This window comes from Oreochromis niloticus, linkage group LG13, assembly GCF_001858045.2.
Source record: "Oreochromis niloticus isolate F11D_XX linkage group LG13, O_niloticus_UMD_NMBU, whole genome shotgun sequence".
NCBI lineage: Eukaryota > Metazoa > Chordata > Actinopteri > Cichliformes > Cichlidae > Oreochromis > Oreochromis niloticus.
Window position 1 is genome coordinate 15901292 of NC_031978.2, and position 134350 is coordinate 16035641.

General features: G+C 40.0%; 8 protein-coding genes and 1 long non-coding RNA gene across 15 annotated transcripts; 5 read left to right on the plus strand and 4 right to left on the minus strand.

Annotated features, from left to right (window-relative positions):
* The first annotated feature begins 10801 nt into the window (after positions 1-10801).
* Positions 10802-15564, plus strand: LOC100692907 (polymeric immunoglobulin receptor-like). The gene is made up of 10 exons (XM_025897390.1): positions 10802-10956; positions 11360-11407; positions 11622-11942; positions 12135-12428; positions 12561-12672; positions 12813-12910; positions 13033-13070; positions 13208-13264; positions 13419-13475; positions 14739-15564. The coding sequence occupies exons 2-10, from the start codon at positions 11362-11364 to the stop codon at positions 14790-14792; spliced, it is 1077 nt and encodes a 358-aa protein (XP_025753175.1). The 5' UTR covers positions 10802-10956; positions 11360-11361; the 3' UTR covers positions 14793-15564.
* A 22347-nt stretch (positions 15565-37911) lies between these two features.
* Positions 37912-43574, plus strand: LOC102076491 (polymeric immunoglobulin receptor-like). 2 transcript variants are annotated; one of them, XM_019366812.2, is made up of 10 exons: positions 37912-37959; positions 38174-38494; positions 38703-39002; positions 39152-39206; positions 39345-39436; positions 39563-39597; positions 39688-39744; positions 40067-40123; positions 43014-43082; positions 43259-43574. In XM_019366812.2, exons 1-10 carry the CDS (start codon positions 37914-37916, stop codon positions 43292-43294), a joined length of 1068 nt encoding a protein of 355 aa, XP_019222357.2. In that variant the 5' UTR covers positions 37912-37913; the 3' UTR covers positions 43295-43574. The 2 variants fall into 2 exon arrangements, with proteins under 2 accessions (XP_019222357.2, XP_025753176.1); XM_025897391.1 differs by lacking the exon at positions 43014-43082.
* Positions 43575-53374: 9800 nt separating this feature from the next.
* Positions 53375-58728, plus strand: LOC106098739 (uncharacterized). 3 transcript variants are annotated; one of them, XM_019366809.2, is made up of 8 exons: positions 53375-53511; positions 53724-54050; positions 54241-54540; positions 54706-54742; positions 54864-54955; positions 55072-55106; positions 56212-56286; positions 56975-58728. In XM_019366809.2, the coding sequence occupies exons 1-8, from the start codon at positions 53466-53468 to the stop codon at positions 57038-57040; spliced, it is 978 nt and encodes a 325-aa protein (XP_019222354.1). In that variant the 5' UTR covers positions 53375-53465; the 3' UTR covers positions 57041-58728. The 3 variants fall into 3 exon arrangements, with proteins under 3 accessions (XP_019222354.1, XP_019222355.1, XP_019222356.1); XM_019366811.2 differs by lacking the exon at positions 53375-53511 and having other exon boundaries at positions 53722-53805; positions 53964-54050; XM_019366810.2 differs by lacking the exons at positions 56212-56286; positions 56975-58728 and having other exon boundaries at positions 55072-55365.
* Positions 58238-65626, minus strand: LOC102075851 (histone-lysine N-methyltransferase SETDB1-B). The gene is made up of 9 exons (XM_005456610.4): positions 65489-65626; positions 65206-65329; positions 64234-64344; positions 62117-62476; positions 61844-62017; positions 60925-61126; positions 60505-60578; positions 60151-60341; positions 58238-59166 (listed from the first exon to the last, which is right to left on the minus strand). Exons 3-9 carry the CDS (start codon positions 64337-64339, stop codon positions 59059-59061), a joined length of 1215 nt encoding a protein of 404 aa, XP_005456667.1. The 5' UTR covers positions 64340-64344; positions 65206-65329; positions 65489-65626; the 3' UTR covers positions 58238-59058.
* On the plus strand, positions 65583-70070 carry vdac2 (voltage-dependent anion channel 2). The gene is made up of 9 exons (XM_003451964.5): positions 65583-65729; positions 66729-66800; positions 66905-66954; positions 67088-67240; positions 67355-67407; positions 68034-68261; positions 68468-68618; positions 68726-68783; positions 69076-70070. The coding sequence occupies exons 2-9, from the start codon at positions 66734-66736 to the stop codon at positions 69165-69167; spliced, it is 852 nt and encodes a 283-aa protein (XP_003452012.1). The 5' UTR covers positions 65583-65729; positions 66729-66733; the 3' UTR covers positions 69168-70070.
* LOC100692637 (alpha-internexin) lies at positions 69170-74379 on the minus strand. Its single transcript, XM_003452008.5, has 3 exons — positions 73308-74379; positions 73102-73226; positions 69170-72724 (listed from the first exon to the last, which is right to left on the minus strand). The coding sequence occupies exons 1-3, from the start codon at positions 74229-74231 to the stop codon at positions 71506-71508; spliced, it is 2268 nt and encodes a 755-aa protein (XP_003452056.1). The 5' UTR covers positions 74232-74379; the 3' UTR covers positions 69170-71505.
* Positions 74380-74563: 184 nt separating this feature from the next.
* On the plus strand, positions 74564-78402 carry LOC109204826 (piggyBac transposable element-derived protein 3). 4 transcript variants are annotated; one of them, XM_019366804.2, is made up of 4 exons: positions 74564-74706; positions 75210-75337; positions 75469-75616; positions 76323-78402. In XM_019366804.2, the coding sequence occupies exon 4, from the start codon at positions 76328-76330 to the stop codon at positions 78125-78127; it is 1800 nt and encodes a 599-aa protein (XP_019222349.1). In that variant the 5' UTR covers positions 74564-74706; positions 75210-75337; positions 75469-75616; positions 76323-76327; the 3' UTR covers positions 78128-78402. The 4 variants fall into 4 exon arrangements, with proteins under 4 accessions (XP_019222349.1, XP_025753173.1, XP_019222351.1 ...); XM_025897388.1 differs by having other exon boundaries at positions 74564-75337; positions 75438-75616; XM_019366806.2 differs by having other exon boundaries at positions 74564-75337; positions 75469-75993.
* An 817-nt stretch (positions 78403-79219) lies between these two features.
* comtd1 (catechol-O-methyltransferase domain containing 1) lies at positions 79220-82681 on the minus strand. The gene is made up of 7 exons (XM_003451963.4): positions 82542-82681; positions 82337-82455; positions 80849-80954; positions 80149-80267; positions 79793-79847; positions 79567-79700; positions 79220-79448 (listed from the first exon to the last, which is right to left on the minus strand). The coding sequence occupies exons 1-7, from the start codon at positions 82594-82596 to the stop codon at positions 79296-79298; spliced, it is 741 nt and encodes a 246-aa protein (XP_003452011.1). The 5' UTR covers positions 82597-82681; the 3' UTR covers positions 79220-79295.
* Positions 82682-91738: 9057 nt separating this feature from the next.
* LOC102075610 (uncharacterized) lies at positions 91739-93561 on the minus strand. Its single transcript, XR_266749.2, has 3 exons — positions 93367-93561; positions 93169-93234; positions 91739-92067 (listed from the first exon to the last, which is right to left on the minus strand). It is a non-coding gene; the product is annotated as an uncharacterized LOC102075610 (long non-coding RNA).
* Positions 93562-134350: the final 40789 nt, after the last annotated feature.

A 134350-nucleotide genomic window follows, 5' to 3' on the forward strand; every position in this document is an offset into this window, starting at 1 on the left:
GCTGAAAGGTGTGTTTTGTTGTGTTAACTAATTATTGTGGAAATTAAAAATCACAGTGATTTAGAGGTATTTCAAATCACAATTTGCAAATTCCTTGATGATTGATCCTATAAATCATTACTCACTGCTGTTTGATACATAAGCTGCCTTTATAAGTTTAAAGTCTCAGTATCTTTCAAGGATGCCAATGTTCTTATTTTGGACAGAGAAGACAGATGGTTTGAAAGCAGAGTGAAAAAGGCCATCTGTGTCCACTATGAATGATCATCTCTGATCAGAGGGCGTGGCTTACCACACCAACTGTCTGCCATCTACAATGCAGTTTTGAAATCCCTTCCCTGGCGTCTTAAACCCCACTCACATCATGCGTCAAGTGAGCTCAATGGGTCTGATAATAGGATGGGGGCAAGGTCTCACAATCATTTCATCTGAAACTGTGCTGACAATGATGATACTTTTTTCACACTTTGGCGCATGTGGTGAGCCACATGATAGTGGAACAACTCCCACTAGTGTTTAAATACTTGGGACTGTCCACAGTTTGGTTTTAGAACTGAAGAAGCTTCTTGGATGACAGATGAAACATCTTCAAGAAACTTAATGCTGCCTGTTTTTCATTGGGGAAGGGAGGGTAGACATTCGCAGGCTAGAGGAAGTTAGAACTGGGCGAGTCTCCTCATCCGTTGGCTCCATCCTAGCACGGCACTGCCTACTGGCAAGTGCTCATAGGATAAGAGACTGGACTTTCTAAACAGAGAGCCAATCCAAACTTCCTGTATTAGGATGTTGGTTCCACAGATCAAGAGAAACAACACACAGTGGTGCCCATATTGCTGTATTTGATCATTTATAGAAAAAGGGGAACAGGAACATTTTAGCCTATGAAGATGTATTTTATCAAACACTTTGAATTTGAGCAGTTCTTCAAAGTGTGGGCCAAAATTTCTCCACAGAGAAGATCATCACATCATAAATCGATGATCTAAAACATGTACTGTAAGTATGAAAAATATGCAAAAACTAAGAAATCAGGAAGAAGGCAATTATAGGACCTTGAAAAGAAGGCGACTGGGCTTTTTTTAAGTAGCCTTGCAAGCCCCAAGGGTCTGTTCCTTAAAAAGGCTGGAGTAACCTCTAAGAGTTATTTATACTAATGTTAATTAATACTCAGGTTTTTACCTTTACTGTTTCCCGAAGAGTTAAAAAGAGAATTGCAAAATTTATACTTTTTGGTTGCAATTTAGCAGGAGCGAAGCAAAGCAGAATCAAATAATAATAAAAACTAAACAATAATCAAATCACCTGCTAATGTTGAAAAGTGCAATCTGAGAATGCACTTATCCCGCTTCCCGTGTCTATAATAGACCAACAGGAAGCCAAATCTTCTCAGAGTCATATTCCAAATGTGAACTCTTAGATCCAATCTTCTGAGGTGCTCATCTCACAGAAGACAAAGGGAAGACAACGTATTTCTCCTCCACAAAACTTTCATCCAACCCGACATTCAATCACAGATGTTGCCATTTAATCACCCAATGTCCAGTCACACTTTATCATCCTCTTAAAATAAAATTTTAATGTTAAAATCTCTTCATTACATTTTATTCTTTTCAGTTTTGTACTTTAACATGATCTATCATTAACTCAATTACATTAATACTTTTTCTCAGTTTTTCTCTTAAAAACTCTTTATGCTAATCACAACACACAGCCTCCAAGGCCATCTCTACACAGACTGTGAGTGCAAGGTCTACTCATCGGAAAATTATATTTTCTTATCCACAATTCAGCAGTTAGGCAAGATTAACTATCAGCAAGATAAATTATGATCACATATAAATTACGATCCTGTGTTTAGTATTTACAACATACTTTTCACATTCCTGCCACACACAAATGTAAAGCTACAAAGTTCAAAGCTAGATCATGTCTACACACACAAACTCTACCTGCTGCTAATGGAGAGATGCCAAACTGTGTTTCATTGTTCTTGTAACAGTGACGATAAAGATCTATTCCATGCTATTTCATTCTATTCTACATTAGAACAGACATTTCCGTTACTCAAACCACATTGCACAATTATCATATTAATTAAACTTCTATTTTAATTATATCTTTGATTAAGAATTAAAGCATGTATCTGTATATGCTTTTGATGTTAGCAAAAGCATATACAGATAAACTCTGTCATAGCACTTTGCATCACTGTAAGCATAACAAGCTGGATGTTAAGACCTTTTACCCTCTCTCAGATGTAATGAATCTCTTTCACTCCCACCTTTCTCAACACTTCTGATAATTCAGACCCTTTCTTAATTATTCAGATATTTGTATCTTGTCAACTGACACCCTACATTTTGAAAATGATGCTAAAGGGCTCTCAGTGATTGTGAATGCTACACAAAGGGGTCCTGATCAAGGGTCTATATGAGTAAGATTTGGGACTAACACCACAGTGACGTTGTTCAGCCATTCTGTAAATTACATGTTGCTTATTCTACACAGGTGGAAGAGGAAGTAACATATTCCATTGTTGTGTACATGCAAAACAACCATCAGAGGTATCTCTAACATATTCCAACCATATATATTTTCATTTTTATTAAATCAGTCACAACTGCAAAGGTTTCAAACTTCTTTTTTTGTTCCCTTTTTCCAGGCATCATTTGCTGAAAGTGATGCTGAGAGCATGTACAGTTCTGTGTTTTACCTTAAAGAAACAAAGGGTAAATATTAAAAGACCTCAAACCAAATATACTCTGCTTCTTACTTCTTGTGTTTCCCTCATTTCAAATCATTTTCCTAATGTCACATTTCCCTTTTAATTTGCTTACCTTTCTTATTTGTCATATTTCTTTCTGTTCTCCAACAGAGTAAATGAAAAGACACAGACATTATATATAACACAGTGAAACATTATAAGATTATATATATGTATATATTTTGCTTTTTTATCTGTATGCATATTACTGGAGTCTTTGTCAGATTACATATTTGATATACAGGTGGCCCTCTTCCTGCATCTGGAGGTGTATATATATGTGAAGGTTGAGAAGCTACCTCCGACAACTCTCTGTGCAGCCTTCACCACCCTCTGTAGGGCTTTCCTCTCTGCCATAGTGCAGTTTCTGTGCCACACGTTGATGCCAGAGCATAGAACACTCTCCACTGCACATCTATAAAAGGAGATGAGAACTGAGCTTTCAAGTCCCGCCCGCCTCAGCTGCCTCAGGAAGTAAAGCCTCTGGTGAGCCTTCCTGATCAGACTGGAAGTGTTGTTTTTCCAGGTGAGGTTATTATCTAGGTACATACCCAGGTACTTGTAGCTGGGTACAACTTCGACTGCAGATCCTCCAACGTACAGGGGTGTGTGTGTGTGTGTGTGTCTTCCCCTCCTGAAGTCCACAATCATCGCCTTTATCTTCTTCTCATTTAAACAGAGATTTAAACAGAGATGTTTTTCCTGCACCAGTCCTCCAAATGTTCCACCTCCTTCCTGTAGCCGGTCTCATCATTGTTTGTGATGCATCCAACCAAAGCTGTGTCGTCCGCAAACTTTACAATATGACAGCCTGGATGGTTAGGTGAGCGGTCATATGTAAGCAGTGTAAATAGGAGGGGACTTAGCACCCAGCCCAGGAGACATTGTGGATCCTCACAGACTGTGGTTTGTTGGTCAGGAAGTCCAGAATCCAGTTACAAAGAGAAGAGCTACTGGTGTGTATGCGTACTGGTGTGGGTCTGAAGTGATACTGATGGTGGCTTTGATGTGGGCCATAATCAGTCTCTCAAAGCACTTCATGACAATCGGCGTGAGGGCTACTGGCCGATAGTCATTTAGACCTGTCACATGTAAATACATATTAACTGCCTCGCTAAATCATTTCTGGTGATTTAGGACCCTAGATTTATACCTTCATACATTTTTTTGCTCACGACCAACATCTTGGCTTTAAATATATTATCTACTCCTGCTGGTAATGCAACTACTCCATGCGTGTCCATTTCACGCTTTTGAGAGGCAAACATCAAATGGACAATACAGGCTGATGTGTCTATTACATGTTTTGCCGTGATATCCGGTTCAATATTTCAAATAAATTCTAACCATAACAAGTCCTACTTGTGCTTGTACATTTTAACCCGATTTTATTATCTACAACAAATCTATTTCTATGTCATCTTAAAGAACAAGTTACTGTAACTTCTCAGATCACATGTCATCCCTCTGTCATGTGAAGGCTGTCATGGTTAGCACATTAGCATATTTTTTCATCCTGATATTATCTAATCTAGTGTAACAAAAGTCAAAAACATTTTAACTCGGTCAACAGCAGATTTCTCATGTTTTGTCTTTGTTTCTCAAACAGTTGCTAAATGTGATGATGAGGATGTGGCATGCAGCTCTGCGGTTACTGTAATTCAGCAAGCAAAGGGTACAATTTGGGAGCTTTACCCATTGTTACCCATTGTTTATATATTCTAGTTTTAATATGATCATTTTAGACTGTGTCATAGAAATTTAATTATCAAAGTCCGCAAACACAGTCAGCTGCAATCAACACTTTTTTTTTTTTAAGTATAATGTGATCAAGTTGATCTTACAGATGTTTGAGTTCATTTTTGTTCACTGGAGTTGTTTGAATAAAAGTTTGTTAACTTACTTTCTGTTTCTTCCTGTGGTTTTTCCTTTTATGAAAGCTATGATATGACCGTACCTCTGATTATGGATTTGCTTTTTTTGTACTCAGACTGATGAGAGGATTTGTGGAGTTGTTCTTCTCAAGAAAGAGTGCCTACTTTCCACAAATGAAACAAACTGAATTCTTGGTGTGGAAGAAGGATGTATTAAGACACCATCATGTGGTGGGTTTGATATGCAGCTTATTGAATGTAAGATAAATAAGGCCATGATCACTAATTATGTCTGAGTGAAATGTATCTATTACATGTAAGAGGGAGTTTATTTGTTTCATCTCTCATGTTTCTTCTTTGTCTCAGAGGTCAATTGTCAGTGGTTAAATGTGATGATGAGGATGTGGCATACGGCTCTGTGCTTATTCTAATTCAACAAACCACACAAAGGGTACAGGCTTCATCTAACACTGTTGCTCACACACTGAAGTGTTTCTTCTTTTTACACGTTTTCACCAAATGCATAGCACGACTCAATGGACAACAATGTTGGTGTGTCTGCTGCAAATCTTCAACATAGTGTCAAGTGGATCACTGTGTGGACGAATTAACACACAAATAATAACACTGATAAATGGCCATGTTCTTAATATAAGCTGCATTTCACTAGCTGGGCCCACGTCCTCATTTTAGGTTTGACAGCGTTTAAGTAGGTAAAGGTGAATGCTTGGACATGAATTGAGCTGCGGTTTGGGGAAGGCCTCGAAGGGGACTGGTGATGGCTCCCGGGCCTGGCAGATCCCCATGTACTAAATAGAAGTGAAGAAGTTAAAGAATTGAAAAGGGGAGTGGGGGTGGGGCACGTAAACGAGAATGACAGCTTGCAGAACTGGGGGAACCTATTTAGATGAGAACTGGAAGGAGCGTGTTTGGAGGCGTGGTCCTGAAATTCCGATACATGATCTCCAATAAAAGCAAGTTGAGTGGTATACTGACTTTTCAGCCGAGAGAAAGAAAACTAGAACATAAACAAAAGAAAACAACACATGCAAAGGGCGTAACAATGTTTTATAGATCTATGAATAATAATAACAAAAATATTTTTCTCTCTTCCTAAATGTTTCATTTGGCAGATCTTTGCATAGGATGTGTGTGTAATGTAAACCACTACATGATGGACCCATTATTCTTCTGTTTTCTAACCGACTGGATAAGAGGATTACTGCAGATTACCTTGATTACCATTACCTTGATGGAGTACCAGCAAAAACTAGTGCCCCCTGATGAGTGGATGATTTTATGAAAATGGTTCCAAAGGTTTCTTATTTCTCATTTGGTTTCTCCAGTGGACTGTGCAGTGAACAGTGACTGACTGATCACATTAACCCTCCTGTATCCTAGGTTCAACTAACTACTATCAATACTACATTTAAAATATAACAATATAATTGGAGTAGTCATACCATTTTTCATTTAAACTGCCTTTTGAAACAGTATTTTCCCCTCTTCCTGATTTCTTAGTTTCTGACACTTTTCACATTTCCATGTTTCTGATCATCAAAAAGATTTTAATACTTGACAAAGAAAACTGAGGTAAACACCAAATGCAGTTTTTAAATTATGAATTCATTTATTAAGAGAAATAAGCTATAGAGTCCTAGTTTAAGGAGCCTGGAAATTTGAAAAGCTACTTCAGTTCTAAAACCAAAAGGTGGAGAGTCCCATTTATTTAAATATTAGCGGGAGTTCTCCCTTAAGACTGTAATTAACCATAATTGAATATGTGCCACCTTGCCTCACCCTATCATGTGACCCATTAAAAGAACCTGATGCAAGATATGAGTCGGGGTTGATATGATGTTTTAACCCTCTAAAGCCTCACCTGTCGCTGGCGTCATACAGGTGTTTGCAAAGTTTTTTTTTTAACATCGGTAACTCCCGCAACTTCTGAACCATTTGCTCAGTTGAAAGAATTCCAATGGTTCCTGAAAGCAGCAACTTGTTTAAGTGATATTATGTAATTACGGTAATCCCAGGCATGGCGTCATTAGCTTACATTACAAATGTATCAAATGTACGCTTTAAAAGCATTAACATCAGCTCCTCTCTGGAAGCATGGCGGGGGCTCCAGGGCTCCAGGGAGAAGGGGTAATCCACACACACGCTTCCTCCTCCGCACACACTCACTCCTCTTCAGCCGCACTCGCCCCAAAACTCCACTCACGCCGCCACAGACAGGAAGGAGGAGGTTATCTACACACAGAATACAATTGTTAGTAACACAGGCGAACATACAGAGGGTGCTCTCTGATGAAGCTGAGAGCACAAACTCAGGAGATTCAACGTTCCAGCAGTGAACTGCTCTGTGCCACTGCCTTAAATTGGACTCGTGTCCAAATTCATGGGCTGCATCCTCCTGAGGACCCGGCCTTCGAGGTCTATGTGGGCCGGGTCCTCAGAAGGTCGGGTAGGCCGGAAGTAAACGGCTGTGAAATTGGACAGTCTAGCCTTCTGATTTGCGTCACCGCTGTCTCGGTGGAGTTTACTAAACTCGGCCGTCTGCTCCCTGCTATCTAAAATATAACAGGACACTGGCGTAAACCTGAGTAGCGAAAGTCTGCGGTGATCTGAAAATGATGTGCCGGGAGTTGTGCCGTTCTCGGCGGCTGTAGTGACCCTCGAGCTCTCAGCTAGCTATCGAGCTGGTGGGTAACAGCACTTTTGCAAATATGCGATATCTTGATAAGCCGAGCAGATATTTGAAGTTTACACACCCATATTCTCGCCTGAAAAAATGGTAAAAGTTTATTTTGTGACCCAGAAAGATTAATAAGAGTAATTTTAAAACTTAGTAGCGGCCGCCATTGCCGGAAACTGGAGTTTGGCTGGACCGCGCTATGAATTCTGGGATATGGTGGGCCACGAAGGACACACCCGACCCATCCTTCAAATTTGGGGAAAAGGAGGACGCATTTGTCGGCTGCATTCGGAGGAGCCTACGAATTTGGACAGCCTTCGGCGTGTCGCTGTGACGTAATCGGTCTACAAATGCGTCCTCAGGAGGATGCAGCCCGTGAATTTGGACACCCCCTGCAGCTGGGGGAATCAGCCAGATCAGTAGCAGGTGGTGACAATCACACAGGTGCGTAGGCCAAGAGCGAGCACCAGTAACGAGCTCGGCCCAGGCAGAGAGAAGCGAGGGAGAGGCAGAGAGGAAGAGAAAAACAAAAACAAAACCTGTAGCCATCGTGAGCCAGCCAGAGAGACACGGTGACCATGACAGAAGAATATAAAGAATATAAAAAGAATATAAAAAAATATAAAAATCTTATCGACTTTTTTTCGTGTAAAATTTGTGTACTTCGATCTTTGTTTCCTTGTTCCAGAGGTCAGTTGCTGAAAGTCATGTGGACAGCATGTACTTTTGTCTTTATTAACATAAAGAAACAAGTTTAAAAAGGGTAAATATTAAAAGACCTTAAACCAACGACACATTGTTTTTGTTTCCTATGTTTTCTTCATTCAAAATATTTCACCCGTTTTGTCTTTTCAATTACGTAACAAATTTTAATCCAGCATAGCTGCAGAAATGTTAGCTATCTTTTTTAAGTTCACTGATATGTTCTTGGACTTTAATGTAATACAGAAAACATTATAAATATCAACATCAATAGGTTATCCCGACCTCTAATTTGAGGATGTGTGGGAACTTGTATCATATTTTTTTGTACTTTAATTTCCTGTACTATCAGTGCTGTACTATTAAATATCATAAAATTACATCATTTGCAAGTAAATGTGTGTGAATGTAAAGCTGAATAGTTCTATGAGCAACATCATAAGAGCTGTATTTATGTATTTTGTCTTTATGGTTGCTCTTTATGCTCTCTCCATTGTAGTTAATAATATATGATTTAGTTGTAGTCATGTTTTGGGTAAATGAGTCCATATAGCTTTTAGAAAAGCTGTAGATTCTGGGTCTTACACCAGTTATATACAGCACAGTATATCAGCCATCTAATCTAACCTCTAACATAATACAATTTAAGGAACTAGCAGAAGTGTTGCATCTTTACTTAAATTAGGAAATAGAATCTTACGTTACTCTGTTCACTCACAAACATGCCTGCCCACCTCACTGTTCTTTTCATCTTTAGTGTACTCAAAGGTCATCACAGGAATCATTTAAATACTTCATGTTTCACACGCTACTGCCAGCAGATGACAAAACTAATGATTATAAATATATTTTGTATTATCTAGCTTTGTACTTGACAGTACTCCTATATGTATAATAGGCCAATTATGTGAAGGAAGAATGTTTTAAGTGAAAGAAAAACTTAAAATACTGTATTTGTTCTTGTTCACAATCAGTCAAGTAGCTGTAACAGTTGGAAAATATATTGACATCCCATGTTGCCATTAACTCCCCATATATAAACCATGTGAGGCGCTTCTTGTAAAGTATATGATTGGCAAGGCTCCATTTATGCAGTATAAATCAAACAAGCCAAAGAGTTTGGGAAAATGTTTAATGTGTGATGAGAAACACCAAAAAACCTTCAGTGTGACTATTAAAAAATTGACATATTAGGGCAGTTATTAGTAATGTGTTGTGGAGATTGCAGGTATATTGGAAGATGTAGGAATCTTTTTAGTGTGTCGCCAGAATAAGAGCTCATGAATACATATGAGAACATCTAAAATCACCAACAAGTTTCAGTCAGTGATGTGGACAGCATGTGCAGTTATGTTTTAATCATAAAAAATATGAAATGGGCAAATAGTAAAAGAACTAAAAACAAATCAAACTGTTTCTTCCTTCCTGTGTTTGCTTCATTTGCTTGTTGTCCTAGTATGTCATGTTTCCATTGTGATTTAATCACCTTTTTGTTGCTTTTCCTTCCCAATTGTCATATTTTTTTCTCACAGAAACACACTTTAGCTAATCACCACACAAATCAAGCCCTCGGTGCGCCTGCTCGCTGCTGAAGTCAAAGTAAACTTTATTGGCATCTCCGCTACATACAGTTCAGTATATAGAGAGACGAAATGACGAGGCTCCAGTTACAGCAGTGCAAGTAAACAAACAATATAATTTTAAATTTATAATTTACAGTTTAATGATTTAAAGTCTCACACACAACATGTTGAGAGGGGAGGGGGGCGGCTGCTTCCAAAGAGCACATTTCATTCATAATGTTGTCAATCCAAGCCCATTATGTATTCATGATTTGAATCCTGGGTTGTGCGAAATCCCAGAAATAAACCCCAGACAAAGTGAATCTGTGAACTAAGGTGTAGGTCTATTAGATTATGTTGTGGTGATCCTCAAGTTGGGGTATGGGTGTTCATACTGGAGTGCAAAATTAAAACCAATGGAAGATGGACAAGAAAAGTTCAAAGCCATCAGGTCCTCAGTTTAGAAAAAAGAGAAAAGAGGAGGAGGAGAAACGAGCAAAAGATACAGGTAAGCAGATGTGTCATTGGATAATGGCAGGTCATCCTGAAACAATCAGAATCAGAATACTTTATTAATCCCTAAGAAAATTATGTGGGTTACAGCTGCTCCAAGAAGAAATGGTAAAAATAGTAACAGTAACAGACTAAACTCCAAACAATACATTATGTTACAGATTTTAATATTAATTAGTCATTGTCAATTGTTGATTTGTCCTGTTCTCATTGTATGACGAATTATGATGGCTGTCCCGTAGCCGTTTGCATACTATGCATACTCTCTCTTTTCATATATGTGTGTGTGTGCGCATGTTTCTCTGGTGAAACAGAGGGAGTGTTCGCCCAGTGCGCCAAACAGGCTAGGACCGCCACTGCACATCACCTTGTAGCCTATTTTAATCTCCTTTATAACAACTCTATGAAAAGCCTTCTGCTTTATTCTTAAAAGCATACAGCTTTATTGCACAGTTCTTTGTTACGTTTGGCTGTCTTTAAGATCATTGACACGATGCCTGGTTTAAATGAAATAAAGAAGCATCAAAAGCATCAACATCAATGGATAATCCTGACCTCTAGTTTCAGGATTTGTGAAAACTCAGAGCACATATTAAACATTTTTATTTTTTGCTTTCACTTCATGTACTGTCAGTGTTATTCAGTATTATGGGAATGCATATTAATGTTTACTTGTAGCAATAAGTAAATGAGTCCATAAAGTTGTCAAGTAGTGGTCGGGTGACCGCGGAGATTGGCTTTAAAAGTAAGATCCACCCACCTGTTCTTCGCTCAGACGTCGTTACTTTCGTGTCAGGAGCTCCGATACCTTCTGATCGTCAGCCTTCCTTCACCGTAGGTTCCGTAAGTGCTGTGTGTCTTTGCACTCTGCCATCCCGGTCGTGTTCCCGCTCCAATTCATAACATCGATTTCTGTCCGAATCCGCGGTCTGCGCTCTTGGTGTTACTAAATTAAACTGCGTGCATCTTCCAACCCATCGCCAGGTCTTTGCCGCGTTTGGGTCGAGTCAGCACGCAACACGGGCGCATCTATTTAGTAATCCGTGCTTCCCCGTACTGCCAAAAGCTTTTAAATGTTGTCGATGGCAATTTCTATACCTACTCTACAGCAAAAGATAAAACAAAAATAGAAAATAACACCTGATAGTAGGGGAAACAAGAGGAAGGAAGGATTGTTGCATTTGCATGTTGCATAAATTCAAAAATAGATCCAGACTTGACTGTGTCTAATTCCACTCACTCACAGGCATGGCTGCTCATCTCATCGTTCTTTTCCTCTTCAGTGTGCTAAAAGGTTGGTGACATGAATCATTTAAATACCTCATTTTTCAAAGGTTAATGTCAGCAGATGAAAAAGTGAATGACTGTTAGTTTTTTTTTTACATTATTTAATTTTATGCTTGACATTACTATAATTTATCAACATGTGCAAGATAAGTGTGCAAGATAAGTGAACAAAGAATGTATTAAGTAAACATAACCATCAAAACACGTTGTTCTTGTTGCAGGAGTTCACAGCATAACTATAGTCAGTAAAGTTTCAGTAAAAGCTGGAAAATCTATCTCCATCCCATGTCTCTATCACTACCAATACACAGACCATGTGAAGTACTTGTGTAAAGGATATTTTTGGACGTCCTGCAGACATGCAGTGAAAACAAATGAACCAGACCCTTCAGGAAAATATTTAATCTCCGATGACAAAAAACAGCAAATTTTCACTGTGACTGTAAACCATCTGACAAATCAAAACACTCATTACTGGTGTGTGGTGGAGATTAATAATGGACCAGATCATGGACAGTATTTTCAGCTTTTAGTTACCAATGGTAAGTGCCTATTTTTATACGCCAATTTTTTTCTGAAAAAATGAGGGTTTTCCTTGGAATATTTATTAACAGTGACTGAATGTGCTTTTATTTGTCATTTAAACCTAATGAGAATTGATATGAAGTCAGAATTACCAGTTATTTTCCCCCGATAATCTATTGTTTCCATTTTTGTATTCATTTTACCTGAAGGTACTCCCAGTCTCTATGTTGATCATCAGATGATTACAGGATATATTGGAGAAAACATAACCATCAGATGTCACCACAGTAACTCTGGAGAAATGAAGTGGTGCAGGCTGGACAGGAACTGTGTGACAGGATCACCTGGATCTATAGATGGAACAACAGTGACCGCTCATATGAGCGAACCAAATGTTTTCACAGTGACCATGAGTGGACTAAAGTCAGAGAACAGTGGCTGGTATTGGTGTGCTGAAGGGGACATTCAGATACCAGTATATTTAACTGTTACTGAGAACACTAGTAAGTACTGCAAGTGATTATAAATTCTACATGTATGTGAATTCCATCCATTGTAAATGTTAGTACTCTAAGAGATATTAAGATAGTCATTGTTACAGTACTCTACTGATGATGTTCTTTTTTGAATTATAGCCACTACCCCTACTACTATCAGTATTACTTCTCACGCTGTTGCTGGAAATGGAAAATTTACTACAATGGAGCAATGGAATAATTTTACAATTGTAGAAAATAAACAACACAGGTCAGATTATTGTTATTTTTTATATGCAGCATTTAGTAATACTGTACTTTTTAAGGGAATCTGTATAATGATTTTTTATTTTGTTATTTTTTTACTGACTAAATAAAGCTAATTATCTGTTTTCAAACTGCATGTTGCAGAGCTTCATCATTTCCCCCAAAGATCCTCATCATCCCTCTGAGTGTTTTGATCGTGATCGTAATTGTGGTGCTGTTCATCTGGTTTATACTCAGACACAGTAAGTCTCACTGAACTTTGATTTAGATTTGTGGAAAATGTACTAGGAAATCTTTAAAATGAAATGAATATTTAGGTTATTCTGCATCGTACACACAGTTAATAACAGCAGTTTTATTTTACTAGAACAGAGCAAAGCAGAATCATCAGCCACAGCAATGGTAAGTTATACTGACTGTTTTTCCCCCCTGTGGGCATGGTACATGATACTAAAAAAAATAGGAAAAGTACATCACAGGGCAAACTTTCATAATGACAGTTTACGGATGTTTTACTTGTGTTATGTTCTTCAATCCAGGTTGGAGAGGAAGTAACATACTCTGAAGTTAGAACCAAGAAAAAATGTTCACCCAAGGTAACCAACTGCAGTACTATGAAGACATTAAGTGTACAATTTTCAGTGAACATACTGGTTAATTTTTAATATGTTTGATAAAATGAATCCTCATACAATAAACTATTCTTGTGTGTTTTTTATGACTTGAACTATGTTTTGTACTTCAATGCAGGCTGGAGACAAAGTAACATACTCTGAAGTCAGACCCAAGAAAAAACGTTTACCCAAGGTAACCACCTACAGCAGTATCAAGCAATTAAATTTAAGAATTTTCAGTGAACATATCGGTCATCTGACAGTACATTGGATGTGTAATCTATTACAGATTCATTTCTAATATGTCTGAGAAAAATCAATCCTCATAGGGTAAACTGTTCTTGTGTGTTTTTATAACTTGAAAAATACAACGGCAGCTATCAGAAGTAATTAGATCTGTCATGGTCCTGGGTCATTTTGACCCAGTGTTCTTGGTTTTCCTGTGGTTTTGTATTTTGTTCTTTACGTTCATAGGATTGTTTGGTTTGGTATTTGGATTCCCCCTGTGTCCGTGCTTATATTGTGGTGTTTGTTCTGGTACCGTGTTCCCATCCTTTGTGTTCTGTATTCTCCTCATCCCCTCGTGTATTCCTTCTTGTTCTCTGCCTCTCTCTGTGCTCCTCTCTGTGTACTCTGTGTTGTGTTTAAGGTCCACATCTTGGTGTCAGTATTTTCAGTTTCGTGTCCTCCCCGCTCTGTCATAGGTAATTGTCCTCAGCTGTGTTCCCCGTGTGTTCCCACTTCCCTCATTACCTTCTGTGTATTTATGTCACAGTATCCCTTTGTTCCTTGTTGCGTTGTCCCTCTAGGTTGTGTGCATTCCCTCGTGTCTTCCCAGTGCCTCAGCTTTAGTTTCTCCCAGTATAGTTTTGTATGACTTCTTATGTTCCTATTAATGAAGACCTGCCTTTTGAGTTATCCCCGCGTGTCTTGAGCCGTGCATTTGGGTCCTCTCTCGCCTTCACACAGCCGCCGCATGACAAGATCATGAGTCACAAAGCTGTATTTTGCTTCTGATAAGTCAAACTTTTATCTCTTAATTTTTTTAAATACTGATATTTTGTCAACAACACTGACACCCTGCACTTACAAAAGTGAGAGTGCTACAGTAGCAGAAAAGTCTCCAGTCATGGAAATGTGGGGAAAAATCACCTGAGGTAACCCTAACATAGTACAAATACACGTTTATATTTAGGAATACAAGTAGGCTTCATATTTTTTTCTTAAAGCACAGCAGAAGTGTAAAGTGCTCAGTTTCTGAGTTCATTTGCTGAAAGTGACATGGAACTCGTGCACAGTTCTGTTGTTGAGAAACAGCGTAATAAAAGGGTAAATATTAAAAGACCTGAAACCAACCACACACCGTTTCTCACTTCCTTTGTTTCCTTTTAATTTGGTCACATTTTTCTTTCCTTTTGTCTTCGTAATTGTCACATTTGTTTCTGTTCCCCAACAGGCTGAAGGAAAAGAAACAGAAGTTACATACAGCGTATTAGCTAATCTCTACTGAAATGCTTTGACATTCAAACTTTTTTTGCAATCTTAACTTTCTCTGTACCTATGTTACTGGAGTCCTTGTGAGATAAATGGTGTAATGTGTTATGTGATGTCATCAACATGTTATGTAGTAAATATTTTCTTTGTCTTTTCAAATATTTTGTAAAAAAAAACCTATTCCTGCAAAGTTGTTGTCACGGGCTGGGTCTGTGACCAACATTCCTCTATGTTAAGTTCATCTTGTTATCTTAAAGCTCCTAAGTTGCTCAGTGTTTAGTCCTTTGTCTATTAGGTCCTTTTGTGTCATCACCCCTTGTGTTTTAGTCTCCCTTGTTGGTTCATGTTGTCAAGTTGGTATCATGTCTGCATCCCGTCATGTTTCCTGTTTATTTTGAAAATCTTGCTTCCCTGTTCTGTGTGCTCAGTTTACACTTCCCCTATGGTGTTATTATGGTCTGTTCTGTCAGCTGTTTGTTCGTGTGTTTCCACTTCCCCTAAACTCCCCTGTGTGTATTTTAGTCTGTGTGTGTTCTTTCAGTCTTCTGTGTTACCACCCATCTCGGCTTGTCAAGGTTTTTTCATGATTTTTTGTTCTGGGCATGTTCACGTTTCTAGTTCATGTTTTTTGATGTCATAGTTCCTCTCATGCCCCAGTGCAAAATCATGTTCATAGTTGTTCATAGTCTGCCCTAGTGTTCCCAGTTTAGGATTTAGTTTAGTTTTCACCATGTTGCCTTGTTTTGTTTCTTGTAATCAGCCGTAATAAAGGCTCGTTTTCTCTTTAACACTCAAGTCAAGTTCTTTGTCCCTTTGTGTCTGCTCTTGGGTCCGTTAAACTAACACAAGAAGCATAGACCTGTCTTTTTGCTCTAAGCATCAACATCAACCTTTGTATTTGTTGTACTTTGTTTATATAGCTTCTAAATGATGTAGATGCTTGGTTCTAACCTACAACAAATTATAAAATTGAAGTAACTAAAAATAAGACCACAAGTACTGTATGAGGAACTAGTAGCAAGGCACGTTTGAAGTGTTGGATATTGCATACATTTCAAAATAGAGCCAGTGGAGTGCACTCACAGGCATGGCTACTTATTGTTTTTCTTTTTCTCTTCAGTGTACTTGAAGGTCTGTCACAAGAGTTGTAAAATACCTCGTGTTTCAAAGGCTTCAAATCCAGTAATGTGAATGAAGAATTTTTGAAGTAAACATAATCATTAAAACACGTTACATACATTAAAAAAGTTATTTGTTCTTGTTACAGGGATTACAGCATAACTACAGTCAGCAAAGTTTCAGTAACAGCATAAAAATGTATCTCTGTCTCCATGATTCCCAATATATAAACTTGTACTTGTGTGACAGATGTCACTGGTACATATGCTATAATGCTGTAAAACAAACAAGTCATAAATTTCAGGAAAGTATTTGATTTTTAGTTTAAAAAAAATACAGCACATTATAATGTGCAGTTGAGATTTATGGGGGTTATGTTTAAAATAAACAAATGACCGTTTTTGAAGTGTCTTTATGACTCTGCCTATTTGTACCCATATTGTCATCAATCCAGTCCGTTTTAGTGACTTCAACTAAGTTTACAGAACTGTGATGTTATATTTCTTACAATTTCTGCTTTCCTCTTGGCTAGATCTCTCTTGAAAAACAAATTTTAAATGTCAATGACACTTTTTACCCAGATATAAAAGCCACTTTGACAAAAACTGATTGCAGCAGCTGATAGGAGCTTCAAAGCTGCCTGTGAAAGCAGCGCCGTGCGGAGAAAAAGGAGGTGTGGTGTTTGTGGTGAAAGACTCCTGGGTGTGGGAGGAAGATCATGAAGGATTGGCCAAAAGCTGACGGGCCAGGGGAGGTGTCCACTTCCCAGAAGTCCTTACTTTATTTAATTTATTATACTAAAAGTTTATCAGCTCCCTGGTATCTGTGTAGTTTAAACAGCAGCAATTTATGATCATTAAAATAACAAGAAGGCTAATTTATAGATAGAAGTACACAGCTAAAGCCAGACTCTCATTTTTGTGTGGTGTGACAGTATATTTTTCAGTGATTTTATGCACAGCTGAAGGGTCTACAGTGTTCACCATCCTCATAATTCTCCAAAAGCTGGAACCATTTCTACCTCCTGAAAGCTGAGAACTCAGGTTATCAGGTTTCAAGTGGAGTCACAGTCTGTCATATTTAACAAGTTTTCTTACCTTTTCATTAGTCTGTTTACCCACTGGTTTTTAGTTTATAGGGAAATGGGTTGTATAATTGTGCTTTCTCATAAAAACAAATGCTTATTTAGTTCTGATTATGTTCAACTTTATTTTTTATTATGATACAGAGAAAACAGATCTTCACATAGAAAGACCTGTCGATGGAGATGGCAAATGGAGGTCGCAGGGGTAGGAGGAGGAGGGAAGAAGGGGGTAGATGGAGGGTAGAGGGAGGTGCATGGAGGATACGGCTGGAGATGTGAATAGTAATGAAATGGAGAACGGAGAACCTCCTACAGTTGTCCAGACTCAGCAGCCTCTTCCACTCTCATCTCACCAGAACCTTTGTTACTCCTGAAAAACCAGCTCCAGCAGCCTGTCTTCTTCTTCTTCTTTCCTTTCTCTTTTTCTTCTACTTTGTCATTTATCTTTTCTACTTTTTCTTCTTTCTCTACACTTTCCTGGTCTTGTTTTGGTTTTTCCTCTTTCTTGCTTGACTTCCTCTTGAAAAACCAGAATCCTTTTTTGTTTTGCTTTTCTTGCGCCTGCAACTCATCGTTTTTCATCTCCAGTGTGTTTTTTTTCTTTGAGGTTTTCATTGTCTGCTTGAATCTTCTCAAAATCTTCCTGCAGTTTGTTAAACTTTTCATCCTCTTCTTTGCCCTTTTGTTCAAGCTCCTCTTGTTTCTGCTTTTTCTGATCCTCCTGGATTTCACTGTTTCTGCTTTGCAGTTCTTTGTGAATCCTCTCAAGTTCTTCATATTTTTGCAGGCGTTGGATCTTCTCCTGAAGCATTTCTGTGCTCTTGTCCTGGACTTCTTTATGCTTCTGCTCAAGCTCTGTATATTTGCCTTCTACTTTTTTCTTCTCTTCCTCAATTTCTCTATTTTTGTCCTCCAACAATGCCTGCTTCTGTTCCAGGTCTTGACATTTCTCCTTCAAATTTTGGACTTCTTCCAAATGTTTCTCCCTTAGAATTTGCTGGTACTCATTTTCTGCTTCAATTCTTGAGTATGCGTCTGACAGCTTTTCCTTCAACTCATCCGCGTCTAGCTGCTTCCCTTCTTCTAGGATTTTGTTTTCTTGTTCCAGCTTTTCATTTCTTTTCTCCAGTTGCTTGTATTTGGACTCCATTTCTTCTCTAAGAGCTACAAGCCCATCCTTATGGCATAAATTCCTCCTCTCTGCCAGAACAGAAGACTGTTTAGGCGACTTTTCAGTTGGTACTTGCTCTCTCATAGATGAAGGTTTTCCCTCCTGCAGTTCTCAAAAGCTTTTCTGAGACCATTGTATTCACCGGGGGGACCGTACTGTCCAGCGCAGTGAGGAGGAGGTCCTCTGAATCTCGGTTGATAGTTGTTTTGAGACACGGCAAAACAAACCAACGCAGTAGACTGATGTTCTTTTTTTGTTAAAGACGAATCGAAAATCTTTATAGAGACAACTTCAAAACTTGTTTAAATGTTTTCAGAAATGTGGCGATGTGAACGTCTAACCGGCAAAAAACCACTAAAGATGATACCGAACACTAGTTACTTCACAGACTCCACTTCACTGTAACAAACATTAAAACATTCTATATGCAAATTAGGTTGAGACGGCTCATGTCTATCACGTGACATCAAATCTGATTTAAAACAAAATTTATTTATGAATGTATTTATTTTGCCATTTTCAATAAAGTTTTAATCTCTCATTCTTCTACATATTTAGGATCCTTTTTACCGAGTGTTTACATAAGGTGTCCAAGGCCGATATTTCAGAGAAAATGTGAATAATGTTTTTATTATAATAGCGGTAGTAATAGCAAAGCACCTAAACAGTGCCCTTTGTGTGTTTGCTTTTTCTTCTGTTGTGGCAAAAATAGCAGTGCAGGGACAGTAAACATATTACATTAAATGCTGGCATTCAGTTAAAACCCAGACATGAATGAAAAAGATAGACAAAGATTAAATGCAGAAAATATATTTATGACGGATATACAATATAATTGGACTCCGAAAGCAGAAACAGTTTGCATCTCTGATTTCAAAGTTTTAAAGTGATTTTTACCCTTTTGTCAGTTTTTCAAGCAGAACATCATAAACAGCACCCACAGAACGCATTTTTGATTTTGGCGTGAAACCTGGAAACATATTAAACGTTACTAAGTCTGGCATTTCTAATGAACCAAACTGTATCCAAATAGGTTGGAAAGTCAACGGCTTATGATGACATTTAATTTAATGTAGATATTTTCCTCCATATGGCGGCTCGCTGACGCATTGTTACAGCACACAGCAGCAACGAGTGGGGCATGAACATGTTTATGTAGGCCTATTTGTGCTGTGTAGAAATAATGTCAGATTAATAGTGACAAACAGGAACTAAAATATCACTGCAAACCTTCCGAGTGAACTTTTTGTGCTCTATTCATTCAATATTTTGCTGTATGTATTTATATTTTACAGTATTTCTGTCTTTTTTTTTTATTTTATTTTTTTTTTAAAATACACAGCCTGCAGGCTGCTTCTTTTCTTTCTCGCATCATCCGTCATATTAGTGTGCTGAGAGTATTTCCTGGTTTGTGTTTGCTTAAAACTAAATAGCAGCACTTCAAATGTAGTTCCTCTTACTCTATGGTCTGTAACGTAGACACTAAAGCTGATCCGCAGGAGTGTCTTACTAAAGAGGATGGTTCTTTGGATAAAGGGGGGGGGGGGAGAGCAAGCAGGCCAGTAACCAGGACACAGGGATGATGTAGGTCTGATCAGAAACTGATTATTCCCAGGCCAGGGAGCACAAATAAAAAAAATTAAAAAAAACCTCTTAAAAAGTGTACTCAATAAAATGTTATCAATATACTAAAATCCCCCAGGAATAAACCCAATTCTACAAAAATACAATTTTCTACATGCACTAAAATCCATATCCCACAACCCCAGATAAATGTTCAATATTGGTCCACCAGCAGGCCAGAAATTCCTTCTCCAGAGCGGGGTCCACGCCAGCCTCGTCCCAGACAGACAAGGAGGAGCCTCCTGTCCCCCTCTCGTCCCTTCACTGGGCCCATCACATCCCAGTCCAGCTCGCATTCTACACTGGAGTCCGTCGTGGGATGCCGCCACGGTACCCCTCGCGTCAGCACCCCGTAAATAAACAGATAAGAGCCAGAAAATTCGTCCCGGAAGCGGCCCTGGCTTATAGTAATGTTGACCCTTTATCAACACGGCTGCACCCGGTGAACAACAGTGGACACACTACTCACAAATGCAGGCAGAGGTATACCTGCTGCGAAACACACGCGTTGTCTCCTACTGTCGCCGTTCCTGCTGTCGGAACTGGGTCGCTACGTCACGCTGACTGGTCCGTCTCCAGATGAAGAGCCGCACCCCAACGATCAGACAGCAGGTCGCTCTTTTTCACCAGGCCTTCTTGTGTTCATTTCCTGTCTGAGGCCTCCCTCCTCCAGTGCTCAGCTAGCTTTCTTTTAATAGGTCTTTAGACAGCTGATAGGCCACCTCTGGACACACCCCTGTCTCAGCAGGTGATCCCTATCAGCTAATTTGTCCCATGCCCAGCCAGTCCACAGTGGATTAAAACAATGTCAAATACCACACTAAAAACATGCAATACAAACAGAATAAAATCATGCAAAAAAAACAGAAAACAAAACTACACACAAACACTAAAATCCGAATAAAACCAATATAAAAGATAGACTTTTATATTTTTTGTAGACTGGGTGTAAAGCCAAGCATCTACAACATATACAAGTGTTTATTTTTTGTTTTTGTTTTTGTTTTTATTCACCTATGTTGTACACATAAATTCAGATAATGAAAATAGACAACATGGACAAAAGTACTGGGCCAACAACACATTACACCTACAGGAGCAGCACAGCCATGGAAAACCATGTCATGAAGCTCCAGAAGGCACAGTTTTTATGCTCATGTTAATACCAGCGATGTTTCAGGGCTCTGCAGTGACTGGGTCAGCAGAGCATTGGCAACGTTTATGCAGTATATGCTTCAGAACTCGGTGAACCTCTTCTATAGATTTACATGGTTTACCACTTCATGGCTGAGACACTCTATTTCCTAAAATGCTTCCACATTACAATAATACTACTTACAGGTGATTGTGGAATATCTAAAACTATCTAAGAGTACACAGTCTAACAGTCTGCAAAGCTTCTTTATTACAAGAATGAAAACATGTGTCAATGATCTTGAAAAAGAAGAAACAAAAACAGCTCAATGCTTCTCTGAATAAATTTGCAGCTATGCAGAAATGAACTTGTTTACAAAACAGTTAAAAGGGTTAAGGTTAACAGTTACTACATAACAAGTAAATGAAAAAAGATAACACAGCAGCAAATACAAATACTCCAGTAATAAAAGGTACAGATAAAAGAGATACAACTCCAAGAAAAGTTTTAATATTAAAACATTTCAGCTAATGTGCTGTATGTAACTTCTGTGGCTTCTCTGTCACCCTGTTGGAGAACAGAAGCAAATGATAATTAGAGAGAAAAGGCAAAATGTGACCAAATTCAAAGTGAAACATGTCATATCAGGACAACAAGTAAAATGATTTGAAATCAAGGAAACACAGGGAGTGAGATACAGTGTGTGTTTGGTTTCAGGTCATTTAATATTTACCCTTTCCGTACACTTTTTCTTAACAACTGAACTGTACATGATTTCCACATCACTTTCAGCAAATGAACTCTGGAAGAGAAGAAATATAGAAATTGGACTATTTACATTTCTGCTGTGCTTTAAGAAAAAATACATTAAACTCTACGTATATTCTCAAGTGTAAATGTGCAGTTCTAGTATGTTAGGGTAACCTACATTTACAAATCTGGTGGGTACTTCTCTACTATTCTAGTACTCTCACTAGTCTAAGTGCCAGGTATCAGTGTTATTGATAAAATACCAGTATTTAAATGAAAGAGAAGAGGTAGAGGTTTGAATCTTCAGAAGCAAAATACAGCTTTGTGACTCATGATCTAATTTCTTCTGATAGCTGTTTTATTTTGCAAGTTATAAAAAATACAAGAACAGTTTCCCATATAAGGATTCAATTTTCTCAGACATATTAGAAATGAATCTATAATAGATTATATATCCAATGTACTCTCAGATGACCGGTATGTTCACTGAAAATTCTCAGATTTGAATTGCTTGATACTGCTGTACTTGGTTACCTTGGGTGAACGTCTTTTCTTGGGTCTGACTTCAGAGTATGTTACTTCATCTCCAGTCTGCATTGAAGAACAAAACACAGTTCAAACATCTGCCAAACTGTAATTATGAAACTGTTTCACTTTCTCTATTCTTTTAGTATCATGTACGATGCCCACATAGAAGTAAATCAGTACAACTTACCATTGCTGTGGCTGATGATTCTGCTTTGTTCTGCTCTAATAAAACAAAATGACTGTTACTGACTCTTTGTAACAACGCACAATAACTTAAATGTTGAATTATTTCTAAAGATTTGCAAATAAATTTGAAATGGATTTTATTCAAATTTCTAATAGACTTACTGTGTCTCATTAAAAAGCAGATGAAAAGCATCACAATTACAATCAAGGTCAACACACTCAGAGGGATGATGAGGATCATTGGGTCAAATGAAGATCTACAACATGCAGTTTATAAACAGAATTTAGTTCAATAAGTAATAATAGCATCTGTAAAAATGTTTGTAGAATCTTTCTTACACAAAACATTTTACCACTAAATACTGCATAAAAATATAAAGAAACGAAGAAAAAAATATCTGACCTGTGTTCTTTATTTTCTTCTACTGTAGAAATGTTCCATTGTTCCATTGTAGTAATTGTTCCATTTCCAGTAACAGTATGATTAGTACTACTGCCAGTAGCAGTAGTAGGGGTAGAGGCTATATTTCAACAAAGAACATCATCAGTAGTGTACTGTAACGATTATTATGCTAATACCTCTTACAGTCCTAACACTTAGAATATGTAGAATTCATGAAAATGTTTTTACATTTATTATTACCTGCAGTAGTAGTAGTAGTAATTGGTTTCTCTGTAACATTTAAATATACTGGTATCTGAATGTCCCCTTCAGCACACAAATACCAGCCACTGTCGTTTGACCTTAGTCCACTCATGGTCACTGTGAAAACATTTTGTTCTCTCATGTAAGTCGTCACTGTTGTTCTATCTGTGGATCCAGATGATCCTGTCACACAGTTCCTGTCCAGCCTGCACCACTTCATTGCTCCAGAGTTACTGTGGTGACATCTGATGGTTATGTTTTCTCCAATATATCCTGTAATCCTCTGATGATCGACATAGACACTGGGGGTACCTTCAGGTAAAACAAATAAAAAATGAACAGATTTTAAAAAGTGCTCAATAAAAAATTCATTGGTATTTCAGACTTCATATCTAATGAATGAATGACAAATAAGAGCACATTCAGTCTTTCTGAAAAACCTACATGTTGTTTATTTTTCTGAAGGAAATAATAAACTATTTGAAATGTGCATGAAAATAGGCACTTACCACTGATAACTGACAGCTGAAAATACTTTTTATAATCTGGTCCATTATTAATCTCCACCACACACCAGTAATCAGTGTTTTTATCTGTCAGCTCGTTTATAGTAACGGTGAAAATGTTCTGCTTTTTTTCATCAGAGATTAAATATTTTCCTGAAGGGTCTGCTTCATTTGTTTTCACTGCATATCTGCAGGAGTCCCATGTCTGTCCTTCACACAAGTACTTCACATGGTTTTGGTATTTGGACCCATATAGACATGGGATGGAGATAGATTTTCCAGCTTCCACTGATACTTTACTGACTGTAGTTATGCTGTGAACTCCTGCAACAAGAGCGAATAAAGTATTTGAATGCTTCTGTTTACTTAAAACATTCTTCGTTCACTTGTCTCTTGTACATGTAGACACTTTAAAGTATTATAAAGTACAAAAGTGAATAATACAAAATGTATCAATAGTCATTAATTTAATAATCTGCTGATATTCACCTTTGAAACATGAGGTATTTAAATGACTCCTGTGACTGACCTTTGAGCACATTGAAGAGGAGAAGAACGATGAGATGAGCAGCCATGCCTGTGAGTGAGAAGAATTAAAACACATGAACCACAGTCAAGTCTGGATCTATTTTTGAATTAATGCAACGTGCAAATGCAACACTTCAAACTTGCCTTCCTCCTAGTTCCTCTATTGTAAACTGTATTTTTTTTCTGCTGTAGATGAGATATAAAAATTATCATCCACAATATTCAAAATCTTTATGGACTCCCATAAACTCACATTTACTAACAATAATATGCATTCTCATAATATAATAACACTGATTAACATTGACAGTGCAGGAATTGGGAGTAGTATATAAACAAAAATGTTTAATATGTGCTATGAGTTGTCACAAAATCTGAAAATAGAGGTTAGGATAATCCTTTGATGCTGATGCTTACAGTTTATTGGGGATAATCGAGATTATATTATTTATGTTATGTTATTACCTCTTCCTGACTGAGAAAATATAATTTACAGAAAGATTAAACAGTGTCAGCCTGATCTCACTTGCAACACAGACCTTTAATCAGCAATGCTTTGTCTCGCATGTTAACTCTCTGAATGACCTTAAGTGTCAGTTTCAGAGGGCTTCACAGCACTCAGCAGTTTACAGAGACATATTTACTTCTTGAGTATAATATTTCACACTGTAATTTATTAATCTTTTAGTACCATGCTCACAAGGAAATAATTCAGTGCAATAAACAGAGTGCAGCCCTGTGGGGTTTTTTTTTTACTGTGACTGATCAAAATGTCCATGAAAATGGCCTCGAAATTATTGTTATAAAACTTCTTATTTATCTTAAACAGGTAACGCTGTGTTAAGATGTCAAAAAATACCAAACAACCAAATACTTTAATACACAAAATCTTTATTTGAAATCGATAAAAGTTGCTCTCTCTCTTACTTGGTTATGTTATATTCCTGAACATTTTTAACACACCGAGAGGCCATTAATGACTGGTTTGGCTGTGTTTTTGGCTTTTTAAAAAAAAAGAAACAAAGAAATGTTTATTTCTGTTAAAGCTGTAAAGGATTTTCCCTCATTTGCATCTTTTAAGGCTGCCTTGCACCTGGAGAAAGCATGCCCTTTGTCACGGTCCTGGGTCGGTTCGACCCAGCATTTTGGGTTTCTTATGCTTTGGTTTATTTTTTGCATTATGGATCATTTCTTATCCTCTGGTGGTGCTGTTTTGATTGTAATTGTGTTCTGTTCCTTTGCCGATGATGAGTATTTCTGGTTTGGGTTTTGTTAGCTTGCCCTCATGTTTAGTTTAGGTGGCCTGTGGTTGGTCTTCTCTCTCTGTCCGTGATGTTATTGTGCTTGCTTATGAGTCTGCATCTGTGTCTCTGTCTGTCGTGTGCTTCCTGTTTTATTCTGAAGGTCCCCGTCTCATGTGAGTGTGTTCAGTTTACGTTTCCCCTGTCCCGTCAGCTCTGATTTCTCCCAGGTGTGTTCCCCTCCTGTCTCTCATCCCTTGATTACTGCCATGTGTATATAAGCCCTGTGTTTCCTTTGTTCTCTGTCGCGTCGTTAACGTCTGTTCACCCTCACATCCTCTGTGTGCTCTGTTTGCCAGCCTGCCTATCTGTCTAGTTATTCTGTACTCCCAGTTTAGTTAGTGTTTTTCTGTTCTGCTTCATCCCAGCAATAAAGCTGTGTATTTTGAGTTTCTTCCGCCTCCTCGAGTCCTGCGTTTTGGGTCCTTCCTCTCTGCCTGCCTGCACACAGCCGAGCCATGACAGAACGACGCGACCAGTACACGGACCCAGCGGACTCACGGTGGAAGCGCAGCTCCCGTTTTGACGGGACCCGGCTAGCGCTTGGAGGGCCTCCGTGCTGCCATTCCTCGCTAGCAGCCTACACTTCGGCCCGCTCATCTGCTTCCTCCCCTTGGACGCCCCGGTCTCGCAGAAAACGCTCCAGCCGGTCCCGGGAGGATTACTACGAGCCCGCAAGCAACCAGCTTACGCCGGCTCAGGCATTCTATAAGATGTTAGGGATTATTATCGTGCCACCCGACTCACCCAGCGTTTCAACATCACAGCAGGAGCAGCCTCAGCCGAGTCATCCCTCGTCGCATTCTGCCAGCGCTGCTCCCTCTTCTACGAGTAAGCGGCGAACGCGCCGCCAGCACTCACCGCTCCAGCAGGAGCCTGGGACTCTTTTCGAACAACCGCCTAAGGTGAGTGACAAAGTCTCGCTACATTCGCCTTCTGTGTCAAGGGATAAACACACTGTTTCCCCCAAGGCCGCTAACGCCGGCTTCATGAACTCTGGGACTCGTGTTTCTCCTGTTGGGGAAAATGAAAGTAATCATTTTGAGAGCGATCGTTTTCCCGTTGAGTCAAAAGACTGTGCGTCTGATGCTCCTTCGGACCCAGGAGTCAAGACTGGAAGTGTTTATCCTGGGGCTATGGCTGTTCAGTTAGCCGCCCGGCCCGAAGCCCAGTCGCCACCTCCACCACATTCAGCCTCATTACCCATAGCACAGTCACAACCACAGCTAGACTTACTACAAACCTTATTACAATCCATAACCAAGTCAGTAGCTCAGTTGGCAGAAGAGTCACTAGCCTTATCATCAGGTCAGTCTCCAGTGTCCTCATTACCTGTTGTTCAACCATCTTCTCCACCGCTAGTTTCATCCTCTCCTCACCCGATACTTCAGCCTGTAGCAGCCCAGTCCCCTGTAGCTCAGTCATTCTCTCAATCACCAGTTCCACCTTTACCACAACCACCACTACAACCTGTTCTCCAGTCTGTTCAGTCGAGTTCAGTGCACTCTCTTGTATTGCCAGCACCTCAGCCATTAGCACTGCCCGCTCCTCAGCCACCATCTCCACCCACTCAGTTTCAGGAGGAGGATAGCCCCACACCGACTTTTGCTGCTCCTCAAGACCTGGCTAAATCAGAGACTTTTACTCTTTCCGGGGCCTCCCCAGAGGTTAAATATCAGCATTCAGTTAACTCTGGCCCCCTGGACATAAAGAAGCCAGCTGAGTACTGCAAGCGGCCGTCACTGCCTGAGCAGAATCAATGCTCTGTGCAGCTGCAGTCTGCTGTGTGTTTGCCAGAGGCCCGTGTGCCTGCTGGTTCTGTCTTGTCCCTGCCAGAGGCCCGTGTGCCTGCTGGTCCTGTCCTGTCCCTGCCAGAGGCCCGTGTGCCTGCTGGTCCTGTCCTGTCCCTGCCAGAGGCCCGTGTGCCTGCTGGTCCTGTTCCGTGTTTGCCAGGGGCCCCGGTGCCCACTGGTTCTGAGACTGTTTTGGCTGGGGGGCCCGAGGAGCCCGTCCAGCCTTCAGCTTCGTCAGCTGGGGGGCCCGAGGAGGCCGTCCAGCCTTCAGCTTCGTCAGCTGGGGGGCCCGAGGAGGCCGTCCAGCCTTCAGCTTCGTCAGCTGGGGGCCCGAGGAGCCCGTCCAGCCTTCAGCTTCGTCAGCTGGAGGGCCCGAGGAGCCCGTCCAGCCTTCAGCTTCGTCAGCTGGAGGTTCAGAAGAACCTAGCCAGCCTCCTGCCTCGTCAGCTGGAGGGCCCGAGGAGTCCGTCCAGCCGCCAGCTGCCGCCTCATCACCCTCGCCAGCTGCCGCCTCATCACCCTCGCCAGCTGCCGCCTCATCACCCTCGCCAGCTGCCGCGCCAGCGTCATCACCCTCGCCAGCTGCCGCGCCAGCGTCATCACCCTCGCCAGCTGCCGCGCCAGCGTCATCACCCTCGCCAGCTGCCGCGCCAGCGTCATCACCCTCGCCAGCTGCCGCGCCAGCGTCATCACCCTCGCCAGCTGCCGCGCCAGCCTCATCCACGCCGCCTGCAGCGCCAGCCTCATCCACGCCGCCTGCAGCGCCAGCCTCATCCACGCCGCCTGCAGCGCCAGCCTCATCCACGCCGCCTGCAGCAGCCTCCTCATCTGCTTCAGTGCCGCCGGCAGCAGCAGCCACATCGGCGTCACCTGCTGCAGCGCCTCCGTCTCCGGCTTCCACGCCGCCACCATCTGCCGTCTCAGAGTCTTCATCCTCGCCAGCTGCAGCCTCCTCATCGGCTGCATCACCCACGCCATCGCCTGGTCCAGCCTCTGCTTCAGCTTCAGCTTCAGCCCCGCCTGGTCCAGCCTCAGTCTTCAGCCCCGCCTGGTCCAGCTGCAGCCTCGTCCTCGCCTGCAGCGCCACCATCTCCGGCTTCCACGCCGTCGCCTGCAGCGCCACCATCTCCGGCTTCCACGCCGTCGCCTGCAGCGCCACCATCTCCGGCTTCCACGCCGTCGCCTGCAGCGCCACCATCTCCGGCTTCCACGCCGTCGCCTGCAGCGCCACCATCTCCGGCTTCCACGCCGTCGCCTGCAGCGCCATTCTCGTCTGGTCCAGCCTCCGAGCCTCCAGCTTCGCCTGGCCCAGATTCAGCATCAGCTCCAGCGTCGCCTGCAGCAGCACCAGCACCAGCTTCGGCTTCAGCTTCCCCTGTCCGTCCTGCTCGTCCTGTCCGTCCTGCTCGTCCTGTCCGGCCGCTTTCTAGGCCAATGACTGGACGTCCTTGCCGTCGTGGACGGCCCCCTTCCGGGCCGATGGTTGGGCGTCGCCGCCACTGCCTTCCGCGTGGCCGGCCTCCAGACTGCCTTCGTTTGCCTCGCCGCCGTTGCCGCCAGCACGGTCGGCCCCCAGAACTGTTTCTACACAGTTGCCGTCCATACGGTCGGCCCCCAGAACTGTGTCCCCGCCACTGGCTACTGCATGGCCGGCCTCCGGACCTGCCCCGCTGCCGCTGCCTTTCACACGGTCGGCCTCCGGAACTGAACTGGTTTGGCCTCCTGTGCGGTCGGCCTCCGGGTCGGCCCCCTGAACTGTTTGTTAGGTCTGTGTTTCTTGACCGTCTGGGTTTTTGGTTTGTGTTTGGACTCTGTCCCTCCGTCCTGGACCCCCGCCGCCCGCCCTGGTTGGGTTGTTTTCTGTTTTTTTGGCCAGTTTTTGTGTTTCTGTGGGGCTGTCTGGAGCCAGCCCTTGAGGGGGGGGTACTGTCACGGTCCTGGGTCGGTTCGACCCAGCATTTTGGGTTTCTTATGCTTTGGTTTATTTTTGCATTATGGATCATTTCTTATCCTCTGGTGGTGCTGTTTTGATTGTAATTGTGTTCTGTTCCTTTGCCGATGATGAGTATTTCTGGTTTGGGTTTTGTTAGCTTGCCCTCATGTTTAGTTTAGGTGGCCTGTGGTTGGTCTTCTCTCTCTGTCCGTGATGTTATTGTGCTTGCTTATGAGTCTGCATCTGTGTCTCTGTCTGTCGTGTGCTTCCTGTTTTATTCTGAAGGTCCCCGTCTCATGTGAGTGTGTTCAGTTTACGTTTCCCCTGTCCCGTCAGCTCTGATTTCTCCCAGGTGTGTTCCCCTCCTGTCTCTCATCCCTTGATTACTGCCATGTGTATATAAGCCCTGTGTTTCCTTTGTTCTCTGTCGCGTCGTTAACGTCTGTTCACCCTCACATCCTCTGTGTGCTCTGTTTGCCAGCCTGCCTATCTGTCTAGTTATTCTGTACTCCCAGTTTAGTTAGTGTTTTTCTGTTCTGCTTCATCCCAGCAATAAAGCTGTGTATTTTGAGTTTCTTCCGCCTCCTCGAGTCCTGCGTTTTGGGTCCTTCCTCTCTGCCTGCCTGCACACAGCCGAGCCATGACACCCTTTCAGTATTTAATTATATTTGCATTAACATTTCAATTAAAAGCTACTTATTTTGATGAACTGGTGTTAATTATATTTTTGTAGACTTTGAAGATCGCATTGAATGAGTGGCCCAACAAAATGTCAACACAGTCTTGTCTAATAAGAACTTTTATGTTTAATCTAAAGATATGCTAATATTTAAAGATTTACAGACCCAGAATTCATTTTTCATGATTTAATAATCTGTAAAAACAGACAAAAACAAAAAACAAGAGCTTCCTTCAAATAACTAAAAAGAAATCACAGTATAAACAATATGAACACAGAATAAAAACTCTGCAGATCTGGCTCTAAATAACTTCCTGGATTGCCATGTGGGCTCCTCATGATGTCATCCTGACTCATTTGAGTGTCTTTATCTCTCATGAGAGATACACATACTTGCCCAGTGCTCCCACCCCTTCTGGCCCACACACATCTTTCTTTAATACTATTTGTACGTGATGTTTACTTTGTATTTTTCTTTTCTAGGCTGAAACAGACAGAATACCAGGACTGACATATAATTGGTTATTATTATTTTTATATTGATTTTTCACAAGGGGTCCACCTTACACTGATTCAAAATGTGGAGTTAAATGTGCTGCTACTCTTTAGAATATTTCATTATAAAGTAGTGATCTGACCAGCGGAAAAACCAACATTTCCATCCAGCACATGCGGTGAAAATGTATACAAAGAAGAAACACTTCAGTGTGTGAGAAACAGTGTTGATGAAGCATGTACTCTTTGTGTGGTTTGCTGAACTACAATAACCACAGAGCTGTATACCACATCCTCATCAGCACATTTAGCAACTTACCTCTGAGCAGAGGTGGAAAAAGTACCGACATTCGGTCCTTAAGTAGAAGTACAGATATTAGTGTTAAAAAATACTCCAGTAAAAGCTGAAGTACTGATTCAAATTCTTTACTCAAGTAAAAGTAGAAAGGTACGGACTCTGAGATGTACTCAAAGTTAGAAAGTAAAAGTAGCTCCTTGAAGAACATTTCTAGCACCTTTTATGCAAAGCTAATTTACCATGTGCTATATTAATGTAATAATATTAGTAGATAGGAATAAAAACTTTATTTCAGTCTAAATTTTAATTGTAATAAAAGAATCACAACTCACAATTTCTGTTGAGCTGTGCTGGCTGATTTCCATCCTCTACACTAACAGTACACTGTTTATGTGTCTTTATTTATTTTACACTATAAAGCTATTATCAGCTTAACTTCAAATTCATCTCTACTACCCTTTATGTAACCTAACTCTGACCATGAGCACCACAGTCACTGGGCTCCAGTAACACACATTTTAAATCCGTCACAGTTCAGCAAACTAACCAGTTTATCCTGCACTAAACTGCAGAGGATTTTCATGCAACGTTTAAAGAACAGTTAGACTGTTAAAAACAAAATGCTATACATATAGACCCAATATGTAATTTAAAAACATGACTTACATGTAAGTTTTAAATTTCCACTTCATCAAATACCACTGAGCATCCTTAACTTTAACTCTAACCTCTCTTCTTCCTCTCCTGTCCTGTCTTTCTTATCTTTCTCTGAGTGAAGTTACTTCTCGTTCTTTTCTCTCCCTGTGAAAAACAGCAGTTGGACATTTAGCTAGCAACACACAGTGTGACAAACTGAACACAAACACTGTATGTTTGTTGATGTTTGTTAAGCTGATAGAAATGTTGCATTTGAAATTTCCTGGTACTTAAAAATATTACTCACTTTATTTGTTCTTCTTCTGTAGGGCTAGCTATAGATGCTGAAGTACTGCATCTGCAGTTATGGACACCTCCAGTCGTTCAATGTTGTGTCAAAAAAATAAATCACCAGCCCAGTTTAACCTCTGACAGTTTGTGCCTTTAATCTCTTTTTATCCAACATCCCTTGGTGATTAATACGCAGGATTGCCTTTCATGTGTTACTGTTTGATCTCAGATTGGTTTGATGTTTGAAGGCCCACAGTGATGTGAAATAGTAACTCCCTCAAATGCGTCAAACCAGAAGTGACAAGTCTGTTTTGACAATGTAAGGAGTATAAAACATATATATATATTTATTTAAAAATGTAGGAGGTAAAAGCAAAAAGTTGTCAGAAAATTAAATACTCAAGTAAAGTACAAATACCTGAAAATTCTACTTAAGTAAAGTAACGAAATATTCGCACTTTGTTACTTCCTGGCTCTGCCTCTGAGAAACAGAGACACGAGAAAGGTGAAGTAGCTAAAGATAAAAATATTTTTTTCTCCATTTTTAAATGTAATTGTGGTAAAATATGCAATTACTTGCCTAATTATGTCGGAGTTATATTTTTAGTGGTTGAACTTTTGTCAAAATTATGGCATCTTACTTCCTCTTTCTGCTGTGATCACATGTAAATTATTTTTGACACAGTTAAGACTTTGTTACACTTGACTGACACATTTGTATGCCAACTTGCACCACTTTTTTTCAGAGTTTGTACTGTGAAAAATGATGCTAATGTTTTCTCCATTAATAATCATTAAATATCATTTCATCATAGTCCCGACGAAACTGAAATTTGTTGGTAGGGTTGTACTTTACACTGATATTAATATTTTTGAATAATCATTAATGATCTCAAATAATGTGTCGTGACACCTGGGGACACAAAGCGATTGAGGTCCCTCCCCGGCTGCCTCTACGTCACAGCTAAGAAAGGTTAAAAGGTCTTAATATCCAACCTCATGTGAGTAAATATGATCAGAGTGCTAAAACAAAGCTTTACTTCCTAATAAAGCATTTTTATTCTTAATTAAAGATTAATCAAAATATAAATGAGAAAATTAGGTTGAGAAATGACTGTTTTATGTCTGAGTTTTGTTGTGGCATATGTGTGTGCACATGAGCCAGCTTCAACCTTGGATGTTTTGTGTATGTGTGGAGAAATGCAGCAAGATAAGAACACGGTTGGTTACTTTCTAACCTTGGTTCTCTGAGGGAGAACTCCGTTACATATTCCATATGTAGTAACTCTTTAAGACACCCCACGAAGAGACGTGCAACCAAAACCCAAAGTGTTGCAAACAAACTATTTACAAATATACATACGTACACACTGGCCTGGTCAAAGCCCTGCCACAAGCAAAGGCCGAGCCAGGGGGGTGGAAGGCATCAGCCTGCCAGACTCAAGACTGGCCTGAGGAAGTCATGTGTCCTCGGGAGTGAGAATGAAGGAATATGTGTGGATTGATTCTCACGTTTCCTCATTCTTCTAGTCTCCTCATTTAGGAACGTGTTGGGTGCCCGGAAGCGTAACATCTTGACGATTTGTCACCTAGCATAAAATATTACGCCTTGGGAGTGAGAACGTGTTGTAATATGTAATAGCATCTGTAAAAGATTTTTTTTTTAGACAGATACCCTTTAGAAGAACAGTTCTAGCACTGAATACAGCATGTAAATACAAAGAATATCTGACCTGCGTTTATTTTCATTTTTAACCTTTGTTGTTATTATTCATTTTATTTTATTTTATTTTATTTTATTTTATTTATTTTATTTATTTTATTCTATTTTCAGTTGTTACAGACGGCACAGACATGGCTGGGGGATAGGAAAGGGAGAGAGAAAGATGAAGGAACAGAAAAATAGAGGGGAAGGGGGACAGTGAGAAAGGACACTTAAAAATAAAGAAAAAAAATCTCCTGGATCACCTGTTGAGAGAAGAGGAAAAAAGAGAGAACAAGCAAAAAAAGACAGCAACATAATAAACACAGCACCATCTCATTAATCTAGCTAATAGTAAATAACAGTAAATACTAAACATTGAATGTTGTTGTGCAGCACGCAGGACCGACAGCGCACATTGTGCTTTGAGGCAGCAGCCAAGAAAGGTGTAGTTTGTGTCTGTGAACACCCGTGTGTACACCTGTGTGCACACCTGTGTGGATCAGTGCGCTTGTACTCAAAAGGTTTCTCCACATAACGATCTGCTAGAGGGTGTGGGGAGCCATAGCCTGTCCCCCAGGGCATGAAGCAGGTATGGAGAAGATCCAGGCCCCGGACATCCAGAGGCCCCAGAGTGCGACAGCCCAAGGAGGACCACCGGAGGGGCATCTGTGCCACCCTCCTGGGAAGAGCTGAGGAGAGCCCCAGATGAGGGGTCACCCAGCAGCCACGGAGCAGAAGTCAGAAGGGGCTGCAGTTGCGTGCCCGTGGGCTCTGCCAGCAGCCAGCTGTCCATGAACCGAGTCCCAGGCCCAGAGGCCGGAGGCCCACACCCCGGAAGAGGACGGACTGAGCTACGGGCGGCAGGCCCTGCCATGCCGCCACCGGGAGTGAGCCAGGTGTTGCAACTGTTCCAACAACAGTATTTTATTTTTTTGTTGCAACTTTTCAAGGTTTTTATTGTTATTGTAATATTGTTTGAATTGTACAGTAAATGTGACATAAATAAAAGAAAATCACTTATATTCCCGTTTTGTGAATTAAATCAGCCTAAATGTACATAAACACAAAAGGCTTCTAAAAAGCATTTATCTTACATTTCATCCATATTGTGTATGTAAGTCAACGAGTGTCAGTAAGCAAAAAGGTTAATGTGGTTTAAAATAAGGGCTGATATAACAGAGATGCATTTGTAGATATTATTATGTGTTTTACTGTCTTTATGGTGCTAGCTTAAAATTACTGTGCAAAACTTAGCATATATTGTACTAAAGTGGTTATGTTATGACACAGATATTAGCTTATCTCATGGCTAATTGTAATTAACTTCTAGTGCATTTATTATTTTTAGCTACATATTCCCCATAAATATCCTTATGTCCTATGCTTCATTTAAACTGTACTCTTATTGAACCGGTCGTAAATACCAGTATTTTTTATTCAGGTGTGGGGAAAAATACTTATGAATACACACTCCAGAAACATTAAAATGAAGGTGGTGAGGAGATGTACTGGATTAATCCCCAGACAAAGCTATCATACTTACGGAAGGGCACATCAGCCTTTAGTGAGGTCTGTTTTAAGATGACTCACTAAAAGTAACTGTATGTACTGTAAGCACAGAAACCCAGTCACGCATAGAGTTGTAGCAATAGATTTGTTACCCTAACTCTCTTAGCCCTGAGACAGACAGGTGACCCATCCAGAGTGTACTCTGCCGATGTTTACTTATTTTTCTCCTTGTTATTATGTGGTGTGGTTTATTGCTGATTGTAATTTGGTTGTTTGGTCTGTGCTAGGGTCTGTAGATAAATGCTACTGTGTTCCTTGGTTTATAGGCCCACTTGTAATATTAGTTAGATTGCAGATAGGGGGCAGGGTTTAATAAGAATATGTTTCTTCTTCCTGCTCCTTTTCACGCATGGTTGCAGTGTTATATCAAGGGAAAGCAGTTTGTGTGAATAGATAAAACTGTTGAAACTGTTGAACCAAGTGTGAAATAAATAAATACATGAAATGAAAGGCGCTGACAAATGTGCTGGGTACATGAAGGACGTATATCACTGTCAGCACAGTTTTGCTCTTTCACCCTGAAATATTTATTGAGAAGTTGCAGAATGCATTTTCTTAACTGTTTACAGTTAAGGACCCTATTCATATTTAACTGGAAAATGAATACATGATTTTCTATAAAGTTATACTAATGAAAATTTTTAACAATTTCAATTCCCTTTTTCAGTTTGCCATGACAGCCCTGCAGAGTCACTGTCCACATGGGTCAGTGGGAACAAGAAGCACTCTGCTAATGTGTGCACTCTGACCAGCAACATCCAACCAGACGTAATGCTCCATCTCCCTGCCGGAGTTTTTTGTTTGTCTGCGACTGGAGCGTCTCACACACACAATCACACACACCAGTTTAAATGTAAATATTAGCATATCCTTAGAGGAAACACAAATTTGCTCATTAGACAAGGAGGTTTTTGCTCCTTGCCAACATAACTAGCATTTAATTCATATAATTCATAGTACACACACAAGGGGGCAGGCTTTCTCCCAGTGCCACCCAGCCTGTCTGTGCAAATGACAGAAAATCTTTCACAGCTTTAATAAAAGTAACCACTGCTTCTCTTATTTCAACCAAAACCACAGCAAAACCACTAAGTAACGCTATCTATGTGCTAAAAATGTTAATAAATGTAACATAACCAATGAAGACACAGAGCATCACCTATTGCAGCACCAAAGCTACATAATGGTTTACTTGTTGTCTCGCTTTTTACTTAAGTGTCCTATATACTGACACTTTCCATTCTGTTTGTCTCTGTTGCAAAATATACAGATAACAGATTGCAATATTATATCACTGGTATGCTTGTTCTGGTTGGAGGAATCCACAGCAAGACTACAGTTTGTAGAGGTAATATTGAAGGCAGCATAGAAACCATGAAACAGTCTAATTGTTGTTGGTACACATTTATTTGTGCAGTTAAGACAAACAAGCCACACATTTCAGGAAAATCATGTAGTTTCAAGCACTACTTTGTCAAAGGCAGAAACTAGTGTTGGCATTTAAGAACACATATTCATGGAATTATTTTTGAAGCAAAACCATTACATTCTCATTAGCACGTGTACAGAGGGTAATATAACTGTTTCATAATATTTTGATTTATTCTTTATATGCCATAATTCTGGAAGCGGCATAATATTGGCCATTGTCTTGTGTAGGCTACTAATGTATTTTTAGTTATTTCTGGGGGCTTTAAACTTTACCTCGATTTCAAATACAGCTTTTGTGTGTTGAAGTATTTGGTTGTTTGGTATTCCTTGGCCTCTCAACACCAGACCAGACATTTTAACAAAGGTGGTGGCAGTGTTACCCGTTTAATATAAATAAGAAACATATAAATAAGAAACCCGAGTTCTATCACAGGACCTTTGAGGCCATTTTCATAGAGGTTTTGATCTGCCACAGTAGAAAAACTACATAGCTACACTATAAAAAGTTATTTCCTGTGAGCATGTTACACAATACTAAATGAATAATAAATTATAGTGTGAAATTTTATACTTAAGAAGGAATTGATGTCTTTGAATAAACTGCTGAATGCTGTGAAGCCCTCTAAAATTGGCACTTATTAACTGGCATCCAGAAAGTTAACATGTGACACAAAGCACTCCTGATTAAAGATCTGTGAGAAGTTGGAAGTGAGATCAGGTAGACACTGTTTAGTCTTTCTGCAAATTATATTTTCTCAGTCTAGGCAGGAAGAGGAAGTAATTTAAAACAAATGGGTTTAAAATTATCTCAGTTATCACCAATATACTACCACCATAGTTTTATATTTAACCATAGTATAGACTTACAATGACTTTCCACCAAAGTGCAGCATAATAAAACTTTTAAAAGGCTTCAAAGTGTAAGGCATTTGATTTCTGTTCCAACATAAAGGTAATTTAATCAAAATGATGTGGACAGCATGTACAGTTATGCTTTTATCATAAAGGATGTGACAAGGGCAAATATTCATCTTTCCATTCTAATTTATCATTTTTTTGTTGCTTTTCCTTCCTAATTGTCATATTTGTTTCTCTTCTCCATCAGGGTGAAAAAAAAAACGTTACCTGAGTTCATGTAATCATCAATGAAATATTTCAATACTAAGCTTTTTTGCCTTTTTATCTGTCCCTAAGTTATTGGACTCTATGCCACTTACTGCTGAAATATGTGGTTTGCTGTCATCAACTTGTAGCCTAGTGACTCTTTTCATCTCTTTTACAACAACAAAGCTTTATTCTTGCAAAGCAGGAAAGTTTATTACACAATTTCTTTGTTACAGTTTCCTTTCGTTAAGATTACGTGATTCCTGGTTTAAAAGAAATAAAGAATTATCAAAAGCATCGACACCAAAGGATAATCCTGAACCCTATTTTCAGGATTTGTGAGAACTCATCGTGTATAATAGATTTTTTTCAATGTTTTCGCTTCCTGCACTGTCAGTGCTATCATCTATTATGAGAATGCATATTATTGTTTACTTGTAGCAATGTTGTGGATGGTAATTTTCATACTTAGTTTACAGCAAAAGACAGCAGACAAAAACACCTTATTGTATGACGAACTATCAGGAAGGCAGGTTTTAAGTGTTGCATTTGCATGTTGCTTAAATTCAAAAATAGAACGAGACTTGACTGTGGTTCATGTGTTTTAATTCTACCCCCTCACAGGCATGGCTGCTCATCTCATCGTTCTTCTTCTTCTCGGTGTGCTTAAAGGTCGGTCACAGGAATCATTTAAATACTTTATGTTTTTCAAGGGTTTATGTCAGCAGATGATAAAAATAATGGCTGTTAATAATTTTTGGTTTACTCAGTTTTGTACTTAACAATACTCTGCTATACTCTAAGTGTCTACATGTACAAGAGACAAATGAAGGAAGAATGTTTTAATTATAAACATAACCATTAAAATACTTCATTCTTCTTGTAGGACTTCACAGCATAACTACAGTCAGTAAAGTATCAGTGGAAGCTGGAAAATCTATCTCCATCCCATGTCTCTATGAGTCCCAATACATAAACCATGTAAAGTACTTGTGTGAAGGTTATGATTGGAAGTTCTGCAGATATGCAGTAAAAACAAACAAACCAGACCCTTCAGGAAAATATGTAATCTCTGATGACAAAAAAGAACAAATTTTCACTGTGACTATAAACCAGGTGACAAATCAAAATACTGATTACTGGTGTGTGGTGGAGATTAATAATGGACCGGACTGTGGACAGTATTTTAAACTATCAGTTATTAGTGGTAAGTGCACATCTCTATACACATTTCAAATTATTTACAATATCTTTTTCTGAAAAAAAAAAGAAAAAATCATGTTTATGCGCATGTCATTCAAAGCTAATGAGAATCGATATGAAATCTTAATCACCTATATCTCTTTTATTCAGCACTAAAAAAAGTATTGACATTTTGCGGTTTTTGCTTTTTTCAAAATGAATTTTACTTGAAGATACCCGTAGACTCCCTGTGGATCATCAGAGGATTACAGGATATATTGGCGAAAGCATAACCATCAGATGTCACCACAGTAACTCTGGAGAAATGAAGTGGTGCAGGCTGGACAGGAACTGTGTGACAGGATCACCTGGATCTATAGATGGAATAACAGTGAGCACTCATATGAGAGACCCAAATGTTTTCACAGTGACCATGAGTGGACTAAAGTCAAATGACAGTGGCTGGTATTGGTGTGCTAAAGGGGACATTCAGATACCAGTATATTTAAATGTTACTGAGAAACCGATCACTAGTGAGTACTGCAAGATATCAAAGATTTTACATGTAAATGAATTCCATCCATTTATAAGAGATTTTAGGTTTATAACTGTTACAGTACTCTTGTGATAATGTTCTACTATGTTCTACTTCTATATCTACTACTCATACTGTTGCTTGAAGTGAAACAATTATCAGAATGGAACAATTCTACAGTAGAAGAAAATGAAGAACCCAGGTCAGATATTTTTTATATTTATTTGCAGTATTTAGAGGTAAAATGTTTTTTGTAAGGGACTATGCAGACAAATTTTTACAGACACTATTATTACTTGTTAAAGTAAACTAAATTATGTTCTCAACCTGCATGTTGCAGAGCTTCATATGACACAAAGATCCTCATCATCCCTCTGAGTGTGTTGATCTTGATTTTAATTGGGGTGTTCATCTGGTTTATACTGAGTCACAGTAAGTCTTAATGAAGCTTGATTTCAATCCACACTAAATTTATTGGTAAATATTAAGAATTGAATTCATAGTTAGGTTATTGAGCGTTGTTACAGCGAGTCAGTAACGGCAATTTTGTTTTGCTAGAGAAGCGCAAAGTAGAATTATCAGCCACAGCAATGGTAAGTTATGCTGATTTATTTCTCTGTGTGCACGGTACATGATAGTAAAAAAATATTTATGTTTTAATTGTGTTATGTTCTTCAATGAAGACTGGAGAGGACATAACATACTCTGAAGTTGGACTCGAAAAAAATAGTTCACCCAGGGTAAGTGCTATCAAGAAATCAAATTTCCAATTTTCAGCAAACATGTCATCTGAGAGTTTGCTACAGATCTAGACTATTTGATAATGAAAATCCTCATAGGGTAAACTGTTCTTGTGTGTTTTTTATAACTCACAAAATAAAACAACATCTATCAGAAGAAATGAGAGCATGAGTCACAAAGCTGCATTTTGCTTCTGGGGATTCAAACCTCTGCCCCTTCTTGCTCACTTAAATATTGTTATTTTATCAATTTTGACACCCTGCACTTGCTACAGGGCACTCAGTGAGTGTAAATGCATTGTATTATGCTCATTTCACACAGGTGGATAAAGAAGTGATATACTCTGAAATTAAACCCAAGATACAAAGTTCAACCAAGGTAACCAACTGCAATGCTATCAAGAAATATTTACAATTTTCAGTGAACATATTGGCCATCTGAGAGTACACACTAGGTGTAAACCTCTTGATGCATGCTCAATCATCCAGGTAAGTAAATCTCCAAAAGTTGATTCTGTTCATCTGGATGTAACGTTTTCAGTGGGAGAAACGTTTCGTCACTCATCCAAGTGACTTCTTCAGTCTCACCTGACTGCAGGTTTCCCCTATCTTATAAACAGTACATTTGCATAATGACTGAAACCAGCCCACTGAAGGAACAATGGGCTGGGAGGTCAGTTCCTTGATCATTAATATACAAATTCTCATGACCACTGATCAACAACCACTGATCAAAGCTCATTGATCAAAGACCACTGATCAATGGCCATGAGTACCATACACAGAGAGTTGGGGAATGGCTGCAATCACAGCATTGTAAGATGGTGAAAGATGTACCCTTAGGTCCCCTCCTCGGTTCAGAGATGGTCTTTCTCTTTTCACGTAAATGGCCTCCTTGACTTTGCGCTCAAACCAGCGTTCCTCCCTGTCCAGGATGTGTACATCCTCATCCTTGAAAGAGTGTCCACTGGCCTGTAGGTGTAAATAGATTGCAGAGTCCTGGCCTGACGAGGTAGCTCTTTTGTGTTGTGCCATCCGCTTCGCCAGAGGTTGTTTGGTTTCCCTGATGTATAAATCCTGGCAATCCTCCTGGCACTTAACACCGTACACTATGTTACTCTGTTTGTGTCGGGGGACCCGATCCTTGGGGTGGACCAATTTTTGGCGCAGCGTGTTTTGGGGTTTAAAAGCCACAGAGACACGGTGTTTAGAAAAAATGCGTCTCAACTGTTCCGATACTCCTGACACGTACGGGATCACTACGGGTTTTCGCTTAGGCAGCAGTTGTCCTTCTCTCCTGGATCGGCTGGAGCTTCCTTTAGGTGCCTTCCCAGCTTTGACAAAAGTCCAGCTGGGATAACCACATTTACTCAGGGCCTTCTTGATGTGATGTTCTTCTGCTTCCCTGGCCGCTGTGTCTGTGGGGATGGTGTTCGCTCTATGTTGTAGCGTCTTGATGACACCCAGTTTATGCTCCAGTGGATGGTGAGAGTCAAACCTTAAATCAGTGGTCCCCAATCCCAGTCCACGAGAGCCGGTGTCCCTGCAGGTTTTAGATGTGTCCTTGATCCATCACAGCTGATTTAAATGGATAAATTACCTTCTCAACATGTCTTGAAGTTCTCCAGAGGCCTGGTAATGAGCTAATCATGTGATTCAGGTGTGTTGACCCAGGGTGAGATCTAAAACCAGCAGGGACACCAGCCCTCGTGGACTGAGATTGGGGACCCCTGCCTTAAATACTGATCAGTGTGTGTAGGTTTCGGCTTTTAGATGTCCCCCATTACTGATGGAAATTTCACAGTCTCTGCGGGCTAACCTGCCACTTTTCATATCCTCCCTGGTGAATTTGATGTGTCGGTCCACCGAGTTAATGTGATCAGTGAAATGTGGTACGTCCTGAGATTTGATTTTCACCCAGGTGTCATCCACATACCTGAACCAATGACTTGGTGGTGTTCCAGGGTAGGATAGCAAAGCCCTTTTTTCCACTTATTCCATGTACAAATTGGCCACGATGGGTGAAACTGGGGAACCCATGGCACACCCATGTTTCTGCCTGTAGAACTGACCCTTGTATGTGAAGTAGGTGGAATGAAGGCACAGTTCCAAAAGCAAACACACTTGGTCGATGCTGAGAGTGGGGTCATCCTGTAATCTCTTACGAACTACCTCCAACGCTTTCGTGACTGGCATGCAAGTGAAGAGAGATGTAACATCGTACAAGACCATGGTTTTATTTGCCTCCATAGTGACATCTCTCATCTTCTCGACAAAATCCAGGGTGTTCTGGATGTGGTGTTCAGAGCTGCCTGTCAGCTGGCTGAGGATCGAAGCCAGAAACTTAGAGATGTTATAGGTGACCGAGTTGATCATACAGACAATTGGTCTTAAAGGTGCACCCTGTTTATATATCTTCGGTAAACCATACAGACTTGGTGTAGATTCCCCTGGGTATAGCCTGTGGTATGAGGTCTGGTCAATAGCCTTGTCTTGTTCTAACTGCTTCAGACAGTCTATCACCCTCTTCCTGTAACCACTTCCTGGGTCTCATTTCAGGGGCTCATAAGTATTTTCGTCACTGAGCAGTGACAAAATTTTCTCATGATAGTTTTTCTGGTTTAGCAAAACTGTGCACCTACCCTTGTCTGCCGGAAGGATGATAATGTTGTTGTCATTACTGTGATGTGAGCGCCTTCCTCTCCTCCATGGTGATGTTGAATGCTGGGGGCTTTGCGTTGCTGAGAGAGGCCGAAACTTTCGTGCATAGTTGCTCTGCTTCCACTTCTGCAATATTGTTGTTTCGATATTGCATTCAGCTGAGACTGAAGAAGTCATTTGGATGAGTGATGAAATGTTTCTCCCACTGAAAACGCTAGGTCCAGAATTGAACAGAATCAACTTTTGGAGATAGGTGTAGACTATTAGAGATTTATTACTAATATGTTACCTCATATAGTAAACTGTTCTTGTGTATATTTTAGAACTTGTAAACACAGCAACAGCTATCAGAAGAAATCATAATTCACAAATCTATATTTTCATTCTAATAATTCAAACCTTTAACTCTTATAATAAATTTAAATATTGATATTTTTCAACAACACTGACCCCTTGCAGTAGTACTAGAGTGGTTCAGTATTGGAAATGTAAATCACCCGAAGTAACCCTAACACACTACAACTGCACATTTATATTCAGGAATACTTTTTTTCTTAAAGCTCAACAGAAGTGAAAAGTGCTCAGTTTCGATTTCTGTTTCCCCCTAGAGTTTATTTGCTGAATGTGACGTGGAACTCACGTACAGTTCTGTTGTTGAGAAACAGCGTATTAAATGGGTAAATATTAAAAGACCTGAAGCCAACCACACACTAGATGTCACTTCCTTTGGTCTCTTAATTTCTTCAATTATTTTGCTTGTTGTCCTAGTGTTTCATGCTTTCTTTTTAATTTGGTCACATTTTTCTTTGCTTTTTTTTCCCTAATTGTCACATTTGTTTCTGTTCTCAAACAGGATGAAGGAAAAGATACAGAAGTTTCAGAGCATTAGAGCATATTAGCTAACAAGCATTGAAATGTTCAAACATTAAAACATTTTTCCAGTTTTAACTTTTTTAGCTGTACCTATATTATTGAAGTATTGTCAGATAAAAGCTGCAATGTGTTAAATGCTGTCATCAGGTTTTTCTTCTCCTTTTAACTGTTTTGTAACAAATTTTATTCCTGCATAGCTGCAAATTTATTCAAAGAAGCATTTGCCTGTTTGCTTGCTCTTTTTCACGATCATTGATATGATTCTTAGTTTTTGTAATAAAAAAGGATTGTAATCATCAGCATCAACATTTCTATTTGTCTTACTGTTAGATGTATGATGTATCATGTTTTGTTCATGAATATATTGTATGTGGTTTGTAGTTTAAAAAATAGCTCCGTGTGTATATAAAATCTCTATGCACAGCAGAGCAATATCTATCTATCTATCTATAGATAGATAGATAGATAGATAGATAGATAGATAGATAGATAGATAGATAGATAGATGGATGGATGACTGGTCCCATCCAACTACCGGCCGATAACCTGCCTCAGTACTACATGGAAACTCCTGTCAGGCATCATAGCGGCTAAGATGAATAGGCACATGGCTCAATACATGGGTGAGGCACAGAAAGGAATTGGCAAGAACACCAGAGGGGCTAACACCAGCTATTGGTAAACCAAGCAGTCACCCAAGACTGTAAGACTAGGCTGACCAACCTGTGCACTACCTAGATTGACTACAAGAGGCCTATGACTCAATGCCCCACATCTGGATCCTAGAATGCCTAGAACTATACAAGATCAACAGGACTCTAAGAGCCTTCATCAGGAACTCAATTCACCATCACGTGTGGGATCTACCAAGGAGATGCGCTGTCCCCACTTCTGTTCTGCATAGGCCTGAACCCCCTCCCCTCAGTGAGATCATCAACAAGACTGGCTATGGATACCGACTACGGAGCGGAGCAGTTGTCAGCCACCTCCTCTACATGGATGACATCAAGCTGTATGCCAAGAGTGAACAAGACATCGATTCACTGATCCGCACCACCAGGATATACAGCAATGACATCAGAATGTCATTCAGACTGGAGAAGTGTAGTTGGATGATAACAAAGAGAGGGCAAAGTATTCAGAACAGAGGGGATTGAACTACCAGAAGGCAACATTGCAGACATAGAGGACAGTTACAGGTACCTGGGGATCCCACAGGCAAATGGGAACCATGAAGAGGCCGCTAGGAAAGCTCCAACCACCAAGTAACTGCAGAGGGTCAGGCAAGTCTTGAGGAGTCAGCCGAACAGTGGCTGGACAAAGCTGGACTGAAAGACAGCACAGAGGCACTGATCATGGCAGCATAGGAACAAGCTCTGAGTACAAGATCCATAGAGGCTGGGGTCTTTCACACCAGGCAAGACTCCAGGTGCAAGCTGTGTACAGATGCCCCTGAGACAATTCAGCACATAACAGCAGGGTGCAAGATGCTAGCAGGCAGGGCATACATGGAACGCCATAACCAAGTGGCCGGCATAGAGAGCAGGAACATCTGTGCCAAGTGTGGCGTAGAAGTCCCGAGGTCAAAATGGAAGACATCCTCAAGGGTGGTGGAGTATGGCTGAGTTAAGATCCTGTGGGACTTCCAGATACAGATGGACAAAATGGTGGTGGCTAATCAACTGGACATAGTGGTGGTAGACAAGCAGAAGACGGCTGTAGTGATAGATGTAGCTATACAGAATGACAGCAACACCAGGAAGAAGGAACACAAGAAGCTAGAGAAGTACCAAGGGCTCAGAGAGGAGCTCAAGAAGATGTGGAGGGTGAAGGTAACAGTGGTCCCAGTGGTAATCAGGGCACTATTTGCAGTGACTCCCAGGCAAGTGGCTCCAGCAGATCCCAGGAACAACATCGGAGATCTCTGTCCAGAAGAGCGCAGTCCTAGGAACAGCTAAGATATTGCACAGGACCCTCAAGCTCCCATTCCTCTGGTAGAGGACAGGAGCTTGAAGGATAGACCGCCGCCCACAGGGGCGAGAGGGGAATTTTTAAAAATATATATCTGAGCAGTTCCTATAGGCTTAATATTTATCTGGCCTTCTACTTTTGTCTATATTGTATATTTTCATGATTTGAAATTAATAATAACAATAATAATAATAATAATAATAATAATAATAATAATAATAATAATGGATTGCATTTATATAGCGCTTTTCAGGACCCCTCAAAGCGCTTTACAATACCACTATTCATTCACTCTCACATTCATACACCGGTGAAGGCAAGCTACAGTTGTAGCCACAGCTGCCCTGGGGCAGACTGACAGATGTACAACAAGAGTTGTACATGTAATTTAATCCAAATAGTAACTTCTTGCTGTCATGTTTTAAGTAATTCAGTCCACATTGACTTTGCAACCTGTAAATTACAGCAAATTATGTCATTGAGGTAACTAATAATAAGACCATAAGTATGAGGAACTAATAGCAAGGCACGTATGAAGTGTTGCATTTTCATATTGCATAAATTAAAAATAGATGCAGACTTGACGTTGGTTTATGTGGCGTAAGTCTATTTACTCACAGGTATAGCTGCTCATCTTATTGCTTTTTTTTCTCTTCAGTGTATTTGAAGGTCAGTCAAATGAGCTGTTTAAATACCTAATGTTCCACAAGCTAACATCAACACATGATAATAAAGATAACAATAAAATCCAGTAATGTGAAGGAAGAATTTTTAAGTAAACATAACCATGAAAATACTTGTATTACTATATTTGTTCTTGTTCCACGAGTTCACAGCGTAACTACACTCAGTGAAGTTTTAATAACAGATGGAAAATGTGTCTTCATGCAATGTTTCTATGACTCCAAATATATATACTTGTACTAATGTAAAGTACTTGTATGATGGATATTGTTGGCAAACTGCTGCTATGAAATAAAAACAAAAGAAATATTTAATGTCTAATAGAAATGTAGTGCATTTATTACATGTACTGTATGTAGTGGAGATCAATGAAAGGTCAGATGACATGAAGTATTGTCATATATGTGGCACCAGGTGTATCATAAGTACATTTCAGTATATTTTACATAGACTATTATTGTTGATGATTTTTTATTTTACTTATTTATTTATTTATTTACATTTGTTCAGAGTAAGAAAGTTGTAGAGCTAAGACATTTACACAAACCAGATTTTTATTTATTTATTTATTTTCTTTGCTTTAAGTTGCTTTTTTAAATTAATGTTTTTCTTGTTTTCTCTTTTTTGTTTTTTCTATGATTATATTATGATTATGGATTTGCCTGTTTTGGTGTAAGACTAATGGTAGGATTTATAGAGAGTTGTCCATCTCTAGAAAGAATGCCCCCTCTCCTTTTAATGAAACTGTTGGCTGTTACTGGTAATAGGCTGCTACTGGTTGTACTGCTGTTGTGAAAGAAGAGTGCAATAAGGCTCCATCTTGTGGTGGGTTTGATATGTAGTTAGATATTTATTCTGAGAGAACTGAGTGACATTAGTAATTATGATTGAATGGATCTGTTGTATGATTGAGTTACTGAGGGGGGAAAAGCTGATGTGGAAGACTGGCTGCTCACAAGAGGAGACCCAAATATAATATCTAGATGAAGGAATGTTCATTTATTTAACATTTCTCCATGAGCATGGCACATGTTACTAACTAATTGCCAAATTATCGTGCGAGATCAATCAATTGGAGACCAGAACAACAAACGACGGAGGCACCTGACAAGTGCAATCAAACGATGAGTTTATTAACACCGGAGAGGAAACATCAGCATATGTCTTCCTCTGACAAAAATACATTGAATGCTGGTTTTATAGCATAGAAAATTAACGCCCACACAATACAGGTCAAAAATACATTGTGTACAGTCATTGTTTACAGACAAGGGTACATCTTGTACATCTCTAATAACTATAAACAGACATGTAACTTCTCTTTTCTATAACACCTGCCTTTTAAGGTAATAAACTTCAAGCTTCAGGGTCTCTAAGGGCTAATAATTGATCCTCGTCACCAATCACTAAGTAGACAGAATTGGCGCAGGTCTCAAAAAGAAGCAGAAGACACTTGGGCCTTTCGCTCAGGCCTGCTACTAGATTAATATGTGTATTGTAAGCATGCATGCAATTAACCTGCTATGTTCTCATCTTCCCTCAACATGTATCACCTGGACACTCACCAGTGAAGCTTAAAACCCTCTTGGATGGAACATCAACTCCAAATCAGCATAGATATGCAATGTGTATAAAATGAACTAAACCTGTGAATAGAATGAATGTGATGACAAACATATTCAATGCAATATGAACCCTGTAAGAAATATTACTGATAAAATAATGCTGTAAAACATGTTCTTAATGCATTTATCATAAGGCAGATTATATGGTAGCAATAAAAGAATCTCTGAATCCCAACAGTTACTAAACCTATCACTAACTACTCCAAGTGATTATAAATTCTACATTAATTCCAAATATGAGTAAATTTTAGTACCAGAAGATAGAGAAGATACTTTCTTGTCACAAGAGGTCACCACAGCAGGTGGCGCCACATGTTTGATTTAACAGAATTTCATGATGGATTTCTTTTCTGACATAATCTCAATGAAGATTTGTGTTTTTAGAAACTGAACCAGCAACCTTTCACTTGACACATGAATATACTATAATATGGAACCACTCTAAGAGAGAGAGAGAGAGATTAGAATACATTTGATTACTATACTTATTACTGCCTTTTTTTCATTGTAGATACTATTCATACCTTTGCAGGAGACAGTATATTTAAAAAGGGACAACACAGCTCGGATACCTTTTTTATTTTTCTGCATTATTTCTTTGCATTATTCCAGTTACTTGCCCATTATTCTGTGGACAGGTAACTGGTCTTCTAATGAAGTTTCTCATAAATGTTTTAAAGAGACTACATTGGAAAAAAGAGGTTTCGTCTGAATTCAGATACAGAGGTGGAGAGGTTAGAATAATAAACAAAAATATAAGGAACCCAATACATATAACAAACTCTATAAACAGTAACAGTAACAAGATTTCTAAAGTAACCAGTACAAAATTCGAAGTAGCAGAATGACAATGGAACCAACAGGAAATCGAAAAAATTTATATAATATAAATAAAATATAAAATATAATATAAAGAATCTTGGTTAAACAAAACCAAAAATAAGCCAGAATAAAAACTCATAATGTAGCTTTCTAGGACATATGTCAGGGTCTATGACAACAAAAGTGATTGGTTATATGACACAAGTTATAAAAACCAAAAAAGACTGTTAAAAACATGACATGTGAGGACAGTCATTACTGGTGTTTTATGGAGTTTCAGGTACATGAACACCAGACATGGAAGACGGGCTTTGTCTGTCTGTCACCAGAGGTAAGACTGCACAAGTACATTTCAAATAAGCAATTTTCATAGACAACATCTTTACATGTTATAGTAAAAATGAATCAAATTTCTACTTTTTTCCATCAAGGTTCATCCAGTTTCTATGTGAATCATAAGGATATTACAGGGTTTAATGGAGGGAACATCAGAATCAGAATCAGAAAGGGTTTTATTGCCAAATGTTGAGCAGGTTTACAACATTAGGAAATTGCTGTGGTACTTAGTGCAAAACATACTGTAAGACAACACTTAAATAAACATAAAGATAAGAATTAAAAGTGCTAAGCAGATTTAATATATACATGTGTGCAGGTGATGATCAGTGCAAAAGTGGAATAGATGCAGAGAACACAGTATAGGGTCATGTGTTTGTGGTGGGAACAGTCATGTGGTTATTGTTCATGAGTCCAACAGCAGAGGGCAAGAAACTGTTCTTATGGCGAGAGGTTCTGGTCCAAATGGACCGGAGCCTCCTGCCTGAGGGGAGGAGGTCAAATAGACTGTGTCCAGGGTGAGAAGGGTCAGCTGTGATCCGAGCTGCACGCCGCAGTGTCCTGGAGGTGTACAGGTCCTGCAGAGATGGGAGTCTGCAGCCAATCACCTTCTCACCAGAGCGCACAACATGCTGCAGTCTCTGTTTGTCCCTGATGGTGGCTCCAGCGTACCACACGGTGATGGAGGAGGTGAGGATGGACTCGATGATTGCAGTGTAGAATTGCATCATCGTCCGTGTTGGCAGGTTGAATTTCTTCAGCTGCCTCAGGAAGTACATCCTGTGCTGGCCCTTCTTTATGACGGAGGTGATGTTGGGCTCCCACTTGAGGTCCTGGGTGATGGTGGTACCGGAACCGGAATGAGTCCACAGAGGTGATGAGGGTGTCAGTCAGGATGATGGGGGGGAGTGGGGCTGTGTGCTTCCTAAACTCCACAATAATCTCCACTGTCTGGACATTCAGCACCAGGTTGTTGTGGCTGCACCAGGACACCAGACGTTCAACCTCCCTCCTGTAGGCAGACTCATCCCCATCTGAGATGAGTCCGATAACGGTGGTGTCATCTGCAAACTTAATTAGCTTGACAGACTGGTGGATGGAGGTGCAGCAGCTGGTGTACAGGGAGAAGAGTAGAGGAGAAAGAACACAGCCCTGGGGGGGACCCGGTGCTGATGGTCCGGGAGTCCGAGGCACTCTTCCCCAGCCTCACATGCTGCTTCCTGTCCATCAGGAAGTCAGTGATGCACCAGCAGATCGGATCAGGCACATTCATCTGGGAAAGCTTGCCTTGGAGATGGTCTGGAAGGATGGTGTTGAAGGCAGAGCTGAAGTCCATGAACAGGATCCTGGCGCAGGTTCCCAGGAAGTCCAGATGCTGCAGGATGAAGTGTAGAGCCATGTTGAGAGCATCGTCTACAGACCCGTTTGCTCTGTATGCAAACTGCAGGGGTTCCAGGAGGGGGGCCGTGGGTGTCTTGAGGTAGGAGAGGACCAGGCGCTCAAATGACTTCATGACCACAGATGTCAGAGCCACAGGTCTGTAGTAATTTAGTCCAGTGATCCTTGGCTTCCTGGGGACAGGGACTATGGTGGATGACTTGAAGCAGGCAGGCACATGACATGCCTACAGTGAGGAGTTGAAAATGCCAGAAAACACTGGGGCCAGCTCATTTGCACAGTGCCTGAGAGTGGCAGGAGACACACCGTCTGGGCCAGGAGCTTTCCAAGCATTTAGGCTTTTAAACTGCTTCCTCACATGTGCTTCATGAATATGAAGGCTTGTAGTGGGAGACGGTGGTGTGAAATCCTCCTTGGTGTGGGGTGAAGAAGGGGGTGTTGTGGGTGAAGTCTTTGATGGTGCTGATGACTCTGTTGTGGGGGGAGAGGGGGAGGTGGGGGAATCTAAGGAGCTTGGAAAGAAAAGCATCTGGACTTCTTTAAGTTGGTTGAAGACGTTTCACCTCTCATCCGAGAAGCTTCTTCAGTTCTAGGGTCAAATGGTGGAGAGTCTCAGATTTAAGCTCTGTGGGAGTAACCCACCGAGAGGGACAATGGACCCCCTAATGATCCTCTACCTAATCACATAAGCCAAGGTGTGAAAATGGTTCAGGGGAATGAGTGTTCACGGTGTCTCTATTGTTGGGGCTGATGGAGGTGTGAAGGCTGCTTGATGGCTCATCAAAATGGCACTAAAAGTCGTTGAGGGTGTTGGCCAAGAGCAAGTCATCAGTGGAGTGGGGGGTTTTAGGCTTGTAGTTAGTGATATTCCTAAAACGTTTCCACACACAGAGGCCGAGTCATTGCCTGAGATCCGCTGCTGCATCTTCTCAGAGTGCTGATGTTTAGCAGTGTCCACGTCTTTACTGAACCTGTACTTGGCCTCTCTGTAGCAGTCCCTGTCTCCACTTCTGAACGCCTTGTGTTACCCTAGAAGAGTTATACATTCAAATTATTTTGTACCTGATCTGTTTTCTTTGTAATTTGTTTAAATTTCAGCTATAAAGCTGTTTTTGAGTTTTATGGTCCTTGTTGCTGAGTCGTGCATTTGGATCCCAATTCCTGCCTGTTACAGTTCACCCTGATAGCTGGGTCTTCTCTGTTGTGTATTTTAAGAAGTTATTGGTTTCTAAAATTAAACTTACCACAGTGCATGTCCTGTGACCCTGAATTAGATGGACAGACGGACAATAAAAACAAAGAGGAAAAAATACTGTAATGAATTTCATTTAGTTTGTTATATTGTTTTTATTCCACTGTGTTTTCCTACAGGCTATCATCGTCCCTGTTATGACATGCTAATTCATTTTGCATTAAGCTTATTATTTTTATTTATTTATTAGTGCTGTCAGCGTTAATCTCGTTAAAATGACTTTAACGCCATAACCGCATTAACACGGCAAATCTCCGTTAGCGAGTTAGCGCGGATCGCCCTGAGCATGGGGCTGCACGGCGTTAATGCCGTTAACGTCATTTTAACGAGATTAATGCTGACAGCACTGCTATTTATTTATAGGAACAAGAATGCCATGTTGTTCTTTTGCTTAACAATCTTGTGAGCAAAATCAAGTTTAAAAATTTCATAGAATATGTTGTACTTGTACTTTCATAAAATATAACTTCTATGATTTAGGTGATTTATCTTACTACACATGCTTAGAATTCAATACAAAAGAAGTTTAAACTGTGTTTTGATTTCCGTTTCACCTCTCTCGTGTTTCTTCTTTGTTTCCCAGAGTTCATTTGCAAACTGGGATGAGAATGTGACATACAGCTCTGTGGTTTTGTAATTTAAAAAACACACACACACACACAAAAGCTATGTTTAAAGAACTCCGCATGGTTTCTCACATAGCGAAGTGTTGCTCCTTTTACACATTTTCACCACATGAGCAGTACGACTCAATGGACAGCAATGTTGGTGTGTTAGCTGTTGAGAAAACTGGTGGGGGCACTGGGAAGCTATGGACACTGATTTCTGGTGAGTCATTCATCCCCAGTAAGATTTCAGAGTCTACATGAATCAAACTACTGAAGGCGCCATCTCTGTTTGGGTTTTGTAATTGCATGTTTAATGCAAGAGAAATAAGAACAATAATCACTAATTATGACTGAGTGGATTGTTGTATCTGTTTCATGTTGTTTGGGGGAGTTACAGTGGAGGAAAAAAGCTGATGTGGAAGAATGAGCGATGAAAGTGGAAAACTGTGTATATTCTCTAGATGAAGGGATGTTATTTCTCCAACTGTTGCTAACTCCATAATTTAAATATTGTTTTCTGAAGCCAGTACTGAAGGCAATAATATTATTTGTTGAGTTACATAATAATGAAGAGAAATCATGGAGGAAAAAAAAGACCATCACTGCTGAAGCTGCAGATGTTGACCAGCATGAATGTTATATCGTTTTTGAATAATTGAATAATTTAAAATCAACAATTAAAAATACTATATATAAAATATATATTGCATAAGACATAAAGTTCATACTACGAGGTCAAAACTGTTCTGATGCATCTGGAAGTGGCAATCTCCTCCAGAGAGGGCAGAGAGCATCTGATGATCTTCTGTGATTGTTTATGACTCTCTGCAGTAAGTAATGACACTCTCGATTGTGGCACGGTAAAAGGACACAAGCAGCTTCTGGTTCAGTCTGTTTTTATTGAGGAAACACAGGAAGTACAGACACTGCATTATCTTTGCTGCCATCACCCATGTGTTCTCCGACTATGACAGATCATTTGAGATCATAATCAGAAGGAGGCCATTGTCTCTACCCATTCTCCATTTATGTAGAGAGGGGTATAATCCTCTGCAGTCTTACAGAAGTCAAAGATGACCTCCTTGTTTTTGTGGTGTTTAGAAGCAGATTGTTGGCTGCACACCACTCTGTCAGCAGCCACATCCCCTCTCTGTAACCAGCCTCTTCCCCCTTTGTGATGATGTGTAAGTTCAATAAGGAAGATCTTCAGTCACACATCTGTGTGCTTCCCCAGTGCTGGCAGCAAATCTAAGCTTTAGATCATTTTCACTTTCCCATGCCATCAAGCTGGTTGTGACATCACTGGTCTAGTCCAATCATCTTTCTGCTGGCCTTCTTCAGGCCAATCAGCCTTCACATATACTTTAAATGTCACTGCATATCTGTCATTCTTCCTTGTGGACACCTTCATGCAACTAGTACTAGTATAAATACAGTATGAGGAACTAGCAGTAAACCATTCATGTGGTTTAAGTCTACTCACTCACAGGCATGGCTGCTCATCTCATCATGTTTCTCCTCTTCAGTGTACTTAAAGGTCAGTCATAGAAATAATTTAATTACCTCGTGTTTCAACAGCTAATGTCAGCAGATGATAAAATTAATGAATAGTTTTTGTATTGGCACTTTCATACTTGCCAACATTCAAATGTGTGTAGATATATAATAGACAAATCACATGAAGGAATAATATTTTAACCAGTTTAAGTAAATATAATCATTAAAGTACTTTATTTGTTCTTGTTGCAGGAGTTCACAGCATAACTACAGTCAGTCAAGTATCAGTGAAAGCTGGACAATCTATCTCCATCCCATGTCTCTATGACTCCCAGTATGAAAATTATCTCAAATATCTGTGTAAAGGATACTATTATCGAGAATGCAAATATGCAGTAAAAACAAACCAGCCAGACCAGTCAGGAAAATATTCAATCTCTGATGACAAAAAACAAAGAATCTTCACTGTGACTATTAAAAATTTAAACGCAGATCAGGACAGTCATTACTGGTGTGCTGTGGAGATTCCTGGGATATGGGAAGATGTGAGAGTCTATTTTCATCTGTCTGTCATCAGCGGTAAGAATCCAAAAGTACATTCAAGTACATTTCAAATAAGCCAAAATATTAGGAAAGACTTGGTTGTAATACTAGAATTACTCTGTCAGTCAAGATATAAGAAGAATAAACATGTTTTTAAAAAATGCTCAAGAAGCTATAAATGTAAAGTATAAGACTAGTAACAACTTACTACTTGTTCTACATCAAGGTTCACCCAGTTTCTATGTGGATCATCAGGATATTACAGGGTTTAATGGAGGAAATATCACCATCAAGTTTTACACTACACAAACTGGGAAAATAAAGTGGTGCAAGTTGGGCAGCAAGTGTGTAACACAGCCAACTGGATCAATAGATGGAACAAGAGTGAGCATTAATGAAAGTGTTCACAGTGTTTTCACTGTCACCATGAGTCGAGTGACCACAAAGAGCAGCGGCTGGTACTTATGTTATAAAGGAGACCTCCAGGTGCCAGTGCATTTAACTGTGAATGAAACTTTCACACCCAGTAAGTACAACAACTCTGAACCTGAAATACATTTGTATGAATATTCCCCATGCATCATGATTAGCAATGCTTTGATATGATATTAGAAAATGTTAATCAATTCGTTCTTGCTTGTAGCCTCAGTCATTCCTCACTGAATCTCACAGTTTTCTTTGTTTTTCCCAGATAAAACAAGTACTAAAGATCAGGATGAACAACCAAGGTCAAAAGGACTGCACTGACATGCACTAGCTATACAACTGTGGTTACACGCTGTCTATTTATTGTCATTATGTGAAAACTTTGACCTATGGAAATGATAATTGTTTGTTTTTATTCCACAGTGGTTCCCTAACAGCTCTCATTATCTCTTTGACTTTGTTGATCTTCTTTGTAACAGTGAGCTTGGTCATTTGGTTTGTGCTCAAAAGATCCAGTAAGTTCACGCGCTCACCGTTGATGAAGCCAGTTCATTCTTCTTACATAATTTAACGTTAAATGTTGACGACACTGCAGTCGCACTTTGAGAGTAAGTTCTTGTTTCTCTTTCAGAATGGACCAAAAGAGAATCATCAGGCACGGCACTGGTATGACATGCTAATTCATTTTGAATTAATTTTTTTCATTATTTAAGAACAAGAATAATCTGGTAAGATAAACCAAGTACTCTTTGTAGATGCAGTAGTGCAATACAACTGCAGCACACGAATAAATGGTAATCATATCACGTAAATCAGCGGTCCCCAACCCCCGGGCCTCGGACCGGTACCCGTCCGTGAGACGTTTGGTACCGGGCAGCGAGAGTTGAGGCTCAGGTGTGAAATGTATGGTTTTCAGGGTTTTTATCGGTTTGTTATCGTTTTTATCGTTAACTCGGTTTTCCTGGGTCGTGTGTTATGAATAAATCTTCTTTTTTTCGGTACCGGCACTAGTTTTATTTTTGTTGTATTTATCCGCGACACCTTATTGCCGGTCCGTGAAAATATTGTCGGGCATAAACCGGTCCGTGGCGCAAAAAAGATTGGGGACCGCTGCCGTAAATAACTTCCTTAATAATGGATATCTGTAGCGTTACGGTTTCTCTTTTGGACACAGGCTCATGAGGAAGTGTATACGTCTGTTAAGCATAGAAACAAAATTGGTTCCCTCCACTAAAGTAACAAAAAATCAACACTTACAGAGTGAGGACAATCCCATTTAAAGCAGCACATGCAGAAGTGAAACATAAATGTGACAAATATAGATAAATTGGATTATATCCAACCCTGCTGCAATAAACAGCTGTGGTTAGCGGTTGTTACTGGCACGGTAGAGCAAAGTGGGAAATGACATTTTTCATGTGTTTCACACCAGCTAGAGTATGGAGTGTAAATTTAAAAATAACATTACACTTTACTGTTGCTCTGCTTCCATGTGTGATATACTTACTAATAACTTTAAAGAAACCTGTGTGTTCTGTTTGTAGATTTTGTCCAATAATTATTATAGATCATAGGACTGATAAATATTCACAGATGTTGCCCCTTGAAAAAGGGTTAGGCAAGTTCAGAAGTGACAGCCATAAACATTCACAAACATAATGTTAAACGTAAGTAATTTATTTTACTACACGTGCTTGTAATTGGATTAAAAAAAAAGGTTTAAAGTCTGTTTTGATCTCCGTTTCATATCTGTCTCTTCTTTCTTTCTCAGAGTGTCACTGCTAAATGCGATGAGGATGTGACATACAGCTCTGTGTTTACTGTAACTCAACAAACCACACAAAGGGTGCGTTATAAAAGCTCCGTGTCACAATGTTTCTCAGACATTAAAACTTATGTTCTTTTTTTACATTGTCACCACACAAACAGCATGGCTCAGTCTTAGTGTGTCTGGTGGCTAGACCACTGCTTTAATTCAGACCAAATACTGTAAATATTAGCAACACTTTCAACTCTAAATCTTCAGTACTATATCAGTACCACTACTGTGAAATGGATCAAAGCTTAAAGAATGCAGAGACTCACTTGTTTATCAGTTGCACTAAAAGTCATTCATAAGCGAGTGCTATTGTTCTGTTTGTTTAGACTGAAATATTAAATAGCTAGATGACTGAATACTTTTCTCTGTAGCCTAAAAGGTAATAATTCCCTCTTTTCATCTAGTACCAGAAGAAATTTGTTAGGTATTTATGTCTGATCAGATTAAACCTTTTTAGTAATTTGTGATCAGGGCTGGCACAAGCATGTGCATTGCCATCAGCTGTTTAGTGTTAACAAATGCTGGCATGTATGAATGCTGAATTTAGATGGTAAATAAAGTGACCATAACATATAAACACTGTATAGTTCTCTCTTTAGTTTAAGCATCACATACTTAAGCATGCATTCCAAGAGCTGATGTTGCGATATCCTCTGGTCTAGCTCATCTTTACTCATTCTGCCTAACTCTCATCTTTGCTTCTGTTCTCCCACAGACTGAAAGAGGAGCAGAAGATGTTACATACAGCACTTTGGCTGACTACCAAGCTCAGAGCACCTAATTATTGGATGGTTTAAAATGAGTTATAATAATTTGTCAGTTTGTGCTTTGTTTGCTAACTACAGCCCAGTTGACGTGTTTCAGGCATCAGATTTTTTTTTTTTTTTACCATATTTCTTAGTTCAGGTCACATTCCCTGATCAGAGACTAATAACTAGGTAACTACAGAACAAACGTCCGTGCAAACATGCAGGAAACCAGTTATTTATTCTACTCGGGATGATCTGTGCTTCCCTCACACTGAGGCATGCAGCAACGCTTGTATGAAAATAATAATAATAATAATGATAAGTTTGCCCAGAGGCAAGTCAAATATCTGGGTTATTATCTCAAAATTTCAAGTCACTGGCTCAAACTTCTGAGCAAGCCAAATTTTTGAGATAGCCTGGAAATTTAACTTATGGATAACATTTTGTTACTGGTGGAAACAAGCTTCTATAGGGAAAGGGCACAAAAACCTGAGATTTTAAAAGCTCAGTAGTAACTCAGTGGTTAGTAGCCATACTCAGGAATTTTTTTTTTTTTTTTTTTTTTAAATCAATGTATCTCTTTTGTGACTGACACAGCACTTACCAACCATTTACTAGTGCTATTGTAATCATAGATAGGCTGAATTAGTGATATATTTTTATATATTATATACAAGTGCTTTTCAAAAGCTTATTTTATTTTTTGTACAGTATAGGTAAACTGATACTTTTAAGTGAAACTGTTACAATCTAAAAGTAAAATATATTTTATTTCCCATAATTTGAAACATATCAATAAAACCAGATGTTTTAGATTTAGTCCATACTATTAGAAGGATAAAATTGCATGTTAATCAATGTATGTCATCAGCGTTCATTAACTTCTATGTTCATTTTATCTTTATCTTCATTATATTACAAAATGTGCCAATTTTTAAGTAAAACAACCTTCACACCACATAGTGATTCTGCCTTTTGTTTGATTTCCACCCACCCTTCTTCTACTGCCCCTATGGGTTTTTTCCAGTAAAAAGACCAGAACAGCTCTCCTGGGACACATCCAGGAAGCATCATTTCACACAGAGGAGCTGAGCCCTTTATAAATTGCACAACTCCTCACCCCATTTCAAAGTGTGAGCCCCACTACATGCAACAAGACAACAGAAAACTACAGGACTTGGAAACTATTTACAGCTTTGGAAGGTGGAACAAAGAGGATAAACACAACATTAGGCAACTGGTTTATTTTGGTGGCTAAACAGTCGATACTATTCACAAAAATCTGCATACGCCCTTTCAATGTGGCAGAACAGAAAAATGACACTATTATGGTGGGCAGACATGAACTGCATCACCCATCAGTATCCAATTCAGTTCCTGAGTTATGGAGTTGAAAAGTAGCAAGAAAAAGGGCATGATGTCAGAAAATCATCCTGTGTGAAGACAGTCACTGAAAACGTGATATACAGTAATGTTTCTGAACGTCAGCAAGCATTAAAACTAACACATTTTAACTAATGCTTCAAAGCATAAGCTCCATTCCTTCAAAATTCTCACTATGAAAATCTGTTTTTTTACTTCAGACATCTACAGGATAAAATAATACGGGGGGGATACCTGAAACCAAGTTACACAATGTTTATCCCGTCTCAGCACAGGACACAATTCAATCATAAATCAGTGTACACTGCAAAGTGTTTACAAAAAAAAAAAAAAAAAAGGACAGAAAATGACTATAACGATTATTGAGTAAATTGTTTATGTTGGACAAACATTTGGAAATGCATTAATCCACCAACTACATAGATATATATATATTTCTTAAAGTCTGTACATTAAAAGTAAATACAAAAAAAAGGAGAAATAAAACCTGTTTCAAGCTGGAACAGCTTAAAATGAGTATGCTCGAGTCACTCATTTGTACCATCGCACTCATTTGTTACTGGCTGCTGGTTCTCCACACAAAAAAAAAAAATTAAAAAAAAAAAAAAGGCATCTCGTCCGATTGTAAAATAGTTTCAATTTTTGCAGCTACTGCATCAGGAGACGTTCAGTCAGAGTCGCACTCAAGCTGTTCTCTGTGTTTCATCTCCAAAAACTTTGCCATGTGCTCCAGTCGTGACGAACCTCGGTATATCCACTCCTTATGTTCACTCTCCTATGAGAAAAAGACTTAATTAATAAAGCAACTAAGTAAGTAATTAAAGGAAAAGAACTGGCATCAGATCCTAGTAGATGCAACTATGCTATCAATTTCAAAATCCTACTTCATCTTGTTTTCAAGTCATCTAATTCATGTGATTTTCTGAAAACTTAACCTCCGCCCTTTAGCTAGTGGTCACTAAGATTCTTATTTGTCACTGATTTTTAGCAGACGCACCTATGGCATCAATTTTAAGTTTCTATGTATATAAGAAATTGAAATAGCAATACAAGTATTGCCTACAGCAGTGATAAATTCTTTTATTTCTGCCTTGAAAAAAAGCATATTGATGCAGACGTTTGTAAGAATGTGCCAATCATCTACAAACAGATGCCACAAATATCAAATATTTTTCCACTAAGACACTGACTAAATATTTTCAACAAATTCTCAAGCTTGAACTTTTGCTTTGAAGGAGAACACAGACCCAGTTTCTCCCATGTTTGAATAGTTGAACAGTGTTTGCATCTTCCATGCAAACTACTGGCGACTACAGCATCTTTGCAAATCCAAGGATACAGTGACCAATTTCATCTAGCAACCTCCAGAAACCACTCACCAACCAGCTGCAGAATACACATCTCTCCTTAGCGAACCAAAGAACAGTTTCTAAGCCTGCAAGATCAGAGTTAAAGCAATCGATTTCACAGCCTGCCAGCAACCATCTGCCAACCGGTTGGGGAATACATGCTTTTTCCTAGCGATCAGCGGTTGCTAGATCATCGACCGATCTCAAGGCCTGTGTGACTGGAGCCACTCCGTCTCCAATGTCAGTGTCTGAACTTTTTCTATTATACCTTGTATAAAACTTACAATTTACCTTAAAAAATTACCTGTGACTGCTTTGTGTTAGTATTGTTCTAAATTCATAAATGTTATAAAATTCAGCTGAAAATCAATTATAAAAATTTTAAACTAAAAGATAAATGAAATACTGACCTGAAAGACAACCTGCATTAAGCTGCAGTCAATAATCTGCACTTCACACTTTTGCAGGACTCCGTTCAATTCAGCATTAAGGGTCTGTCCAAGCCTGTACTGGGTTAACTGAGGGTACGGCCACTTCTTCAGGTAATGTTCTATGAAGTCTTTGTGAGGGCCCTCTGGAATGTCATCTGCAACGTTTTCCACTTTCAAACAAAAGAAAAAAAAAAGAAAAAAAAAAAGAAAGAAAAAGTTGGTTACTCATTTTATGTGTCTAAGAGCTGTACAGTCAGTAAATGAAAACACTTGACAGGATTTCTGAGTATATGAATATGAAACCCCCCAAAGTATAAAAACAATTCAACTTACAAGGTTTCCAAACCAAATGAATTAAAGGTAAGCCAACATAGACCGGCGTGTGATCATCCAAAAAGATCAAGAACCTGGAATTGTAAAATGTATTAGCATCAAGTCAAACTTCCAGTGTTAGCAGTTCCTAACAGAAAATCTTGGCTAAACAGTCAAATCTGATTGCACAGCACGCTATAAATTAATTGGGTCGACCATTGCAGGCATCACACAAAGAAACCATCAGTGATGCAATTAAGTTTATCTAAAGTTACAAAGTGACGTGTATTTTCTTAACCAAATACATGAAAATGATAAAAAAAAAAAAAAATGGTACTAAAAATATAAATGTTTTTAGTAATATTACAATATTACTCCAATGTGCCAAAAGGGTACACAAAATTTTTGTAGCGATTTTAATCATAAAATTGAAATAAACACCTTAAGCGGTTCTTTCTGCTGGGGAGCTCGCCTACGACACCAGGCTGGAACCGGTACTTGTTATCTTGACACTGAACCACCACACGGCCACCAACATACAGCTGCTCCACCTTTGCTGTGGTGTCAAAAGCAACGTGGTGTCCAGATACTAGACTCTTCCCTTTTTCTTCAAAACTGACTTTGTATTTCAACCGTCCGTCTTCTGCAAAAAGAGAGAGAAAAAAAAAGAGACCAATTTTCACTTCAGTTTTATCAATTTATTTTAGTTCATCATCTCTTAACATTTTTGCCTAAAATTTGGTTTAAAAAAAATATTTTCAGAAAAGCAAAACTTTGAAACTTCTTTCTGCACTCAGCTCACTGTGCCTACCTTGCTTCAACTGGCATCTAATCTCATCATGTCACATGTTTTTAAAATCAGCCAAATGAGAGCAAATGCACTTTACTCTTGCTATTTAAGGACAGGCAATCAAATTTCAGGTGCACTGCTTCCACCTTGTGGTGGTAGTGGTGCCTTACATATACCCAGCCACCAGAAAAACAAAATATACAAAAGTTGTCTTTTCCAAACTCATTCACTGCCATTAATGTGCAGTGTTGTTCTTATGTCTAAGGAAAATGATGCTGTGACAAGAAAAAAAAAAAAAAAAGAGCTTTCAATTTCTTCTGAGCATAAGATGAATCGCATTTTTGCTGGGCCTAGAGTAAAAACCTCAAAAACATTCACAAAAAGAGAGGAGAGAGAAAAGGACAAAACACATCAGAAGATATTTAAAATCTCTAGATCATCTGAAACTAAATACAATTAACAGTTAGCAATTACTTTCAGCCTTTTCTAACGCAGGATTTTGAAGAAACTCTTTTCAATGCATGAATTCTTTCAAACATTACTGTGATATCTGGCAGAATTTTCTCTTACCCCTTGTAACTATCTCGACTATTTTCCCCCGTTGCCACCTCATAGGTCTTCTCCTAGCCAGAACTACCATGTTCAATTTGAGTTCTGCCTTTGGTGCCTCAGGTCGGGCAGTTATTATTTCCTTGGAGGAATGGCCAAACACTGATGATATTATAACAGGAGCCACATCTGCCGCTGTGGGGGGGGAGAACACAAGGGTTTTAAATTCTTTAAACCACTGCTGTTCATCTGTAAAGAGAAGTTACGCTAATTTTATGGCGTCTGTGACCTTACCATTGGTGCTGGTGCTCGCAGGTGAAGCAGGTGGTGGTGTTCTGTCGCTCTCACTGCATTTGTTCATTCCTGCAGGTTTCTGTGTACTGTTAGAGGGTGAAAAATCTGAATCACTGGAATCAACTTCTGGCTCCCACTGCATATCTGAATCAGAGCTGCTGAGAGACTCATCTTCACTGTAGAACTGCTGAGGTGTTGGTGGTCGCAGAGACCTGACCTTATATTCAGGAAGTCTAGTCAACACTACCACTGGCTTTTTAAATGGTCTGGGACAGTCCAAGCCGTTTTGGCATAGTTTCCTCTTTCTGGCAGTTTCATTTACACAGCAAACTGAGTCATTTGGAGATTCAAACGTATGTTCTGCAAAGAAAAACATAAGTGTAAAATGTGATGTGCAATTAAGACAAAAAACAAAAACAAAAAACAAAATCAAAACTAAACTAAAACAACGTCTTGATGCATTCTCAATCATCCAAGTAAATCTCCAAAAGTTGAATCTGTTCATCTGGACGTAGCGTTTTGTGGGAGAAACGTTTCGTCACTCATCCAAGTGACTTCTTCAGTCTCAGCTGACTGCAGGTTTCCCCAAACCTTATAAACAGTACATTTGCATAATGACTGAAACCAGCCCACTGAAGGAACAATGGGCTGTGAGGTCAGTTCCTTAATCATAATGCAAATTCCCATGACCGTTGATCAACAATCACTGACCAAAACCCACTGATCAAAGAACACTGATCAATGGCCATGAGTACCATTCACAGAGAGTTGGGGAATGGCTGCAATCACAGCATTGTAAGATGGCGAAAGATTACGTGAAAAGGGAAAGACCATCTCTGAATCGAGGAGGGGGCCTAAGGGTACATCTTTCGCCATCTTACAATGCTGTGATTGCAGCCATTCCCCAACTCTCTGTGAATGGTACTCATGGCCATTGATCAGTGTTCTTTGATCAGTGGGTTTTGGTCAGTGATTGTTGATCAACGGTCATGGGAATTTGCATTATGATTAAGGAACTGACCTCACAGCCCATTGTTCCTTCAGTGGGCTGGTTTCAGTCATTATGCAAATGTACTGTTTATAAGGTTTGGGGAAACCTGCAGTCAGCTGAGACTGAAGAAGTCACTTGGATGAGTGACGAAACGTTTCTCCCACAAAACGCTACGTCCAGATGAACAGATTCAACTTTTGGAGATAAACTAAAACAAACATTATGTTTATGTTGCAGTCCAATTAGATATTAAATTAATAAGAAACCCTTTTGATAACTTGTTTTTTTAAACATTTTATTGTTCAATAAAATGCTTAAGATACCATGTGGACATGGATGAGGTTTTTGGTCACTAGTGCAATACATGGGTCATTTCATCTCCAATCCAGTGACTAAAAATTTCATGTCACAATACATTTTGTGTGTTTTATTTTGCATTACCATTAAATACAACTATATACACTTTTGATGCCTCTGTCCCAATTTACAGATCCTGATTCGTTTTATGATAAGAGACATTAAAGACAATTTCAGGTGTTTATCTTTAATAGTTTTTTAGATATTCATGTTTAAACATTGTCTCAGACTTTGAAGGGCACGCAAACATGCTGGATGGAAGTCGAAAGAACATTTCTGAGATCTATAGCTTGAAAATTACTTGGTATATGACACTAAAATTTTAAAGCAATGATTTTGCACAGTGATGTGAAAAAGTGTTTGCCTCTTTCCCGATTTCCTTTTTTTTTGGCATGTTCATCATACTACATGCAGTACACCTTGCCTCGCCCAGGAGGCGAGGTGTAGTTCTTTCCATATATATTTTAGTATTTTAGCTTGTGACTACATTTGAGGTTAGGGATGTAAAACTGACCTGCAAATCGAGAGCTTTGCTTTACTCTCATGGGACTGGTGAGGGACCAGACAAAGAGAGAGTCAAAAGACCCTTATGAGTGAATAATCTAGGGAATAGTTCCGGGGAGATGTGTGCCTGGTGGTCGGGCCTTGGCCTATTAGGCCCGGCCGGGAGCAGTCTGAAGCAGGGATATATCCAAACTTTGGACTATGAAATTTTTTTGGCAAATGGTCAAGTGGAAGGCTCAAAATGATATAACAACAATATACTTACTTTCATCCTCACATTCATAATCCAACAGGTCTTCTTCAGTCTTCAAGGACTCCTGAAGTAACAACGTTTTCGTCTCCAACTGATCCACAGTCATAATCATAGCCATGGCCACTATAACAAAAATCAAACATTGGAGCTTTCAGTCATTTATTAAAGCTTCTGTGCAAAGATAAGTGTGAACAGAAATAAAATGTCCCACAGCAACTTCCTGTTTATCTGGCATGGATAGTGTAAGAGTGCTCACACAACAATACAGCATTTGGCTATCCCCAAAGGTCAGCTGGACTTTTCCCTTTGCAAATGACTTAACTCCTCACCCTTTCAACAGTGACAGTAGGGCCACTACTCCTTCGCACCAAAAGGCACCAGTTAAAGTGGTTCAGGCATCTAACCAGTTTCCCTCGTGGGTGAGGTGATCTGGGCATATCCTACCAGGAAGTGCCCCCAAAGGTAGACCCACAACCCCCTAGATTACATCTCTAGCCTGACCCGGTAATGCCCCAGGTGACCTGGAGGAGGTGGTGTAGTACATGTGGTCGGTCTGGGCTTCTTTGCGTAGCCCCACGACTGAATAAACGACAAAAAATGAATAGACTATCTGACACAAGAGTTTATCATGAACACCTTGGGGTTCTCTTGTACCTGCTGCTGACCATGGTTTTCTAGTAACACGAAAAAACTAAACTATAATTACGCCACTTTATAAAAAAAATAAAAATAAAACACACACACATACAGCGTACCCGGGGATTTTACAATACTACACGTATTGTAGAAAATAAAGACACGCATGCAGAAAAAAAATGAGTCAGTTAACACAGCCGTTTAATAAACGCGTTCACGTGTGTTTTGACTTCTTTCCGTTAGCTTATCTTGAGTACAACAAATACCGCTAGCTTATCTGTTCCTTGTTACGGCTGAAAGTTAACCTAACGATCACGGTTGTTCTTATAACCAAGGACACAAACTTACCTGTTGTTGTCTCGCGATTATCCACCTCAAAAATCACAAAGGTCTGGTCCCTTTTGTGAACAGAAGCAATTAAAAGCTAAAAATCGGTCGCTCGAGCTAGCTAACTTCCTTTAGCACTGACAGCCTACATACAAAAGGAAACAAAGAAACATGCCGTTAAACATCCTTTCAGATTTTGCATCGTAAAAGTATTTAAATTACACAAAACAACTCGCACTACGATAATTTTTTGCTACTGAGACGTGTACGAAAATAGGAACAATTCCAAAATTTGCTTTCATACTTTGTGGCAACTAGGCCCCAAAACAAGTAGGTTGCCCGCGAGAATGACGCAAGTTTGATTTTACTCAGGCATCCTTGTGGCTGCCTGGGGTCCTGAGCTACGACGTGATAGGTCAGGATTTGGTTGCAGTAAGTCTCCTTCAGCTCGCCCTCCAACCGGTGACGCCTTCCTCGGTTTTGCGTTGTGAGGAATATTTGTAATAAAAACCACTTTCCTACGCCGCTAGCATCATCTTCCACTGGTAAGAGACTCCTTAATTTAGGCTTACGCTGTTATTCTTCTTCACAGCACGGATTAATCAGTTGTGAAGCGTTTGACACACACCGGCACTCTGCAGGCTAGCAAAGTTAGCTGCTAGCTGTAGCTGCGTCTGACACATGTCGCGTGGAATACTGGCCAGCTTTGCTGTTATGCGCTTTATGCTGCTAAAATGTACGATGTGTGGCTTAAAAGCACTTTTGGAAAACATTCACAACTTTAACATTAGTTATACTTTGGTTATCCACTACGTAGACTGGTTGGTTATCCATGCTACTAGAGGGCTCCTTGTGCGAACGATCAGTTTAATTAACACATCTCCCTAATAGGAACAGGCATGTACCTCGCCACGCCTAGCTGTGACTCTCAGTTAATGCGGAGGAGTAGTTTAATTAGAGCCAGGCCCGAGCGAAGTTCCCAAGTGCCTCAAAATGGCTCCTAACTTGATAACCTTGCCTGTCGCCTGTCACACAGTTGAGTCCACCTGACGCAATTATGTTAATCGGAAAGTGAAACTAACATTGTGATTGTGACAGAGATTTTACATGGCTGAATAAGGACACCTGCCTCTTATCAGCCAGACAGGCTGCTCTCCCCACAGAGTTGTACACCAGTACAGTAGTACAAGTTTGACTTTGCTACAGCGTTCATTGCCCATCAGGTCATCAGCAGGATGGTGAAATAGTTATAACTCCTTAATAATGCAAGGCTTAGTTTTCATTACAGATGTCAAAACTTTAGAAAGAGTAGATGATTATGCCGAAGATGTCCTCCAGACTCTGACAGTATTTCACACTTCGATGGGATAAAATGTGACAGCAACTTCTACCTTTATATTCCTGTATAGTTTCCATTCACATCATAACCAGACACAAGTACAGCTACCCGCTGTGACCCCTTGTGAAAAAGCAAGCAGCTGGAAGGAGCTTCTTTTACTAAAAATTAAGATAATTTTACCACTGTATGTTGTTTCTATCCACAGATACAATGGCTGTGCCTCCTTCATATGCTGACCTGGGCAAGTCTGCCAAGGACATCTTCAACAAAGGCTATGGTATGATATGATTTGACTTTTTTTAAAGTTTGGCCAATGTGTTAAAATTGTAGGAAAGCTTTAAAATAATTTGAAGAAAAAAACCCAATCTGTCTTTCCTTAAGGATTTGGCCAGGTGAAGCTTGATGTCAAGACAAAGTCAGCCAGCGGAGTGGTAAGATTTCTTTCGTCATTTCATTTGTGAGGCAAAAATTGAAATAAGAGCACGGCCTTATGGTAATTTGATGCCAAAGCAATTTGTCTGTATGCTTGTTGTTGGCATTTTTTTCTAAAATTGCCTCTTACAGGAATTCAAAACATCTGGTTCCTCCAACACTGATACCAGCAAAGTCGTGGGAAGTCTGGAAACTAAATACAAGCGGTCAGAATACGGCCTGACCTTCACTGAGAAGTGGAATACCGACAACACCTTGGGAACAGAAATCACTGTTGAAGATCAGGTTAGAAATATATTCATTTGCTGTTATTTAACAACATGTCACAGAAAAGCAAAAATGTGTATACTAAAGATGACCGCACAGCATTCATTAGTGATTTGTTATTGTTTCTTACAGATTGCCAAAGGACTGAAGTTGACTTTTGACACAACCTTTTCACCAAACACTGGGTAAGATGGATAAAATGAAGTTTTCTGTGAATTTTTATTGAAATCTTAATGAATTAATCTTGTTATGACCATCGTTCTTTTAGACTAGTAATTACAGCAGCCAGATCTTTGCTCCATGTCCTTCTGACAATTGTTGTTGTTGGCCATGTGACTTTAATCAGAGTATGGAGGTAGTCTGTTTAAAAAGCCATTACAGAGACTGGCTCTCAGTCATTCCTATTTAGTTATTTTTACTTTACTTTTTACTTATATGTGCTTTAGCAGTTAGTTGAACTTCATTAGAAGAAATATGTTGGACCTTACTGTGCTGCTCATATGGTGAGGCAACTCCAAGTAAGCTTTCTTTCTGGAGTATAAATCACATGAGGAAAGGGCACATGGCCCAGAGGAAGCGTGTCATCTTTCATAGTGAGGGTGGAGTTACGTGGCTACATGGAGACAGCATGTTTACAGCTACGGTGTCATGCTAAAACTGAAAACTAAACTCCACTGCTGAGACTAATGGTTCTTTCAGGACTTTCAGGGGGGTTTTATTAGTATACTATGAGAAATGTAACCTCTCAACTGGACTTGATTTAAAAGTTTTTATTTGAGTTTTACAAAACTGACTTTTTTCTTATCAACAGCAAGAAGAGTGGCAAAGTTAAGGCCGCCTACAAGCGTGAGTACGTCAACTTGGGCTGTGATGTTGACTTTGACTTTGCTGGCCCCACCATCCACGGAGCTGCTGTCATTGGATACGAGGGATGGCTCGCTGGTTACCAGATGAGCTTTGACACCGCCAAATCAAAAATGGCCCGGAACAACTTTGCCATTGGCTACAAGACGGGAGACTTCCAACTGCATACCAATGTGTAAGCAGAGATTATGTTTTACACATCTGTATTTTAATCTTAAAATTTTTTCACCAAATTTATAATAAATCATTTCAAAATTATTCCAAAACTGCTGCCTAACTCTGAGAAATTGGAAGCATATGAGTTATAGTCAGTTGACACTTTCTTAAGAAATCCCATATTTGGATTCCTGTTGCCTAAAATCTGTGTTATGATCTTTGAAGCAATGATGGTGCAGAGTTTGGCGGCTCCATCTACCAGAAGGTGAGCGACAGTCTGGAGACTGCAGTCAACCTGGCATGGACCGCTGGCAGCAACAGCACACGCTTTGGTATTGCAGCCAAATACCAGCTGGACAAAGATGCCTCCATCAGTGTAAGTAGTTGAGCACAGGGTTTCAGAATAATGTGGAAAAGGAAAAGTGGTTGTCTTACACTGACTCTTAAATCCTCTTTTCTTTTTTTTTTTTTTTCTTTTTTTAGGCTAAAGTGAACAACAATAGTCTTGTTGGTGTTGGCTACACCCAAACCCTTAGACCAGGTGAGCTGCTTTTCTACAGGTTCATTCACATTATTCTTACGACGCGTATCACTCTTGTATCCTTTAATCTAATGTCTTCCCACAAAGCAGTTTAGACTGGGTGCGCGCGCGCTCTCTCTCGCTCTCGCTCTCTCTCTCTCTCTCTCTCTCTCTCTCGCTCTCATAAATGAACTGACCTATAACAGAGACATTTACAGAAACACTTAACCGCCTACATTTTTCGCACAACTATCAGAATGTGATTTAAGCGAGGAATGTTGTAACGGTTAATGTGAGTTCATCTTGTGTGCAGGTGTGAAACTGACCCTTTCTGGTCTGGTCGACGGAAAGAACATCAATGCAGGAGGCCACAAGCTGGGTCTTGGCTTGGAACTGGAAGCCTAAGCTTTCTCCATACTGGAAGGACTAGGGAATATCAGAAGAACCTGGCCTTAAATGTCATGTCCAACTCAAGCCAGCAAGGGGATATCTTGGAGAGAATGGTTCAAAGGCTACTGCAACAAACTCTTGAGTACCACTTCAAGTTGGTGCTTCTGTCAGTGGTACATTTTATCTTTTGTTGCTTTTTACTTTGTAGTTGCATCTGTTCAAGAGACAGTTCTTGGCATAATATTTATAAATCATGTCATTGTTCCTGTCCAGCACTGCCATAATAATCCGATAAATACAATCCCTTTGTCATCAACTCTGTGTGGCTTTATTGTGATAATCCAAGACACTCCTCTTTATTTTTTTTTAATGTGTAAACATCAATACATTGATCAGTGATGAGCATTGTCATACTTGCTCTGAATTCACACCCGTGACCATCTGATATTCCTTTGTCATCCAGTTATTTGCAATCTTGTTAAGTACACTAGTACACTACTTTTTTTTTTCTGATAATATTTAAATGTGGCCGAAACCTACCTGTCGATGCACACAAGGACAAAATAAAGCCCTGTAATGTTTTGTTTTGCTTTGTCCATCACAGTTTTTCGTGTTCTGTTAAAGCTGCACTAAAACTTGATAGTTTGGGGGTTGCTTAAAGTTGGAACTGCAAGTTTGAAAGCCACCTGTGTACAAGGCCAACCAAACGAAACAAGCTTTTGTTTCTGTATTAACAGACCTGGGAGACGCGTCATTGATGTTCTCAGTAATGCCAAACTGTCAATCTCTAGAACAAAAGTTCTGACTTGAAGTTGCACGTGTACACCCTCAAAAGTGCTTCCCTACTCAGAGCAAAGAGAGCCCACTGGAAGGTCCTTATGTGTATGTACTCATTTTCAATAAAGTCTTTGAACTCCACAAATGTACTCTAGTATTTGATAGTAGATTACCACTAACCATACCTCATTTATTAACTGGTTAATATTAAACTTTGAAAGAGGATCAGGGGCTCTAATTCAGTTAAATTTCCTTGCTTATCTGACATGTGTGAATACCTCTTAAATGAGGCAAAATATTTTAAGAAACTTAAACTGTTAAGCCTCTGTTGAATTAAAGTTGTTTTGACAGAGCAGGAAAAAATATTTCAAGAAAGGTTTAGTAATTCTGTAATCAGACTCAGCATTTTTGCAGCACCGGCAGCAGTCTCAACTGTCTTGAGTCTTCTGTGTGCTTTGAACACCAAAATTAAAGCACTTTCTGCCATTCACCCTTCAGCCATCTAAGGTTGTCAGATTTAATGGGGACCATCAACTGCTTCAAGTCTTGGGAAGGTGATTGAAGTTGGAGCTAGCATGCCAGTTGAGTTTGTGTGTGTGGGTGTGTGTTGCTTAGTTATTCAGAGTCTTTTAAGTGATATTTTGGGAAGGATGATAGATGATTTTACTGTCAAACCCACATTCATCTGATATATTTAGTAGACGGAAACGGGGAAAAGCTCTGGAAATATCAAGTCCAGTAGAGAATGATTTGATATAAAATATCAAAAACAGATGTTGTACACAGAGCGGTAAGACACCGTTGAACCTAAAAGCCACACTAAGCAATAATAAACTAACGAACAAGCAACAGCACGGCATGAGAGAATCAGTCCTTCACTCAAGGAAGCCTACAACCCCTTTCCTTTCCAAAAAAGTTGGGATTCTGTGTAAAATGCAAAACATAAATACAATTGTAATTTTACTAGCAGATTTAATTCTTTAGGTATAGGCTTAAAATGAATGTCACATTTATGCATTCAAAAAGTAAGTGAAGTAGCTTTAATAAATGTTTAGAGCATAGCCATAGCAATCGGTGTAAACAGTATGTATGTTACGAGCTAGTTTCATAAATATAACAGCTCCATTCACAGCAAGAATCAGAGGATCTTTTAATCTCACATTTATTTGTCAGCACATACCAAAGCAGACAATGATGGACAAAAAAAAAAAATCAGAAGGCAGCTTTCATTTTACATTCATACATGTTTTGTTGTGATTCAAAGGGATTTTTTGATACATCATAAGCTGATTTAAGGTTCAGAGGCAAGACTCCAGCAAACGTTAGAGAAATCGTGTTCTTTGTGTTGGAAAAGAAGTTGCAGCCTTGAGATTTGTTCTCTTTGCTTGACTCTGCTTCATGCTTGCATTAGATAAGCCATTCTCTTTTTGTTTGCCTGACGTTTGCCTGTTTAAACTGCTGTCTCATTAAATGGAAGCATTCTTCACATCTTCCATAACCCTGTTTGGGTTTTATTGCACTTAACTTGTGTTTCTCTGACTTTATACTGTCCACCTTACAAGTTTTACCTTAAGGATCATTTACGATCGGAGTCATCAGACCCCTTTGGTTGCTGTGCTTGGTTTCTGTCTGCTGCCCCTTGATGAAACTCATTGATTTCTGCAGTTGTTTTTTCCTTTGGCACCACAGGTTGGACCGTTTGAATTCTATCCCCAGCGTTTTCTTGTAGACTTTCCACTTTAGGAAGACTTTTTACATTAGATCTAAGAGATGATTCTTTCTCTTGGTCTTTATTGCTATCATTACTTGTATCTTGAATGCTTTTTGCTACTTTGTGCTCTGCTGCAGCATCAGATTTGATGCTTTCCTTTGGCTCTGTATCAGCATGTTCCTTTCTCTCATTCACAAGTGCTGTATGTGAATTTGATTGAGCAGTCAAACCTGTGGCCTTCTCATCTGTTTCAGAATTAAGAGTTTTAACCTTATCCTGAACTTGAATAGTGCTGCCTAGCTCTTGAGTTTTTTCTGATTGTTCAGACTCATGAACAGAGATTTCGCCAACAGACTTATTTGCAAGAGCTGAGGTCAAACTTATTTCCTCACCATGTCCTTGATCACATGCCTCGGATTTGTTCTCAGTATTAACTTGGAGTTTATCATACAGTTTAACAGAAAGCTCTGTCTGAGCCTTTTCCACTGTAACTGATGTCATCTCCCCCTTTTCTGTGCTTTCAGCTTTTTCTTGATGCTCAAGCTCTTCAACAACAAAGCTTTCACCCAATAAATCTTCCCTTTGTGCAACTTTATCTATGCTGTTCTCTGCTTCATTCTCAGCCACTTCAGTCTCCTGTGACCCTTCTTTATTTTTATGAGCCTTTTCACCACCTTCATCCTGACCAGGACTCTCTTTACCCCCACCATCACTTCCCTTCTCTTCATTTACCACTGATACTTGATTCTGCTGACTGTCAGATATCTGGTCACCTTCTCTCTCTCGAGTATCTTTACTATCATTCTCTTTCTTACTGCTCCCTCTCTCACTTTTGGAACATCCCTGCTCATTATTTCCCTCCTCTGAGCCTGTATCCTCAAATTCTGACATCTCAATTTCCCTGGTGGTCTCTGTTATGATTTCCTCTACAAACTTGTAGTGGGGCTCTGCTCGCCTGCGTGGGCCACCCGGTCGGTTATGGCAAGGGAGCGTGTAAATAGGGGACTGATGGTAGATGTAGGGCAAGGAGATATGTGTGTCTGACTCTGTGGACAGCCGAGCCTCCTCACCACAGAGAAGTTTCCTGCAGAACAAGAAAGACAAATCTTATGTTATGTGTTGGTTGTCTTTTAAATGTCATCACACACCTGACATTTCACCTAAAGTTTACCTAAGGCTGACCTCGTACATGGCATAGTCACTGTCATGTAATGTTCTCCATCTAGACCCTTAAAAGAACTGCTCTCTTTACATTTGAACCAACTGACTGTTGCAGTAACATCATTTCCACAGCACTGCACAGTCATTAATTTCCCGGGACAATGAAGTTAGCTTCAGTCTAGATAAATGCAGGGCTCTTAGTGCATGATTAAAGCACTAAGAGCTGCTTTAATCTAAGAGTCTGAAAAGTGGGATCTATGTGGAAGTCTATGGAATACATAGCCACTGTGAAAATAGTACCTGTAAGACAGTATCTCCACATCCAAAGCCATCTTCACATTTAACAGATCCTGATACTCCCGCAGATAACCAGACATGTCGAATTTGCAATTAATGAGCTCATTTTCAAGTTCTTTGATTGTGTTCTGGGGCAGAAAAGATAACATTTGTTAAGTGAGCATATAAACAATGAGCACGGCTTAATTATAACATGAAAAGCACTTTACCTGATAGTGAATAATTTCCTCCTTGTGGCGATCCTCGACGTCATGAAGTTGCTTCTCCAACGCTTCTCTGGTGCCTTTAGCGCAATCCAGCTCGATGTTTTTGGCCTGTAAGCTCTTCCTGTACTGTTGAATCTCTTGCTGGCTCGCTTTTAAAGCCTTTCTCTTGGTGTCAACTGCCTCCGTTAATCTTGCAATCTGAGATCGGAAAGTTTCTCCTATCTGCTGGACGTCGGACACGGTGTGACCTTCCAGCTGTGCCCTGATGTCTCGGAGTGCCGCAGTGACGCCAGGGTGTCCAAATTCGTGGTCTTTCACAGTTACTTGCGCTCCCTGGATTTGGTCAAATATCTCTGCCACCTGGGCCTCATGGTTGTTCTTCAGGAAGTGGATTTCATCTACGAGGGACTGCGCTTTCTTGTCCAGGTGTAGTTTAGCCTGATACGCGTCACTGACGTCCTTCTTCAGGACCATGATTTTGCTCTCAGTATCGGATCTGCTACGAACCTCCTGTTCACATTGCCGTCTCAAGGTGGAAAGCTCTTCCTCTAAATTCTGATGCTCAATATCAATCTGATGCTTCTGATGTGCAATGTCCTGAACCAGCTGTCTCATCTTCCTGAGTTCTTCTCCATATTCCTCCTCTAAACAAGATGCGGGCTTTGCTTTCCCTCGTATCTCTTCGATTTCTCTCTCCAGCTCGTGGTTCTGGTGCTCCAGCTGGTGCACCTTCTCTATGAATCCCGCCAGTCGATCATTCAAGCCCTGCATCACTTCTTTGTCATTAAACTTTACATTTACATTTACCGGGTTGGTCCAGTTCGTCCCCCTGATGGCGACACCGCTATCCGGTCGCAAATGTCTAGCTTTTTGTTGTGAATCGAGCTCTTTTGCGATTCTGTGTGCGTTGCGGAGTCTGTTATCCATGCTGTGAATCGTGTCGGCGCTGTAAAGGTGCGGTGCAGAGAGGCTCCACGCGGGTTTTTATAACCGTCGCCATATGCTAGGTATGCAGAATGGAGCTGTCCACGGTGCTGAGAGGGTGTAGCATCAGCTAATAGCTGATGAGCGCTTACGCCACATTTTAAGCATGTGACGCGGGTAACATGACCATTCAACATCATCATCATCATTATAACAATCTGTACAAGGTCGTTGTATGTACCTATTCTCCTATTTTCATAAAGTAATTGGACAGATTGGCGTAATTAATTAGTATGAATTTTGGGTAAATTTTTAATATTTCCAGCAATTAACTATATGTACCTTTCCCCCTACCCTCCACCCCCAAATTCTGCTTCCTCTTTTGAGATGCTTTACAAGCAGCTGCCTTCTGCTGCCTTCAGCTGCTGATTGTTTGTCTTCAAAGAGTAATAGACATGCTCGTTTGGACTGAGGTCAGGTAACTAATTCAGCCATTCGACAACATTTTATTTCTTTGCCAGGTAACACCCTTGGATTGCTTTCTCAGTATGTTTTGGGTCATTAGCCATGTGTACTGTGAAGCACTATCCCATTTGGTTTTCATCGTTTGACTGAATCTCAGGAGAAAGTGAAGCCTTGCATGCTTCAGGATTCATCCTGTGACTTCTGTCAGCAGTTACATCATGAATAAAGGCCAGTGATCCAGGTCAAGGCTCAAAGTTCTTTATTGTCATCCATCATGGAGAAATATGACAGGATGAGATGAAGTTACTGGGGTCTCAGTGCTCATAATGATTAGAATAAGTAACAACCTAATTAAAATATAATAAAAGTAATGTCAAGCTAAAAATATATATAAATGTAATTAAAGAATAATACTAACATAAATAACAGACTTTTAAATGAATAAATGACCTATTAATTCCATTAAAAGTCCATTAAGCCCATTAAAAATGCAGAATGCAAATTGTGTGTATTCAGAGGTGTGGCGGTTGGATACAGTTCAGCAGTCTCACAGCATCTGGGAACAAAAGCTATTCTTCACCCTGGTGGACCTCGCCTTGATGCTGCACAGCCTCCAGCCTGAGGGGATTGGGAAACAGTGCAAGGTGGGTGGAGTCTCTCATGATGCAGGTCGCTCTGTCCTTGCACCTGCTGGGTAAATGTGTGAGAGGGGAAGTAAGTCACATCTGATGGTCCTCTGTGCAGATTTAACCAACCGCCTGCTTCTCTGCCACAGTGCAGCTGCAGTTCCACACAGTGATGCAGGCAGTCAGTGTGTTCTCCACAACACACCTGTAGCAGGAACTGAGGATGTTGGAGTTCAGCCCCACCGCATACAGCTTTCTCACGAAATACAGAAATCTATGATGCTGTGTTCACGCCAGGTAAGGGTGTTGTTGAGGTGTATTCCCAAGTATTTGAAGCTGGAAACTCCGTGACCGCCCCACTGATGTAGAGATTTAATATCTGTCGAATTTAGCAATCATCCCTTAGTTTAGTTGATGTTTAGCCCTAGAGAACCCATGGGGTCAAATTTGGCCACTGTTAATTGCTGCTGCTCAAAATGTACAAAGAAAAAAAAGATGGTCAAATTTATCTTCTAAATCCCAAAGTGCCACTTCTGACCCCTGCATAGAGACATCTAGTGGATGCATATTGAACTGACATGAGCCAGAGTGGTAGTTAGAAGATGGCTGACCACATGCTGTTTTGTTGAGCTGGATACTTTCCCCCAAAAAATCATCTTCGTAGCAAATCAAATGTTGGTAAAATTGTGTTTTATTTGTTAATCTACTTTGTAATAAGTTGCAGAATGCCTAGAAAAATGTTTTATGTTCTTTTTGTAAAAATTAGCCACTCTGAGCTAGTTTAAAAAAACGATGGGTCAAAAATGACCCTCCGGGTGTATGGGTTAAAAATTATCGGGTCAAAAATGACCCTTTGGTTCTTTGAGTGACATTGTAGATGGAGAATGGTTACAGTCCTGTATTTGACAAAAGCCTCGAAATAAATTAATTTGTATAATACATTTTACTAAGTTACCTAAGTAGTACAGGGTCAGAGACTAATAAAGTAAATATATCTTTTCAGGGAGTATGGCTGCTCCCTTTTCAGGGCAGGGAAAGCACCAGAGAAAGTTCACTGCACAACAAGTATTGGATCTACTCGAAGCTGATGATAGTGACTTTGGCCCTGAGCTGGACAGCGACAGCGATTCTGATGAATTGTATCAACCGCATGAAAGTGATGGTGGTGAATCCTCTGCCGAAGACAGTGACTCATCCAATCACTCGTCCAGTGACGAAGATGTGCCATTTGCTGAGACTGCTAGCGTACAGATGGAGCCAAATCGTGCCGCAAAAACTTATAAATGGCGAAAGAAAGGCTTTGAGTTGCCTGATGTGAACTTTCTTGGTGAACAAGTTGAGTCGTACCAGGATGCCACAACAGACACGCCACTGGTTTACTTTTGGCGCTTTGTTTCCCTTGATATGTTGGAAAATATTGTTGAGCACACCAATCAATACAGTATTCAAAAACATGGGAAATGTGTTGACACTTCAGTAAAAGAGATAGAACAAGTTCTTGGACTGTATCTCTGGATGGGATTAGTTCAAATGTCTGGAGTACGTCAGTACTGGGAAAACGAAGTTCGTTATGGGCCTGTGGCAGACATAATGAGTGGCAACCGATTCAGCCAGCTACTCTCTGTCATTCACTTTGTAGACAATGAAATGGCCAGTGAAGAAGTAAAAAAGGATCGACTGTGGAAACTAAGACCGTTTTTGGATTCTTTTCGGAGACAATGTCTGACTATTGCGCCTCGCCAAAAACAGTCCATCGATGAGATGATGGTGCTGTACAAAGGAAAATTTGGTGGCATAAGGCAGTACATCAAAGGGAAGCCACATCCGTGGGGATTCAAAGTGTGGGGGAGCTGCTGTGTCACTGGCTTCCTGCACGATTTTGATATATATCAAGGAAAAGGAGGTGCCAATGAGCAAAAAGGGAAGAATCAGTTGGGAGTTGGTGGAGACATTGTGGTAAAGCAATGCGACTCGCTTGCAGAGAAAGTACGTTTCCTGATTTTTGCTGACAATTTCTTCACTTCAATGCCCCTCATTGAGAAATTATTGGCAAAGGGAATCTACTACACAGGAACTGTTCGAAAAAACCGCATGTCAAAGTGCACCCTGATGACAAACAAAGACCTGTCCAAGAAAGGCCGTGGATCATATGATCATCGAATCGAGTCCAACACCAATACTGTGTGTTTGAAATGGCAAGACACAAAAGCAGTCACTTTGATGTCAACATATGCTGGACCACAGCCTTTAGGAAAAGCCCGCCGCTGGGACAAGTCCAAAAAAGAGTACATCAACATTGATCAGCCAAACATCATCAAGGAGTACAACGCTTCCATGGGAGGAGTTGACATGCTGGAAGCACATCTTGCACGCTGTAAGTTTCCCATCAGGATCCGTCGCTGGTATATGATACTTTTCTGGCATTTTTTGTCTGTTGCGGTGATCAACGCATGGCTTCTTTACCAGCGTGACTGTGAGGCCCAGGGAATCCCAACATCGAAAGTACTCAAACTTCGCAAGTTTCAGGGTTTGGTTGCTGAAGGCTTGGTTCAAGTTGGAACAGCAAGAAGTCGGGGTAGGCCAACAACTTCTGGCCTCTCCTCCCCGCCACCACAAAAATTTGTTCGAGTTTACAAGAGTGCAGATGTTCGTTTCGACCAAATCACCCATTGTCCTGTCAAGGAGGAAAATCGCCGTCGATGTGCTGTGTGCAAGGACCTCAAAACTGAAATGCACTGTGAAAACTGTGCTGTTCCACTCTGCATCAACAAAAAAATAAATTGCTTCAAAGACTACCACAATGTCTAGTGTGAATTCATGGATAAGAAAATGCCCGTGGTTTGGGGGGTTTTTTCACCACAAAAATTAGTTTGAGTTTACAAGAGTGCAGATGTTCGTTTCGACCAAATCGCCCATTGGCCTGTCAAGAAGGAACATTGCCATCATTGAACTGTGTGCAAGGACCTCAAAACTGATATGCAGTGACTGTGAAAACTGTGCCTCGTGTTCTTTTGTTTCAAACTCAATCCAGTTCTGACATGCAACAAATAAAGAAAAAAAAAAACCTTGTTAAATGTAGCTGTGTGGTTGATTTATTTACCTAACTTTAAAATTGTTTACATTGACAGTGTTTGTTATTGTGATTTTTTAAAAATGATATGCCTAAAGCCCAATGGGTCAAATTTGACCCAAATCCTAAATCAGGGAATAAAGGGTTAATATTGAAAAAGTGGATATTTTGGTGTTCAGTGAACTTATATAAGTCATTTAATGCGTAGTTCATAATTTTCCAAAGAAGACAATGGTTCTTGGGTTCTCCAGGGTTAGAATTAGGTTGTTCTCCTTACACCCCAGCCCAAGTCTGTCTACCTACAGGTAGACACTTAAATGCTCTGATTGCTGATTGAACTCTTTTTCTGCTTCACTTCCACCACCTGCATATCAGACTGCAATGAGACATCATTCCATGAAAACGGAATCAACTCCAGACCTTTTCTCACCTAGTTTCCTTTTTCTGAACCTCAATCACATGATAATTGCTGCTTTTGAAATCCAATGTGGTGCTATACAGAGGCAAAATTGTAATACTTGATACGAGTGCATTCGACTCTGTATAATGAAATGTTGTGGAACAGTGAAATTTTTAAAAATGCATGCAAGTAAAAGCACAAAACAATTATCAATGACATTGTTTTCCTTCTTCCACTGCAAAATAATGTTGAAATCTCACCACCATAACTTTTATCATATAAAACATCAACGTCGGTCACAGCTTATCAAATGCTTTTATGTTCAAAGATTAACAAACTACCATATTTGTATATAGTAAACATGGAGACAATAGAAATGGAAAAATATAATATTTAATTTGATCTTAAATACACCAACAAAGACTCTATATAAAGAGTTTATATGCTTTTATTTGATATCACAACTGATGCATTGAAAAAATATGTCTGACCGATAACTAGAGATGTTAGCGTTTAATAGCAATAGTCAGCCCGTCCCCCACAGTGAGCATGCTCAGTTCAATCCTCTGGTCCTTGTGTAGCTTCTTATTGAGCGCATCTAGACCTTGTGAGGTCAAGTCACTGGGAGCAGGATTCACAACCTTTCCATTCCACAGCACCTTCAAATACAACAACAACAACAGAGCTGTAAAAACATGCTGCACACCTCCCCACTGTCAATACTGCAGCATGACTTCCCTAACAGAGCTTTAATGTGCTTCTGTGAAGTGGACTTACATTGTCAATTGCAATAATGCCCCCTTTTCGTATCAGCTCTAGAGACTTTTCATAGTATCTGTCATAGTTAAATTTATCAGCATCGATGAACACAAAGTCAAATGTCCCAGCTTCCCCAGCTGCTATCAGTTCATCTGGTGAAACACAGTTATAAATATACTTATTTATGGTTTAATTTGCTTGTTTGTAAAGAAAGAAACAGACACAGATTTATGAAAGCGTTTACCCAGTGTCTTCATGGCGATTTGATGCCGAACATCTATCTTATTTTCGACTCCAGCCTATGGAAAACGTTAAATAGCAGTAATTGAGAAAATCTGCAGGGATTTTTAGAGTGTTTGCAAAAGCTAAAAAAGGAATTGATTTTACTGCTCAGCCGTGCCTTCTAATGTGACACACTTTCCTGAACAGACACCTTTTTACTGTCCAGACTGCAGCGTTTTGTGAAGATGTACTGACAGCCTGAATGTACAGCATGCTGTCTTCTGCACAATTTAGCTCTGACAGAAGCAACAATCAGTCTTACTAAACTTGCAAAATGCCAAATTGTGGTGTTGTGTGAGTGTCTTGTGCTGTTCTTACCTCTTTAAAAAAGGGTTTGGCAATGTCTATGTAGGTGCTTTCTATTTCACAGGCAATCACACGTCCACTTTCTGGCATGGCCAAAGCCATATTCAGTGCATTGTACCCAGTGTACATCCCTGCATTATAATTTGAGAGACAATCACTTTAGACTTGGATCTTCAGCATAAAACGGATAACAGATAATAAACTATTGAGGACCTGAATTTACAAACAGTTCAATATCTGTCAAATTTAACTTTGCTGCTTTTTAAAAAGACTGAATTTGTAACATTTGATTTCCCCTGGTTAAAATTCCCAGTCACTAATTTAAATTTGCAAAGTCTGAAAACCCCCAAATAAATCACCATATTCAAGATGATCAAACTAAGTTAATCTTTATGTAGTCAAAAGATGTGATTTAGTTGTGCAACTAAGCTGGTTGAAAAAAATCTGACAGCAAAGTTCAAGACAAAAAAATCATTTTCAGACAAAAAAAAATCAAGCCGTTAACTAAAACAGATTAAATTATAATAAGCTGGAAGAATACTTAGAATGTCTTTATTATTATATTATTAATAATAATAGTTTTATTATGGGATCAGTAGTTTGATACTAATTAGTAGATTCAGCATTGGTATACTTATGAAGTAGTTTAATTCCACAGTAGTTTTTGTTGCCTTTTAAAATGGCCTTTCTTTTTCTTTTTGGTCTCACTCACCGATTTCAATAGCTTTAGTGGCATTAATCAGCCTAATGAGATTTGCCATCAGTTGGGCTTGATCACTGGCAACCATCATTGTACTCCACTGGTCTTCAAGGGTTCTCTGAATTGAAAATATAATGCAATTTAATATCCAGATGAATAACCAGAAGAAGAAAAAAGCATAAAGTTTCAATACTTGACATTTATTCTATCAGTTTTTGGAACTTTATTAGAGGGATGAAAGTCAGTTCTTCCTAAAGATATTGCTTCATTTGCTTTTAAAAAAAATAAAATAAATAACAGCAGAGCGTGCTTTCGAGCACGACTGTCCAAAGACACCAGCCGAGCAACTGTGACATAACTGAAAAATATACGATGGCTATAGCACATGTTTCAGTTCCTTCTCAACAAGCCATTCAGTAGATCTTCATACTAAATCAATGTGATCATTATCATTGTGGAAGAGAGCAGGGCTGAAATGTTTCACTTCAGACAGCTTCATGTTGGCTTTGTCTCTGAGAAACTATACCCAGACTCCATCAGCGCACTACCACACAGACAACGGTTTAGCTTTTCCTTTAATTTGTTACCCGTCTGTATATAATGTCTGACTAACATAACAGACAACACGCTCATTGTTTTGTTAAACTGCATGAAATTAGGGTTGCATGCAGTTTGGTAAGGTTTTGTGGCACTATGCTGCCCTCTAGTGATCAAAGCTATTACTGCTTCAATCCTGTGTTAATTATCTTCTTTGTCTTCTTCCACTTGTATTACCCTTGTTTAAACATATGTATCAATAGATGATAAAAAAGTTGACTCAAACAGAAACTACACTAAAGCAGGAAATACATTCTATTCTGAGCAGGTACTTTTAAAAAATATTCTGTGCTAACTGTTGTTGAATCAGATGGCAGTGAGGCCTAAAGTTTGGATGCCCCAACTTCAAAGACACAATCATCTGTAGTTTTTTAGCCTGGAGCATAAAATGACCACCCGCCCTACACCTGACCTAAATAAGCTGCTGGTGGCCTCAGCATGTAGATTAATGCTGGCGAAGCACGACTGCGCATGTTAAGTGAAAGGTGTTCAAGAGAATCCAGATCAATCCATTTGCCATATTCATTTATTTATCCTTGAGGGTGCTGTGAAATGGCCAGAGCCTAGTCCAGCAGACACTGGGTGAGAGGCCGGGCCAAACCAGGACAAGTCTTAAAGAGACAGGCAGGCATAAACATTCACAAACACACATATGGGAAATTTAGAGTCGCCACCTAATCTACTATTCATGCTTTTAAACTCTGGAAGAAACAAAATAGCATTAACTGCAATTTAAAAACAGCAAGCTGAAGGTAGCAAGAGAGGTTTTATTTGGTTTGATCATCTTACTGAAAAAAAGTCACGTATTTCTTGCTAAGATAAGTGACAAATGTAACAGTAGAAACATCATGAAATTAGTGATGAAGTTATCATCCGGTCTTTATGTTCCTCTGGTTACCTTACCAGTCTGAGTTTGGTGAGGACTGGATGCTCCCTCAGTGAGTTGTTAGCTACATACTGAAGCACGGGATCAACATTCCCCATACCATGGATTTTCTCAGTAAAGGCAGATTTTCCCACACCTGACCAACAAAATATGAAACAGATGGAGATAACAGAGATATCCAAGAAACTGCAACCACATATTCTTACTTAAGTCATCTCATACCTGTAAGTACGACAGCGAGTCCAACACAGAAAAGCACTTTAATCTCTGCAGCCATTATCTTACTGCTGTGGGCTGTCGTAAAGAAACACAGAGCAGCTTCTTTGTTTGAATCTACCAGTTCTCACTGTGTCAGGCCTTTTTGTGCCAGCCTGTATTTGTTTTGGTTAACCTTTAACAGGGTGTCGCTCAACGTATTGATTTGTAATGATATTGCAAAAGATAGCACAAGGTTGATGTATTTAGGAAAACACACGGTGGAATGCAACTCAGAAAGTAAAGCATAAGATGAACAACTATCTTGTTCATCTAAATATATTTTTAATAACTTACATCTATTTACTTATTTTTTTTAACAAATCTTTCTTAATGACTTTGAGATTTACCAGTGGTTGACAGCGAGTCCTCTAAAAATATTACAGAAAGACTGTTGTATTTATATTTTCCATCTACTAATCTGCACTTTATTACTACTGTGTAATAAACAATGCGAACAACTATTAGAAACATGAATCTTTAATTCCCCATTATTCCTCTGTGTTAATTTATGTGCTAAAACAACTGAATAAAAAACAACTAGCGGCCACCGTAACAGGAAGAGTGACATCCTGTGTTTTGCCACTTTAACCAAACCGCTTAATTTCCAGGCAAGATGCAGATTTGCAAAGCTGTAATAAATGTAAGAGTATTAAAACCAGGACTTTCATTTTCATATAGCCATCAAAAATCACACCCCGCATTTATTTCTGACAGCTATCTCTGAGATTTCATATCCGTTTATTGGGAAGATATGTGATCTGACACTTTATAATCCCTCATTGAGATTCAAGCGCATTTTCTTATTGTTTTCTAGCCTGCAATGCTGCCTCCTCGTGGTAGGCTGGCTAAAGAGGCTTTCTTTTTTGTTTTCCGGTGTAGTGTACTGAATGCATGTACTGGTACTAAGCCCTGCTTAATCCGACAGGCATTTGCGTATGTTGAGCACCACAACAGAGACATTGACAAAAATAATGAGAAAGTTAAGACCAAATGTTAAAGTTATTGTGATGTGAAGAAAAATGTGGTTCCTTTGAAACTTGATTTATATTCTAACCTTGCTGAAAGGTATGCATGAGCTGAACCTTATCGAACCACAGAAATAACACTTTTACTGTACTGATAGATGTTGCATGTTCACACACATCTGTCCTGTTAAATTTAAGTCCTGATATTTTGATATCATGGAAGAAGTGCAGTTTAAAGGGTGGTTGAGCAAGTCAGCAATTATGGCCACAGTATTTCAGCTGAGGTCATTCAGACCATCTGCAGTGTTTATTCAAGGGCAGTTGTCCAACAAAACCAAGCCAGTATGTGCAACCCAGGGGCAAGAAGTCAAAAAGTGGTGAAATAAATAAAGAATGAAGATAGGGTGAAAATCTATTTATATAACTTTGGCCAGCAGAATTATCACTTTTGTAATTTTAAAAATGCCTTATAAGTGAAGTACACTCAGGATTTTAGCAGCTTTACTGTCACAGGCCCACTTGTTCGGATGTTACCAGTGGGTTATTTTTAAATTTGTTAATGTTGGCATATTTTAGATAGATATTATAATTGACATTAATTGACATTACCTGTCTTTGTAAGTCTCCTCAGCATGCACTGTGTACACATCACTACTAATTTAGTTACACAGCTACATAGAGAGTGATCATTAAAGGTTAAAAAAAAACCCACTAGTAACAGTGACAAAGCCCAGAGGAGGACACTCAGCTAGTTATAAAAGAAATCAATGGTGAAATTGGAACCTAAGCAAAGTCCAGCAAATCATCAAACCCATGTTCAGTCAAGGCTGAGCTCACATGTAGCACCGAGGAAATAACCAACACAGGGCCACACGCTCAGTATGATATTGTCAAATTACAATCAGAAACACCGAAGACTTATTTAGGCAACAGTAACAGTAATGGCAGAGTTGCATGTGGATATTTCCTCTGGGGCATTTGATAAAAGGTTGGTACTGACAGTAGTCAACAATTTTGTGGCGGATGCAAGCAAATTGTGGAGTCATCTGGGTTACTTTCACACCTCCACCTTCCTGATCTCTCCTGTCCAAATACTCCAATTTTAGGACGATGACAGATACCTGGCATCCCTGGCAGGTCAGATTTCAATGAACCAATCTTGACAAACCACAAGAGACTCCATGTTGACACTGAACCATACCTTTGTTATGCTGCTATTGATGTAGGCTGCTGGGAAGTTTTACAATCCAGAGCAGTACCTATACACAATGATGACTCTCCAGAAGTCCAAAAAGAGCAAATTTTAACCTCGTCACAAAAGATCCAAACGATACATGGTGTGGTCTTCTGCTGCTGTAGGCCATCTGTCTCAAGCTTTAACATGCTGTGCATCAAGAGATGCTCTTCTGTGTACTTTGGGTGTAATGAGTGGTTATTTGAGTTGCTGTTGCCTTCCTATCAATAGAATAGGCCTAAAACTATTTTGATAAAGCTTGTAGTTAAAGCTGAATGCGAACCGTCTCTTTCATAAGCCGCTACAGGGAGAGGTGCCCGGGAGACCTCCAGTGATGCGCTGATGGCCGTTTGATCTACTCTTCTCTCTTTAATTCCCAGTACATTTGCTGTATACGTCAATATTGCATGCCATTAACTTTTTGTCTTCTTACTCATGCAGTTTGTGCTTTTTCTTATGTTCTCTTGTTCTGTGCGCTTTTGTGCAGGTACCTCTGGATTTGAAGCTGCATGTTTTCTTCTTTGCCTCGCCAACCTGTCCAGTGTTTATTGTTTACATTTCTTGGTGTTTGTTGCTCCACCTTTTGTTCTCCACTCATTCTTTGAATTGAACCGCTGAATGCACAGTAACACAAAGTAACTCAGAAAGAACAAGAATGGTGAATTCTCCTTACAGTGTTATCCATGCTGGAGAGAGATGACTTCACAAGCAGTATGGGAAGCAGAACTGACTGCAGAGAAATATCATTCATTTTGTCATTTGGGGCTATTACATTAAGACGGACTTGAAAAAAGAAAAACTGAACCTACAAGCTTTGCAGGGAGTTCATTCTTTTTAATGTTTTGCATCTTCTTTGAGCTTATCTGTAAAGCAGGTAAAGTTTAACGAGCAGTGTTTCATAGAGCAAGTGCGACGGAGCGTGTTCAGAAAACACGCTTTCAGATCGTCTCGTCTTACAACTTCAAAACAGGAACAGGGAAGACAGTAGCCAGGAATGTTCAAAAAGGAATTTTGGGGATGTGAGTGGGATGCAAGGTCTCTCCAAGGACACAGAGCTTCCTCTGTCTATTCCCTAATTAAGAATGCACAGATACAAACAAAAACATGCCGCAGACAAGAACGCATCACTTAAATGAGCCATGACACAAACTGTCTCTGAAAAATGTTTGAGTTGTGATGGGGAAAGGAAGAGGATGTCTCAGAGTGTGCGCACAGCTCTGCTAAAGTCCTCTTGGTGAAAATGAGATGCCGTGTTTTTCCACCATCCTCTCCCGCTCCCTCTCTCCCGCTGCTTCAGGCCTCTGCTTATGTGACGCTAATTGTTTCTGCTACTTGTGCCAAGTACCTACTCTTCCTCAGCATATTCTACAGACAGGTCCTGGTCCCTCAGCTGCTTTTTGTGTCTGTTTAAGGAATGAAAAAATGTGTGCTGCCATCTGCAGCGTGCACACCACTGTTCCTCCTCCCGGCCGTGACTGTCATGGTGCCACAATGGTACACATTCACATACTCTCTCAGAGGTAGGAAAAAAATATGTGGTAAAGAAGCAAGAAAACAAAACTGACACGTACAACTGCTAATATGAAACAAAATAATTCAAGAGGTTCCTGTTTTGATGAATTTAGCGTTCAGGAAGGAAGACGCTGTGTGCCGCGTGAAAAAGCCTTTTCAATTTTGCAGACCATGCAGAGAACATATAGTAGATTTACAAACCGTCCCATATATGTGCTATTCACTACTATAGATTTTAACAGAAGCCTGCACAAAAATCTATGCCAATTTTAGGACTATGACCCCATATGAGTTCACTCTAACTAGATAATCCCTTTATTTTTGAGTTCAGTACTTTAAAACAGCCAGCAAGTGGCAGTGTTGTTTAGCTTATCCACATTTTTGTCTGTGGACAAGCTAAAAACAAGCTTACCACACAAAGAGGCAGGCCTTCAGTTCTCTGTATGGGAAGGATATCACTTTCCTCTTGTTGAATTGACCTGTGACACCATCAGAGAGTGCAAGGACGCCACATATTGACACGCTTGTAAAGCCACATGGGTGTTATGTCATTCGTGTGTTTATCTCAGGAAGACTGCTTCTCTGATGCACTCAAGCAGCCGGAGTCAGTTTGGCACCATCTCAGCAGCCAGATAAGTGTGCATGAATATTAAGTGATGCTAATCACAATGGAGAGACCAACGTCTAGACGACTGACAGACATTTCTCAGCATTCAACCGGCGTGCTCAGATTTGTCCCGTGTTTGACAGCAGCATCGCCCAACATGACAAGTCTGTTTAAAGCTTCCAGAAGAGGCTCACACACGTGCTCGTGCACCAGCGCGCACGATTAGAGATGCATTGACACTGATTTTACTCAAACTGGGCCACTGTGTGTGCAAGACCTTAGGTAGTGTTTCTCGGCACACGTGCGCACAAAGAGCGTCAGTTTATATAGGCCACTCAGGGGGATTGCAGAATGTAGATGAGGATGTTGGAAAATATTCTCAAGACCTGCTTTTCAATCATGGAAATCTTTATTTGTCGCGTCTGTATTAAAATACAGTGTATTTTACAGCGAGAATGTTGAGGATAAGCCATCCAGTTCATTATCATCCTCTCTTTGTGCATTCGAGCTATACAGAACAAAACAGTGGATCTGCTTCTGTGGAAAAAAAAGGGGGGGGAAAACAGAAATGAATGGCAGGTGTGGTTGTTTGACTTTCAAATCATCTAGGCATCTATTCTATTAACCTGCCGTGTAAATAAATGCAGAATTCAATTTCCATGGAGTCACGCAATAAGTTGACAGTCCTCAAGAAGATCAAACAGGCTGCTTGGGGGCACGTGAGCCACACTGAAGAAAATCTTGGGTATACGAAAGGTGTTGACACCTTGAGCAAGCCACAAAAAGAGACAAATGTCATATCCTTGGTAACAATTACCGGATGAACTTCTGGTTTTAAGCCAGCAGGTATTCTAGCTATCCTGTATACAGTGGAGCTCCTTCTGCAGCACCTCACTGTGGCTGTCAGTCTGCAGTGTCAGAGGACACTTGCTCTTTTTAGCTCTTCTGAATACTAATATTTTAAAGGCTAATTTTCTCTTTCATAATATACTTCCTCCAACATTATGTGTCTCAACAAAGACAAACCCTGTCCATGCCTTTGCTTCCTGTTCTTCGCTACATCCTCCCTTCCTATTAGTCTCACGCTCATCTGACTGCCCTGTCCCATTGTGACTGCACTTGAGGCGCTAATGATAATGTTATAACCCAGACCAATTTTCCGTGGCGATCATACTCACTTAATTGAGCTGATTATAAGCTCTCTGTCTGAGATGACCCCTCCAGACTTGGAAAAACTGAACAGAGAGAGAAGTGCAGATGGAGGGATGAAAGGTTTCTTCAGGCATTCTATCACAGCGCAATAGACACATGGGATATGACTGTTTGGAGGCATGAGCTGAGGCATATGTGAGTGTGTGTGTGTGTGTCTGTGTGTGTGTGTCCATTAAAAAATCCTTGTGTGTGGGGTGTTGGGATATGGCATGCAGGGAGAGCAAGCCTTCAGGGAGGTGTAAAGGAGGAGAGGAGTGGGACAGTGACTGAGGAGGCTTGTGGGGGGCGGGGGGGGGACTGGGCTCGAGGTTCGAAATCACAACACAGCCTGTGTAATAGACACGGACACACACCACATCTGAAGTTAATCCAATCAGGGAAAAGCACAGCGCTCCCATACGCCTAAGACACACAAACATAAGGTCAAGAGCAACTTGTATTAACGCAGCGATGTCAGGGAGAAGTGGTGTAGATAATTGACTTTCAGCAATGTTTAAAAGGGTTAGAGAGAGACGGAGAAATGAAGTAATGCAGTGTTTTTTTAGGTAGAGCCAAGCAGATGTGAAATGAAGGCCAAATAGTCATTATTTTATCAATTCCTAATTTGACTATTTTTTCAATTAGCTGTTGTAGGTTAGCAAAAGTAGTGCTTCATTTTCTGCTCATTAGTGATTAATACATCCCAATTTCCAGCTGAAATTTATTAGTATTTAGTCCTCTGACTCCTTGGAAACAGCATCTAATGTCAGATTTCATAAACTTAATGTCCAAAAATGTCAGATTATTTTGTTTGAATTCTTGTGGCTTTTGTCCAGTTGAGTTTGTGTTTTAACATTTGAAACTCTTGATTTTTATTTTTTATATTTTTGGAATTTTTAAAAACGGGGAGTTAGTTTTAAATGAAAAAAGATCATCAGAGTTTTATGAAAAAAAGTAATTTTACCTTCTTGCGATATAGTATAAGGAGTATAAATGCAGTAAATTTATGGTGTAATTTTTACACACACACAATAAAAAATTAACTTTGTAAAACAAATACTCTTTTAAAGACCATGAGCTCGCAGTCATTGTTTTGAAAAATTTACAGCTGAATGTCTGCATCTTTCTTTACGTTAGTACAAGTAGTCAAATTAACATTATTCAGCATTTGAGTGGGTTCGATTATCCATGCACTGTTTTTGGCTGAAGGTCTTTAGGTTCCTCCAGTGCTGCAGTCTATAAGTATAATCTACTTGCCTCTGTATAACTCTGCTGCATTACAGACAGTGCTGCTTTGTGTATACAAACCGTGTGTGTAAATGCTTGCTTGGAATATAACAATAAGGGACAAGCATGCAGGGCTCTGCTGAGAATCGTACTGTTTTATTTACAGTAAAACAGGACACACTAATAAAAGACACAGAGCACGGTGCCGTAATATCTGGGGATGAAAAGCAAATGTGCTTTTGAGCGCCAAGTATACTGGTCCTTTTCATAGGCGACTTGGTTCCACCCATGATCGAATGCAACATTCTAAAAGGACTATTTACTCTTTTCATTTCCTCTTGTGTATAACAGACGAAGGAGCGTGTGGCTTGCTGTATGAAAACAGGACCTGGCCTAATGTTGCATGAAGACCATGGTGAATTCATATTGATGGGAAAGCAGCCTCTGAAGCCCAGCAGCCATGATTTTTTCATAAGCCACCGGGAACAAGAAGTCAGTCAGCTGACAGGTGCTAACTCCACCAATTGTGCCGTGGATAAGAGATGGGACATGGAGAAAAGGGGGAGAGAAAGAGAGAAAGCAAAGGCAACAACTGGCTCCTCTTTTCTAAAGCACTTTTGTGTGCAGAATGTGTACGTGCTGCGTTGTGTGTGCTCGTGCACCCTGTTCCCTTCTATAGCTGGAGAGGATTTTACGGAGGAGACTGTGTAAACACCAGAATGCATGTCAAATATGATGAGTCTTGATAGCTGTAAAACATACCCAAGGACTGCTCCTCACTTATTATCTACAACCAGAGCCCTGGAGCTATGTCTGCATCCTTCTGCCTTCCCTCCACGCATGTCGCGCCACAAGTCCCTCTCTGGAAAGCATTGATTATTTTGGCATGAGCCAGGGAGAAAGAGAGGTGTGATTTCTTTTGTGTTTCCTCAAGAAAAAAAAATCAGCAAAAATAAATATTTTTGTGAGCATGGTGCAGCCACAAGAAAAATATGAGCACATTGGGGAAGAAATAAAGATGATGGATTTGCTAGCTGACGTGAGCAGCATGCTTGTGTGTGTGTGTGTGTGTGTGTGTGTGTGTGTGTGTGTGTGTGTGTGTGTGTGTAGGTGTGTGTGTGTGTGCGTGTGTGTGTGTGTGTGCGTGTGTGTGTGTGTGTGTGTGTGTTTGAGCGCCGCAGAGTTTTTGGCTGCTACAGTCAGTGCATTGTTTTCGTTCGTGTGCATGTCGCTTTTGAACTGTACATCCAGAATAGTATTATCTGTATGTAATTGTGCGCCTCTGTTTGCAATGTCTCTGCTCTATGTGTGTGTGTAAAAAGAGGCAGAAAGACTGCTTGCTGAAGAGAGCGACCAAAGCTGCAGGCAATGTGAGGCTCCAGGGAACCACTTGAGATTGCAGGCAGAGGGACTGATAAGGCAGCTAGCCATTCATCAGGCCAAATGAAGGCAGTAAAGTTGACTGGAGGGACCCAGGCATCGCCCCAGGATGGCTGTCGGGCCTCATAGTAGAGACCTGTGACTAACACATGAAAGCAGGCATGCATGCATGTACATACGCACACAAATAGCCCAAGAATGGTGAAGGAAGGCAGGATGAATGGACTGGGAAGAGGAATAGGATCCTAGACTCAGGAGAGGAAGGGGGTAGAAGTATAATAGACCTCCAGGAGCAGAAGCCCCATCTCCTCAGAGCTACACCCAGCAACTGCAGCTCCTGTTTGGGGCACGCGTGGCCCTTTCCACTCAGAAAACATCTATCAGACAGATATTACTGTAATCCAGAGGTGATACATTAGCTTGGGTGCTAGGGGGGCAGTGTGTGCTGGTGATGGATACCTCTGGAGTTCCCTGGTGTTGTCACAGGGGCCTCTAAGACAGAGCTCTGCTGCGGCAGCTCAGCTCACCACAGCTAATGCTTTCCTGCTTTATGTCATAGTTTGAATTTATTCCACTGTAATAGTCTTTGTATTTTATTCTTAATCACACCACCCAGAGGATGGAGACATATTTCCACAATAGGAAGTACTGCAAAGTTGCACACTTATGAAAGCAATACATTACTTAAGCACTTAGGCCAGCCAAAGAAGCTACTTTAGAGTGTTGCTGGTGTGTTTATAAGACTATATTAGTGTCTCACTGGTGCTTTGATAGAGCTTGTACCATCAATTTGCACAAAGACTCTATCTTTGCTTACATAAATCCCACCTCAGGGTTATTATGAATCTGATTTATTTGCTCCTCTTATGTTTATTATTGTGCTTTATAGTTTATATTCTGTGTTAAACACCATAAATAGGACTGCAGAGCATGTGTGTCTCATCCTGCAAGGGATAAAAATGGTTTATGGAGCAGTGAGTGCCAATAAACAGCCAGCCACAGCCTTTTGGATGTACATCTTTAATGTTTTATCCATGATGAATTCAATAGCTTAGCGCAGGTTCAAGGCCAAATGGTAAGCGTTGACAGGACTTCCCAAAGGCAGCTACGCTCTGCAGCAAGAGGAGATTGAGCTGTTTGCATGAGCAGGGATCTGGTTGTATTTTTTGTTTCTCCTGGCTGTGCGTGCACCTGCCAAATGGCCAGAGTAAAGCAACTCAAGAGCCAAGCTGAACATACATGGTTGGAAGGTGAACCGGCCACCTTCCCCTCTGTATTTTGTGTTCTGATCTGGTCGTCTGGACACAGTCATTCTGATGTTATCTTGGACCAATGAAGAGGTGTGGTGTGCAAACCGAAGGCCACGTACAAGATCTGTCTCAGACAAAATGAAAAACAGACAGTTCACCAAGGACAGCAGAACACATTGCTGTTATCACCAGTACAGCTACAGACCTTACAGCATTCTCTGACAGCCAATAATAGGAAAATAGAGGCAACTAGTGAGTTTTCTTTTAATAAATCGCTGCCAATTCTATCACAATATCAAGCAGTGGAAATTTATGACTGGACCGTTTTCCTTAAATACATCCCCCACTAAAAGCTGTTTAAACCAGTCTAACACATAATTATAGTTCCAGATTACAACAAATAGTGAAATTACAGTGTAGAGAGTGCAAGCGCAATCACGTGAATCATAAAAAACAAAATAAAGCAATCCGAGTCAAAATCTCTTTTCAGCCGTTTACCACACTGCACTATCGGGCCTGCCTCTTCACTTCAGCGTGTTTATTGCTTCAAGGCCAGGTGAGAACGATCAGCTCCGTTCTAATTCACAGACCCACATTTCACAAAGTTTTTATGCCAGGTGTAAATGAGAGAATGTGTGGATTTCCTCGTGTTTCCACCCTGGCGCCTGTCTCCGCTGTGAGTGAGTCTTTGATAGCTGTTGCACTGTGAGACAGACAGGCCTGTGCCAAGACGATGGCATCAAAAAGCTGACGATTGACAGCTACTGACAGCCATCTTCCTCCTAAACACACTTCAGGTCCCCTGCGCTTCCTCTCTCCCCCCCTTTCTCTCCTCTCTCTATCTGTCTTTTTTCTTTCTGTCGGGGGAAATTGAGGAGACGCAGAGATAAAGAGAGCGATGTCGTAAACTGGCACCTGTCATCATGTTTTGTTTTGGTCAGGGCACTGAGAACATTCGTAAAGTTTTAAAAGACATTTTGAAGGATTTAGTACTTCCACAGTTACCATTTGAATCTCCAGGTGATGGTTTTATTTTATTTATTTTTTTTGCTTTTTAAGATAAGCTCCAGCATAAGTGATGTTAAAACAAAATATATGTGTGTCTGCAAATTCTAATGAGCTCAAAGGCTGACAATTATCCACGTGAACAATCAGACAGAAATTAATTTTTGACATTAATTTGGCTAAATATGCAAAGACAAAGTATTTACTGCAGATACTTAACCCTCTTAGTTTTGTTTTCCAAGACGTGCCACATCAATGTGAAATGCTGTCACGGAGACCGAGATGCCTGACATGAAACACAAAGAACGTGAGATATTTGCCAGGCAGATATGAGCACGCGTGCACACACTCGCACACAAAAGCGAGGCATTCACGCAAGCAGCCCGCGTTTAAATGAATGCCTGTATCATGCACGCACCTGAATTTCTCAGGTTGTTGCTGTGTTTCATCAGCTTCAGTTTGAGCCAGTGTTTCTTCGCCATGTTCAACCAGTGGAGGCATTATCTCCTGACACACGTATCCTCCTCTAAATGATTTATCTTCATCTTCTGCAAGTCACCTAATCAAAACTGAAAGAAGAGAGCTTAATGCCATTCAGAGATCCCAATGCTTTCAACTGCATTTACTGTCATTATGAAAATGAATGGCGGCAGCTGAGAACTCAGATGTTCTTTCACGTCATGACGAAGGATCTCTTAATGGGTCTTATGATCTTTGCCTTTGCTGCCTTTGACTGAAGGCCTTGGCTGGGGACTCGACTAATCACGTTACACATCTCGCACATTACATTCGGTATCTGTATCAACACTGCGCCTTCTTTTCTCGCCCGCTGTATGTGTCACCAGCATATGTGTTCCTCATCGAGATCATTAGTGCATACTGAAAAGAGAAAAGACAGAAGGGACATATAAAGTTTCACCTGACTTGAAGTCGGTGGTCTCTTTGTGCAGTGACAGAACATTGGCTCTGAGGAGTCTAACAAGACAGGAACTGTCAAATCTCTCATTGGACAAAGGGTCTTTCTGCTCTGGAAATCTGGCACAGATGCTCACAAATGTTGCTGTGTTGTTATATGTCAGCACTGCACAAACAACAAAGTGGCAAAGAAAAGTGGAGGGACCAACTTTTTTCAAGTTATTTGCGAGAATTATCTTCAAGATGCTGGCTTTGTCTGCAAAATAAGTACAGCAAAGCAAGAAAAATTATTTCTGTATGAGCTCAGTGTGACACATAATTAGCTTTTGAGGTCGTCATGTGTTTGTTGAGGGGAGGTGTTGATGTTCTTTTGCACAACTTGTCTTTGGGTTGTCACCGCTGTAGTAACTCCTGCGCAGTGGAACTTTATTTAGAGACTTTTTTTTTTTATTTGAAAGAACCTATCACCAGCTGTATTTTTCAGAGTTATCTTCCAGATGTGCCATTGTAAGCATGGGATGACATCTCCATCTCACCCCTAATCCACAGCCTTCTGCTGGGCGTGTTTGCTTAGGTTTTATACATGTTTACAGAGAATGTAATTACCTCTCTTAGACATGCAGCTGTTAGAAAAACTGATTTTTATGGATCACGGCCATTGCCAAAAAATGTAAGCTCCCTAGGCTTAATCTGTCAATTATTAAATCATAATTACATTTTCTTTAAAGCCATTAGTTACAGAGGTTTAACAATCCCTTTGTGTTAGGCCAATAACTTTTCTGATGCTCTTTTTTTTAACAAAAAAAAAGAAATCATCATTTAAATCTTAATGATGTGTCTGAATTCTTCCCCCAATTTAGCTAACACAGTGCAGAGATGATTCACGGCAGATGAAGGCATGATTTATAATTAGATTATAGCTTGATGGAGTAGAATTTATTAATGATGATGAAGACACATACACAAAGCCTTTAATGCATTTTCCTCCACAGTGTCCCCTTTCCCTCGGACTTCATTGGCACATTGCTCACTCATCTATAGTCAGATGCTGGGTCCTGTTACCAATTTGTGGTAACACATTCTTACAAGAAATTATGCACAAGCACGGAGAGGCCAGCCTTTAAGTGATAGCCACAATACGCATTTGCCTTTAAAACTTAAAGGGGGAGTTTAATTTATTGAGGGTGTCACATGGCAGGAATGAGTAATTATTCCCAACACCCCTGTGGACCCCAGTGGTTAATGTATTCCAGGGCCCTTAGGGGAGCTGTCAGCAAGAGGACGTCATCTCAGCTGCTTTACTCGCTGACCATGTTGGAAGGTTCAGGATTCGAGATTCACTCTGTACAACCACAAATCATTCTCTGAGGGTATGATTTTTTTCCCCCGTGATCCTCGTCCCTTGGTCTGAGTTTCTGCAGCTCTGCAAATATGCTTGCTAAAGTTTCTTAGATATACTATTCAAACGTTCTTGAAAGGCACAACAATTGCTTGATGGTTTCACGCCCCCAGTGTTAAAGAGAGGCAATTGGAGGAGTCATAGCAGGTTAGCTTTTAAGCACCTGCTTTTCCAGAAAAGGAAACGGTTATGGATTTGTTGCTGGTTTTGAAGTCTGAACCATCAAACATTTGTCTTTATCACTTGAGAAGACTATTGTTGTGTTGACTTCCTGTATACTGTTTAGTGTGACGTTCTGGCAAGTAGTCATTTCTTGTCTCAGCAGCTGTTGACAATAACTTATCAAAAAGCAGAATACAAAGTCTCCCTTTGATCGCAGCATTGTTCGGGGACATGGTCAGTAACTGGGTCAAAGTGTGTTCACAAATAGGTCTGCTTTTCTTGTAACCCACTTGGTGTACTTTAAGGGTGCACTTCAGTGCAAATGTTCAGCAGTTATTTATAGTTGCTTTTGTTGGTTGTGGTTTGGCAACAGTACTCCAAAGAAATAATAGTTTAAATAAAAAGTCATTTAGCACAAGCTGCCAAAGCAGCTTCAGTACACCCGGGTAAAGATCCTCCAGATCTTTGGACTCTTCAGGTGAGATGTAACACTATTCTTCCAAAAGAGATTCCCTCTTTTGGTGTTCTGATGATGGTGAGCACATGTTGGTGTTTATGGTCTATGGGTGACATCAATTTTTATATAGATGAGGCCAATGTTGTGATAGAAGAAGTCATTCCTATAGGAAATGTGATGTTTAATTGTAGGATAACCTTAAAGTCACACTATGGAAAACAGTGATTGGAGTCACAATCAAAGTTAATGCCGCCATGTGAATTGAATTTGTGGTCTCCATACCTTTGAAATGGTTGCTTTGAAGACGGTGACCCAGTCTATGGCAATTCGCACTCTGCTGCCATCTACAAAACTACTTTGCAGCATCAAGACAGACTCTGCTGCTATCAGTCTGCTGTCATTTTGCCATTGAATAGGATTAAGTTGGCAATTAAGCATAATTTTCTGTGTAATATTCCAGCAATTAACTGTGATAAATTTGCCAAAATTGCAAATCTGTTGCAGTCTAAATACATAGATTGTCACAATTAAGAAAAGTTCTCATATATACTGCTTATGTCCAGCCAGAACTCGAGTTTCATAGAAACACGAATTCAGAAATTACTCCACAAATAGTGATGTAATTGCTGCAGGACAGCAATTTAGCTGCAAAATGGAACGGGATGTCAACAACCTTGTTTCTGTATAGGAATATAACCAGAACCCAACCTGCTTGCAACCAGCTGAGTCGAGTCACCTATTGCAAAGAGATGTATGGCAGATGAGTTGGCTCATTAGCACAGACTGATTGATGGCAGCGTATGAGAAATATGCCTGCATTTATAAATTAGATGCCAATTATTTGCAAATCTTTGCCAATCTGTCTGACAGTGACTGCAGTCAATCCAAGTCTGGCTGTAATTGTTTCCCACCAAGTGATCTGTGCAATTGTCTAGAGTCTGAGGGTGTTGTACACTCTGGGCGTCCACTGCAACTACATGCAATCAGAAAAAAAAATGCAATCACCGGGCAACCATCAATTTTTCCTAGCAGCAAGGAGGTTGCTATCCTACTTTTACTCTAGCTACGTTTCTCAGAAATAATGTCCTAAACAGCAAAACACAGCCAACAGATCCTCTCACTGTGAGGGTCCAGGGTTCATGTTTTCCCTTTAATTTCTGAATTATCTGTATATTTGTAAATTATCAGTAGAAATACCTGACAGACAAAAGTACGTATTTTAGGTACAGAGTCAGGTGTACAAGTCTTTAAAATTTATTCTTTATCTGCACAAGAAACAAATCATCTGTTACCCATGCCCCAATTTAAGTGAAACTACTCAAAACAGTCGTAAATTGACAAAAAAAAAAACCCCAAAACATAATGAGTAAAGGTAAGGACTAGTACAATAAATACATTTCTGTAAATGGCCTTCCGTCATGGGCTGCTTTTATTTCTATTCACACAGTTTGGACAGGGTTTTATTATCTTTCGGATCCGCAAGCCATCATGAGTTGACACAATTCAGAAAGTGTCTGGGGCATTTGTTCCTGAACACTATAAAACAGCTTTCATAGGGTTCAAGCAAAGTGTAACTTTTATTTCTAGCTTTCACAGTACCCATGAGTTTAGCTCAAAGACAAATAAGAGGCCTTGCTCTTTTAAATAGCACTGATAACAACTTTGCCTTTTGCATCCATGACAAACGCAAAAGGCTATTGATTCCGTCTCACCCTGCGTTTCGGTGACTTACGCCTCCCTCTAATTCCCATTACCAGAACACTGTACCCTTATCAAGGGAAACAATAAGCCACTTGTCAGCTCTGCAAGAAAATATGAGGAAGCATCTGCCTAGACCAGAGGAACTCATGACTCAGTGGTGAAAAAGTGCTCCACCTCCCTCCTTCTGTCTGCCCTCTCTCCCTATAGCCCTCCCCTTTGTCAGTCCTCCCTATGACCTCTAGAAAGGTATTTTGGCAGCGATGTTTTGGAAGGAACTGAAGAGCAGAGTAAATCCGATCATCCAGGGATAAGTCGGAAATTGAATTTCACTCCTTCCACAGGGGGCAGCCTTTTCATGCGCTGCAGTTTGGGAATAAATGTGTTGTGTGTGTTTGGGATGCACAGGTGGGTGTTCAGGGAGGGATAGTGAGCTGGAGGGGGACACCCCCAAATAGAAGCTCTGCTCCTGAGCTGTAAACCTGTCACAGAGATATGTCTCTGTCGATGATGGCATCCGACTTTTTTCCCATCTGCCCCTGCGCAGGGCTGTTATCTCCTTCCTCCCTGCTATGTCTCCCTGCTCTTTAAGACAAAGGGTAATAAAGCTATAAATTGTGTGGTCTGCGGAAAGTATGGACATTCTGTCTGGGAGACGCTGTAAGACCTGCCATAAAGCACCCTCAAAGTCATAGCTAAAGATTTACAGTTATTTAACATCCTCCTCTTCCCCTAAATCACAGTGATAAGAGAATTAAGTGATGGCTATAGGTTCTTTGTCCTTACTCTATTGATTTTCTTCGCCCCTCAGAAGGATCCTGAACATTATAATTATTGAGTCCTGCAGTTTAATGTAGGTTTACAGAGTAGGAGAGGCGCCCTCAGTTCGATTCTAACACAGTTAAAACAAAAGACACCCGTTTTTCAATTCGGTAATGGGCTTCCAATTATGCTTCATTTACCTTGTTTGGCCAGAAAATGTTTTATCTGAGGCCTCTGTGCTATAAACAGCTTCTTTGTGCAGTGACAAAACCTCAGTAACAGCTCTATTTATCTTAAATGCAGGTCTGCTTTTTCAGCAATTATTCAGCCATGTGGATACGAGGATTATTTGTAACCCAGATTGTTCATTAACATTAACTTGGTCGCTTTTTCAGTGCAGTGATATGTGATGTCACAAAAGCATTTCTGTTAAAGATAAAAATCAAGATCAGCTGATGTGTGCCGCTGGCCACCTCCAGATTATGAAAGCTTTATCCGCCCTATAAACCACTGGTCTGAAAATACAACATGATCCTTCTGCCAGTGTGTGCTTTCAGATGCTTTGTCACCAAATGTGGGGACTTTATTTTCCTGAAAAGTTCTTCTCTTTTTTTTAAGGTTGCTCATCAAATAAGCATTTGAGATCGTAGGCTATCAGTATACATCATCAATGGCTTGACTGATGCTGAAGAGAATTTAGTACATTTGGAGCTTTTGTTTATGAGCTGCGTGATCACATGCTGTATCTATAGATAACATTCATGTTATTTTGAGATTCTATGTGCTCTCCTACACCAAGTCTGAATTTATCTGCTTCATCTGAGAGCATAGACTTAACACAGAAGTCAATTCAGTGAATTTTATCCCATAGACTACAGTATAGGACCAGAAGTCTTTTTGCAACCACAGACTCAATACAGGTTTCAGGCACTTCCACACTGGCTTCAGTTTTAGAACTGCTAGGTCCATCTTTTGTACTGTCTTTGCAACAAATGCCTAATTTTAAGATCTCTGAGTGCCAGTGAACACCTCTGAATATACAGGATGACTTTTAAAGTACCAAAAACTACAGTTCCTTGAATAGCCACTTATAGCTTGGGCCGCTATGACTGGCAGGGGGCTGCTAATTCATCTGCTAAGACACAGTAAGGTATCAGCTGGCCAGTTTCCCCAGTATCTTATGTATTAAGTGTTAAACTAGCAAAAGTTAGCACTGTGAGAATGAATTACCCATGCATCTTGCTAACAAACAAGCTAACAAGTGCTAGCATTAGCTGACTGGGCCTCTGTTTTTTCCAGAAATGGTCCCATTCAAGTGGGTGTCATGAAAATGCAAAACTCAAGGCTTAAAAACAAAACAAGATGCAACAAAAGTTTTTTTTAATTGTTTTTGTTCTTTAATAATGTTTTTTGTTTAATACATAAATGGTAGTAATGTTATCCACCACATCATAATACCTACACTGATATATATAACCATTACAAAATAATCCATTCTTTGGTTTCCTGATCTGCCAGCCCAATGAAAACAGCTTAACTAATTTATATTTATGTTTCTATTTTTTTATTGGTCAGAGACCATCTACAAAAACCTTTAATCTCCTTAGAGAAGAGGCCCGTTGTACTCGATATAGCTGCTAGCTCATTTTCATCCACACTCTCTGGGCATTTCTACATGAAAACAGACCAAATAACCAAGTTTAACACTAAAATGGGTGACTGTAATAATGTAAGAACTGTATTAAACTCAATGCTGGGATTTTGCTGGTTCTGTTCATTGTTAATGTTCTGAATTATGACATTTCTAACAGAGGGTTTTGTTTCTCTCTGATAAACTGACAGCTGGCTTAGAATCAAACCGTCGGCATGTAAAATTAACAGCTACAATTAATAGCAGATAAAGAGCTGGTGAAGACTCAAATATGGTTAAAAAGGTGAATCCAGGCCTTAGAGAAATATGACTTTAGAAGATGAGATTTGCAAACCTTAGTATACTCAGATGCTACTCAAAGTGGTACAGAACATCACACTTATTTTGCCTTAATATAGTCATACTATTCTGCAAAATAACAGTATGACTATAAAAAGCTTTCATTTACAATAATTTGAGTGTTTGCAGAGGTGATTCAGATTATTTTTAAATGTGCAAGTACTGTAGGAAGGTATAAACTGATGCATATTCTCCTTCTCTATTCCTACTTCCTCTATTCCTTCCCTTTAAACGTAAAAAAGATACCGAAACACAAAATGCACACACACACTCACACACACCCCTTAGGCGCCACAGAGGGCCACAGCCCCACTTACCACTGCCTGACAGTTGGCTTCTTAACAAAGACGCGGGGAATGTAATTAAATCATTTACCTTTGATACCCAGCCAGCATTGTAATTAATTAATTCACCCTGGGAGTGCAGGAATTACATCCACCGAGAGACATGAGTGGAAGAAAAAAAGTTGTTCTACATACTTTGGGGATAAAACCTGACACTGTGCCCTGCCTTTCTCTCTCCCTCATCAACCATCATCATGGCTACAGCAGTGTCCTCAGAGACGGGGAGTAAAGAAGTTAAGTGCTTCACTAGTTGAAATAATGACCCTGTGCTGATATTTAGGCCTCATCAGCCAGAGTGCCTGAGGCCAGATCAGACTGTTGAAGGAGGACTGGCCTTGCTTACACATCCCTCTCATTTGGTCTGACCTTTGCAGCAGCTGTGATATGGGAAGGTGATTGCTGTCAACATCATCAGTGTCACACAGCTCCAGAAATAGCCTCGGTGGTGATCAGCAGCAGCACCTTTGGGGGAACATGGCATAATGAATTCTTGTAGTGATATAGGTTATGATATAAAATTCTAACATAATGTCAAACAATAGTGATGTTGCCCTTATAGGCCCCTAAATTGATTTAAACTGTCACTGTTGTTTTCTATTTAGAAAATGTTTGAAGGGTATGTAAGTAGAGCGTACTCGGTATGAATATATCTGGTTTTTGTTTTTGCTTTTTTTTTGGTACTTTGCACTGTCTGTTAGTTCTTTGCCTTGGGTGTGTGTTTTTTCCTGAAATGATTATCACATTTTTGCATTGGATCTGAGTCAGACCTCTGTAGCACTTTGCAAGATGCTCAGAAGGCAGCCCTAAGCAAATTCTTCAATGTCATCCTTCTGCCTTTCCAAGAACATCAAGCATTTGAATCAATGGGCTTTCATCAGCTATCTAATTTTTTACCCCTCCATATCACTTAGCTACTGCACTGCCAGTCAAGTAGAAGACATACAGCAGTGTTGTTTTCTTTTTTCCTTCGTTGGTAAATTACTGCCACAGCAAAGTTAAAAGCATCCGAAAACCACTTCTGTAAATTATTGTCAATAAATGGCCATGAATCATACAGATCTGCGAGACGTTTGATTTATAATTTTGAGCTGACTGCGTGGAGATATATTGCACTGAGACCTGCTGGGTGGATTTGGTAGGCTCTGTGGGCACATTCATCATTCTATACTGAAGCCATTTTTAATGTGTACCACTATTAGGGCTTGTACTGTTCTATCTGTAATATGCTGTCCTGGGGTCCGAGTGTCAGTGTTTTAGTGGGTTTTGTTGTCTATGGTGTCTTTTTTATTTATTTATTTTGCACACATCAAATCTCTCAGGGTTGTGTACATTCTTTTCCTGTTGTTTCTTGTGAACTGAAATTATTGCTGTTATTATCGCTATTTGAGACAGGGTATAAATATACATAACAACATTAATATTATTGCCTGTTTTAATATAATTATAAACACCTCTGGGGATATACACTCACTGAGCATTTTATTAACTCCAGGTTGGACCTCTTTTGCCTTCAGAACTGTCTTAATTGTTCATGGCATAGATTCAGCAAGGTGCTGGAAACATTAAAAAAGATTTTGGTCCATGTTGACATGACAGTGTCACACATGTGCCACCTGTCATCTGAGAAGCTTCTTCAGTTCTAAGAGCAACTGGTGGAGAGTCCCAGATTTTAAGCCCTATGGGAGTGTTCCCAAGAGGGTCATGGACCCTCTATTGATCCTCTACCTAATCACACGAGTCAAGGTGTGAAAACGGATGTGGGTCACAATCAGCCAAGGTTTCGGGTGAACCCACTGTGAAACCTAGCCCCACCCTGTCATGTGATTTACTGAGGTCAAATGGCCCAGGATGTAAGTGGGCATTATGGCGTCTGGGAAGGGATCTCAAAAGAGAGAGAACGAAGGGTTCTTAAAGGAGAGATCCCTGATCCCTTAAAATCTGGGACTATCTACCAATTGCTCTTAGAACTGAAGAAGCTTCTTGGATGACAGGTGAAACATCTTCAAGGAAACTTATAGTGTCACACAGTTGTTGCAGATTTGTCAGTTGCACATCCATGATGCGAATTTCCAGTTCCACTTCTTAAAGGCGTTCTATTAGATTTTTATCTGGTGACTGTGGAGGACGTGAGTAAAGTGAACTGATTGTAATGTTCAAGAAACCAGTCTGAGATCATTAGATCTTTGTGATAGGATGTGTTATCTTATTGGAAGGTGCCATCACAAGCTGGATACGCTGTGGTCATAAAGGGTCGGCAAAATCGTGAGCAACAATACTCAAGAATACTCAAGGCTGTGGTGTGCTGTATTTGGACTGTAAATCAATTTTTCCAATTTTTATTTCATTCAAGTTCAACTTGATCTGATCTGTCCATAGATTAGCTTTTCTCCAAACTGTGCAGGCTCCTGTAGATGGTTTCTGGGAAAGTTTGATCTTGCCTTCCTGCTTTTGAATGTAACCATTGGTTTGCCCTTTGTTGCAAAAGTATTTACATTCATGAAAGCATCTCTTGATTGTTGACTTGGACACTGATTTTTGTTTTGGCCATTCCTAAAGTTTTGTCTATCTTTCTGATGAGGTTGGTTGATTGAGGTTTTCTAGCCTAATGATGACCTGATAAACTTGAATCAGCATCTCTCTGGACCTCATATTAAGAATTGAAATGGTAAGTTATCAAAGTTCAACATCTGTAATAAATTATTTTTCAGTTTAATTTCTGGAAAAAGAGGGAACAGACTACATGAAGCTGTTTTTCAGTTAATTGTTAAATTGCTTTTGGGCATCTGAAAATCAGGAACTTGGTATGCAAATAGTTGCGATTCCTAAATAGTTATTGAATTAAAGCTAAAAGTCTTCACTTTGATCACATCTGGATAAAATTACAAATATTGTGTCATTGTCCTAATACTTTCATTACTGCAAAGCTCACTTCTGATGCTCCCAAGTCATTATAGGTCAATAAGAGTACTTATTGTGGGCAGTTTACATATGTGCACTAACAGTGTAAGATCCACTGTGTATTGACACTTTCCTCACATCAGCAACTTATTCATTAGTAACTATTTGAATGTTTTCAAGCATTTGAGATGATTGACTGATTGAGATGATCAGTGTTATACACTCCATCTGTGAGCGATTAAATGTATTGATTTCCACAACATATCATTTGTTGATAAAATTAGATATTGAAAAACTAATGTTCTTGTAAATGACCGCAGCGAACAAAAATATAGTATTTTCCTATGACATTTAATATTAGTGTGTAGTAGTGTAAAATAGATATATTCAAGGAAAGTTCAAGTACCTGTGGGCAGTGCTTGACCAACCATTAAGTAAAGCAACAATCTTTAATTCTAACCACTCATGAATAATTAGTGCTAATCATGTCACACCCTCCATATCATCAATCAGCTTCAGAATTCAACAGAACATGCTGTTTTAAGATCTCTGGCTTTATATTTATTAATTTGCTTGCTGCAATAGCTATAAACATTTATCTCTTCGAAAAGCTCAACCTACAGGTCAATATATTAGATATATCAAATGATAAAGACTGAGTGCTTTCATGTCCTGAGGCCGAGGGCAGTCATGTGGTTACAATGTTTACATCCCTCCGAGATCTAAAGAGTATTTACCCAAAACCATATGCTTCCTTCATAATGGTTAGTGATATTTGTATGAATTAACGAGGGAGAAATGGGGCTGGCGTTAACCTCTGGGTATTACTTAGATGTTAACACCCCTCTCCCTGAACCTCAGCTCTCCCTCTTCCTCCCCTTGTCCCTGCTCCCCCTATCTAACTCTCTCCATCTTCTCATCCCCCACCTCCATGCCTCTCCTTCCTTGGGGTCCAGTGGAAGTGATTTATCTTAGCGTGAAAAGACTTGTGATGACGCTGAGACAGGAGGCCTCAGGCTCTTGGCATTGAATGCGTCGATGGCGTTTGCATGAAGTTCACGGCCCCGGAGCCATGATAAATGTCAAGTGCAACAAACGTCCTGTAAATAAGATAGAGCACTGCCAAAGCCACAGTCTACTTATTGGTTGCCCAAGCAGAAGGCAGTGCCTGTGCACTTGTGTGTGTGTGTGTGTGTCGATGGCTAAGCCCAACTTTATCCTCTCTCAGAATAAAAAGCAACAAATCTTGGATTTCATAGACACAGTCTATACTCTCACAGCAGTTATGAGCCTTCCTCTGCTCAGGTTTTATTTGACAGCTATGTAAAAATGTTGAAGGTGAAGACTGTTATAAATGTGTCATTAAAAGACTGTGTCCTGCACACTGTTCAACACAAAATCTGCCTTGCTTCAGTGTACATCCACAGGACAGCGTTATATTGTATAACATACGACAGAGAACTGCTGTTTTCTCCTTTTTTTAGGGCTAGCCAGTGGTTACTTAAAGTCTAAATTTCTTCCCTTTGACACTTTATTTTTGAAAACAATATGATTCTTTCCATAAGACGTTTTTATACAAGCACCTCTAAATATAGGTCATTCTCAGTGCTGCCATCCAATGGATCCAAATTGGATTAAATGTATCTGAGCACATGAGAAAAATAGAGGATATAAATAAAGAAGACTATGAGAATTCCAATTCAGAGCATAGTGTAAATACAAGAGGATCTGCTTCAATATAGTAAAGGAAACAGATACTTCTGTAACCTTTCTGCACAAACAGTTGTAGCCTTAGACCTCAGACACATGCTGGCCTTGGCTAACACATACTATGGTTGTTCCTTTATTAGCAACACACTCGGATTACATTCATGTGTATAAGTGGCACACCTATAAATTATAAAGCTGTGGCACAGAAAATATTTAAAAATTGTTCTTTAAAAGACGACACCAACCACAGATAGAGGCTGCCTCCTGTTTTCTTCTACTGAAATGACAAGGTGCTTTTATTTAATTCTGGAATGTCGTTTAAGGACTTGGCGAAGTCATGGCAGGATTCAACCGCACACTTCAAAGTATCATTTTATTTGATCAACCTCTCCTACTTCAGGAATGTCCCTGCTGGTTGAAAACGGGGGGAACAGAGCAGCAACAGGGCTTCATGTTATTAGAGTTATCTGGGGAAGTACAGTCCTGCATATATCACCTCCGCTGGTGTCATCCCCAGTTGATAAACTGCATTTCCTGTCAGTGGAGGACGCTGAAGGTTACAGCTGAGATTAAAAAGAACAAAACAACCTCCCCCTGGTGAAGCGGTGACACATCCTACCTGCAGGAATGTTCCTAATCATTTTGATAATTTGAAATGTATGAAACTTTGATGAATCCTCCAGTGGTTCCTAAATGTGAGTATGATGACATCTCTTAACATGTTATAGACTTTCCACACGAGAGAGATCATCCAGGCACGGGGATATGCATGCCTTGACTTAAAACATGCAACATTATGCAAACATTTGCCTACATGCACTCAGCTGATTAAACAAGCACATAAATTACTGCTCCCTGTCATTTTTTTTTTTTTTGATATAACGGCACTGGGTTGTCCCTCCCTTTATTGAAATGACTCACAAACAACACCAGCAGCACTCAGAGTTGGTTCTACCCAAGGAGCGTGGCCTGTTGTATATCCAACCCAGCAGTGACCATAAGCTGCGTTTGTTCACCAGCTCCAGACACACTGAGGCAATTTATGAGCCTCTGGCTGCAAGCTGATTAGAGCAGTGCTTGTAAAATGTATTTTGGCATGTATGCAGGGTTTTACTGGAGCTCTCCCTGTCACACATTAGCCATACATCAGCACTAAAAGTGAGGGGCGAAACAAGAGCAGCAGAGGGGGGTGGTGTCAGTGTCGAGAGAGGGCATTGTTTAATCCTCAAGAGCCTCCATTTTGGAAATGTTTTTCATCAAATTGTCAACGCCTCATTTTTTTTCACCATAAACGTTAGATGAAGTTCAGTAAATATTAACTACCTTTACTATTCTTCATGGTTAGTCTTAAATATTGTCGCGTGTAGATGCTCTAAAATGAGTCACTTAAAATGTCCCAGATTCCTTGATAGCCCTGCACAAAATCATATTTTTCAAACAAATTCCATTTTAAAATTGCCTCTTTTGCTCAGGTAACCTGCAGCACTCGATTGTCAGCCACACAGCAGTATATGCAGCCAATCCTTGGCCTGTGTCCAAAACATGTCACAGCTTTTCAGGAAGTATCCATGAGCTCTGCTACCTGTCACCCAACTTCCAGCATGATTTGTGATAGCACCATCTGACTAGCGCAATTGCATTTACAAGCACCAGAAGGACCAGCCTGTCAGGTTTTGCTGATACCATGCGAGATCTTTATTAAACTGCAATTATAAGACGACAAATCCTCTCTTTGTTTCACCTTGTGCACTGTGTTTGGACACGTGCCACCGTTAAACGAACTCAGGGTGAGTCATTTCTCCACAACGGGGCCTCTAACATCTCATCCTCCATATTGACAATAAGCTGTGACAAATAGGAATTAAGTACGCACAATGAGAACAATAAATTTATTCTTGACAAATCCAGCAACACAGTCGTTTTGTGCGCTATACATCTTCATCTGTGAGACTTTTATATCATGCCACATTCACACACCAGTTGGATAAACTTGATCTCCGCAAGTAAGTTAGCACTGCAGACATTTTAGCTAGGTGTGTTTAATTTAGGTGAAATCAACTCTGTTATAAATGCTCTGCTATTATTGGATGCCTTAATGGGAACAGCAATTATTAGCAATATCTGTGCTTCTCCTACAAGGGAGTCAATACGTTTACTGTGAAAATTCTAAGCTAATCAACAATGAGTAAAAATAAACGGGCATTTGCTACCTAATTTTTCATGATCGTAGCCAGCAGATCAGTCCATTACAGTAAACACTGCAAACAATAGAAATATTCAGTGGTTTGACAGTTCTGTACAATCTTGAGACTTACCATTTTTCTACATAAAAATAAATGAATTAGATTATATTAAAGTGGGATTGACATAGACACACAAGGCAATGGTGTGTCCTTTTAGACAGACATGACTTTGTGTGGGTGATACCAGATCAAGTGCTGCAAATATAAATTATGGCTCTGCAGATCTTGCAAGGACTTAGGTTGCAGGCAAGTGAAACTGAAGACCAAATCTGTAAATATTTCTTGCAAACTTTACTTTAAAGAAGCTAGTAACCTTGCTGGCTTTCAAATAATTAATATCTTGTTTAAAGTTTCAATATACCCCACGTATTAGTACCGGATCTATCTCCTTGATTCGGTTTTTAAATATGAATTCAAGTCAATACACGTATAAAAATTGATTTGTTTTAAAAACACATCAGCCGAGGTAAATACCCGTGAAACGCTGCATACAAGCATGAGTAGGGCAAACGTGCAAAGTAGAAGTTCTGAGGCATTTTCTGAGAATCCATTCAACTTCAAGCTAAACATGAAAGTGTTCATTAACAAAATTGTGCAGCAAGTCCACTAGCAAGCAATTAAACAATTACTCTGACCAAACGGCCTTGGTGCATTAGCATTATTTATGACTCTTGTGTAAAAATAAATTGAGGTGAGTAGGAAATGAAGTCCTCTTTAGGGTGTCATTCAAGTCATGCTGACAAGCAGTAATTCTCAAATGCCAAAAAACAATGTGGTCTGCATATGATAATGCTTCCGGTGGATAAAATATGCCTGATACTTGGCATGTGTGCGGACTGAGGCAATCACATATGCAGAGAAGCAGCAAGCACTCCGGAAGGATCAATAAAGTGCATAGGATTTGGGGATTTACGATGACATCCTATCGATCAATTAGGGGCCGACTGTTTGAGGCACTCAGAGATGCCAATGTGTATTAAAACTAAATCAGAGGTTAGACAGAATTACTGTATAACCAAAGATAAACTACCGCATTTCACTTTGAGTTATTGTCACACCTTTTCAGAGGCCAGTAGGCAAGTGTAGGCAAATACAACCTGAGTGTGATTCAGCACTGTCTGCTAATGAAGAAAGTAATCTGAACTCATCTCTTATTTAAACGTCAAACATTGCAGTTAAAGTGCTATAAGAGGCTTATGGTGCATAACATACATGCTTTGATTTTTGCTTGGCAAGACTTTTGGCCTAATCGTTTCCCCTCATGTGAAAGAGCATACCTGCAAAAATCTGAGAGACGGCCAAAATGAGTTAGAAAGAGCAAAAAAAAAAAAAAACCTCCTGTAACTTCTCTGGGGGAATGGAGTCATTTAGTTGATTTCTCTCCATGCGCCTATCACTCAAACCATGCTGCTCTTACCACAGAGCTGATAATCATACATATTCTATGCACCGGAGCAACATAAATCTCTGTCCCTGTTTCATACCTCAGTCATTCATCAATCACACAGAGAGCAGGATGAAACACTGCCTGCTTGAAAATATATCATATTAGTACCTGGGATGTTTACCAAGATAATGTGAGACAACAGCAGAGGGTGAAATATAGCACCACTGCATTGCTTAAATTAAAACCCCTCCTTCTCCCCTTCAGGCCACCCTCAGCTTTGGGAGTCTGAGTTTTATGTCTGCAAGGATTCCTGTAGACTGTGCCCATGTGTCCTTACCCTCCTCTCACCTTGATGCATAACTAACTTTGAAAGGAGACAAGACACTAAAACATCTGAATCATCTAGTGTTGTTTAACCCTTTCATGCATGAATTATGACAACCTCAATCAGGACTTTTTCTTAAGTATTTTTATTAATTTTTAGGCATGAAAAGCTGAATAAAGTACTTAAGAAAAAATCCTGATTGAGGTTGTCATAATTCATGTATGACAGGGTTAAATAACAATAATTACAATGACACACATCATTCATCTATAGTAACATTAAACAACCAGTGGGTGGCAGGGTATGGAGTGACACATCAGTGTCCAATGTAGTGGTTTATGTGCGAGCATACCATCAACACTGACACAAATACAAGAAAACAGCCTTTCAATAGCTGTCCACTGTAGTGACTACTATGCGTTAAATGGTTAATGTTAAAACAGACATTCGCAATATAGTCAACAAATATTTTGCAGGGGTTAAAGTGGGCAAAGGGTACAACCCTAAGATTGGGTGTACAGTAGCAGTGCAGGAAAAATGACTTGAAAATAAGTCACATAATAATTTGTTTTGTGAAAATTAAGTAGATTTTTGTTTGTGTACTGACCCGTGCTGCCACTCCAGCATTCACTGCTTTTGTGAATGGAAGCCAACTGAATTCAACGAGATTTGGAAATTATCTGAATTTTAGGAGGCGGGACCAAGCCTCCAAACACGCCCCTTCTGGGTCTTATCTATATATGACGCCCCTAGTTCTACAAGCTGTTTGTTCTCGTTTTCGTGCCCCACCCTCCGTCCCCTTTTTTCAAATCTTTCACTTCTTCACTTCTCATTAGTACATGGGGATCTGCCAGGCCGGGAGCCGCCGCCAGTCCCCATCAAGGCCTTCCCCAAACCACAGCTCAATTCTTGATTAAACCATTCGCCTTTATCTACTAAAATATGCTGCCAAACCTAAAATGAGGACGTGGGCCCAGCTAGTGAAATAGGCAGACATTACTGGAGCTCTAAGGCTGATTTCCAACCCCTAGTCACTATAAATCTAATACATTATTGTGCAGAAATCATTTCTTTATATTTTGCTATTGAGATATGGGCATACATACATGGAAATACAGTAAATAAGGAAAAAAGCAAAGTTTGTAGAAGTGTAATGAGCATAAAGGTCAATATTTGGTATTACCACCTTTATTCTTCAATATAGCTTGAACCCACTCTTGTCATTACTTTATGTAGTCTTTAGTCTGTTCCTTTTCCATATCAGCTATATCAGCTATCAGAGTACTGTTTTGTTCTTCACATTTAATAAATAATTGTAATTTTTTAAATAATGATTTCAGACTTTCAGTAAAGACGTAATAATTTCTCTCAATATTTCCACCTACATGCACCATTTCATTGAATAGTGTTATACCCCGTTTGCAAATAAGTCAATGAAACTTACATTAAGCTGTATCTTCTCACATTAACAACACTTATACTATTGAATTTCCATTTCCTTCCATATACTGATGGTAAGTATCATTCTGAAAATCATTAGCAGCAATTACGTTGGAGTAATATCTCTTATATATTATTCAACAGTGGTGAAAAAAGATGGAGTCCTACTGTATCAGCACTGCGCGTTTGGGTGAATATTTTAAAGTATCCACACTGACAGCAAGTTTCAATTGTGTCAACAAATTTTTATTTTTTAATTTTATAATGATTACCTTTTAATATGCGGTGTTGCTCCTTTTCATTCTTCATGGACAGATTTAGATTTTTGCATAGGTTTATCTACCCAGGACAGTAAGCTACAGGCTGTGTTAGTACTCCACTCACAACGGAGGTGCTTTCCCTCTCTACTATATCCCCCTTTAGATTAGAAATGTAATTTGAGGAGATGAATGTATTCTATTCCAGTTTGCTGTGATCAGGAGTACTGCTGTGCGGAAAACAGCATTGCTTCACGATTATTGAATTTTTATGGCCAGGTAATTAATTGCAGATTCCCTGTTTTGTTCTATTTCTTCCTCTCTGACATTTTAATTTCGACAAAAAGCCACGGTCTCCACACGGCCCTTCTCTGGAGATCCTAATAGCCTATAAAACACGATGACTTATAGATATGGCGAGACTTCACTTCGCCAATGATTGTTTGAAACCTTGCTGATCACACAGAATTTAGTCCCCCTCTTGCTTCCTCCCTACCTCCATATCATCCCTGCCTTTCCTTTCCAACCTCCTGAATTCATTTCTTGTCAATTAAACTGCAGCTACAGTGTCCCATCTGAAGAATAGGAATCTATCAACTTGTCATCGACTGGGAATTCATTATTGGATGCGGCCTGGTAACTTTTCAAAAGCGGCGTTCGGGCCATTATTCCTTAAAGGCGATTGTCATTACTTGACCAGGCAGGAGAGTGTCCTTGGCGTGCATTGCACTGCATTTAAGGGCAGGGGGGAATCAATCGTAGCGAAGGGTGACAGACGCCATATCTCAAGGCAGACAGGTCTGAATGCTTATATCAAATCAGAATCCTTTGCTAGCACAAGGAACATTAGTTACCCCGGTGTCAGGAGCACATGTAGGCCACAGTAAGCCATCCAGGAGGAGAAGGGGATGGGGGAAGGCAGTGTGTTATTTTATGCAGCTTGGCTAAAATGTCCTGAGAAATTGATGAGAAGCATAATACTATTTTTGCATAGTAAAAGCATATTTAATGCCTTGGCTTTTGCAATTTGTGTTTTATTCATTTATTTTTACATTTGGTAGCTAGAATAGGCTTGCAAATTGAAAAATCTTTCATAATAAATTGGCAAAATACTGCATGCTATAATGCAAATTCAGCAAGCTTACACTAAGACTATGGCTCATTACATTAGGCTCTGAACAGACTGTATTAGCATATAACAAAAATCTCCCTTTAAAAGTAAGATGCAGAAGAAAGGTTGATGTGAATAAGTCTAGTGCTCGACTGAAACACTAATCTTTTCTGTGTTCCCCTCTACTTTAATATACTGTATGTCCACAGGATATCTATCCAGCAGTGTTTATTTATCATCCCTCCTTTGCTTCCTTTCTTCTTTCTGCTGTCCCCCTGTCATGGTGCTTCTTTCTGCTGTGTAAGCACAAGTCTGCACAACATATCACTCGTGAAGCAAACCCCCTCCTAACCTTCAAGAGTTCTCTCTGTACGGTCTCCACGGCTCTGTAATGGCTGATGCAGTTACCATATTTCAGTCCTAATTGGGTCGAAGCTACAGAGCCAATTTGGGATGGTAGTTTGGAAGAGAGTTCCTCTGCGACATTGTTAGGCATTGGGATGTCTTCTGTGTTGCCAGGTGTAGAGTGTAATTGCCACTGAATGAAAAGAGCACCTCAGAAGTGGAGGGCCGCTGTGGTTTGTTGAAGGTATGACGGTACTTTATCTACAACAGTGTTTTCCTCTGTTTTTGCTCAATAAGTCAATACAGAGAAGATGGGATTGGGTGACTTGTCTTGTTTACATCTTTTAGGTTTGTTTTTGAGGAGATCTGTTGCCCTGAGTGAACATTGTGTGTTGCGTGCACTCATCAACGTGACGTATTGCTTACCAAGCGCCCACTGTATTTCCTGCCTTCATCTTATTTTCTCCCGTGAAGCAAATGCGCTATCTCGTCCATGAAGCATTGCTCTGAGATGAAGACGTGTCTCACTCTCTGACCTTACATGCCGCTGCTCAGAGCCAGGATCTATGGCAGCCATTTTCTCTCTAGTCGGTCATGAAGAAGCAAGAGATGTAAATGTCAGTCTGTGTCTCCTTAACACTCAATAAAGGGCTGGGATTGGCCCCTCCGCTCCGCCAGTCGATTGGCCATCTAATGAGGAGAGGCCTTACCATAACTCTAAAAGATTCACTACTGTTTGTGTTTCACCAGAGGCCCTAGCACAGTAATAATTCCAAGTGGATAAATGTTTTCCCGATAACAAGCTGAAATAACCTGTCGGGCTGAAGTTGATGTAGACAAGAAGAATCACACAATTAGCGATCAGTGGGGATTTATCCTAGAAGCAGGAGACAGAAGGCAGGAGGAGCTTAGTCCTTTTCTCTGTCTGGCAAATATCAAGGCTACTTCGATCAGATGTGCTTCTTCTTCCGTATTTCCGCTGCCCGAGCGTCATCAGTCACCGGCTCTACCTTTGTAACGGCCCTCTGTGTTTTTACCTCTAAATGCCCCCTCACACTAGCATTTAGCTTGTTAATGTAATTGAAGTCACTCTGAGGGAAGGTGTTATGGATGACGCTCTTGCAATGAGACAATGCTCTCTAATCTCCGTTTATCTAGAGGCTACTTCCCACCTTGAAAAACAGAGGGAGCGAGGAAATCCATTTAGATTTGTTGAAAAGATAACAGTAAAGAAGGTTTTTAAATTAAAGACATCCGTTATTTCAAATTATGTTAATGACTCCACAAGCACATTTTGAACTGCAAAACACTCTGCTGTGTATCAGCGTATTATAAAATTTGATTTTGTTTGTTAATTGGCACTTTCTCTGCTATAATTTCAAATAAAGGGCATATTTAAGTATCCTAAAAAGACGGGGATTACATTGTGTCAGACTATTATGCCTCTCCTCTTCTTATAATGTTGCACGGCACTTTAAGGTTGATTAATAACAAGCAATTTTGCCATAAAGAGGTAGGACTACTGTAGCTATTGTAATTAACCTTTAAGTGTGATGGACTTTACCGTATATTTCCCATTTCTATTACTGACCCACATATATCACGCAGGAACATGCAGCTCTTCCTTGCGTGCACGGCCTCTCAGGAGCCTCAGCACACACTTTGTGCCCGATGACATCATATCCCCACGGGTACGTGAATTATCTTGTTTTCGCCAGATCTTTCATATGTATTTTCTCTGCTGTTCTCGCACAAATGTATCATTTAAACCATTAGCAGCACCTAGCTCTTTCATTAGAATGAACTATATCATCCCCTCCCCAGAGGGACCCGCAAGCCATCGGACTGTGAGAATACATTTCACTGAGTAGGAATATTGAAGGCAGCAACATGCCTAGGTAAAGTATTACTTAATTTATACTGCTAATGTATAACATTGATTCTCTGTGGGGAAAATAAAGGACAACATATTTTCAGAGCCCACATCATTAAGGTTTAATAATTTAGACCCAGTTAGCTTGATAATAAATATACTGGGGGAACTTAAGTGAGGGTTTTGGTGATGAATACAATTAGAAAACGTTGCACTTACATAGAAGAGTAATATGAATGAGGTGTAGAAATTAATTGGAGTAGGAGCAATGGTGTGGCCTGCGGTGTTTCACAGGAGGGATAAAAAACAGCCTATTTTTCCAAGAGCCCTTTCCAGAATACTAACTATCTGCTGCACGCTGGGTTTCCTTATCGATATCTACATACCTAACAAATGCCTTGCTTAAAAAAAGGAAGCTGCTTCTTTTCTTTTTCAAATGCTGGTTTGCACTTTGAAATGAAAAGACAGTGATAATGTGCATTTGGAATTCTTGTGGAGCACTTCCTTTTGTTGTTGTTTTGACATATGACTTTCCATCACGCGTAGTGGTTCCAGTACATCATTAGCTTGGGGATAACAGGATAACAGCTACTGCTTTGTATACAGATATGGTATTAATTCATACAGTATGTATTAGCAGGACTGTTGTAGGTCTTTAAAATCTATGTATAAGATACAAAAATATTTAGAGTAGTGAAGATTAGGGTGAAATATCACATTTAAACGTGTTTTTTGAAAAACTGTCAACACTATCTCAGACAGTCAACATCTGGATGCAAAATGTTTTGTCACTTATTCAAGAAAAGAAATGTTCACCACACTGAAAACACTATGTCCAAATTAACAGATTCAACTTTCTGGGATTTCCTTAACTGGATGATTGATCTTACATCAAGACACTATCCCTGTGTCTTTTAAGAGGTTCTACTTAAATGATTTATTGCAAAGATCTTTTTGTGTGTGTCTATTTTTAGCTCATCCGGCTGTAGGAATGATGAGCTCATGCAATGGCAAGGTGTCTGTCATCCATCAGTCCATCCACAATTGACAAGAATTTCTTCCCCTCCTGCAGTATTGGGATCTTTATCTAGATTGGTGCTCAAAGTCAAGGTCATTCTGTGGGTACTTTTAATTTTTCACAGTCACACTCTTTACAGTTTAACAAAGTACTTGCTCCTGATACATGAAAAAAGAAGAATTTCATGAAATTTGAAATAATGTGATAGCGTGAAATGGAACGTGCCACACGTGTAGCATACCACTTTTCCCACGTTAGATGGACATGATCATGATATCATGGGTCGTGATTACAGAGGGAGTGGTTCTCTTTGTTGATTTCCGCAAAGGTATGCTAACTTTAGTGATATGATCAATCCTGTGAAATGCTGATGCATTCAAATACTCCTGAACTGATCTTGTAGTCATAATACTCCTGAACATTTTAATTTGGTAGAATACAAGCTGGATTTGTCCTGGATATAACTGGATATAAGGTCTCGGTGGATTTCACTTCTCATAACTTTGTGCAGTACAGTCAAGAAAACTTATCACTTTGTTCTTGTACCTTAGGCATTAGTATAACCTGTGAATTATGATAAACTGTGATCCCGAAGAGCTACTGCATCACTGATGTTCATTAATTCATTTATTCCTTTTTGCAAAATTTCATATTCACACTCACAACATATAATGCAAGGGAAAGGAAGATGTGAAATGACATCTAAAACACCTTTGTATGTGCAGTTATTATCTTAATTGGAGCTGTCCTCTGCTCTACTGTGGCTCATTTACCAAGTGGGTCACAGGCTCACTTTGTTATACTTATATATTTGGGGTGTATATAATATTAGTAATTAGATGTCTTTAAAAATATATCTGAAATCAGAATATCTCGTATGATTTCTCACCTATTCATTTGTTGCATTAGCAATGCTTTTTATTCATAATAAGTATATCTGATGATTTCTGTCTTTAATAGCTGGCTGAGGACAGTGGTGCTTTGGTTAGAACTGTACTGGTCCTGGGTGTGAGGGTCTGGGTACTCCAGCTTCCTCCTACAGTCCAAAGACATGAATGGTTAAGGGTTATAGGCTATAGGTATGAATGTTTGTGATAAACTGCCTTCCACCTCTGCACCCCCACAACCCTGAATATTATAAGTAGAAGAAAATGGATGGATGGAATAAATGATTATTATTTAGTGGATACTATGTCACAGAATAGCAGAAAGGGCGTATGATTGTTTCCTGTGGCTCACGTTAGCATACTCAGATCTGGGGTTTGGGTTTTTGTTTGTTTTTTTTTTTGTTTTTTTGTTTGTTTTTGTCTAGTCATGTCAAAGTATGTTGATCTTTTTCTTCTAAAAAATGACCTGAAACAAGGCATATTGCAAATTGACTGGGCAACTGATCATTTTAGCTATAGAGCACATTCTTAGCTGTGGAGTGTGGCAGACAGACACAGTTGGTGACTAACTAGTGAAAAATCTGAAGCATATGACAGCTTAAAAGGAGCAATTGTATTGCAGGGCTGGTAGAGAGAAAAAACTGTGTTTAAGATTGGAGTTAAATTTGCTTGGAAACATGACTGCTTTATAGAAATGTCACATTTGTGTTTACACTGTCCCCATGTGCCTTGGGAAAAAGTCATTGCATGTTTAAAAAGTTGAATAATATTAGAAATGTTATTTTTAATGCAAAAAACTGTGAAAAAAACAAGGACTGGACATGGATTGCTTATTTTACAGTATGCACTTATGTAGCGATGCTTATGTACATGAACACAGTTACTGTTAGTGCTTCCTAATAAGGAATTTTTTAAAAGTATATAAACTTTTTGATGTAAACTTTTAATGTCTTCTTTTCCTTTTTCGTTGCCTCAAATATGTGAGGTACTGTTACACCACGAGTGGAAAAGTTACATCACACATCCAACTATGTCCATGTTCTGAGAGAGGTTTAAGTTCTAGACATATAAAATGTTGAACTGCCTTTATGTTATCCAAACCACTATTAACCTTAGTATTTAAAACAAAGAAGATTAGTGCTTACTATAAAATGATATATTCAGTTTGACTTTAACAGGTGCCAAAGACTGGATAGCTGCCCCTGAAATTATTAGTTTACGCACTGTCTTGGCAAATAAGCTTTTCCAAGGAGACTGAGCTCTGAGGAGATGTATGCATTTTGTAACATTGATAATGCCCCAGCAAAAGACCTTGCTGTTCTGAAAAAAAGATGGAGAGCTTTTCCACATCTAGTTTTTACACCGCACCGAAAGATTAATAGTATGCCGCCCTTGAAAAATGAAAATCAAAGGTATCAAAAAGCTCCTAGGGATTACAGCCAGGGAGTCTGATATCAAGCCCAGTTTACGCTTTATGATGTCATTTTCTTTTTATGGAGGAAGCAGGGGGTGAAAGCTCAAGACAGATATGGGTTCCAGGTTTGGGGGTAATCTCCCATATACCACAGTGCATAAATCTGCTCCATTGATCTCTGGAATCATGCTTCTATTGACAAGAGCTAGTCTCTCTTTTTGAAAAGTGATAACTGTGCAGGGCAGTCCCACTAAACATTTATGGATGTCATTCCTGCCTTGGTCTGGGCCCCTGCTCTGTAATAGCTTTTAGTGTCATGTAACACTCTTACGTGTGAGTGAATGCACAAATGTGTCTGAGACCCTGCTGAGTAAGTTTACGCTTGCCGTTAATCATTGTCCGAGCCAGCTGGCTATAGCCGCTGGGCAGGTGGGCCTGTCAGGTTGGCAGCCTCAATCATGCATTACTGAAACCGGAGCCCACAGGGATGACCATGCCCCTGGTGTCTCTCAAGCCCTGTGTCAACTGGTGCTTTCCAAGTGCTATTTTGACTGATATTTTAGATAACAGTAGAGTGTGTTGAACTTGCTCAAGAGCGGTAATTAAATCCCAATAAACTGACACATAAAATCGAAATGGAAAACCTAATGTTTTTACTTTGTCTCTGGTTACGTAACAGTGAAACATTGCATTAGTTGGATTAACTCTATAGCTCATGGAAGCAGATATGTTGTTTGAATGGCCTTGAATCTCTGAATGCTGTTATTCCAGGCTATAGTCTATGATTTTTTTCTATGATTTATCATCATCAGTCGTCAAGAAAACATTTTACTTTAAAAAAAAGAGTTTGAGCAAAGGTAAACAAAGAATAGGACAACAGTGAACTCCCACAGCTGTTGCAGCAAACTGCATAGCACAGCGACCTGCTGTCTACTGCAGCTTTGTTGCTTGCCTTTAATTCAGCTGAATGACTGGTGTTTCTGAGGTTACATAGAGTAAATGACGATGAGCACAGTGTAGTAAAGTGTATGTTGACTGACTTAAAATGTATTATTATTATTATTAATAATGTTAATCTTCTCTGGTATGCTTGCAAGCGGTGTAATTTTATTAGAAATCAAATGAGTCATGGCTCATCCAGCTCTCAGTGAGTAGTGCCAGGTGCCAGGACTTTTATCTGCTCATCTCCTACCAGCGTCGTGTCTTCTTTAAATGACTGAACTTCTTCATGCTGACCCGTCTGCCACACTGGATTTGATTCGATGAAGCAGATTAACGGAGCTGCTGAAAGCATGAAAAATGTGACGACACTCTTAAATGATTTTTTTTTTTTTTTGTCTTGACACTTTGGGAGGTACGCTCATTTGTTTCCATGTTGAGAGTGAAATTAGAAGATTGATTGAACGGATATGAGAGATATTCTCATCTAACCATCTAATCTTCTCAGCAAGAAGGCAAATTAGCATCTTTCCCAAAAAATATATTGAGCTGTTTTCTTTTTCTTAAACCAAGCGATCACTTTGCAGACTTCCACTGCTCCACTTTTAGGCGTAGTTGTGCGCATAGCTTACCGCAACATTAAAAACTCATCAATGCGTTTTTGTGAGCAATTGCGAAATTAGTAATTAAAGTCAGCTGTGAATTAGCAGCTCGACTGTACTGAATGCTTGGTAGTTTATAAACAGCTTGAAAACAAACCAGCTTGGCCTTTCTTGAGTTTCACACGGCCATCAAACTGTCAAGGCTGGGATCAGGCATCTACCCTTAAGTGTCTCTTCTTCACCCCTTGCTGTGCCAGTAAATTCTCTAAAGAGCAAAGGCTTCTTTGCTGTAATCTTTTAGCATTACAATGACAGCTATCATCACTCTCCCCTTTCTCTCAGCTTACATGCATGTAATAGCTGCTCTTGCAAATCTTTAGGATCTTTAAGCCATATATATTAAACAGTTAGGGATGATGTGTCACTTAAGGGGAAATTATGGTTATGCTGAGGTAGCTTGTTGGCGGTCTGTTGGCATCTACAGACGGACAGCCTACTTGCAGAGAACGTCTGTTGTCAGATGGGGGCAGTGTCAAAAATACAACTCGTCTGTGAGCTGCTCTTGCTTCTGTGCTTGCTGCTCCATCAGCTAGCCACAACTGCAATCCTGTATTTTAAGCGTTACTTATTCTGTAATGATACACGTCGGAGAACAGTATGAATACATACTAGTGGACCATCTATTTCTCAGGCCTGAGAAATAGGTCTTCCTTCATCCTTAGTTCAACATACTTCTTTATAATTCATAAGAATGATAACTCCCCATGTTCTTCTTGAATGTTATCCCCTGTGCCCAGTTTCTCTGAGAAACTTGCAGTGAAACTTGTGATCCTGTGTAACGAGAGTTGAGGGTGCCACAAGAAATGGCAGTCATAAAATAAGGTGCTGTAGATTATATTGACAGCAAACACACATGCACTTTGCACACATGCTGTATTCACTTCACTCACAGCTCTGTTTCCAGTCTTCTCTTTAGAGCCGCATTCCTGTGGGCAAGATTTATAAAAACACCAGTGACAACACATCCTGCTTGGTCTTTAAGAGCTACATAAGTGGTGCTATGCTGAGGCCAGCTGGGTATTAATAGCTGGCATGGGAAAATTTAAATCATTGCGCTCTTACCAAAAATGTCATTCAATCCCTACCTCCACTTGTCAAACTTGTCTTGAACTGTTCCGTAAATCAAGCCATATGATCTACCCCAGGAAATAGTCCAAATCCAAAGGCTTAGCAATTGCCAAATCAACTTATCAATCACACCCCATGCCTATCAATGCGAGTGGGAGAGTAATTGGCTTTCTGAAAGGCCCTGTGTCCTCCATGCTGTCCTCTATTTTGTAACTGGCATATACAATGTCCAGAGGTTTAATAAATACCCTTTATGTCAAAGTCATTCATTAGCTGCCATGTCCTGCTGTCCAGCTGGTCACAACTTGAGTGTTAAAAGAGACGTCAAGACCTATTTTGAGGATGACCTGAGGGTCAGTTGAGAGAAAGGGCAAAGCGTGAAGGAAAGGACTGGCATTGTGCAAACATGGTATCGCCATGCAACTAGCATGGCCTTAGCTGTAATTTATACGGCTGACGGTCATCCTGATACACCAAAGATATGGAAATTGAAAGTGTATGCAGCATAAATCTGCAAGTTTGCATGATTTTATGACTTCAAACTGTGATGAGTCTATTTTGAGTAGAGCGGGAGATAGTTAGCAAGCTATCAAGTTATCGAGTTACTTTGGTTAATACGGCCGCTGAGAGATGTAGCCCGTAAATATATTTTCTTTCTCTTTTTACTTCTTGTAATCTTTGCTATGACTTATGCTGTAGACTTTATGTATTTTTAAACTTACCTTTTAATGTCACAGTTATGGTCTTGCTGTAGGTGAATGAATGCTTAGGTCATTCAAACAGGGGTTGAAGAGGTTAGTTCTTGGGGGTTTTTTTTTTTGTCCCAAATGTGACGGGGTCCGTGGAAAATGAGAGGTCATTTAAAATGCAGTTAGCACTGATGACACCCACAGGAATTGTTTACCTAAATATGATTTAGTGATAAATGAACTCGAATTTGTCGTCATCCACCGCTCCATGTGTAAATCCTCTTGGCATCGCTACTGAAGCGGTCATGAGGATAGGAACGAATTCCCTTGCTGGCGTGTGAACATCTGCTGGGCCATTTAGTCAGCTAATAGATCAGACTGGAAAGAGAGAGAGAGAGGAAAAGAGAGAGAGGAGGAGATGTGCAGGTGTTCCCGGCCAGAGCCAGAAGACATCAAACCGAAAGCCCAGGCCAAATCCACCAGAGCTCAAGCTGAATGACTCACAGCCTCTCACAGATAATAAAACAAGCATAAAGTTTGCTTATGGTACAGGTGGGGGTATTGTGCACCATACTCAAGAGAGACCCGATACAGGGAAAAAAGGTAATTGGGTGCATATGGGAGGAGGTAAATGAAAGAATTTTGAGACTATCTCCGTGGAATACCTAATGGGGACAGGACAGAAAAGGAAATTAAAAATTATTCGAAGCAGATGGACTGTTCTTTGAGTTTTTCAGGGAAATTTATTAGTGCTGTGAAAGAAATGTGTCTGTTTATTTTGTGCTGCCACGAAATGAATGGCCTGCTGAGTTGTGCTTGTGTTAGTTTATGACTGCCTGGCCATTACTCATAATTTAGAATGCATTTGTTATCGATTCATGATTTACTGTGATTTATTGGTGCTTGTCAGTTTTCATTCACAACCCCACCACTTTTATTTCAGCAGCAGGCCCAGAGTTTATGAAAAATATAAACAAAGTTGGGTGATATGCGGATACTGTTTCATTTGTACCTTATTACATAACAGCCTTGGCTCGATTCAAATGGTGCCTCACTGTAATTCATTTGTTCCTGTTATTTCCTGATTGCCAACAACAATAAAGTAAAAAGTTGTACGATACAGTATCAGTCAAGAAACACTTAGTAATGGAAATGTTGATGTGAAAATGTCAAAACGCCTCCAAGTTCAGACGCTGTTTAAAGTTCAGTGTGGTCAGGTAGGAACATAATATTAACAGTTGATCAGGAACAGCAGTAAAGTATTATGCATATGTCCCAGGAGGATTTGTTAGGAAGCTGTTTTGCTCCTCTAGCAAGCATCATTAAACCTACTGGCTCTGGACTTCTGGGAACATAAAGGTTGGCACTATTATTAACCCAACATATGGTTCAGATTTGGAAGAAATATCTCAAGATTAAAAGTCTCCAAATATGTACAAGAGGGTCAGCTCAATCTGTTGCACCTGCATACGTTTTGTTGTAAATTTCGGCCTACTTATAGGTTAACCTTTAATTTCACAAGCATGGCTGTTGGAACAGGATTTTCATCATATTGACTGCCGTCTGAATTCTGATTTGTTCCCCATGAAGAACAAACACTGCCATTGATACAAAGCAGCTGATACCAGGCTCAGCCAGTATCATCAATCACCAGCAGAGCCAGCAGTTTCATACTTACAGTTTATAGAAAGGTAAATTGTAGATAAATGTGTGCCAAAGTTCGCCATCTGCAGACAAGGAAAATAATAAATGCTCCAAATGTGGCACTTGCACCATTTTTCTTTAGTGTTTTTTTTTCTGTAGGTCTTTTGGTTTGTATATTTTACATTTCAAGCTTGAAAAATATTTTGTTAACTGACTCATACAGCCTGCTTATACACTTTTCGGAAGGCTATGGACCTAAAAAAAAAAAGCTTACTGTTTCTTACTGTTTAAGTCAAAGAACTCAAGTAAGATGAATTATTATAAATGTATTAAAATTTTGTCATTTTGCAAATTTTGAGTTTTTGGTTTTGGATTTAAATGTCTTTAACACGCATGGCCCTTTGATACTTACTTTACATGATTAGGACTGGTTTGCAGTGAGTTATTCTTTGCTATTTTTTCCTAAATGAGTGAAATTACTTGGAAGTATCTGAGTGGCAGCCATGATAATAGTCGATTGATTTCTGGTAAGCAAAGGTCTATCAGTGCTTCCTTTGCTGTGTTCTTAATTGTTGTTAATCCTTAACTATTTGCCAAAGGAAACATGAACTATACTATATTTGTACAATAACAGATAACATGTTTTGAACATTGATCTGAAGGCATGGAAGCTATGAATATTATTCTAATGATATAAAATCTGCTTTTTATGATGATGTCGCGTTGTGTAGCACTTTCTACATGGATTAGAAAAGTGTTCTGTAAGTAGAGGTTAATAGTTATTCTAACTGTAGAGAGAACCTTTAATGTTACTATTAATTAGTTTTACTTCAGTCATCGATGATAAAGGCCTTTAAAAAAGACCAGGTTTTAAATAAGAGCAGAAAATATGAATGGGAGTAGTCTGAGTAATCATTTTCAGTGTGACGGCCATTTTTACCTTCACTTTTAATTCTAGCATTGTTAGTGAATCAGTGTTTTTGGTGGCTTTGTCCATGTTCTCCACCTGCATCAGCGTCTCTCAGCACCATGTTATCCATGTGCCATATGAATTATCCTTCACCTCTTTTGTTAACCTTTGTGACATTTTCCATCAAGGCCAAGAATTTGTTATTCAATTATTTGAATAATAAATTCAAATAATTTTAATAATAGACAAAGGTTGCAGTATTCAGCTGCAACTTTTGTCTAGGCACAATAATGCAACTTATTAGTTCATGAAGTTTTGTGGCACCTCTAAATTTCAGCCTGACCAAAGGTGTTATTAAACAGAAGAAGTCAAAACAAAGCAACTTTTAAAAGCCACAAAACGAATAAGAAACATTAGCTTTATTTTTAGCTAGCAGGTGATATAGCTGTAAAATATAAACACCTACAAAACATATTCTAGAGGATATTGAAAACCAAACCTACATGGCAGCATTTTGAAGTTTAACCCCACAGATATTCAGGAAGTGGCTTCCTCACATTCTACCTCTAATGCATCCACTGGAGGTGACATGCCCACTCAGTATAATAGTTGCAGCAAGTTTCAAAAACCATCCCAGAAGTGGCTCTCTGCTAGGTCTATTTTTTCCTGCAAACTGCACAGAACAGATGAGTATGTCAGGAAGTCAGACACAGAATCCAGCCTGTGTTCAAAAGAAAACTGGTGCAGATTAAACACCGCTTGGCTTGTAGTCTTGAGTGCTTTGACTGGTCACTAAGACTAGAAAACCTCCATATAAATGCAGCTCTATGATTTGAAGGTGACAGAGCAAAAACGCATCACTGACATGACGCGAGACACCGATGACTGGTGCATTTGCAAACTTAGAATTTCTACTCTTAGCAAATATTCCTACATTTCTACGTGTGCTGATCTGAACCGCTACTTCCTTTCAGCAAGGCACCGCAGGTCTTTAAGTGTGACACGGCTACTGTACATAAAATTCAGTCGTCATTCACTGCATTATTTGTCTACATCCTTATGTTTCCTGCTGTGACATGTTAACACATCTAGTACGTGCAAGTACGTGCAACTTGCTTGATGTGTCTGTGTAAGCTGGGAGCCTTATCCACCAACTAGTCTGCATCTAAAAATGAAAGGATAAGAAACAGACAACCTCACTGTAAACTCAGCTCTGCAAGTTATGGTGAAGTTTGTGTCGAGCTGCTAAGATAACAAGGCGCATACTCGAAGCTATTGCTTACATCTATAATTCTGGGTGAGTTGTGAACTAAAAGCAATGTGTATACACCTTTCTTAGCACCAGATGTACTGTTGGCGGTATCAGACCCTAAAGAACTTTTCATTTCTTCATAGATTAAAAACACACACACACATGCACACATAAGAAAACAAGAGACATACAGAGATGTCTCAGCCTGAATCATTCACCTCCTCTTCATATGTGCCCCTCTGAGCTGCAGGCCGAGAAGGGAGATATGTTGTGAGAATTGTGAGAACAAAAACAATTCTCACCTTTAGATAAACAAGAGGCATCACCGAGGCCTGCTCCCTTCCCGCTGTGTTGAGCAAGCAGTTCCATCCAAGACAACCAGGAATTCACCCAACAGTGAAGTTCGCCCACTGTCAGTATAAATAAAAAAATAGATCAAATGAGTTCTGACAAAGAAGTGCACACTGGGATTTGATTTCTGTGGGCACGCATGAAAAATGGAATCAATAGAAAAATAATACAAAAATAAAAGAAACTAAGAAACCATAAACTTGTTTGCATAGTTTAAAAAAAGCTTTGTTTTCTTACCCCATAACAAAACCATCTGAGTATTTTTTTTTGTCTTTTTGATGATGAGGCCTTAAATGTCGTGCAGCCTAAAATAGATTTGCTCCTTGGAACAATTAATGTGACAATGGACTTCAGTTGAAATGAAATTTTATTAGAACCAAATTAATTTGGATAAAAGTAAGATGCAGCCCAGCGGTTTGACTCGTGTGATAATCTCTGAGAAGGCAGACATTCGCATCACTGGACTGTGCCCGTTTCATCTGGATCTGAACCGAGCCGTACCTTTCAAGTCTCAGATCCACACAACTTACCGAATCAAACAAAATCCTTCCCGACAGCTCAAAAGCCTTTCTGGATTTGTCTGAGGTTAACGACGCTCCGCGAGCTGACACATGGTAGAGGAAACAATTGCTTCATTAGCAAGTAGCAAAATAGATTCAAGAAGACCTCGTTCACGCAACTGAGAGGGAATTAATAGGCTCCACATTGCTGACTGAACTGAAGTAAATTAAGTTCATCGCTGACAAAATCATTTGATGGTAGAGCTGCTTCTCTGTGTTTTTATAGGTCCTTGGCATCGCTGAAGCAAAGGGCAGTGAATGTTATGTGCAGATTGACCCCCATTAGAATGTAAAAAGATAAAAATTTGTTTAATTGAGGGTAAAGCGCTAGAGAGGTGTTAAATCAAAGCATAAATCTGATTGAACAGATGTAGATTTAGAGACAGAGACAGACTACGGTGACACTCTGCAAGCCATTTGTAATAATGCTGCATTTACAACCAATCGCAAGAGAGGTTTAGTGTGGAGCTGCCACAACAGATAGATAGATAGATAGATAGATAGATAGATAGATAGATAGATAGATAGATAGATAGATAGATAGATAGATAGATAGATAGATAGATAGACTGCACCTCTCAATGCACCTGCTAGTTAGATGGCATGTATGTGTATGTATATAGATGTAAGCGTGTATGTGGAAATATGTGTGTATGAATGTACAGATGCAAATATGTATATATACATATATGTATGTATGTGCGTGTATGTTTGCAGGTGTATGTATAACTTGTACATATCTTTCTTGTGTAAATGTAAATTTGTCTGTTATTGTGTAAATACTTACGCTATTGTGTGCTTCACACACATGGAGAGATGCCAAACTGCCTTTCACTGTTCTTGTAACAGTGACAATAAAAAGCTATTGTATTCTATTCTATTCTTCTATTCTAGATAGATAGATAGATAGATATCAACTAGTGCAAGATGAGTGCATGCATATATTTTAATGTACAAGAGAAGACAACACTGAATGACCCTGTCTATTAAATACTTTTCAGATCCTTAATATATCTTCCTTATTGATTTTTTTTTTTATTAACGTTATTAAAACCTTGTAACGTGGTGAAAGCTATCAACTCTACTGTAAACACATGCACAACGTTCTTCTTCTGCTCCATGTCTGAGAAAGCAGCTGCTCAAGGTGTGTTTGCTGCTTCCAGCTGTCAGCATGTGTCATTTCACATAGGCCTCTGAGGTTTGTATTATTGGAACGCACCTGCTGTTGCACCCAGTAAGAACAGGTGATGACAGAGGAACTAGGAATGAAACTACTCCCGTTCTTATTTTGATATTTAAAAATGCATGTAATGTAAAAGGTGTTGCACTCAGTGATGAACCGAGGGAGAATTGTCATCTGTAATTGTTTTACCTCGCTGCTGCTGGGGGGGGGTTAGGGATTAGAGTGGAGTGCAAACGCTTTAGGCGCTAAACACAAAACAAGTATCCTTCCAGATTGACTCCTCTATGATGACATCAGAGTTCTGTAGGAGCCATAAGATCCACTGCAGGACTCTTTCCCCTTCTTGTCACTGAGAGTAAACTTCATGGCTGGTTACAGGATTTCTTGAGCAATCCAATGCCTTCCCAGTGGCAATAAGAGTTAGATAAGAATCTAAACATCTCTCACATTTCTCACAGTACTCTTCATTTGACAGGTAGCAAGACGCTCAACTTTAAGTTAATGTCAGTGTTGATCCATATCTCCTAGATATATTGTATATAGATAAACATGGAACATGTTCACCTTAAAAGCTGAAAAAGTCCATAATATGTCAGCATGATTTGGCGCTGTATAAATAAAGCTGAAATAAACTGAAATGAATTAAATTAAATCAATCCGACAGCACCTGAATATATCATCTTCATGTCTGTAGAAATGTATTGGAGTTAAAAAAAAAATTATTTTTGCTAGCAGAGTGTGTGTGTGTGTGTGGGGGGGGGGGGGCTAAAATACTTTGCAAACAGGATATAGACTGAAATGTTAGGATAGTCACGGTAGCCTTGTAGCCAACACTATTACATGGTATAATGTTACTTACATTAAGTTAGCTTGAGTATTTATATACCGTTAGCAACTGAAAATATTTTAGCCTATTTAGCCAAAAAAGGTCTTGATGCATATCTCATCGTTCTTTCAGTGGGCTGGTTTCAGTCATTATGCAAATGTACTGTTTATAAGATTTGGGGAAACCTGCCGTCAGCTGAGACTGAAGAAGTCACTTGGATGAGTGACGAAACGTTTCTCCCACAAAACGCTACGTCCAGATGAACAGAATCAACTTTTGGAGGCTCTCAAAAAAATGTAATCGTACCCAACTTATCATCGAAATCTGGGCGGCACTTTCATCTTTTATTTTTTATGACCCATTTATGTTTTGTAGGATAATATAGAGTTTTAAAAGAAAATGCCACACCACATGGATAACACACAAGTGTGGCTTCTGGTGATAGCCCACACGTCTCAATTCGTTCCCTAGCTAGCTATCTTACTAAGTCAGACCTAGTAAAATGTGGGTATTACTTTCAACACAGCACACGTCTGAATTCATGCAGTGCAATAATGCACACGCTTGCCACTGTGAGTTTGTGCATTTTGCAAACTCATGCTAGTAAAGTAAAAGGTTTAGCTTTTAGACTTTTCTCTAATGTAAAGTCAATTAAAAGGAAACCTCAAAATGTCATTAAAGAAAAAATGTTTAAAATTATGAACACTTTTCTTTTTCTACACACAGGACACAGAATGAACAGCAGGTCTTTGCACAGTACCGGTCTTTGATAAACATCACAAAAGATATGATGAGCCCTCTCCAAAGTCACCAAATTTTTCATGCATGCTAATTTCTTCCAGTTCACTCTGCATTTTCAACTCTATTACAGATTTAATCATTTGTAAACTGACAGTTTAGAGTAAAGTCTTGGCTTCAGTGAAGTTGGAAACTATGACAGGAAGCTTAACCAGTAATTTGTACAACCTGAGATTTGACACGACATTACCAGGAGGTAAAATTAGCTTGGCATTATGGCTCCATTATTTTGTAGGTATGTGCGAATGAAGCCATGAGGAACATTAACATAAAAGTGGCCTGTCACAGGTAGATGATGCCCTGGAATGTCATTTTTCCCGTATTAAAAAAAAAGATTTTAGATAATAGATAGAGCTGCATGTGTGAGAACGTGACATTCTGAAGAGAGGGAGGAAGTTCCCAAAGGAGGCTAAAATTCTACAGTATGTGTTCCCCGCCCAACCCACTCACAAAGATGACCATTACCGCCTGACCCTCCCACTATCTTATAATGAATGAGCGGCATGCTTGAATTGAATTGGCATGTCAGCAGGAGAGCAAGGCTTTGCTGTTGTAATGGATGCCAGCATACTTAACCCCACCATTTTAGACATTAGCTTCGACCACTGGAACTCCTTCTGGAAACACTTTTCGTATTCAGCTCGGCTCATAGCCTCTCCCTCCAACGCTTGGCAGAGAGGGAGATCTCGTGATTATACCGGCTTTTGTTTTTATCCCCACCGTGCTTTTGGATTTCAAAGAAGTTCAAGATGTGGCAGACAGACAGAGAGATGGAGAGACAGAGCAAAGGTGCAAGAGAAAAGGAAGCAGAGCGGAGAAACAAGACTGAACTGAGAGGGTAATGTAGTCAGGATGGAATCTGTCACTCAGCTTATTGCATGTTGATGACTCAGGGTAGTTTCGGCTGTAAGCAGCTTCTGATTTATGGACAGTCGGTGAACTCCTGCGGCCAGAGAGGTAGGGAGGAGAGGGAGATCGCAGCCCTGCAACTGCAACGGGGCCTCCATTTTTTTTCCAACAGAGCTCATAGAGTGAGAGAGAATGAGTGAGAGAGAGAGAGGCAGGCCCTGCATTTTTCCCCATGCCATACTGCTTTGCACGGCAATTAGCTGTGTCCTCATTTAGTTTGCCCTGTCCCAAAGGGTAATGAAAGTCATACATCATCTTCAGGGCCAGCTAATTATCCAGCTCAGTTGCAGGTAAGCTTTGTAACCATGAGAAGGCCCTGTCGCCAAGATATTTATTGCTCTTCCAATAAGGGGGTAAAAAAATACTCTCTTGAAAGGTTGCCTGTACCAAGCACCTTACATCCTTGACATACCTTTTTCACAAACGTGCTAGTCAAAGGGGAAATGTCTTCTTTCCACATAAATCATCCGTACTGGTGCGGCAACAAAATGGTTGACCAGTGCGGTGCGCGAATGCTGGAAACCGGAGAACATAAACATTTTGGGGGTCAGCTTGTCTGTGTTGATTTACATGTGGATGGCTAATGAAGGAAACACAAGTGAAATACTCCGCTAAGTAAAAGTTTGGCAAGGAGGCTGCGCCTGCTCCTGCTGTTTCAGTACCTATTGTTGAAAGACGCGTATGTTTGGATAGTACCGCTCAGCTCTGAAGGGCATTGCAGTTTCCTTGTCACACTAAGTATACTTATTTGGATAACAAACTGAGCATTTACACCTAATCTTGACTCACTGTTAATGAAGACAAAATACTTGAGAAAATGTTAAATCTTGTGGATCCTGATTTCACATAGGAATAATTATACTTGTTTATCTGATTAATTTTCTTCAGTTTAGTTTAAAAGCATCGGACAAACTGAAATGTTCTCACTCCAGGATGCAAAATGACTGGAAAAACTGGTTGGTTAGTACAAAAAAATTTACTGCATTTGTTCTATACGATATCACAAGTGTCAAATTGTTAACTGTGCAAATCACTACAATATCAGACAGAAGCTGTGGGTACATGGTGAGGAGACAGCATAGCATGCACTGCCACCCTGGCTAAGGTGACATGGTAAAAACTTGTGTGATACCCTGACATGTTTGTAGACTGGGCCCACATTTGCTGTCACCTACATATACCGATAGAGACTCTGTCTTGGTCTGCTGATTGTGGGGGCCTCATTTCTTTCTGCCCCCACGCTGTTATCCTTACCCCACCATCCTATCCGCTTTGAGCCTGGCAGCTAGTGCAGTCTGGGTATTGGAGTCTGGAGAGTGCGAGGTGAGAGCTGGAGGCAGAGAGGAGACTTATTGTCAAGGTTATGCCTCGGAAGATGATTGATGCCAGGCTGGGCTTTCCTGTCAGCCTGTCAGGAGGCAGGAATGTTTAATGTTCTCATTATTGGTTACGCTGTTGTGTATATTTCTCTGTCAGCGCCGCCGAGCCATCTGAACTGCCAAAGCACTTCAAAGGCCTGCAGGTCATTTATCTTCCCCTGACGCTCCCAATGCTCAGCCTCAGCTGAGTGCCAGTGATTTGTTATGACTTGAGAGCTGGCTGACAGACAGGTCCTCTGAAAGGAGGGGGGGGGGGGCGAAAAAAGGAATCCTTTTTGTCACACTGTGAAAACATCAATGTTCCCGTAATGGGCTACAACTGTCAGCGGAGGCCAGCACCTGACAGTTGTGTGGCCTCACTAATTTGCAGTCCTGGTGACTTGCACTCTTCCCAGTTTGGATTTGGTTGTGGTGTCACACACAAACAGCCTGCCATCTGTTGTTCACCACTTCAGGAAAGGGCGGCAGAAAGAGGGAAGGATATGCTAATTGAAGGTGCTTCGTCATTTCAAATTAATCATTAAGACTACATATCCTATCTTTCGAAGCCAAGCAATGAAGAGAAAAATAACTCTGTCTCGAACAAAGACAGGGAGGAAGACGTGGCTCGGAAACACTGTCCAGAACACGGGTGAAAAAATAGAAAAACAGCAAAGAGAAGGCGGAGAAGAGAAGAGATAGAGGAAGGATGAAACGGGGAGGAGGGAGGTCTTAGAGAGGGGAAGAGATGAGGCAAGAGGGGAGGAACAGGAAGAGGTAAGGAAAAGGGGAGGTGCAGGGGTGGGGAGAAAGAGGGAAGAGAGGAAAATCAGATCTTTGTTTCCTTTCCCAGGCCATGACATGATTAATCGTTTTCTTCTGATCTAATTTTGGAACATGAAAAACAGCACATTTGTCTTGAAGAAAAATGATGTGCCGCACAGTGCAGATGGAAATTTCAGCCCTGAAAAAGATTAAAGTGAAATTCCACTCCTTAGACCTAATCATGAGTTGTAGATTATACTGTCGTCTTAACCAGATGGTGGGTTTGATTCCCCGGACCCTTCCTCATATTAATGAATGCTAGACTGTTATATTTGACTTTGGTAAGTGAAATGTCTATCAGGCCTAATGGACTGCCAGCCAAACTAACACACGCTCTACCTCTTTCTGCTCTTCCTGCATTTTTCATGGCTCAGACTGGTAGTCTATGTAGAACATTGTGCTTCCCCCGTCCATTTCTCACAGTGTTGTCGCCCGCCCGCTCGCCTGCTAAATATTTTCACACAGAGGGTGGAGAACAAGAACAAACTTGTGTCCACAGCTAATTTCCTCCCATAGGTTAGGGCCATAACTCTGGACTTACAAGCGTCACCTGGGGCAAGCAGGGACGGGAACTCGATAGTAATGTGATTAAGCTTCCAGTCAATATGACTGCATACACGGCAGTATGTTAACCAACCTAATTATGAGAGGGGTGATAAAAGGAGAGGATTGGGTGGCCGGGCATTTCATCTCAGCACACATATCGTTGCCCTGTGGCACTGTCCTTTTCCAACCACACACACACACACATGCACATGTTTGCACACACACACATCGTTTACTTGCCACAGACAAACTGGGTTGCACAATTATAGTCGCAGCAAACTATCCACTGCAAACCTGTCTCTACTCTTATACTATTAGAAGGAAAATGGATGCATTTATTGCATAACTTCTTTTCGTGGCATTCCATCCCCATCAGTGTGCAATCATGACAGTGCACAGTAAGGTATTTATTAAGTAACGCTAATACTAATTCCGGTATGTGCGTGACTTTTTAAGCCAAACTGCAAAACAACTGACATCAGCTTTATTTAATGTTACTGTTCATTATTCTTTTCCTCCATCTGTTTACCTTAGGGGAATATTTCCAACTCGTGAAAATACAGAGACAAGTTTTGCGGGTTGTTTTGGCTCCTGGTGGAGTACTTGGAGGCCTTTTCATCTTTTTTCATGCCTAAGCTAACTCTGCTTGCTTTGTGTCTCATAAGGTAAATCTCACATAATGCTGTCCACTTTCTGGCGCAGCTTAAGCTGTCCTGTCTGTTTCTGGACAGCCGGGACTGTAAAATCTGGTAGCTGATGAACTCTGGTGGCAGGCTGCCACTCTCCTCGTTCGCTAATATAGGAAATGCAAATGTTTGGAGGAAAATCTATGAAGAGGGAAAAGACCAGGGGGAACAAAGTGGGAGGGGGGGAGCAGCCTGCACAAAACTTTATTCATGAATATGTCAGGCGCAGACTCAAAACAACAGCCCCCTGAAACTTGGACGCCATCACGAACCATGAACATGAACGGAGGGAGACAGAGAGAGCACAATGCCAATATGTCACACGCTAAATAGTTTTAAATTAGAGCCTGTATACGCCTGTTGGAGACTACATTCATCATACTCAGTGTTGGTCTGTTTCTTGCAACCCTGGCAGTAAGAGCTTCCACATGCCAGTGTCGGCGCTGGGGAGAAACAGAATCGGGTTATCAGCAGAAGTTTACTTGTCTTTAATCAGCCTGTAGCTAATTACCAGGCTTCCACACAGCGTGGCCGTAAGTCATTAATCATGCGGGGCGTCTGGGAGCTCTCAGCTTTGTCCTGGACCACTGCAGCGGACAGGAGCTCCCTTTTCCATGATGGAGCTCTTTCCTTCTCTCCCCGTCTCTCCCTCCGAGTGGCGATGCCTCCAGCAGCAATGGCGTAGCCCATTAGGGCTTAAATTACAGGCTTCGTCGTAGATACCTAAACAAAGGCCGTGTGTTGTACTTTCCACTTCTGTTCCTAGCAGCCTTTTCCATGTCTTCCTTACAAGAGATGACTTCAGAATTATTTAAACCAAACTTAAATGTGAACACACCAGATTGAGATGTCTGCGCTCTTTGGCGTTGTCAGTTAATAAGTCGGGGCTTGGGGATGATGTCAGTGTTTTACTGGCAAACTAGTTAGCTGGACTGACAACATGTTCAGTCAAAAGTTGCCACAGAAGAAGTGCTGTGGTAATATTTCACTACGAAAGTGAGGTGAGAAATAAAATTGTCATTTAGTCCGACCAGGTGATATTTCATTCTGTCTGCACCGCGACGCCCTCGCTCACCAGTGACTAAATGGGCCAAGGCTTTTTTTTTCTTCTTTTTCTTTTTTTTTAATCAGAACACTGATGTCTCCACGAGGAACATCCATGGTGTTGTGAAAGTATTTTTTTTTAAAATCTGCAAGCCCTACAGCTTAAAGTTTCAGCTACGTAACGGTCAGAGATAGATCATTCTGTTCAAATGTTTCTAATGGCTTCATCTAAACCAGCCACCACCATGTGTAAAGTAACAGGTCAACCGAGAAAGCGAGAGGAAGACAGAGAGAGAGGGAGCAGGGAGGATGTCTCATTCCATCACTGTGATCCTTTGGACAGCTCCATTCACCATTCTCCATCATTCTTTGACAGGGGATATTTCCTGTGACCCTTCTCTGTTTCCGTGCCACTAAAATTCCATGTTCAAATATACACATACAAGCGTCATTCCAGAAGGAAAAAAAAAACTTTGAAAGGAGCTGGAAACAGCAAAGTGAAGCTTTCAACTGCTTT

Coding starts and splice junctions, on each gene's coding strand:
- LOC100692907 (XM_025897390.1), top strand. CDS start 11,362: ATGGCTGCTCATCTCATCGTTCTTTTCCTCTTCAGTGTGCTAAAAG. Junction 13,071..13,207: donor AATCATCAGCCACAGCAATG/GTAAGTTATACT, acceptor TCTTCAATCCAG/GTTGGAGAGGAAGTAACATA. Junction 13,476..14,738: donor AGAAAAAACGTTTACCCAAG/GTAACCACCTAC, acceptor GTTCCCCAACAG/GCTGAAGGAAAAGAAACAGA.
- LOC102076491 (XM_019366812.2), top strand. CDS start 37,914: ATGGCTGCTCATCTCATCGTTCTTCTTCTTCTCGGTGTGCTTAAAG. Junction 39,207..39,344: donor GAAGAAAATGAAGAACCCAG/GTCAGATATTTT, acceptor TGCATGTTGCAG/AGCTTCATATGACACAAAGA. Junction 39,598..39,687: donor AATTATCAGCCACAGCAATG/GTAAGTTATGCT, acceptor TCTTCAATGAAG/ACTGGAGAGGACATAACATA.
- LOC106098739 (XM_019366809.2), top strand. CDS start 53,466: ATGGCTGCTCATCTCATCATGTTTCTCCTCTTCAGTGTACTTAAAG. Junction 53,512..53,723: donor CCTCTTCAGTGTACTTAAAG/GTCAGTCATAGA, acceptor TTCTTGTTGCAG/GAGTTCACAGCATAACTACA. Junction 56,287..56,974: donor CTCAACAAACCACACAAAGG/GTGCGTTATAAA, acceptor GTTCTCCCACAG/ACTGAAAGAGGAGCAGAAGA.
- LOC102075851 (XM_005456610.4), bottom strand. CDS start 64,339: ATGGCTATGATTATGACTGTGGATCAGTTGGAGACGAAAACGTTGTTA. Junction 61,127..61,843: donor AGTCGAGATAGTTACAAGGG/GTAAGAGAAAAT, acceptor CTCTTTTTGCAG/AAGACGGACGGTTGAAATAC. Junction 60,579..60,924: donor AGCAGAAAGAACCGCTTAAG/GTGTTTATTTCA, acceptor TTACAATTCCAG/GTTCTTGATCTTTTTGGATG.
- vdac2 (XM_003451964.5), top strand. CDS start 66,734: ATGGCTGTGCCTCCTTCATATGCTGACCTGGGCAAGTCTGCCAAGGAC. Junction 66,801..66,904: donor CATCTTCAACAAAGGCTATG/GTATGATATGAT, acceptor TCTTTCCTTAAG/GATTTGGCCAGGTGAAGCTT. Junction 68,619..68,725: donor ACAAAGATGCCTCCATCAGT/GTAAGTAGTTGA, acceptor TTCTTTTTTTAG/GCTAAAGTGAACAACAATAG.
- LOC100692637 (XM_003452008.5), bottom strand. CDS start 74,231: ATGGATAACAGACTCCGCAACGCACACAGAATCGCAAAAGAGCTCGAT. Junction 73,227..73,307: donor AGGAAATTATTCACTATCAG/GTAAAGTGCTTT, acceptor TTTCTGCCCCAG/AACACAATCAAAGAACTTGA. Junction 72,725..73,101: donor GTGGAGATACTGTCTTACAG/GTACTATTTTCA, acceptor CTTGTTCTGCAG/GAAACTTCTCTGTGGTGAGG.
- LOC109204826 (XM_025897388.1), top strand. CDS start 76,328: ATGGCTGCTCCCTTTTCAGGGCAGGGAAAGCACCAGAGAAAGTTCACT.
- comtd1 (XM_003451963.4), bottom strand. CDS start 82,596: ATGGCTGCAGAGATTAAAGTGCTTTTCTGTGTTGGACTCGCTGTCGTA. Junction 79,701..79,792: donor AATCGCCATGAAGACACTGG/GTAAACGCTTTC, acceptor GTGTTTCACCAG/ATGAACTGATAGCAGCTGGG. Junction 79,449..79,566: donor GCATTATTGCAATTGACAAT/GTAAGTCCACTT, acceptor TTGTATTTGAAG/GTGCTGTGGAATGGAAAGGT.